The sequence below is a fragment of the Archocentrus centrarchus genome, chromosome 15, assembly GCF_007364275.1.
Source record: "Archocentrus centrarchus isolate MPI-CPG fArcCen1 chromosome 15, fArcCen1, whole genome shotgun sequence".
Classification (NCBI taxonomy): domain Eukaryota; kingdom Metazoa; phylum Chordata; class Actinopteri; order Cichliformes; family Cichlidae; genus Archocentrus; species Archocentrus centrarchus.
Genome location: NC_044360.1, coordinates 2,360,574 through 2,487,038, shown reverse-complemented (window position 1 = coordinate 2,487,038; position 126,465 = coordinate 2,360,574). Strand labels below are relative to the sequence as shown.

At 42.1% G+C, this 126,465-nt stretch overlaps 1 protein-coding gene across 1 annotated transcript; it reads left to right on the top strand.

The window, feature by feature from the left end:
- Window positions 1-29,410: 29,410 nt before the first annotated feature.
- hectd2 (HECT domain containing 2) lies at window positions 29,411-93,557 on the top strand. Its single transcript, XM_030748116.1, has 22 exons — window positions 29,411-29,931; window positions 37,765-37,906; window positions 46,395-46,533; window positions 46,647-46,749; window positions 46,944-47,033; window positions 47,846-47,910; window positions 48,250-48,295; window positions 51,435-51,544; window positions 53,883-54,031; window positions 54,146-54,269; window positions 56,656-56,752; window positions 57,597-57,704; window positions 60,001-60,133; window positions 64,840-64,928; window positions 70,911-70,975; window positions 71,196-71,289; window positions 73,906-73,980; window positions 79,418-79,505; window positions 81,727-81,833; window positions 89,102-89,217; window positions 91,721-91,864; window positions 92,796-93,557. The coding sequence occupies exons 1-22, from the start codon at window positions 29,848-29,850 to the stop codon at window positions 92,914-92,916; spliced, it is 2,289 nt and encodes a 762-aa protein (XP_030603976.1). The 5' UTR covers window positions 29,411-29,847; the 3' UTR covers window positions 92,917-93,557.
- The last annotated feature ends 32,908 nt before the right edge of the window (window positions 93,558-126,465 follow it).

Sequence of the window (126,465 nt, the reverse complement as noted above, 5' to 3'; positions counted from 1 at the left end):
AGTGGTCAGTTTTAGATTTTTTTTTTTTTAATTTTATTTATATAGCACCAATTCACAACAGGCACTTTATATTGTTGGTAAAGACCCTACAATAATACAGAGAAAACCCAACAATCATACGACCCCCTATGAGCAGCACTTGGTGACAGTGGGAAGGAAAAACTCCCTTTAACAGGAAGAAACCTCCAGCAGAACCAGGCTCAGGGAGGGGGGGGGTCATCTGCTGGGACCGGCTGGGGCTGAGGGGAGAAAGGACTAAAGACATGGACTTCTTGGTTATTTGTCAAGTCAAGTCAAGTCAAGTTTATTTATAAAGCACATTTAAAACAACGACGTTGACCAAAGTGCTGTACAAGATCTGTAACCCCAAGGACTATACTAAATAAAAATAAAAATATATAAATAAATAAATAAAATAATAAAATAAAAATAAATAAATAAAAACATTAAGAACAATAAATAACATAAGAAAATTAAAAATTAAAACGTTTAAAACAAGTACCATAAAATACCATAAAACAATCATCTAAAAGGAGGTAGCACTGCAGCCAAATGCCAAGGAAAAGAAATGTGTTTTTAATAGAGATTTAAATGTGTGTATCGTCTGAGCTGTGCGGATATGGAGAGGTAGATCGTTCCATAGCTTTGGTGCTGCTGCTGCAAAAGCTCGATCACCTCTCTGTTTTAGTCTAGTTTTAGGCCTCTGTAAGAGCAGCTGGTTCGATGACCTCAGAGCTCTTACAGGGGTGTGACAGTGAAGCAGCTCAGACAGATACAAAGGTGCCAGTCCGTTTAAGGCTTTAAAAGTAAGCAATAAAATCTTAAAATCGATTCTAAAACGGACAGGGAGCCAGTGAAGGGATGACAGGACTGGGGTAATGTGTTCATGCTTTTTTAAACCGGTTAAAAGACGAGCTGCCGCATTCTGGACTACCTGCAGGCGGCGCACAGATGATTGATCTATGCCAAAGTACAGAGAATTACAGTAGTCCAGGCGGGAAGTAATAAAAGCATGAATAACTTTTTCCAGGTCCTGCTGTGGGAGATAAGGTTTTACCTTGGCAATGACTCTGAGTTGGTAAAAACTGATTTTGGTAACAGCACTTACTTGCTTCTCCATTTTAAAACTGCTATCTAAAATGACACCCAGATTTTTCACAGCATCACGACAGTGAGGAGCCAAATGACTCGGAGTGCCAGAGGAGTAGCTTGAGGGGTCAAATTTACCAAAGCATATGACCTCGGTTTTGCTTTCATTAAGTTTTAGGAAATTGTGTCATGGTCCTGGCCCTCTGCCCAGTGTTTTGGGTTTTGAGGTGCTGTGTTAATTACTCTTGTTGTGTTTCTTAGTTTGTTTCTGTCTGAGATTCTTTTGGGTTTGCGTTTGTATTTTCAGGCCTTAGTTCAGTTCTCAGTTCTTGGGTTCTTGGGTATGATTTATTTATATTAGATTCCTGGTTCTCCAATGTTCCCCAGGTCACTCACCTGTGTCGTCTTACCTGCCTTCCTAGGTGTCAAGCCTGAGTTTGTGTCCCTGTCCCCGCTCTTCCTGTTTTATTTTGATAGTCTCTGTCTCTTGTGCATTGTAGTCTGTTCTGCTTCCTTGGTCTTGTTAGTGTCATTCTATTCACCTGTTATTCCCGGCTGTTTCCCCTCCCCCATCGTTATCTCCTGTGTATTTATTGTGTGTGTTTTCTCTGCCCAGTGTCATAGTTTTCCATCCAGCTGTGTGTGCTTTCTGTCTGAGTTCTTGTTTCTAAGCGAGTTTTGTATTTTGTTTTGCTGGCTCCAGTTCTGTTTTGCTCTGAGCTTTCAGTAAATAAAGCTGTTTAATTTAAGTTACACATTTCCCGAGTCCTGCATCAGGGTCCTCTGCCTGCCTGCCACAGTGTGTTACATGACAGTTTGATATAAGAAAATGGAAATCTATCATAAAGCCAAAATTTTCAAAGCAAAAAGAGGTTTCTGTCGTATCTGTGGCTTCCAAGTGCAATGATTTTGGCCAGGAGTTGTAACAGGGGAGTGTGAGGCCCAAATCACCAGAGAGAGCTGAAACATAACATCTTCTGCATGTTTAGCATGTGGCTAATATAGAACCTGACCCTGTGGCAGGGGCATTCAACTCCAGGCCTCGAGGGCCGGTGTCCTGCAGGTTTTAGATGTGTCTCTGCTTCAACACACCTGAGTCAAATATAGAAGTCATTAGCAGGACTCTGGAGAACTTGACTGCATACTGAGGAGGTCATTCAGCCATTTGATTCAGGTGTGTTGGATCAGGGACACATCTAAATCCTGCAGGACACCGGCCCTCGAGGCCTGGAGTTGAATACCCCTGCCCTATGGTTTGCTACTGACCTGGTGGATGTTATATAGAAATATCAGGGCCCATATTCATAAATAGTGTGAATCATCTCAGAGATCTCCTTTCTTTTCTAGAGTCTTCCTATTTTTTTTTTTATTTTTTAGCGAGGAGTCTGAGTTTAGGAGTGATTCAGGAAATCTCTCCGAGCAGCTCTGAGCAAGAATCACAGTCAGTGTGCAGCTCAAAGGAAACTCAAAGCTACCAACAAGTTTTAATCTTTTCTTATGTGTTACTCAGTGCGTGCATTAATGTATGACTGAAATGTCCGTCATAATAGTGATGATTGGATCTCCTCATGTTTAAATAGATTCATTTACCAAATTGATCAAACTGTATCGTTCTGCTGAGCTCTGAAGCTCTGAGCTTCATCTTTCCACCATTTTCTCCTCTGCCCGAGAAACTCCAAAGCCTCTAAAAGTCTCTGTCTGTATTCCAAGCAGTCATCATGAATATATCATCTTACCAGGATTTAGTTTTAACCTTCGAGGGAGATTCAAAGAATTTCTTAGAATTTTATCCGTAGTATTCAGTACCAGGAAGCTTGTAAATAAAGGTCCACATCTGTGTTTTGTTATAACTTTTTCCCCCAAACCAGCTAGAAATTAGGATCTATATTTTGTTTTCTAGGCAATGTATCACTCTTGTTTTCAAATCCTCTAATTTGAATTGCATGGATTTAACAGATATTTATCATATAATTCTTACATTTTGAATTGTTTCTACTTTGTCTTGATCAGATCCTACGTTTCCCAACATGTCACTCGACTGCTTCTGCAGCGGCTGTGCGAACCCGTGTTTCCTCTGTGGGTTCTTTTATCTGCGTAGGAGGCGAGCGTGATCATGAAAGTAACAACAGAGCAATATTTTTCCAGCTGAGGAGAAGTGAGTTTCTGAGAACAACCTGCATTCTAATTCAGTGAAGCCGCAGAGGGAGGACAAATGAGTTTCACTTCCTTCCTTTGTTAGATTCATTACAGGCTGTCAAAGTGAAAACCGACTGAGGCTGGGTGCAGAACTGTAAGAGCATCCCGCTTAAAGTTTTTCACAGGGCACCGACAAATATGGTGAAAGTGAACCAAGAAAATGAATTAATCAGAGATCTGCAAGTCTGATAGGACAAAGCCTGGTGACTAAGGTGGGAATGAGGTGGGATGATGTAATAGTGATGCATGATTACAAATCAGTAAACAGGATAACCTTCACCAGAATCTAAACTCCAAGGATTTATTTCTGCTTTTGAGTATTGCAATAAAATGTGACGCTGATGAAAGGACTGGAGTGATCACATCTGTTCAACCTTCACTTATGAATAACCAGCCCTGATCTGTTCCAACAGACTCAGACTTCAGCTTGAATTCAGTCTAGCTTCTGCAGACATCCCTGAGTCCTTCAGCTCTGGACCTCTGCCAGCGTGCCGGACACAAAGACGCAGTGACATCAGTGATATTGAAGGTAAACAGCGTCTGGAAGGAGAAGGTGATGAGCCTCGTTGCCTGCAGCTCTGCTGGAATCACTGACAGCAGCAGCCACATCGAAGGTTCAACCTTGGAAAGCAAATCCTTTCCTTTTATTAAGAGTATATTATCCTTCGAGCACTTTCCAGAGTGTGAGTCTACTTTAGTTGCTGTGTAAGACAGAGAGCACTTTTGTCTGTGTGACTGAAATCTTGAGACTGATTCTTTTCTTGGTTAATGTATTTTTTAGCTGTAGTGATTCAAAAAGGATGATGCCACATGTTTAAAGTGACCCAAACCTTTCTCTTTAGGACCACCATCAAGTCAAGCCTGCTGGCAATCTGTGCAGGGAAAAATGTGCATTCTCCGGCCAGTTGGTGAGTGATGGCTGTCACAAAGAAGGAGCTGCCCCAAAAACCTCCTTGTGAATGCTGTGGTTGCTAACAGATTGTTGCAGGTCGCAGAGAAAACAGACTGGAAAAAGTGAGACACAAGCTGAAAACAGAAAACATTCACCGTACAAGTGAAGGTTGTGCCTTGGCGCCTCAAACAATTCATTTTAAAAGGTGCAACTTTTATTTTGAAGGTGAAGGAGCTCTGATTCCAGTTTGAGTCACACTTTCACAGTTTCAGTGCTGCTTGGAGAGTAGTCAGCACTGTTTGCAGAAACGTCTGTGTCTTTCATGCAAACTATGGGGAACGGTAGGTTGGGTGCTGCTGTAGCAACAGAAGCAAACACAGCAGGTTTTCGGTGCAGCTCTTTATACCTCGTGGTGACCACTTTCACGCTAGTGGCTAGCAGCTACCTCCCACAACCACTTGCCAACCAGAATGCACACTTTTCCCCGGTAAGTGACTGACTGATCTCCTCTATGCTTGTATAAATGGAGCTTTAGAAATTAATTTCACAGCAACTGCCAGCAGCCACTCACAACTGGTTGGGGACACATTTTTCCCTAGAGGCCGCAGGTCACCAGGGGTTACTGGCACTACGTACCTGTCAGCCTGCTGTTATCAGTCACAGTTATCCTCAGAGAAGGAGAACTCCTTTGTGCACTGTGCCTTAATATCAGATCACATGTGAATGGGCAGTAATGCTTGTGGTGCATTTGCAGACATGAAAATAAGGAGTTCTTTAAAAGCTGTGTTTTTTTTTTTTTGCCAGCTTAGTAAATATGATAAAAAAAGAAAAAGTTCAGATGATTTATATGTGCTGCTCTCTTCTCTCTGTGGACCTCATCAAGTTCTTATAACTTTTACCTGTTAGAGAATTTTCATTGGCTTCCAGGGCCTGATTCCTGCAGGGTGCAACACACACACACACACACACACACACACACACACACACACACACACACACACACACACACCTTCAGTGAGGAAATAATGAGGAAATTGTGCTTCTTTGGACTCAGTGCATCAGTTTGAAAAATGGATTGGAAATGCCTGGGCTGGCTGATGTTTCTGTAAACAAAACAGAATTTATTTATTTTTTTATTGAGTGGAGGCGAGTTTATAGCTCTCAGCTCATTAAAGATCGATATGAACTGTAGCCAATAAAAACAGTTTGTTTCTCTCCACCTGCTTTAGTGCACATTTAAATTTTGTGTCAGTGCCGTTTGGTTAATAAGAGGCACTGGGCTCCCCCCCCCCTTCATCATATTGAAATTATTATGTGCCGCAACATAATTATGAAATCGAAAATGTTTACTCATACGTTGCACCTGATAGTCATATCAGTTGCAGGAGGTGGTCTGTTCAACACATCACATCTGAGTTTATTTTGTTTTAATTTTCTTGGTGCGTTATGGCTTCAGTGGCACTAAATTGATGTGAGGAGCAGTGCCTCAGCCAAGTGGGGAAAAATTACCATTGGAGTTGATCTAACGCCTTGACCCCTGGCATTGCAGACTGGTTGTAATAAGCAAGTAAGCAATATTTATTTGTATATGAGTCATAAAGTGCTTTTTAAAAACATGACGCAGTGTAGAAAACTGCAATAAGAATGAAAAGAAAAGACAAAGAAATGAAGCCTCCAGTCTAAGATGTTGTAGGTGATAAAGTTAATGCTATATATTTGGATAAAGGCAAAACAACCTTTTTGTAATTATTATTATTATTTTTATACAACATTTAAAGCCAGGTTTAAAAATGTGCATAATTAGGGGCATTGTGACTGAGAGATGACTGACAGATGAAATCCAACCCTGACAGCCATGACTTTTCTGTCAGACTTCACCTTCTCAAAAATGTTTTCTTGGAGTGCTTTTAAGGCATTTTTTCATGGCGGGCTGTGCAGTTAATTCAATTCAGTTCCATTTTATTTATAAAGCACCAAATCACAACAACAATAACCTCAAGGCTTATTAGAGAGAACACCCCAACAATCAGGCGACCCCCTGTGAGCAGCACTTGGTGACAGTGGGAAGGACAAACCCTCTTTTAACAGGAAGAAACCTCCAGCAGAACCAGGCTCAGGGAGGGGGGGCAGGATGCACACACAGGATAATTTCACTGTAACATCTAAGAAGTCTGTGCTGGGGTATAAATTCCAGTGCTTTATTATATGGGGGCCCAGATACTATCTGTATCTGTGATACACCTTACTGACGAAGCTTGCTAGCATTCACTGATTACTTAGCACTCCACACTTTCTTCCAGAAATGGCTGTTGCAGGTTCCAGATATTAAGATGACAACAACCATGGCTTCTTTTCTTTTTAACCACCATGACCCATTAGTGGTTCGAACTTCAAAACCCTGAATGGAAATGTGCCGTGTTTTGATATTAGTCTCTGAACATGTCGTGGATGCAGCATATTACCTCACCCTGATACCATCCCATCATTCAGCATCAATGCCCTGCACAGATCTCAGCGTGTCAAAGTTTGTGCCAAGTCAAGCAGCAGATGGCACGGGACGCCCTGCGGCGAGCGCGGAGCCAACATAGAAGCTGCTCCGAGAAACAGCAGCCGGCAAAGCCCTGCTAAGAGGGTCTGCGTGTGTCAGTGAAGCATCACGAGTGCGTGTTCCACTTTTTATTGTTTCTTTATGCTTAAAAAGTACAATTATATTCTGAGAAGCTTTCACCTGAGTCATAGCCAAGCTTTTTAAAAAGCTGAAACCAGTGGGTCTGCCTTGTTATTATTATTATTATTATTATTATTTTCACTGAGTTGTGCAAAAGGAGTTCTAAAACTTCCCACAGAGTCCAGAACTGATTTGTGCTGTGAAGCTGGTAAACGATGATTTTCATCTGCTCCCTACAACAGAAGCTTTTTGCAGACCACATGACTCTGTGCCTAAAATTTAGTGGTTTCTTCAGGATTCTCAGTAATGAACAGGCGGGGACACGTGCTGCAGACCCTGATGTGGGTGTGTTATAAATATTCACTGACTTTGACTGCTGCAGTGGTCTCTGGGTGCCTAAATATCTATTTATTTTTATTTAAATTAATTTCTGTATTTATATTTATTCATGCACTTGTTTCTAATCGGATTTAGAAGGACGGTCACACAAAGGAGTAATGGCAATACGATATTGGTGGGATGATGTATGCCTTATTTATAAGATGATCATGTAAGATATTTATACAAGTGACAACAAACAAGACCGTGTGTCTGCGTGTGTGTGTGTGTGTGTGTGTGTGTGTGTGTGTGGTGGCGGGGGGGGGGGGGGGGGGGGGGGGTGGGGGTGTCTGTTGTTCTTCAGATTTCTGGGGATCAGTAATCTGAAGTTTTAGGATTAAGATTTACCTGATTTCCTTCCTGTGTTTGTAGTTATCACTCCTGTAGTGAGTGATAACTACATGTAACCAAATCTGCAGATTTGGTTACATGTTACGGTGAAGTTAGTTTAAGGTTAAGCTTAGTTTAAAGTTTAGAGTAAGTCTCCAGGACTGTCTGTGTGCATGGGTTTGCAGGGTATGTGTGATTATATCTGCAAGGCATGTTATCTATGTGGGTGGGTGTGTGTTTAGGTCATGGATGTATGTGTTAAAATATTTAAAGCAGCAGCCCCACCTTCTGCCTTTCGTCGCCTCCTCTCAGTCACATGTGGATTCTTGGTGCTTTGCAAAGGCAAACAGCTGCAGTCACTGCTCCACAGACTGCTGTTCAAGCCACTCAATCCTTCTGTATTTATTTATTACCCAAAAGATTCTTAAACAATGATTCAATGCAGGTTGAAAAGTTTGTTTTTTCTTTGCTGCATCAGTGCAGAGACACAATCACAGTGATCCACAGTACACAACTACAGTTTCAACTAAAAACCTCAGAAATGTTCCCTGATTGTTTCCACCTGCTGTTAATTGTTTCTTTGCTTTCACCTGTGTCCTGTTCCCTCATTAATGTGTGTTTGCCAGTTTGTTGCTAAATAAAGTTCAGCTGTGTTTATTCTCATCAAGCCTTTGTGTCTGCTTTAAGTCCACCCTCCAGTCTCCCCTCACACAGACCTTTTAATGGCTGTTCTGAAAGTTCAGAAAGCATTCATATAAACAGCCTTCAATGAATGAGCTGAGAGGAAGTGGCTCTGACCAAATAATGTCAAATAATGCCTATTTTTGTATAAATATGGAGATGGAGATGAATATATTTTGGTAAATGTCTAACTTCTTAACATCCACCGTCTTACCAGCAACCCATCTCTGGGGTTTAGTAACATTCACCCCTCTTTGGTGGAGCTGTATGAGACTTTAATAGGTAAGATCTCATTTCTGAAAATGTTAGTATTTATCATGAGGCTCAAACACACCCTCAGCAGTCCAGACTGTTGGATGTTAACCAGTTTGTCTCTGGATGGTAGAAAAACGGATGTAGTTACTTTAAAACCGCCCACTGGTTTCGGAAATCCTCGAGTTGAGTGTTTTTACTTGAAACTAGACCAGACGGGCGGGTCTGACTGAACCGCACGATTACCCCAGCATTCCCCAGAGAACCCGCTGAAACCCACAATCACAGGTATCGCCCCCCAGTGGCCAATAAACAGAATACAGCTTTAAGGCTCTCCTGTGCTGGCTTCACTTTCAGGCATCTTTAGACTGGCTGTAGGTTCATCTCAAGGTGACAATCAGTTAGCTTGTCTTCGACCCTGCCCTCAGTTTGGTGCCTTCGTTTAAGTCCTCATCACTGAGGTTCTGACCCTGTGTTTGGAAAACAAGCACAATTAATTTTTTATGCAAATAATTTTAATGTGTGTCTGTTACAATGACTACTTTCTTTATCCCCTGATTGCCAGGACTTTGGAGAAGTTCATACTCATATTCTGATGGTTTAGGATTGGGGTCATCACCTGTGATAACCTCAAGGGTTAAATTTAGACTTTCTGGCAGTAGCGTGATGCTGGTGACTGATAAATTTTTGGCTTCTAGGGAGCTTAAAAAGCAGGAGTATTATGAGTGAAGAGTCATCCCTTCAGCTGTGCTCTGGCACCAAATATGGACCCCTCCTTCAGACCTGAACTGATCAGCTTGTAAAAATCTGCCTCAGTCAGAAGGTGCTCAGGCCAGCTTCAGTGCCCAGATGACCCATGGAAGCAGTTCAGATATGGTCAAGCAATCCTGGAGCATCCTCCACCACAAGTGTGGCAAGCTTTTGGCAACCAGGTGCCAGAATTAGCTGCTTATCTGTAAAACCAATAACCCTTTTTAAACCAGAGGCAATCATTTTATCTGTTCCACCTAATAAAATAATACGTGTCCTTTACTCAACCACATATCTGCTTTTTCACACAGTCACTTCACTGCTTCTTCCTGTATGTGAGGGTTCGTTGGACATATTAAGAGTGATAGCAGTGATGATGATGGCATGCAGCGCTGTCAGCTCAGCACATGGCTCAGCGCTGGTGGCCCATTTCAGGGAATGTCATGCTGGTATACTGAGACGGCTACTTGTAGCTGGTGATCCATTAGGATGCCAAAGTAGTGACCGTGTGTCTGTGCAGGGGCTACGGGTCAGAGGTCACTCAGATTTGCGGGGCGTGAGGGTTGTGGCGGTGGTGTGTATCAGCCCGCCGTGTGTGTGATCTTTGATACCACTGAGTGCATGTGTGGCAGACGGAGTGTGTATGAAGCAAACAGTAAGAGCTTAAACTAGATGTCAAAGATGAAAATGACACTTTAAATTCATTTTACCATCAAACTTCATCATAAAGAATCAAAAAAGCTTCCAAAGACAGTTTTTTTAATGACCTTTCTGTTATGTTTCAGACTCAAACAGAAATATTTATGGCTCATATAAATATACATAATGAGATATTATTAGTAAAACTGTGTCCTCAGATATCAGAGAGAACATGCTCACACTAAGATATCCTCCTGGTCACACACATACATCACAGTCTGTCAGTCATGAAGGTAAACGGTGTCCAGGCATGCTGCTGATGGCTCACTCAGGTAAGACGAGCTCACCGTCTGCTGCGTCACCTCAAACTAATGGCTCATTCATACTGAGGATTTGTGCTTATTTCATCACTGTGTTTTAATCTAACACTATTATGACTGTAATAAAGTTTCCTTTGGGTATGTTGGTGCCCAGTATAGAAATGTATGGGAGAGACTGCCGTGGAGTTTATTGGACAAATGCAATTCACTATGATTAATGACCTTATGACTGAAGTTATTCTCTATGAAACGCGCAGGTAAAATAGCCTGAAGTCAATAACTGGGCCACGGACCCTCTCAATGTGGCCCGCAACATCGTAAAGGGAACCCCCCCCCCCCCTCACCACCACCACCACCCCAAATATCAATATGCTGCAGGAATGTGGAGGCGAATGATTGCAGTAAGTCTATACTTGACTCCACACCAAAGCAGTGGATGTCATCAGTGACCTGTGCAGTAGAGGATATCAGAGATTTGGGAAGAAGGAGGCTAACTGAAATGCATCCTTTACATGGGTTTTTCTTTTAGTTTATGGAATACGTCACTACCGTCATCTAAGAGCACACGCTGTGGAAATAAGCTTCCTCTGGTGTCTCAGCTCCACCTTAAGCCAAATCCACAAATTGTCGTTGATCCTTTTGTATCCAACTGCTGGTCACTGGTGGACATTCAAGGCCCAGACTGCCTATTTACCACCCCTCACATATCAATCAGTGGGATCTTTCTTTATTTTGCATGTCGTTGGTACAAGTGACTTAATTTCTGTGATATTGAGTGATCTCTGCTCACTACATTGTTACTTCTCTCTTCCATGTTAGGATGTCCCTTTAGTGATGGGACAAGAAGCCCTAGAGTCAGTCAGGAGGAACTCCAAGGCAAGAATCTGCTTCCCCAGATCAACCTGAAGTGTCTGAGGTGCTTCAGGTATCTGACTAGTATGTCTTCTAGAAATCTTCTAGAATGAGACGTTTCAGACATGTCCAACCTGGGGAGACCCCAGCACAGACACAGGAGGGATCACACCTCTGCTGGCTCAGGAACACCTTGGTGTCCCCCGAGAAGAGCTGGAGGAGGCTGCTGCCCCATGACCTGAACCTGAAAAGCATGATTAGGCAGATGGATGGATGGATATTATTTCCATTAAACATATTCCCTCAGGACAAACTTTAAACTGTAGTGGTGTTCAGATTGTCCAACTCTTACTTACATTAGCACCAGGTACGTTGTTAATAAGTTGTTTGAGTAGAATTATTACACAGTCTGCACATTGAAGAGGTCGGGCAGATGGATGGCAAATATTTGAATATCCAGTCTCTGAGAGCAGATTCTCAAAACCACAGTTTTGCATGAAGGGGACTGATATTGATTTCCACTTTCTCATTTACAAGGCACAGAAAATCAGACAGTCTGAATCAGGTGAACGGTTTCACACATATCACAGCTTGAATATTTATAAACAGAAAACATATGTGTTATTCTCAAAGTATTGCATCCATCCATCCATCCATCCATCCATCCATTTTCTTATCCAGGGCCAGGTCGCGGGGGCAGCAGCCTAAGCAGAGAAGCCCGGACCTCCCTCTACACAGCTACCTCCACCAGCTCATCTGGGGGGACCCAAAGGCATTCCCAGGCCAGCCCAGAGATATAATCTCTCCAGCGTGTCCTGGGTCTACCCCGGGGCCTCCTCCCGGTAGGACATGCCCAAAACACCTCACCTAAGAGGCGCCAGGAGGAATTCTAGTCAGATGCCCGAACCACCTCAACTGGCTCCTTTCGATGTGTAGGAGGAGTGGCTCTACTTTGAGCTCCTCCTGATGGCTGCACTCCTCACTCTATCTCTAAGAGAGAGGCCAGCCACCCTTTGGAGGAAGCTCATTTCTGCCACTTGTATTCACGATATTATTCTTTGGGTCATTACTCAAAGCTCATGACCATAGGTGAAGGTAGGGATGTAGATCGACCGGTAAATCGACAGCTTTGCTTTTACGTTCAGCTCTCTCTTCATCACGTTAAGTATTGCATCACATTCCAAATCCAAACAAACTTTTTTGGAAAGCAAGTTTCTGCCAGCATTATATCCAATATTTGTGATGCTGTTCTGAATTGTTGAAATAGTCATATTATTGTATGGCAATCAAAAGCAGAAGCACAGCCAAATGTTCCAATTCAGCTTAAGAAGCTTTTGTTTTGTTTTTTTCTGGCTGAGAAAAGAAGGTGAGTGCTGGAAGCCATTACAGCGTAAACACTCAAGGTGCTGCTCGTCGACCCGTCGAGTCATTAAGAACAAGAAAAGGCAAAGGTAAGGCTAAATAGATCAAAAGTAAAAGAACAGGTGCACGCATCCGACACTTAAACACACCCACTGGTCACACACTGCCCCCTGGTGGAGAAGGTTTCAGTTAAAATTGGATGAAGTAAAGTAAGAAGTAAGAAAACGCTTAAATTTGCTAGTAAATCTAATCACATCTGTACCTCAGCATTGCCACCTATAAGCTTGTGTGGTTTCTCCTGCCGGCGTGTTTGAATATATGAGCGATTTGGCTGTTGGCGGTTCGGTTGCAGGGGTTCGTGTCAGCAGTGACCAAAGTGGAAGGTAGATGGTGTTAGCCTGCCTGTGGGGGCATCAGTACAGAAAACCTGTGTTTCATTTCAAACTGATCCACCGGTGCACCGAGCTCAGAAGAAAACACCGCAAACATCACACATCAGGTCTTCTTGTGCGTTTGATTGCTTACACTGTGGACTGTAACTATATGGCTGTGATTCAAATCTATGTATCCCCTGCAATCTCAGTGTCGTTATGTTTACTGTCCCAGGATGTTCTCTCTGTCCTGACTGTCCAAAATGAATAATGCAAAAGTGTCTCTCTATGTTCTGCTGCAGTTTAATGTGAGGGGCTTCGGGATGATTTAAGGCTGAAAGAGCTGCTCTCTCTTTGCAGGTTTGAAGTGTGAATAAAGGCCCTTGTGGCAGATTCAATAAGGAGCTGTCCTTGCAAAATGTAAATGAGTGTGGCCTGTGAACCTGCTGATTTGATAGCAGACCGGCAGCTCAGGAAAAAAATGTCAGCCACTTTACCCATGCAATGATACTTTGTATTTATTATTCTGCATGAGTAGTTTAGTTAATTTTGCTCAAATTATCCTGTTTTTAAGGCCAATTTTCTATGGGTGAGTGCTTTTTTTTTTAATATGGTTCATCATTCAGAAGCGTATTTGCAGCACAAAGAAGCTGACAACGGTATAATAAGCTGGGGGGGGGGATAAACTGAGACACAGATGGAAAACTGAAATTTCCTGTAAACAAAATAAAAACAATGCCTTAAATAATGTGACAAATATTACTGACATGAAGTAAAATTAATCAAAAAGAATAAGATGAAATTCAGAAAGAATCCAGAATAAAAGACAATAAAATGTATGTCATGGAACAGCTGTGTGGCAGGCAGAGAAGGACCCAAATACAGGAAGTCGACTTAAACTTAGCTTTGATTCACAGGGAGAAATACTAAATATACACAAGGCTGGAGCCAGAAATACATTAATCAGGAAACTGGGAAGCAACATTGGAACACAGAGGAGGACACAAACAACACACACATGAGGTAATCAGGGAGAGTGGAGACAGCAGGGGACAACAGGTGACCTAAATCACCTGACAAGACAAGGGAAGCAAAACTGAAAACGAAGCACACGATGCAGGGACTGTCAAAATAAAACAGGAAGTGAGTAAACACAGAAACAGACAGCACGGGGAGGCGGGCACACAGAGGAACACAGGGAAGTAAAACCAGATACAAAACACAAGAGACAAAAAACACAGAGGGACAAAACAGACACGGGAACAGAGGAACACAGAGCTGACATGGAGAACACGGGGAACCAGGGGAACCAGGGGTTAAGAACAAATAAACTGGAACCAAGAACAGAACACAAAACTAAACCAAGTATGTCCAAGGAAAGAAACAAAGAAACCAAACAGGGATTACTGCGAAAGGTACACAACTCAAAAAACCCACAATAAACTGAGAATCAGAGACATGAACAGAAAACAGTGAGTCACAGAGTCAGGATCATAACAATGTGAAGTCAAACCCGACTGTAATACAAGAAAATGTTTCCATTCTGAGTAAAATAGCTAAAAATAATGAACTGAATTTAGAAAACAAGCAAGAAAAAAGAGATGACATCAAAGCTGCTGAGTACATGAACAGAGGCTGAAATAATGCAGAGAGCTGAGATAAAACATGGTTACATCCCTGTGTGTGTGTGTGTGTGTGTGTGTGTGTGTGTGTGTGTGTGTGTGTGTGTGTGTGTGTGTGTGTGTGTGTGTGTGTGTGAGACTGAGCCACAGGTGGTTTTCTGAAATTAGAAAGATGACATCATGCTCTGACAGGCTGCTTGATCACACAGAACAGTGTGTGTGTGTTTGTGTGTGTGCGCACACATGTGTGTGTGTGTGTATGTGTTGATACATATTTTCACGCATAGATGTGTGAGTCAGTGTGAGCGCATGGGTGCAACTGTTTTATGGCAGCAGGTGTGTGACAGCATGTTGTACATATGTGAAATATGTGGTTACTTCACTGTCTGTCAGACTTTGAGTGTGCCCTTGAATGTGTGTGTGTGTGTGTGTGTGTGTGTGTGTGTGTGTGTGTGTGCGTGTGTGTGTGTGTGTGTGTGTGTGTGTGTGTGTGTGTGTGTGTCTCTGTTGGAACTGATGCATTTTTTGGTATGACAGAGCACTGCTTTCTCTTTCTTTTTCTTTTTGGATGCAGGGAGTCGGCATCCATCCATCCCAGATCCAGACTATCCCTGATCCCACTAAGTTCATTTCCCTGGGGAATTTTTCACTGTAATGCTGCCACTTGACATCCTCCTTTGCACCAGAAAGAGGATGGACTGTATAGTACGGATACAGGCCAAGGTTGATCTAATAGAGTTAACTAAGATAACGCTAAAAACTCAAACTTTAACTGAAATATAAAAATAAAAAAACAAAAAAACTTATTGAGCACTTTTGTGAACTTACAAAACAAACAAACATGAAATAAAAACACGAATGAAATGTGTTTAGTTTTAGTTTTTATCAGCTCGGTCTGACGAGGCTTTGCTGTGTTTTTTCTTTGAGATGTGACGAGTTTGTGAGTCATTGTTCTCTTTGTTTTGTAATATTTATTCATTAAGTGTATGACCTGCATTTTAAAGTTTTGAGTCTGGCATCACTGTGTTTCTTTCTCTTCTTTTAAAAAACCAGAAGTGACCATATTTGGACACATTCAGCTGTTATAAAGGGAAATAATAAACAAATCAGGCTGTAAACATGTTTATTTCTGCTGGACAGTTTTAACATTCGAGTCTGTGGAGACTGACTGCAGCCTCAAGTGGACATTAGAGGAACTGCAGTTTTCCCACCCCAGTGTAATATTGTGCTCCATGGTGTGGCATCTCAACACATGCTTGAGGCTAGCATTTAGTATAAATGGCAAATTAAAAAAAAAACATTAAAAATGCTGTCAGTGGGATAGGTGTAGTGTTTTTTTTATTGATTTATTATTGTTGATTTTGTTGTTGTTTGTTACTGATGTTTTTTTTTCTCTCCAATCTGTGAAAAAAAGGTGAGACATCATGTGCAGATGAATTTGAAAGAGTTTATTGATGGTCACATCATACAGTTTGTGATTAAAGCAGAGAGTGAGTGTTTCAAGAGTCTACAGCTGTATCTGTTTGAGCCCTCTACACACACACACACACACACACACACTCACACTCACCGAGCTGTTTGCGTTGACATATGGCTGCTGTGTTATCGGGTTTCTGCAGCAGAGATCTGTCTTTCACATTATCGACTGTTACTGGGTCACTTTACAAGATCTGAGCATACTTAGACACACTCTTCCCCTCGGGTCGCAGCAGCTGTGAATCATGGTGTGAACATTTGCACCAAAACAAACCTGTGACATTCACACTCGGTACCACGGTGTCACTGCTATTTTAAAATCCCTGTGAAAGGGGTGAAGGGTTTACAGCTTCCTCTGACTTTATGAAAGGATGAACCACTACGCCTGAAAGAGACAGACTAGAACACCTTTAAGATTAAGGTAAAGACAAGTCACCACAGCATCCACCATAGCTGCACAGGCAACTCTCAGCTCCTCACCTCTTCTGTTTCAATGAGTCACACCACAACACACAGTGGTGACGGCTCAGTCACACTGCAGGAAAAACAGGAGGCGACTTTGAAAAATCAGTGATTGCACTGAATGTTTTTGCATTCACTGACTGCAGGTAGTTGCTGTGACTACTTTTGATTGTTAGGTAATTGCACAGGTCGTCTCACGGGAGGCAATCTGTCTCCAAACAGTCACAGTCCGACTGCAGTCGCTCTCAGACACGTTGGTGAAGGTCTGCAAAGGATTTCTGCCTGCGTTGCCACATGGTTGTTTTCTGGTTATATTCCAGCAAGGTTGCCGAGTGTCTGTTATTTTGCAGCAACTACGTCACTGTTTGTGGAGGAATTTCAGAGTTTCAAATTGAGGTTCTGGCTGGAATTTTGAATGTTAGCAGATTGATTTATGACTAACTCCACCTTATTGCTGTTTTATTGTCATCTCGATGCAACAAAGTCGCTTTGAAGATGGCAACTCACTGCGAGGGATCGCAAACCTGGTCCCCATCTTTGAAGCAACCATTTGAAAGCAACAAGACAGGGTTGTGATAATTTTGGTCACTGTTTTCCTCAGTGTGACTGAAGCAGTGAGGTCCTGTCGTGAATATTCTTGATGTTTTTAAACCAACTTCGTGAGCGAGCGGTGGGAAAACAGGATGCTGCACATTCTGGGAGCAATGTGTCAGTCACAAGGTGGCCCCACCCTAAGCAATCCTTTCTTCCTGTTTGACTCCGACGGGGACCATCATTCACAAAATGAACTTTCTGTTTGTAAGATTTGAATTTATGTTCTCTATCACCAGTTTCATTAGGAAAGTGTTTACTGAGGTTGAAGATGAAGGGAGTCGAAGGCTGCTTTCCCACAGATTTCTACATATCTGAACTTATTTGATGAATCGCCCCCTGTTGGCTATTACAAAGAATGCAGGTGTAAGTTGTCTGGATTGGCTTCACGTTTAACAACCTGAAGCCTTTTCCACTTTTTTAAATACATTTTACATTTTATAACAGTGAATTCTTTGATTTTTTTTTTGCTTTTCTGGCAAATTTCTGACAAAAGAAAAAAAAAAGAAAAAGAAAAGATTAAAGGGTTGATTTGTTGCTGGTTTTTTTTTTTTTTTTTGATTCAGGAATCTTGGATTCTTGCTGTTTTTCTCTAAAAGTTCCCTCATTTTTTGATCTGTTTTACGGTTATGATGAAAAGCATTTTGACACATCAACTGTGAAAAGCATCAGAATGTCACACATGCTGCGAATACATATGGGTGACCTGCAGTCACACGGTGCAGCGTCACCTGCAGGGCGTGATATCTATAAAGAGTCACACTAGAACTGTACCTGGAACCACAGTGGGAACTGTCATGAAGGTTCACAGGTGCTGACATTTGTTCATGTGAGTTTCACAGTGATGACGTCTGACTTTGCAACAAGAGTAACAAAGGAGTAACAAAGCTCTCTCCCACCCACCACAGAGCTAACCTGATTTTTTTGATATTTTAAAAATAAATTTATGGATTTCCTGATAAACGCTTCAGTCCTATACTTTCAGTTATGTTCTCTGCTACTCCTCTATAAATATATCTGTATCAGTATCAGTCACAAACTGCAGTAAACAAAACTGTTTTGGAACAAGTTTGAGATGTTCCCACTGAAAGTTTATTTCTAATCTCTACAACTGTAACAGGTTTGACTCTATCCGTTACATTTTTAGGTCAATCTTGCCTTTAACTGTTAAGTTTAAATAGTTCTTACACAGTATTATGAGCCACTATTACAAGCTTAAAGTTTTTTCCATTTCAAATAAATTAAGTTTTAATGGTTTAAATGTATTTATTTTAAATTCCTGCTTTTAAAATTGTTTAAAACTTAAAAATAAACAAAAAAACGAAAGTTATTAACAGAAGGTGAAGAAACAACCACAGTATCTTTTTGTATGTATGCAATTTTGTGTAATACCAATTTGTGCCACATGATGGTGCAGTGAGTCAGTTTTAACCTTTATTGAACCAGGCAGGTCATTAAGGATACATTGTGGTTTACAGTGGTAGCCTGGCAGGAGGACAGTCTCTCACAGAAACAGCAGTAGTTTCATTTAATTATCAAAAGTTAAGCAGCAGCACACAAGCAAGAAGCTTTCAACACATCCATTGGCAAAATGCTGCCCCCTGGTGGATGAAAGTTTTGGTTTAATTCTGCAGAATTACAAAAAGTACCTTTTGGAAAAGTAAAACATTTCAGGGTTATTTAATCCCCCAGGTGTATTGCTAATACCCTGTTCTATGTAAATATTATATTTAGTTTTATTTTTCTTTACTCTGCCAGGATGCTCAGTGGTTTTCAGATGGTGGACGTGAATCTGCCTGAGCGTGCATCTGCAACACAGCAGACCGATGAGGACATCAGCACAGATACAATTAGTCTTGATAGTTTATTCATTTGTTACAGTGAACCCAATTACTGTACTGGTCCACAAACATGAGTTTAAAGCACAGTCTAACAGATGATCTAGCAGGTGCAACACACACACACACACACACACACTGCTGTCCAACATTAGAGCAGTGTGATGTGTGATTAATTAGATCACATTTCTACAGCAGCAGCAGCACAGGGCTGTAAATAGGTGGTAATGTGAGGCAGTAAAAGTCTGAGGGACAGACTGAGACACTGACAACAAAATACACACACACACACACACACACACACACACACACACACACTGATATATTTGTGAGGACCTTCAGTGAGACTGCAAAGTGTCTGACAAAAATATTCACAATTTCCAAAACATATTCAGTCCCAATGTTTAACTGAATACAAGAGTACACACACACACACACACACACACCCTGGGTCAGCACATATACACACAAGATAAATGAATCCAAGTAATTTCAGGTGAAAAGCTTGTGTTGCCAGGTTGGGAGTAAAGGCAGCAGGTGAGGAGAAAACAGGAGGCAGGCAGACCTGAGCTGAAAAAAAAAGAAACTGTGTATTTGGAGCATCCAAAAGAAATCCAATTAAAAGGGACAAACTCAGTCGGCTTATCTGATTTCTCTTTGGAAGATTTTACAAAATGAGACCTTCTCACTTTGGAGCTGTCATGTTAAAGCAGTGTCACTCAGATAAATCCATTTTCTGCCCTACGAGCAGCAGTCTAAGCAGACGTGTTCACAGTCTTTGGCCTTCTCATCAGCTCACCTCATAATCTGACCGGCGTGCCCTGGGTCTGCCTAAGAGGTGTCCAGGAGGCGTCAGATGTCTAAGCCATCTGAAATGACTGAGCTTCTCACCCCATCTCTCTGACACCTTTCAGAGCTACCTTCATAAGTAAGGGCAGGAGCATAGAAAAAAAGATAAAGATTTCAGTTTGATTCTCAGGGCAGAGGGTGTGGAGTTTGGTGGTGTCAGCTTACACTGGGGCAGTCAAGTATGAAGTGGCTGGAATGAAACGTCTTCATGTCCAAGGCCATGGCTCTCAGCTGGAAAAAGGTGGAGTATCCACTCCAGGTTGGGAGTTGGTGCCCCAAGTGGAGGATTTCAAGTACTTCAAGTAAGGGAGCAGGAGACTGCAGTGTCTGCAGCCCCAGGCTGCTCTGGTAAAGAGAGAGCAGAGAGTGAAATTCCTGCCCTCACCTATGACCCCAAGCTGTGGACGGGATCATGGATATGAGAGCCAGGAAGGAGATTCCTCCACAGGGTGGGTGGGCTGTCCCTAAGAGGTGAAGAGCTCGGTCATTCTTTCCTCTCACCTGGCAGCCCCTCCCTGACCCTGGTTCTGCTGAAGATCTCTTCCTCTAAAAGGGGAGTTTTTCCTCCCAACAGTAGCCAATGGGATCATCTGATCCTTGGGGTTCTCTCTATAATATTATGGGATCTTTATGATAAATTTACAATAAAAATGACCTCAAGACAACTGTTGGTGTAAAGGGGAACAGAATAAATCAAACAGAATCAGAATTTGTCCACATGACTCAACTCCAATCAAATATTTGGAGAAAAGCAGAACAGACTCAACTGTGTGCAGCTCATTTTTTTTTTTGTTGTTGTTTTCATTTATTTCAATGAGGAAACATCAGGACGTCTGCAGCACTGACCGATTCAAATAACTTTCATTTCCTGGCTCTGAAAGTCACACATCAAAATCTGCTGATAATCGATTGTGAAATTCTGGGCTGAAATATATTTGATCAACAGCCAATTCTGCTGTTGATAATTTTTTTGATACTTTTATTTAGTTTTTGTTGTTAATTATAAGCTCCTAATCTTCAAAGTGAAACAGTCGTCTCGTTAAACAGTTTGCAAAACTGCAGACGCCATCCTGCAGCATCTGCATCTATGTTGATATCAGCAAACAGGTGAAAGCACCAAACAACAAAGGGCATGAAGGCTTTAATAACTGTAACGCTACGTAATAAAAAAATTATTCTCATAAGTCACATCGAACAAACTGAAAAGAGGTTTAAGAGCAACTGAATGAAACTGCTGTGAGAACTGAAATGAATGCAGATCATGTGTTGATGGGTAAATAGCGCCCTCTTGTGTTTAGAGGAAGTACAACAAGATTAAGACAAATTCAAGCTGCATCATTATCATCTCAGTTTGATTGTCACGTTTTTTTCAAGCAAGGAAACTAAGATCAGTTTGTTTGTTTGTCTTACAGCATTTAAACTGCGATGCTTCAGCTTTTTTGTTTTTCTTCAAACTGAGCAGCAGTTTTAGGCAATGACAGTAAAATGAAGAAGCTTTCAAAACCGATGATGGGAATGCTCGTGGGCATCCAGGTTTATCCCAGCTGTCATGGTACAAGAAGCTGGATAAACCCGTCTGTCATAAGGCTATCACAGAGAGACGGATTCACACTCAGACTTACGCTCTGTGGGGGCTCGGGCGGTCCTCGGGTGCCGGGGCCCTGGGGCCCTGCTGCCGGCCTGTGCGGGGGACTGGCCGCTGGGGGGGGCTGGGTTCTCGTTGCCTCGGGTTCTCTGGTGCCCTTGCTCCTTGACTGGGGGGGCTCCGTCCGAGACCTCCCACCCCTGTCTGCTGGGGTGGGTGTGCGGTTGTCTTTGGAATGAGTGGCCGCGGGTCTTTGTAGGTCCTGGTGGGCTGCTGGTGGCCTGGGCTTCCTGGGGCTCTCTTTGCCTGCCTCTAGCTTCTGATGGGCAGGGCTGTGGCGTTCTGCCCTCATTGGTAAGTACATTTCATGACACAAACACAAATACTCACGTAATCATAATACAAAAGGGTTGGTCTGTGTGATCAAGCAATTTTTGTTTTCCCCACACAATTTTTAATTTTGCAAGTATTGTCAGTATCTTTTATGTTTAACAAGTGACTAATTATTTGGTTTATTCATCCTATTTTTTTCTCTCTATTCTCTTCTTTCCCTTCTCTCTTACTCTCTCTCTTTCTCTCTCCCTTTTTCTTTTCTTCTTTTCTTTTTCCTAAGCCTGTCAGCTCTGGCAAAATTCATCACAGTATGCTAAAAATAATTCAAATAAAATAAAGGGTCACACACTTACAAGAGAAGCCTATAGAGAACCTATAGAGCTCACCTTGAAATAGCAAATATGTTTGGCACAACAACGCTTTCAGGTCACAGTTCTGTTTGCAAGATCTGCCAGACATGAAAAAAAAAAAGACTTAGGCTCAGTGCAGGTCTTCGCTCTGCGGGCGGAAGCTGGAGAACCCAAGCAAAAGGCCCCCGCCTGGATTTGAACCCAAGACTTTCTTCTTGTGAGGCAACAGTGCTTACCACTACACCACTGTGCCACTCACATGCCATTAAATACACCAAAAACTCAGTTTTGATTTGCTTCTGTAACCATTTATCTACGTATTAATTCCCCATTTATTTACTTTGCCTTGGCAGAAATATTTTCAGCAGTCAGTTCTGTTGTGAGATGATTTCAACCAACCAGCAGCCATAAATTTAAACTTTTGCCACATAAAGGTACTTTCTGTAAACGAGCCTCTTCAAATTTTAACAAAAACATTCATCGGCTGGGAGCAGTCGCTGTTTTGATATGTTTTCATATAGAATAAGATAGAATAGAATAGAAAGCTTTTATTGCCATCAAACATGATGAAAATGTAGAGCTTGGTCCGTATAGCCGGTAATAAGTCGGATTTGTTTCCTGTGGGTGTTGGACTCCGTCAGGGCTGCCCTTTGTCACCGATTCTGTTCATAATTTTTATGGACAGAATTTCTAGGCGTAGCCAGGTGGCGGAAGGCTTCTTCCTTGGTGGCCTCAGAGTCTCATCTCTGCTTTTTGCAGATGATGCGGTTCTGTTGGCTTCATCAGGGGGGGGCCTCCAGCTCGCAGTGGAACGGTTCGCAGCCGAGTGTGAAGCGGCTGGCATGAGAATCAGCACCTCTAAGTCTGAGGCCATGGTCCTCAGCCGGAAAAGGGTGGAGTGCCATCTCCGGCTCAGGAACGAGTTCTTGCCTCAAGTGGAGGAGTTTAAGTATCTCGGGGTCTTGTTCACGAGTGATGGGCGAAGGGAACGGGAGATCGACAGGCGGATCGGGGCTGCTTCTGCAGTGATGCGGACGCTGCACCGGTCCGTCGTGGTGAAGAGGGAGCTTAGCGTAAAAGCGAAGCTCTCGATTTACCGGTCGATCTACGTTCCTACCCTCACCTATGGTCACGAGCTTTGGGTAGTGACCGAAAGAATAAGATCGCGAATACAAGCGGCAGAAATGAGTTTCCTTCGAAGGGTGGCTGGCCTCTCCCTTAGAGATAAGGTGAGGAGTGCGGCCATCCGGGAGGGACTCAGAGTAGAGCCGCTGCTCCTCCACATCGAAAGGAGCCAGTTGAGGTGGCTCGGGCATCTGATTAGGTTGCCTCCTGGCCGCCTCCTGGGTGAGGTGTTCCGGGCATGTCCCACCGGGAAGAGGCCCCGTGGTAGACCCAGGACACGCTGGAGAGATTATGTATCTCGGCTGGCCTGGGAACGCCTTGGGGTCCCTCCGGATGAGCTGGAGGAGGTGGCTGGGGAGAGGGAAGCTTGGGCTTCTCTGCTTAGGCTTCTGCCCCCGCGACCCGGCCCCGGATAAGCGGAAGAAAATGGATGGATGGATGGATGGATGATGAAAATGTAGATATGTGTGCTGCGCTTCTGTTAGCATTTCATATTTCTGTGCAGCCCTGCCTCCACCTCCTCGACAGGCTTTGTGTTTTGCAGGCCCCCAGTGTAGGTAAGGACGTGTGCTTAATGACTGACCCGGCTGACCCCCAGAAACCTCTCATGGTCCTCCAGCCAGCTGATATTTCTTCATTGTAATATGTTCTGTAGATGTTTTGGACACTAAGTCATATCTGTAGATTTTTTCAGTTCCCTTCAGTTGATTTTGGAAGGTTTTAAACTAGTTTGAAAACACAGGAGGTTGTAAAAATTACTTTTCAAAGATAATATCCTCATTTGGAAGCAGAAATGCACAATGAAATGTAAAAAAAATGTGGTAAATGTTAGCACAAAGCAGATGTATTACATAAATGATTATAAACATGAATTAAACACATGAATTCATTCACAAATAATGAAAAATAAACTGAAGCATTTTTCAAAGCTAAAAAAATAAATAAATAAATAAAAAATGTAAATCACATTTTGAAAATTTTCATGTTTGTTAATGTATTTGCTCTCTGTTGGTTTTTCCTGCCTGTCTCACTGTCTGTTGTTGAGTAGATTTTGGCAGTTTTGATCCTCCATAATTTTTTTGCAGGATTCACTTTTATTTATAAAGACTGTTGTACAACAATCCAAACATCTAAACTTTTGAATTATTTTGTTTTCCTTTCTTCTTTTTAAAATGTTCTTTTTTCCCCAGAAACTCGCTCGTGTACCAAAGGATGGATCCAGGAACAGCATCATGTGCAGGAAATGTCTGCACCATTCCCGCTCCTCTTCCTCCTCCTCCTCCTGTCTGAATCTCATCTGAACTCCAGTAACCTCTCTCCCTCTCCTCTCTGTGTTTTTGAGGAAAGGCGTGTGCGAGTGTGTGTGCGCTGCCAAAAGGTCTGAAACAGACGATTCTGCTCCCTTCGCTCTCCCAGATGTTGCTTCTGCTCTCTCTCTCTCCCAGTTTGAGGCGTTGCTATGAATCAAACCAAATATTCCTCCAGACAACAGATGCCTCTCCGCCCTCTCAGCTCCTCTGTGTTCTCACATCAGCACAAACTCGCAGCCATCGGTGAGGATGAACAGGCCTGCCGTGCTTTCACACACACACACACACACAGACACACACACACACTGCTTTTATTCAAATACGGCACATGTCGGAAAACTTTGTTTTCTTGGGTTTCCCTGCAGATACACAAGTGTTCAGTTGTGGTTCAGTGGTAGTAAAAGGATTGAAATGAAATCACTGTTCCCGACACAACAAGCAGCAGCAGCTCAGCTCCGTCATGCACCAAATAATCTGTCACTTTTACAGCAAATCTCAGTACTACTCAAACAATATTTCATCAGTGTTTTAACCACACTCAGGCCTTAGATGTGTGTTTGTTGAATCAGGGTGCTTCATAGTCTGCTCCATTACCTCGATGCTCGACAGCATCACCACCAGGCGGCAGAGGAGCCTCCCATACGGCAGCACTATCTGCCCGGTACAGCATGCAATGTGTGGCCCCAATGTGCTAATAAAACGCACACACTGCAAGTTTATTTCCAGCATGAAGAAACATTTGCACGCTGACAAACACATGCTGATTTTGCCAACCATAATTAGTAAGCATAATTGTATTATGTGGTCCAGTTTGTTTGTTTTCTGTGTAACATATCTCACCTCCATCTAAAGATGATATATCATCTTCTGCATAAAAACTCAACTGTACTAAACTGTACAGCTCTGCTGTGACTTTAGACAGAAACCTAAATACAAGTGACATTTGGAGGGTTAGAGGATGCTCTACCTTGTTGCTCGCTATGGTTCAGAGTAGCAACATGAAAAACTGAAGAGGCTGAGAATGAGCTCTGAAGAGCTTTGGTGGGCCTGTATCTGTTCAAATGAAGAGACAAACAGCTGAAGGCCATTAAAAAGACGAGAACGTCCAACGCAGGAGACGCAAATCTTTAAACTGAGTGTGGCAGCTGAGATAAAATCTTTAGTAGGTTTTAGTAAAGTCTTTGTCTTACCTTTAAGGAACACAAATACAATCTAACTTAAAATGAACGTTTTGCCTAAATGAAGCGCTGACGTGTCCTGAAGCTTTACCTTTACTGTGGTTCTGATCGGGGTCTGAAATCTTTGGTTTTAGCTTCAGGGTGTAAATGTTTCTATTTTTTTCTTTGGTGATTTTCTCCACAAGCTTTGAAAAGCTGCGTGGCTCAGCAGCTTTGATCTTCACGCAGGACAAAAATACTGCACGCTTTTCTCTTTGCCGTCCTGTCCAGTCTGCTCAGAGACATTTTTATCTGTTGGGTTGTTTTTGTAGCTGTTCTTTTAAAGACCACAGTGTTTTCAGGGATTCACTGTTTCATGATTTTTAGAGTTGCGGCCGGTTCTGGTTACCTGTGATTACCATATCAGGGACGTTCATTCTCTGTGACATCAAACAGGCAGTCTGCAGTCTGAGTTTTATATAACTACATAACTACTTCAAACTTTGGCTATGTTTTTATATGAGGGTCCATCAATGAAATATTGTACACATGACATAAGATAAGGAGAAGCCAGGCAGGCCCAGTTTAATAACCTTTGTGAGACCAAACACACATGTTGGTGCTGAATGAAGTAAGCAGACCTTCAGCTGACTTTTCATTCATTCACCTTTTTATTTAATCACCTCCTCCCTCGTGTTCGTTCTCCAGCTCCGTGTTGGATCACTGAATTGTTTAAGGAGAGACCCGCAGCCCATAAATCCGTGAGTCAGCCACAACCCAACTGCTCTTATGTAACACTCCCATAATGCAACGGTGCCTGGTCCTTCGTTCTGCTGCCTTCAATGCCGGCACAGCCCCGCTGTAACAAAACGGAGAACAAATCTGATCTGTCATCGGATATAAACACAACATGTCTGTTTACTACAGCGTTTTGCAGCTGATCTCTCCAGCATGGAGACGCCCATGAAAGCTGCCAGCAGCTTTTGTGTTTCTCCATCAGGTGCAGAGAGGCTCGAGCGAATGAACGTCTGAGGCCCAGAAGCCATAAAAAACTCGGCGCTGACGCAGAAGACATCTGCTGTTACAGCCACGCTCCGAGCAGAGTCTGAGCTCTGAAAACAAACAGAGCCGACGGCGGGACTCGACCAATTTTAGAAAAGCTGAAAAATGCTTTTGCTTTCTCTACGAAAACAAACTTCTCTGAAGCTTCTCGCCGTCTCTGATGGACTTTTCTGCTTGTCGTAAAAGTCCATTTTTGCCTTACAGCTGCCAATGATCTGTGAAGCTCAGCAGAAAGTTGTCTAGTTCACCATCATGTGTTCCTGAAGTCTGAATGATGTGGTCACAATATTAGGAACCACTTACAGTGAAATTCAGGACGATTCAAACTTCTATTAAGTTTAGATCAGTTACAGGGATGATGGTCAAAGTAGCAGAGTGTAGCAGCATGTTCTAGCAGGTTGTTGAGCAGCTTGAAAATGTATGAAACTTGGAACACATCGTTAGTCAGTCACATATAAAGAAACTTCTGAAGCGTTTCAGTTTCTGTCCAGCAGCTCGTCTCAAATGTTGATAAAACAGGAAGTTGTTACAACTCAAAACGTGGTGAAATCTACATGCCAGTGTTGGGTCACAGTAACAGCACTGCATAGTGGCAATAGGACGTACTTCTTCCACCAGGTTACTCATGTCTGCTAAAGGTCCAGGCCTGGACACTTCAACACGCTAACGTTGCATCCAAAGACAGAAGAAAAGATTGATTCACTGGTTTGTGAAGTGCCGGCTTCGTTTGTGCAACAACCAGCAGGAGTCCTGACCTGAAGGCATCAGCGTGCCCTCAGAAAACGCCTCCACTGCAGCACTTATTGATTTCCAGCTGACATTTCATCAAATAAAGATGTTAACTCGCTAAAAAAGGACGATAAAGAAAACCGGATTGGACTGAGCTACATCCACTGAAACCTAGTGTACACTTAAACCTATATTAGCCTATAAATACAAGACAAAAATACACACTGTGGCACCAGGCTTGTCCCCTAAATTGCAACCGGCAGTGTGAGGAACAAGCAAATGCAGCACATTGTCACCACTAACCATATATTTCAGCTGTGCTTCGTTTGATACGAGCCTCAGTTGTCTGACTTTATAGCGGCCTTGGAATAAAAGTGAACGTGAAAAAGCAGAGCTGGCATTATGAGAATATCTGATCTAAAAATGAATTCAAGGCTTTTCCAGGACCTGCAGAAACACTGGAGCTGTTTTTAGGAAACCAGACAGAGAGCTCTGATGATCTCAAGCTTACCGAGAAAACCACACACACACACACACACACACACACACACACACACACACACACACACACACACACACACACACACAGATCTGTGAGGAGCTGTGCAGTTTCTGTATGTTCAGTGAGAGTTGGCCTGCAGCCCGGATCCAGTTTCTCTAATTATGGACAGAAGTTAAATTGTGGCGGTGACGCAGAGCCTGCAGCTCCACACAGTCAACAGAAGGAACTCACAGCTCCTCACTTCCTTCCTCTTCCTTTCAAAAGAAAAGTCCTGATGTGGAAGTAATTTATCTGAATGATCATCAGAGACACAGCAGTGATTATTACTCACAGCACAGTCATTATATTCTGACCATTTGTTTGGTATCCATGAATAAATCCTTTACATTCACTGAAAGAGAATTTCCACATCTCACAACAAATCCATCACATTAAATGAGAAAAACTGCAGTAAAGACAGATAAAATAAATATAACTTATATATGACATCTCTGGCCTTTGTATTTTATTTAAATGGTTATGCAGTTCACAACAACAGTAACTTTATGGTACATTGAAAAGTAACATAACTTGTCTTTTGTCCTGCCCCCCCCCTCTCAGCAGATGACCCCCCCTCCCTGAGCCTGGTTCTGCTGCAGGTTTCTTCCTGTTAAAAGGGAGTTTTTCCTTCCCACTGTCACCAAGTGCTGATCATAGGAGGTCGCTTTGACTGTTGGGTTTTCTCTGTATTACTGTAGGGTCTTTACCTACAATATAGAGCACCTTGAGGCGACTGTCTGTTGTGACTTGGAGCTGTATAAATAACATTAAATTGAACATCACAGGGAGAACTCTGGCGATATGATGATCGCTATGAGGAGAACTTGGCAACTATGGGAGAAAGAACTCTCTGTTAACAGGAAGAGACCTTCAACAGAGCCAGGCCCAGGAAGGGGTTACAACTGGTTGGAGAGTGAGGAATGAGAAGAGAGAAAAGAGGAGCATAGAGAGAGCAGACAAAAGACATTTTACACATTACTGAGCAAATGCCTTTAAAACTGCCTAAACTGAAAGATGAAAAAGAAACTAAAGACAAAAAGAAACATTTTGTTTCTTGGTCACAGATGTCTGCTTCCATCAGGTGAAAAGACAAACAGCTGGTGGAAGAAGGGAAAATAACTGACTTTAAAATCTCTTTAAACCATATAAAATAAAATAACAGTTCTGATCTTATCATTTATGTTATATAAAGAAAATATTTGTCAGTTTATGGTTTCTTAACTTTAAGCAAGTTTAAATTTCTAGTTTTATTTATTATTTGTATTTATGTATTTTTTTTTATTCTTACGTTTTTATCAGATGTTTAAGTTTTAATTTTTCGCAAGAATTTTGTTTTTGTTTGCTTGAATTCAGAAGTTCACTCAGATTGTTTCAGTTTCTTTCTTTCTTACAACATGAATCTAAAGCTCCGTTTGCCCGTTATTTCTCTCTCTGTGTGTGTGTGTGTGTGTGTGTGTGTGTGTGTGTGTGTGTGTGTGTGTGTGTGTGTGTGTGTGTGTGTGTGTGTGAGAGAGAGAGAGAGAGAGAGAGAAAGAGAGGGGCTCTGCTCTCCAGGCGCCTCCTCCTCCTTCTCCAAACATGGCGCCGGCCCGCAGCTGTGCTTCCTCCCCGTCAGACGGCGCAGAGAGGGAGAGAAAGAGAAGAAGAAGCGGGTAGAAACTTGCCCCAAACTTTAGGAAAAAACTTTTTTTTTAAATTAAAAGTGTTTCGAGCTCTTTAGAGTATTCAGCTGAGACTTTACGCGCCGGTTTTGGAGACGTTTACGCGTCAGGCTGTGCGCGTAACGGAGAGCCCACCTGTCCGACGAAGGTAGATTTCACTCCGTTTCTTCTAGGATGTGACTCTTCCTGATTCCTGTGAAATAACGGAGCGGACCGAGCAGGCAGACGGGTGACTCGGGGTCAGAGCTGGCTCTGGTTAAAAACATGTGCAGCCCTGTGACCAACAGGAGCACAGAGGCTGTAGAGGAGTGAGTCTTTCCAGGGGAAGGGGGGAAAAAAACGCAAGACAACTTTTCCGCTCGTCCACACTGAGAGGATGGATGGAGAACATTCTGCGCTGTCAGGAGTAGAGAGGGAGAGAGAGAGGCTTCCACCAATTTACAACAGTTCCCCTCCTGCTGTAAGAAAACCGCCTTTTCTCCTCATTTCTTCTGCAACAGAATGATTTCCCCCTCGTTCCTTTCTGCTTGTTGCACAGAAAACATGTTTCACATGCTACTAATTGTTCTGATATAATGCGGAATATTTTCAGAAAGGTATTATTTTTAAAAGTAAAAAATGGTAGAGATCAATATCCCATTTCAAAAAGACAACAATATGATTTCTGGATAAGGATTAAAGATTTTCATGCATATGTTTTTAAAGAGAAATAAATGACAATTAATAATTAATAGTTCAAACAAACTAAATCTTTGTGTTCCAGTAAGTTTGGTAAGAGCTGTTGGTGCTGTGTGATCATTTATCGTACAAACTGATTTTCAGAACACAAACCACACATAATGAGAGAGCTGGAGATTAACTACAGCACTGCATCACTCTCTCAGCATGCATCTCTTTTAAATGCAGATTCACATTCCACTTGATCATCATTTTATAATAAGAGAGCTGAAATCTGCTCTGTATCAAATTTAGAAATTTGACTTGGATTTGAAATTGTGTAACATCGCCTAACCTGACCTAACAGATAGAAAGGTGACATGCAACTGAAAACAAAAAAAAACTGCACTTTTGTTGCTTTTTGGAAAAAGTGATGCCCCTGTCTTACATAATGACTCCTGCCTCCAACTCTCCAGCAGTGATGTAATCGTTTAAACACAGAGCAGCGAGCTGGGCGCTCGCATCGGCTCCCCAGTTGGGCTTTTCACCGGCGTTTGGATTTTGGTTTGGTTCTCTGTGTCACTTCGGAGCAGACTGGCGGGCTCGCTGGCTGCTCGGTTGATGTCATCTCCATTGTGTCAGGGAGCAGGAATGTGCAGATCAGAAGGTTCGGGGCTAATAAACAGTCTGTCACTGCTGAGACCCGCTCGGTCTGGAAATGCCATAAAGCGGCTGCATGCGTTTTCTCTCTCTGGGGCTTCAGATTCTTCTTCAGAAGCTCTCTGGGCGCTCGGGCTCAGTGTGATCTAAAAAGATTCAGGCTCAGAGTTTGGATAAAAGTCTTCTGGAGACAGTGGCTGTCATTGTATCACCAACCAGTAAAAATAAACCAATTGAAGACAGCTGGTGCTCACTGAGGAGGGAAGCTTTTTTTTTTCTTTAACAGGTCGTGTTTCTGAGAGTTGCCCGAGGATGTGAAAGCATGTTATTATCGGGAAGATTTTCTCCAGACCTCCAAGAGTTTGATGAGCTGATAGTGTGGTTACTTAAGATGAAGTCCAGTAAAAATGGACTCTTGGTGGCAAACGTTTTCTGGTTTGAGCCTTTGATTGTTGGGTTGTGCTGCTTTTTGGTGCATCTCTAAATAGAACGTCCCATAGAACCAAATCTGAAATAAAGCCTGTTTAAAGGTTTGAAACGCCTCAGTTCATTTGGTATCGCTCCACCATGAACTTTCAGAATAGCATCACTGCAGATAAACTGCATTTATTTTTATGACAGCGACACAGTGGTGTAGAAAATGTTCAAAGTGTAGATCTTGGGCAGCCACACAGACGTATTTTGACATTTTTGTCATCCATATGATGCCGTCCACAATTATTTTGCTGGTGGAAAAGCCCCTAACCAGCTAGCCCCCAGCATTGCCATCAGCAGGTGATCAGCCTATTAACCCTTTAATCATCGAAGCACAAATTAAATGGCACGAGCTGAGTGGGATTTAATGCAAAGCTTCGACTAGGACGTGACTTTCTGAGAGTCAGATTAGATGGCCTTTGATAGACTTTGTTCTCCTTGTCTAATTGGCACGTGTTTATCTAATCCATCCATAATAATCCATAACCAGTTGATTCAGTTTAAAATGAACTATACGCTCTGAGAGAAGCGGGTGAGATTTGGATGGATGGAGCTCTGTTTCTCTGCAGGAGAGAAAATAACTTCAGATGTGCTTTAAAAGTTTGTTCAGACAGAAACGTCGTTTGTGCAGATTCGCCTGGTTCACATTCCTGTTTATTTGCAGCAAACAGCCCTCGTGCTAACCGAGTCTTAGCCGACAGCTCGCTAGAAATGGAAAGACCAACGGTATTTGTGTGAGTGTGTGTCTGTGTTTGTGTTCACCTCAGCTTCAGACTAAACTCAACAGAACTTTGTCTTTCCCTCGTTTCCCCTGATTTCCCTGTCCTGGGTGACATCAGCGCTTTCCTTTGACTTTGAATGTGATCCAGGTGGCTCTCAAATGTGCTTTAGGTTCTCTTTGAACATGCAGTACACACATGATTTATGTGAAGTGGAGCTTATAAAACATCTTTTCTCTTCTTCTTGGTGTCTTTCTAAAGCATAGCAGTACGCTGGGCTGATTATCAGAGCATGTGAAGCTGGTCTAACATAATAAATGCAACAGAAACACGGGAACAATGGAGGAGTGATTGTAGCCATCTTTCTGGGAGGTTGGTGGTGACCTTCTCTCTGAACAAACAGTGACCTGCAGTGTTTTCACATCACCTTTTCAGCTTTCTTCACATATCCAACAAGGTGACACTAAATAACGAGGCTCCCGTTCTGCTGGTATCGGGCTGCTCTTTCAGTGGTTTATGGGTTTTTTTTCAGCCCCAAAGATTGTCGCTTGGTTTAAATAACTACAGGGACTAATATTTGCTTTATTTTGCCATCACTCGTCTCCAATCTCATCCCACACTTGTGGCGATGATGATGATGATGATGATGATGCACCAAATGTGCTCAGAGCTAACTGACTGATTCTGTGATCCATCTTGCTGCCATCGTGCTGCTAACTGGAGCCAATTTCAGCCTAAATCAACCCAAACCAGCGGACTTAAAACATATCTGGGAGCCAGAGTCAGCCTCACATCTGGTCCTCTGGTTCCAGAACTCAGCCAGATCTGGCAACACTTAGGCATACTTACTCAAACTTGATGAGGAATAATATCCGTGGATCTGGCAAGCCTTTTTTAACAGATTGCTGAGTTTTCGTGTTCAGGAAGTGCTGTACATCAGCTGCAGGTCAGGCTGATGGATGATATCATCAAAAGCTCAGAGGATGAGATCATTAACTGAAACCTTTGATATGTTAAAGCATAAAACAACAATATTGAGAAACATTTGGCAAAGAATCACTTGAAAGATGACAAAACAAGCTGTGGTGTTCTTCTTATTAAAAGATATATATTTCTATAAGTAGCTGTAGAAACACAGTTTCTCATTTATATCTGATTAGAGATAAACAGCTGACGAGGAGGAGAGGCTGAGCAGTGTGTGAGACGGTCAGATGCTCAGCTCTTCATGGTGCGGTTTCTCTCTGGATGACAGCATTTCCTCTCAGACTAAATGACTGAGCAGAGCTGGACACGACTGAAATCACAGGACTGCTGCTAAGGCTGTTTAATTGTTGTCAGATGTGAAGCGGGACCTAGTTATCAAGAAAAACTTAAGCAGGAATTATTTGTTGACAACCTCATTTCCTTGATCGAGCTGTTTATGCTGCACGAGAGAGATCACCTGTCAGTCAGCTGCTGTGGGCGGGTCTGTGGCGATGATGAAAGAGCGAGTGATGTGGCTTCACTGAGAGTGGACTGTAATTACGCACACATCGCTTCTAAAGGAGGATGCAGGAAACATCAACAGGCTAAAAGTTTACAGCCACTCTGTGAGGTTTTTAGCACTGTGGCAACATGTTGATATTTAGCATCTTAGTTTAGCCTTTTAGTACACTAATTAGCACCATACATAAATTACAACAAAAACTGATGTTAATTTCATAAACATTTATAAACAACAATGTTCTGAATGGAGCACAACTGATAAAGCAGCCAGTACAATGTTGGTATTTGCTAGTTTTATCACATTAGCGAGTAATTCAGCTGATATGTGATAATAAATTGAAGTAGAAAATTCAGAAAATATCTTTGCAGTTTCATTCTGGCTGATGAAATCGGACATGTGTTGTTGGACGACAACTTCAAATTCAGCCACAATCCCAACAAGTGAGATTTGAGACATTGCCGTCTGGCTGTACTACGACCGACATCGTCTGGCTGCTGATGTGGGCTCTCAGTGCCCGCCCACATCAGCCGATGGCTCAGCTGATACCTTCCTACATATCTGATCGCAAATCTCGTATAGGCTGTGTTACTTAAGCTGTTTTAGCCTGCCCACAGTTCCTGCTCATCTGCAAGCTTCTTTGCTACCCACCTCCACCCCAAAGCCCAAAATAACAATCTTCTTTTGATTCTAGTGGTCCTAAATATTTATGATGATGCTCTTGGAGGTTTAACTTGCTAAAACAAAAGCCCTCATGGACTGGTTTTTATATAGTATAGCACTTTAAATAGTGCTTTTTTACTCTATCTGAGCACTCAAAGTGCAGCATACATGGCAACCCCAGCCAAGCAACCAAGATTTTCTTCAGGTCACAACAACAGTGATGAGCAGTCATGCTTGCAGCAATGTTGCCTCCAACATGTTTCTGTGGAGTGCTCTTTGGGCTGGTTTCCAACTTTAGGTGGCGCACCCGTATTTACAGGCATGTATTGCTCATTATAGGGAAAATACATTTAGAGAAACCTTGACAAAAGATGATCAGTATCTATTTTTTATTGTATTTATTTAAAAGTACAACTGGCAACAGTCCTCTAAAGATACAGATGACAGCATCCCTATAATATTATAGAACCCCAACAAATTGGAGATGATGGAGAGGAAGAACTTCCTTTTAAGAGGAAGCAATCTCCAGAAGAACCAGGCTCAGTGAGTGCTTGATCCTGAGGGAACATTTATGTCTATTGTGAGTTTTATGGCTGTGGGGACATTTTAATTGAAACTACAAATGTTTGGCTCATGGAGGCTCAAAAGGAAAAGTCAAAGGGTTGCTGAAGACTGTAGGACTGAACTTTATTTTATTTTAATAGCCATTAAATACTGTGCACAGTATTTCTCAACCTGTGGCCAATTATGGAGCAATTCCTTTATTGACGCCCACTGAGTGAAATTTAAATTTTAGTTGAAGTAATGAGAATCTTTTTCAAACTCTAGGTCACGATGGATCACTGCACTGTAAACTGGAACATCTAAGTCATTTTAATGTCTTTTATTTAATGAGTATTCATGCATTAGCTCTGGGTTTGTATTTGATCTGATTCGAATGAAGAGCCTGTTGCATCTCATTAACGCTGTGGAGCTTCTGTCCAAAGAGACGAGATAAAAGAGCACGTGTCTGTTTGTGTGTGTTTGTAGTACTAGGCCTCTACTGTGTGTGACTCACTGGTTGTGTATAAGGCTGAGGTGAGTAACAACATTAAAAGCACTGCCAGGTAAGTCCCCTTGTTACGATGTTGTGCTGGGCAGTGTGGGACACGTGGATAACACGTACCAACCACCGACACATTTCTTTAAATAAAAGAAGACGTAACCACAGGAGTGTCACCCTCTACATTTTAAAATCCTCAGAGTTTTCTTTCTGCGCTCTTTCTGCAGACGTTTCCAGCTCAGCTAACACTAGTGAGCTTAGGTTAGCAAGCCGCACACATAAACTGTCAGGGCTTAAATTTCAGTACCAGTTTGCAGGTATTTCACGTAATTCTACAACTTCAGCATTTCTAATGCAGGAAATTCACACGCAAAGTGATAACGTTCTAATAAAGTTTATCGCGTCCACCGGTGTGGGAGGACCCGCCAGGCCGACTTCCGAACAGGACAACAACTGGCGGGCTCGTCCTCCCTCTCTCTGAGAGACTGCCAGGTCCCTCTGATGTTCCAGAAACTCTTGCTGGGATACACAGACAGACTTCCAAGATGGGAACGTGCAGACATGGAACACCAGCTAAAAATCAACATTAAACTAACGGGAAACCTGCTCGGAGAAAAGAAACAAACGTGTTGAAAGAATGCAAACGTCAGTCTAAGTCGATGTTAAATTCAGACAAAGATGGCATCGATAAAGTGAAGCTACACATTTCAGGCTGACTGGCTCAGGATATACTCATGGCTTGAACTTAATTAATGCTAAGTAACAGACAAATAAAAAAACTTGAATTTCACTCACCAAAACTGAAAACTTCTTATGCTGATTGATATTATCTGTCAGGTAAATCTGCTGAAAATACACAAGAGGTACATTATATGAGAGGTCTGGTTCAGTGAAAGGCCTAGAAGACAGCTACTGGTTACAGCTCCACCTGCAACACTCCAAACTTTAAGCCTTAACAGCGTCCAAATGGACTAGTTATTAAAAAAAAAAATTAAACCGGCACCCAGTTGTGATGAAGTGGGAAACTCCATATAGACCAGAATGTCAGAATATCGAGACTGACGTTTAGAGGCAGCCTAAGGTAGAGCACACCCATCCATGAAGCCCTCGACCGCAGTCCACAAGACCCAAAGATGATTTAGCAGCAACAGGGGGATGTACACAATCAGAGACAGGTGGTTTTAATAATGTGGCTGATAGGTGTCCACATCACATTTTTTATTTTTGAAAATGCAACCTGTCACTAACTGTGTTTATGTCCTTTTTAGTGCTCAAGAGAAGAGAAGACAATGATATGGAAACTGTAGAGAAGCAAGTGTGTGTGTGTGTGTGTGTGTGTGTGTGTGTGTGTGTGTGTGTGTGTGTGTGTGTGGGCCTACACCAGGGCTAAGATTTGGTTCACAGTGTCCCTCAGGGTCTCATTTCTTTTGAAACTGATTCATTTTGAACGGAAGATTAACTGTCTTCCCGTTCCAGCCCCTGAACATGACACTACTGGTGTGTGTGTGTGTGTGTGTGTGTGTGTGTGTGTGTGTGTGTGTGTGTGTGTGTGTGTGTGTGCGCGCGCCTGTCACAAGCGGCTGCTGTGCATCTGTCGAACTCTCCACCTCCTCTTCCTTCCACCTCTCATGCCTCATGCACTATCTGTTCTCTCCATCTATTCTTTAATTTCCATTTCTCTGCTGACTTCCTGTTTTCTTTCTCATATCCTCCTTCATTTTCCCCCACTCCCCCCATCTTATCTGCATTACTTCACTTTCCCCCTCTTATCCTTCCTTTTCTGCTCCTCTCCTCTATTTTCATTGTACTTTCTTGTCCCTCCTCTCATCTTTGTGCCACATTCCTCTTCTCCTCCCCCTTTCCTTGCCTCACCTTACTCCACTCTCTGTCGTCTTCTTTTTGCCCAGTGATTTTCTTCTCTCTGCTCCTCCTCATGTCTTCTTCTAATTGCAGTCGTGGTTCGCGGAGACCCAAAAAACTCATGAAATACCAAAGGATTAGAAGGGGATTAATCAGTGATGAATCACAGAGAAGATTTAGTGAATATTAAGTTCATTCATTCAGTTTTGGTCATGTTGTCATTGTCTGTTCATGCAGCTCAAAGCCGGATTTCATTTTGGAAGTTCAGATTCGAGAAAAAAGTCTCAGCAAACAAGAAAGGAGAGAATTGGTGGATTCTGTGTTATGGACCAATGAAATGTAGGCTTCAAATGTTCATTATCGGGTCGTGGTCCTAAGCTGGAGTTTCTAGAAGATAGAGAGAGAAGCTGGAGGTTGTGCCTGGTTTCAGAGGTTTTAGTTTGTATGTGACTGGATCTCAGAAAATAAAGCTGGTTTTCCATAAATGTTTGTGTGTGTGTAGCTGCAGTCACTAAAACTGGCATCTTCACACTGACTCCCCATCATTCCTTCATTCAGGTTTTTCTCACGTGAGACTGATGGTGCTGATTAAGGAGTCCCAGAAATCTAACGGTGCATCTGAGACATCAGGACGTTTCGGTGATCCTAAACAGATCTAGTCTGTCACATGTGCAGAGCACAGCAGAGGTTCTTCTTTAATAGGCTTCGTGATCATTTTTTTTTTTTCTGTGTCAGGGTTTGGGACGAGGAGCCAAGCAGCCTTTTCCATCTCTGGGCACCTTCATCTCCACGCTCAGCCAGAGGAGGGACGTAGCTGGGCGTGGATTGCCTGGCGGCATCACGGCCACCCTGACCAGCACGCATGGGCTCAGACATGGTGAGTGGATCCAGTGTCCTCTGGCCAATTTCTTGCTATTTCAGTAAACAGAGTGGCTTCAACCTTTTTTTTTTCTTTCTCATCAGAAAAGGAACTTTAATCAAACCCCCAAAATGCTGTGTTTCTCCTACATTCAGCTTTAGGGCTGCTAGTGTGTCAGTCCCTGTGGAGCGGGAACAGATCACTGCTTTGGTTATGAGGAAATGACACTGGACTCATAAAACATGATGACTAAAGACCCATAAATTAAAAAAACAAAAACAAAAACCTCTCTCCGCCTGTTTAAAGAAAGCATGGGACTGGAGATCTCTCTAATAACTTGTGTGAGTTTTGGGCACAGAGATTTGTGTGGCTTTGAGAGCTGCACACTGAAATGCTAAAAGTAATTAAATAGATGACGTGTAAATTGTGCAGTTTGGAGTCATTTGTTACATTTTTGATTAATGTTGCAGATTTGGTAAGAAAAGGCGCATATTGTGCATCTGTGTTACTCCTGTAGCGTTGAACTATTGGCCACAGAACTGGACTGTATTTGTGGCTGTAATGAGGCCGAGTGCACGTGAAGCACCTACACTTTCTTATATGAATTATTAAATAACACCACATATACTTTGTGACAATAAATAATCAGCAGCCTCTTCAGTAAGTTCTTCAGCCTGTAGAGGAACTCTTCTGCTACAAGTGGAATAAAGCTTTTAAAACCTGATTTAGGGGCAAAGGTGCCAATCATCTCATAAAGCATTTTTTTTTTTGTTGAAAAATTGGCATTGAAATGAAAGCTATGGCTTTCTCCTTGTGTATTTAGATAGGATTATGTTTTGAGACTTGCTTCCAGAAGAACTTTAATTCTTTGCAATCAACATACACATTGCATGCAGTATACTTATATTTAAATTTAATATGTAAATTCATAGGACCTTTGATGTACATATATAGATGGAAACACTTTGCCTTTAGCAGGTTTAATTTGATTTAATTCATGCCCACTTTTCACTTGTATTTGTGCATCAAGCTTCGCTGCAGCTTCCTGGCATCTGAATCGGCACTCCTTCATTCCGAAGCAGGAACGCAGCTCAGCGTTTCGTAGTACTGTTCACTGCCTCTTTGTTCTCTTGGAAGCGCTGGTCTCCGTCTCGTCTCCGATGTAATGATGTGCTACTTCCTCTGTTTACAGCACGCTTGATGCATGCACTCACACTCTGTTTATGTTGCCTGCAAATGATGACATCGCAACTCCAGAATGAAAAGGCTTTGAAAGGGAAGAAGAAGGGAAAAAGCTGTGTCTGTGGATTTTAATATCGCGCAGTGTGAGAAAATCAGACGCTTACACTAATAAAGAGACAGTTTTAGACATTTTTAGGGGTGACTCAGATCTCAGCTGACTCACAGCTGAAGCTCAAGCCACTCAAGTGCTGGAATAAAGTAATATTTGAAAGTTTTTTGTTCTCCCTGCACAGGAAACGTTTTGGACAAATGGCACAGAAAATTTGTTTAGATAAGCTTCATTGAATTTAATTTAGTTTCTCTTATAAAATTGGGATCACAGTTATCAGATTGTGAGGTTCTTAGCAGTGCTGTAATCATTTATTCGTCATGAGTGTTTTGACTGTAAAGGGGATGCTGCTTCCTGTTAAAGGCGAGGTTATTTCTGAGTGCCGCGTGAGAACAGAGACCCAGTGGAGCACCCACCAGCCCGCTTTGTCACCACGGCTACTGATGCCAGAATAATTATACAAACCTCCACCCCAAATGAAAACCATATGAAAGTGAAAACCATCAACACACACATAAGATACAGTTGCATTCCTCAGGCCTGTTACAGTCGTCTGGCCTGCTGGATAATCACCACAATTTGCTACTTCATCTGTAAAGTATTATGGGTGTTTTGTAGAAATTCATCAGTTTCATTTCAGGAAAACTGACACCTTTTTTTTTTTTGTTTGTTTGTTTGTTTGGGGGTTTTTTTGTAAAGAAATGTCAAAATGAAAGTGATGTTTTTCATGGGGAAAATATCCAAATGTTTGTCAGTCCCAGAAGGAATATTATTGCACTGCAAAAAAAAAATGCCTAAAATAATTGGATGCAGTGCAAAAGTCTTGAGCAACCCCTCATTTCTTTATATTTCGCTTCCAAGGAGCTAGAATTTCTTGTAATTTTTAACGTGGTCTTGAGCAACAGTTCTCCAGCTTTCTGAAGGGCTTTCACATTCTTCTTTGGACATTGGCTGCTTTTTCATTCATTTTCAGTCCAGTCCTTGTACCTGAGCATTTCAGAGGAACGTCTTGTTTCTTGAAACACTTTACACTGACCTATGAATCATTCAAGCATACAAAGGCACCTAATGCAAAATATGAACCAATGTTGTGTCTGCATATGACAGAAACTTTGCATAGAACCTGTTTTAAATTGTATCTGTAGGCACTTTCTTACTAGCAAAAATACATATATATTTATTTTGCTAAATCTCTGGAAAATGCAAAAGATAACACAGTTTGACAAACAGAGCTTTAGCTGAAAACTCAGCATGGTGTGCAGAGTATGCTTTAAAAAATGAGGAAATTGGATGAGTGGAGGACAAAAGAAGAAGTAATGGTAGGCCTAAAAACATTATCTACAACACATGCACAGTATGCATAGTCACTGGAATGACTTACCCATTGGTTTTGGACTGCATTTGAAGCCTCAACATTACAGTGACCATGCTCCCTACTCTGGTAATCAGATGGATGAGTTAATTAAAGACAAAAGAGAGCTGTTAAAAAGGGGAAAATATCCGAGAGACAAACTAGTTTGTAGGCTGTGAACATATTTCTGTTGTAAAGTTGGACATTTAGCATCTATGGGGTCTGACTGACTTTTGGAGGGAACCTCAAGTGGATATTACTGGAACTGTAGTTTTTGGCATTTGACTTTATTTTTCAGCCCAAAGGTTGTCACTTGGTTAATCACTAAGATAAGCAGAATAAATAAAATACATAAGCATAATAGAGTTGGATCAAGTGGCAGGGGAGGATGTTGGACAGACCGGGTGCACCTAAATGTATAGTGAGTGTGTCCCTGGGAACACCTGGCAGAAGCCCCAGTCAGCAAGATCTTCAAGTCCCACCTCCAGTTTGACAGCATTCTGAAGAGGTTGGTGCCTGTCATGGTGGTAACCCATGAACCAAATGGTGGACACCGTGGGTGAAAAGGGAGCATCAAGCTGAACAAAGAGTCCTATCAGGCTTGGTTAGCCTGTGGAACTTCAGAGGCAGCTGATGGGTAGTGGCAGGCCAAGCAGAACACAACTTGATTGGTAGCTGAAGCAAAAACTCGGGTGTGGGAGGAGTTTGGTGAGGCCATGGCGAAAGACTTTTGGACTGCCCCACCCGCACATAGCAATAGTGCTACTTACTTACACAGGGATGTATTTGGGCACTGGAAGGAATACTTCGAGGACCTCCTTAATCCCACTGACACACCCTCTGTAGAGGAAGCAGAGTCTGGGGATGAGGGGGATGACTCACTGGGGGTGAAGTCACTGAGGTAGTTAAACAAGTTCTTGCTGGCAGGACCCCTGGGGTGGATGAGATTGTAGAGCTGTCTTGGTTGACACGCCTCTGTAATGTCACATGGTGACCTGGAGTGGTGCCACTGGGGTGGTGGTTCCCATCTTGAAGAAGGGGGACTGGAGTGTGTTCTCCAAATACTGGGGGATCACACTCTTCAGCCTTCCTGGGAGGGTCTATGTCAGGGTGCTGGAAAAGAGAGTTCGTCCGTTAGTCGAACCTCAGATTCAAGAGCAACACTGAGGTTTTCATCCTGGTCTCGGAATGCTGGGCCAGCTCTTTATCCTTTCAAGGATACTTGAGTGTGCGTGGGAGTTTGTCCGTTCAGTCAACAGGTGTTTTGTGGAGTTGGAGAAGGTATTTGAGTGCTTCCTTTGGAGCATCCTGTTGGGGGTGCTGCAGGAGTATGGGGTGTTTGACTCATTGTTATGTTATGTTCAGTCCTTGTACGACTGCAGCGAGAGCTTGGTGTGCATTCCCGGCAATTAGTTGGTCTCATGTCCGGTGGGTGTTGAAGTCAAACAGGGCTACCCTTTGTCATTGATTCTGTTCATAATTTTTATGGACAGAATTTCTAGGCATAGACAAGTGTTGGAAGGCTTCCGCCTTGGTGGCCCTTCATCTCTGTTTTTTTGCAGATGATGCAGTCTTGTTGGCTTCATCAGGTGGTGGCCTCCAGCTTGCACTAAAGTGGTTTGCAGCAGAGTGTGAAGCAGTGGGTATGAGAACTAGCACCTTCGAGTCCTGAGGCCATGGTCCTCAGCCAGAAAAGGGTGGAATCCCGGTCAGCAACAAGTTACTGCTGCAAATGGAGTAGTATTTTGTAGTATTGAAGTATTTCGGGGTCTTGTGCACGAGTGAGGGTAGAGGGTAGTGGGAGACTGACAGACAGGTTGGGGCTGCTGCTGCAGTGATGCGGTGAAGAGAGAGCTGAGGGTAAAAGCGAAGCTGTTGATTTACCAGTCTGTCTACATCCCTACCCTCACCTATGGCCATGAGCTTTGGGTAGTGACCATAGGTGGTCTTTGGATGGCTTCCTTAGAGATAAGGTAAAGAGTGCAGTCATTTAAGAGGGGCTCAGAGTAGAGCTGCTACTCCTCCACATCGAAAGGAGCCAATCAGTGTGGTTCAGGCTTCTGACTAGGATGCCTTCTGGGTGTTCTACTGGGAGGAGGCCCCCGGGCAGACCCAGGACATGCTGGAGATCTATATCACTCAGCTGGCCTGGAAATGCCTCAGTGTTACCCTGGATAAGCTGGAAGCAGTGGCTGGGAAGAGGGAGATCTGGGTTTTCTCTGCTTAGGCTGCTGCCCTCACGACCTGGCCCTGAAGAAGATGGATGGATGGCATAAGTATAATGAACAGCCACATGCTCATTGATAGAGCATGTAACATGCAGTGTTATTGTGTGACATTGCTGTGATATTACTGAATAAGAACCTATCACCATGCAGCTTACTCCACAAACCACGCTACATGTAAGGCACATGGTGAGCAGAACATATTCATTCATAAACCTCTGCAGCAACAAAAGCAGGATTTAATGAACAGCACTTGAAAACACTTAAGGAAAATGTCTCTCACCCATCATCAAGTGACATCAAAGTAAACTCTGGTGTAAGAAAGAGGAAGAGATGAGCGTGACTCTTATGATTAAAAGGTGTCATGACAACCAATGCTTCTTGTTGTCAGGACTGCATTGAGCGATCCACAAGCTGACAAAGTAGTGATAATTAGGATGCTGTGAAGGAGGAGAGTGAAGGGCAGGGGAGCACAGGTGGAATCTTTTCCTTATTGCAGCTCTCGTCCCTTCATGGCTGTGAATTTCTGTCTGCTGTCGTTAATGAAACAACTAATTCATCAAGATCTCTGAAGAAGGTAAAATTTGATGCCACTTCTGAAAACTTTCTTTAAAATTGCTAAATATTTCTACTGGCCTTGGCAGACTAAGCACCATTCAAATGTATTTGTAGTTGAAACACTCCATGGACCCTTGCCTGCTTGATATTCATGAACCTCAGAGGATGATTCATTGATTTTAGACCCTTTGCCTCTTCTTCCACAATCACCATCAATACAAAATTGACGTTTGACTAGCAGTTTGACCAAAGAGCAATTCAGAAAACCCCTCTGAAGAAAAACAAACATGGGACAAGTTGTCCTGTTTAGGGGAGGGTTGCTAGGGCCCCGCTATGGAGCCAGGGCCTAGATTGGGTTCATGTGGTCATATGGAAGCAGCTCAGATTAGAGCCTCTGCTCCTCCACATTGAAAGGAGCCATTTGAAATGATTTGGACATCTGACTATGATGCTTCCTGGGCATCTTCTAGATGAGATGTTTTGGACATATACTACTGGGAGGAAAGCCCAGGGCAGATCCAGAATACACTGAAAGATTACGTCTCTCAGTTGGGTTGGAAATTAGGAATACCTCAGTGTCTCCCCTCCTGTCCCCAGAAGAGCTGGAGGAGGTGACCAGGGTGAGGGAGATCTGGCCATCTCTACTGGCCCCAGATGATGGATGGATGGATGGATGGATGGATGGATGGATGGATGGATGGATGGATGGATGGATGGATGGATGGATGAATTGATGGATGGACGGATGGATGGACAGATGGAAGATTTGTTTTTTGTTTTTTTTTTTACATGTTTTGGAGATTGTCTTGATGCATGCTCTGTAATCCAGGTAAGGAAATCCCAGAAAGCTGATTTTGTTCATATGGATGCAAAGTTTTCAGCGTGAGAAATGCTTCATCATCCATCCTATCAATGTCTTCATTCTCAGCTGCAGTTTTCTCCAACATTATAAACCGTACAGTTGTATAATGACTGAAACTAGCACCACTGCCTAAGCTGTGAGCTCAGTTTCATGATTGTTAATATTCAAATTGTCAAAACGATTGATCAGTGGCCATGAGTGCTACTCACAGAGAGTTGGGGATGGCTGCAATCACAGCATTGTAAGATGGTGAATGATGTACTCTTATTCCCCCTCAGCATCATCATCTTGTATTAGACAGGGGTAGGTGCACAGTTTTGATAAACTAGACAGACGACCATGAGAAAATGATGTCACTGCTTAGCGATGAAGATAGTCATGAGCCCCTGAAATGAGAGCCAGGAACTGGTTACAGGAAAATGCTCATAGAAGCAGTTGAGCAGCTGGTCAAGGGGTCCATTAATGTGAAAAGCGACCAACAATCACTGAACTGAGGAGGGGGCATAAGGGTGCATCTTTCACCCTCTTACAGTGCTGTGATTGCAGCCATTATTAATCCAATTTAATCCACCTTCACATTAAAATTTCTATTTGATTTCTACTTCTACACATTTTTTTCATCTTTTGGAAGAATGATCCTTTAATTTTAGGCATCTTTCCTCACCCCAGGACAAAGCTCGCACATTTAGCTGCTCTGTTGGCAGATGAAAGGAACATGTCTGTGAATAGCACCTGCTCACGGTGTCATTTATCCATCTGCCCATCTCTGTGCTTGTGTCCCTTTTATCTTCTGCTTCTACAATCTGTCCACTCCTGCAGAATGAGCACCCACAATGCACCTGGGCAGGCCTGTGTCTGCCTATTGTTAGTATGGAGATTGAGGCTAATTATAAAGAGTATGGATGGATGGCCATCAGTGTGGGAGGATAGATGAATGCGTGTGTGTGTTATGTGGTGCAGCCTGGGTTCTGTGATTGCACACTGATTGGGGTTAATAGCCGTTGTTGATTCATTTCTCTGTGCATTGTGGACCTCGTTTACTCCCTGCATATATTCCCCACACTTACATATTCCAAGAAGCAGTCAAAACAGGTCCAATATCTGTTTCGCAGTTGTTGGGTTTTATAGATATATATTTTGTTTTTGTTTTTTTTCTTTTTTTTCCCCTCCATTTATCAATTTAAATGCTTTTGAGCTTTAGCTCTACAGCTGGGAGTAATTGGCAGCATGATGTTATTATTACATCCATCCATTCACAGCTCCATCCATCAATTTTCTTCCACTTTTCCAATTCAAGGTTGGCTGGAGCCTATCCCAGCTTGCATAGGAGGAGAGGCAGGGTACACCCTGGAGAGGTCACCAGTCTATTGCAGGTCTAATGTGTTTATTCAAGTCCAAGTTTATTTGGCTGATGACTTATTGATGATCTCTGTAAACAGATATGAACAAGCCCAGGCAAAACTTTTGGATGAGACTTGAAAACTTGGAGGAGGAGGAGGAGGAGGAGGGTTGCATGACAGCCTTAAAGGGCGAATGACGGACTACAATGAATTTAAAAAAGGGGACTGGAGACTGATTGGCTTAGAGAATATGTGCAGGGATGTTATTGGACAAGAATAGTGGTGTAAAATTTTCTATTTGGCTAATTTAATAACCTGCAAACAAAACAAGAAGTCTTGAACCAAAGATCTGCTAAGTCACTAAACCAGCTGTTAAATTTGAATGAAGATTCAGAGATGAAGGCCTTATCTGAACTCTTACCTTAGATTTGTAAATATATGTGTGTATTCTTTCTAAGAGAGCTGATGGTGCTCAGAAAGAATCTTTAAATCTGTGATTCAGTGCTCATACTAAAAATCTACTTTAAACCACCCAGCATTAGTTTATTATGAACATCTAATGAACAGACTTGATGTTTTATGATGTCATTAGATTTTTGTGAGAGCTGCTGTAGCTGAGAAAGCGTTCATTGCGTAGCTCAGTAGGGTAAAAAGCTACTTTGAGAGGATGTGGCTTCATATAAAGCACCACATTGACATCCAGATTCCTTTAAAGCTTTTTTAAACTAAAGATCTGTACAGAAAAGTTACTTTTTCTGTACAGATGATCAGAGTTTCTGGGGAAACCGTTAAGAGCCATCTATAATTGCTCAGGTTTTTTTTTTTAATCGTTGAGGGCTGAGCAGGTCTTCACTCCTCCTTTCCTTTCGTCTCCTGCAGGGAGAGAGCTGCCTCCGATATGCAGCGATGTTCGCCAGAAGCAGCGGCTCTCCATCGACACTCTTCCTCCAGAGGTCAAAGCTCCATTCCCCTCTGACCCCATCATCCCCCTGCGCACCAAGACGACCAAGGAGTTTCAGTAAGTCTCAGTTCACTGGCGATTTAAACACATTTTAAACATAACTCAAAACATCCTTAAATCAAAGTTTGGGGTAAGTTTCTGTGAAGCATTCGGTGTGTTTTGGCTGATAGGGAGGACGTGGAGCGTGCTGTCCAATCAGGTGACTGGAGGGAGGTCCGGGAGTTTTACCTGACCACCTTTGACTCCTTCATAGAAATCAACGCTGCCTTCAAGGTATCACACACACACACACACATACACAGACACACACACACAGAATCTGGTTCTCAGTGAATGGCCTGTTATAAGAAAACAGTTTTAAATGCTGGTAAAATTTCACAGCACTGTTTTACGATGGGAAAGCAGTTTTCACTGGCTCTCTCCGTCTGTTTCTTTCCTTTCATTTTCCCACCTCACTCCTTTCACAGCGAGAGGCGAATGGCTTGTTTAACACTACAGAGGACTCAGGAGTCAACACCAAGTTTGTCAACGCTGTTTACGACGCGCTGCTCAACACGGTGAGACGGCTCCTACAGGCACCCTTATGTAAGCTCGGAAATGCGGAGAAGATGCTCGGAAATCCTTCTGTTTGGAAGCATGATAGCTCTCCTGGGTGCAGCTGCTCTTTGATTAAAAAAAATGCAGTGCTTTAATTTGAATATCCACTACCAACTATTTTCAAAATGTAGGATATGTTGTATTTGATGGGGACTGATCAATGAAACCTTGTGCGTGAAGAGAAGGATTTTAAATTAAATTCTGGATTTAACAGGGAGCCAATGAAGAGAAGCCAATATGGCAGAAATATGATCCCTCGTTATCCCTGTTAGTACTCTCACTGCAGCAGTTGGAATCAACTGAAGGTTTTTGAGGGCTCTTTTAAAACCCGACAATAGGGAATTATAATAGTCCAGCCTAGAAGTAACAGGTGCATGGATTAGTTTATCAGCATCACTCTTAGACAGGATATTTCTAATTTTATCAAGATTGCATAGATTAAACAAAAGGTAGTCCTGGAGATTTGTTCAATGTGTGCATTAAAATACACATCCTGGTTAGAGTGACTCCAGGGATTCCCACAGTAGTGCTGGAGGCCAAAGTCATACTAATCACACCTGGTGAGACTGTGATTCTGGAAGTTTTGGGGCCAAATACAATAACTTCAGTGTTTTCTGAATTTAGAAGTAGAAAATGAAGTGACCTCAGTTAAAGGTTAGATAAATATGCCGTCTGGAGTTCTCATTTCTCTTTGTAGGTCACTGACATTCATGAATATTGATTCAACCTGGCGTTTATGGACACTGAGCTCGTTTTTGGTTGTGTTTTTTAGCCTCAGGACATTCAGAAGTCAGTGCTGAAAGGGATCATCAACAGCCTGCTGAGGGAGTGGAAAGGGTGAGGCAGCCTCTGTGACACGTGTCTGTGTGAACACTATATTATTATAGTCCCCTCATGAAGTTTTATGAAATGAAATTATTACATTTCATTGATATTTTCACACAATAAAAACTGAAGTGGGATCTCTTGTTCGTCAACAGTAAATCATAGTAAAATGCACGTGATTGTTGCAGCTCAGCTTAAAATAATACTTTAGTAAGAAAAAAAAATGAATCCGTCTTTGTCAAGCATAGATCTTTGATCCATTTGATCTGAACTGTTGGTACAGTTATTGGTTTTGTGGGTTTTTTGGCAGCGTCTCATCACATTCTGTTTTTTTGTGTGTTCTGTTTTCAGGCCTCGGACAAAAGATGATCTGCGAGCTTATTTCATTCTTGTTCAGGTAAGATTTAAACCCCCTCAGACTGATACATGGAATGTGTGACTTATGGAGAGTAGCAGGAAGGCCCGCTGTAGTGAGCAAAGCAGTAAGCAGTAGTAAAACTGGTTAGGTCAGTTACAGCATGGAAGGACGAGCTGGAGTGGAGGTGGGTGCCAAAGTGGCTTGCAGATTAATGCCTTGTGCCCCATTTGAGGTTTGCAAGCTGGATGTGTAGAAAGGTATCAAATGAGCCCTCAGCTTATGCAGGATGGTGGTAAGGTGGGCTGATCTGGCAGGATTGCCACTGACTCTTAGTTCATGGCCAGCCTGAGCTAATGTAATGCTCAGAGGAAGAAAGGGGTTCTTTCCAGTTCTGCCTATTGAACTATTAATTTCCATATTTGTAACATTCTTTAGTATCAGTTTAGCCAAATATTAGATAATTTGGCATACGTTGGATGGTGCTAATTTGTTTGTAATAAAATACAAAGCAGAAGACCATGACTCAAGTTGTTGCTCAATGCTGACAAACTCCATGGAAATTTGATACCTCCCGTTTTATTCCAAACTTCAGAAACTACGGGAAAAGAAGTTCCAAAACTTAGATGATGAGCCTCCAATCAAAAAAGACAAGAATGATTGTAGGAGTTAAATTGTCTGATTGGGAGTGGGAACAGTGACAGAATTCCTGATGTATAGCCACGACAGAGGAACTATCCTGTATCCTAGCTCCTCTTTGTTTGCCAAAGAGAGTTTTTTTTTAATCTTATCTTACAGCATTTCCAGCAAAATTACTCTTTTATGCTTGCAGCTTAAGCACAAGCAGAGCTGTCTCTTCTAAATTTTGTTACTTTGTTGGAGAATTTGGAAGAACATATACATTAGTCAAATCCCAGGTGCATGATAGCTGTCTAAAGACGCCCCTAACAGTACATGTTACATGTGTAGAGCACTGAACAAAGACAGAAACAATCTAACACATCTCTGTTAATGTGGGTTGTCAATACATGCTGTCAACAATCAAGACCATTACTTAGAACTTTTAGTTGCTGTATACTGCAAGTGTACTATCCCTATTTCACCTTTATTCTGCTGTCTATGTAAAGCCTCAGTCACACAGGCCTAGAGACCGGTCTTTGAAGGTGGACGGTGTTACAATCGCAGAGGTTTTCAGTGCAGCGCTGTATGGCACTTTGTAACCAATTTTACCCTGTGACATCAAGCATGCAGGCACTCATGGTTACCATGGGGCCACTGATCTTTGAGCCTGCTTCACTGAGGCTTCAGCACATTCATTCAATTTGGTGATTTTTTGCAAATTTTTATTATTTAATAAAGAAGTTTTCATCAGAATATTGTTTTGTTTTTTTTCCTTTTGCTGTCCTTACTCCTCTGTCTCGGACTTCCACTCCACTCTTCTGTCTTTTACTGTTTGTGGGTATCTTTCTTTGACCCTGTTTTTCATCTCGCTCTCTCTCCCTCCCTCCAGTCTGATTTCCATATATGGTTTTGGGGGATCAGAATCAGATAAAGACAGCAGTCTACAGTAGTTCCACCGTGGTTCCACCCTCCATCAGTACACACAAACAGCTGAGCCAAATTTCTGATTTTTGCCCCATTTGACTTTGTGGACTTGCCTTGTCTTTCAACTCTCATGAGAACATGACCACGCACACACAGACACACAGATTGGGACGGGGTGAGGTCATTTTGTAGTTGAGGACTGCTGGTTTCCTGCCCGATGATGACAGCTCTCCTTCCTTTATGGGCTCCACTTGCTACAAATTTGTCTCTTTTTCCCCTTCATCCGTGTATTAAAACATTTCTTAGACTGAATACAGCTCTTTGGGATTATCTCAATCATTTTGTCATTTGTTATTACTTTTATTGCATCCAAACTTGTGGGTCATGCTTGAGGAAAAAGTAAAGGAATAACAACCATTTAAAACATACTTCAGTGAGCCTTCAGCCTGGCAGGCAATTGAATGAATGAGAGATTTCTAAGGAATTGCTGTAAACCAGCCGTCTCTGGGTCTTATAAATTTGAACCGTATGTTGAGCATGAAGCTTTTTCAATGGAAAACTCAAATATTGTGTTGCACTTAAACCATAATTCTGGTTATTTTATATTTGTTTTTGTTTTCATAGTTCTGCCCATTATTTCTTTATACTATAATGTACCCTCCAAGTTAATTAATGAGAGTGGAGAAAATCAGGCCATAATGAAGTCCACGGGGGCAGCTAACTATTGTTTTCATTCTCTCATCTAAACAAATCTGTCCAGAGGGTTGTTGAAGGGTTGTTTGGATGTTTGTGGGAGACCCAACAGATTTTCTAAAACAGATGTTCCCCATAATCCCCAAATGAAGGGTTTTATCTTGGTGAGTAAAATGTTATAAATGGTGGTAGAAATCATTGACAAAACTATCAAAATAAGAGTCCCCCAACACCCCTGCCCCTCCCCTCAAAAAAAGGTATTTTCTTAATTGTGCAAACGTGAAACCCAGGAGGATTCGCTGGGATATTTATGGTCAAGTTTTGTCTTAAAATTCTCCCCCAAACAGAAATAAGGGGATGAATAAGAAAGAAAACAAGGGGAAAAATCAGTTTATCACAAGCATGTGGTTAAAACCCACTTGGTTATGATTAGAACATGAATGAAAAATAAACTCCATCAGTGTGATGTATTTCCACTTCATGAGTAGTTAATGTTAGTGGCAGTACTGATCACAGCATTTCTGTACAACATAAAGCTTACTGAAGGATGTAGTTAACTAAAATGCAGCAATATAAAACACTTATTGAAATGGACAATATGTTGATATGTCACACACACACTGTTTACTACAAGACAAAACATGCTCTTAATAAAAAAATGCTCAAACAGATGTTAAGTTAAACTGTGTACTTTGCCGTGGTTGTCGTGTAATCATCTGAGTGTTTCCTGCATTCATGCACAAAGTTGCTGCTCTTCTCTTTTTTGTCTATTTGACCCATCAGGGCCTTTGTTGGTAGCATGATATGATACTGTTGTCATCTGGACTGTGATTTTGGTCTCTGTTTCAGAACTGTTGCAGTGACTAAAAACGTGTGTGTGTGTGTGTGTGTGTGTGTGTGTGTGTGTGTGTGTGTGTGTGTGTGTGTGTGTGTGTGTGTGTAGAACCCACAGTATTCAAGCACCAGCACCTATGTGATCTATGCTCACCTGCTCAGGCAGATCGCAGCTTTGTCTGAGGCCGACCACCACTTCCTGGTTCACTGGTTTAAGAAGTAAGTCCAAAACGGTGTGTGTTGGTGTGTGTGTGTGTGTTAACCACTTTGATGCTGGTTTGCAGCCAAGGCACAAATGAGCCTCGCAGCAGTTTAAAAATCTCAGGTATTAAAATGTGGATTAGGTCCCTTTAAACTACAGGATATTCTCTTTGTCTTTACATTTTGCATTGTTTCATTTTGCATTGTTTTGGCTTTTACTGACTTTCTTCATCCTTGCTGAGTCTAAGGTGAGAGGATGTTGTATGTTAAAGCGACTTTACAGCCTCCTCTGAAAATGTGGAATCTGAAGCTTTAAATAACCTAATTAATGTGTGGACAGATTGACTCTTGTCATCTCGTTTCTGCAGCAGGGTTAGCAGGTGATAAATTGTGAGATGCGAATGTTAATTAGACAAGTACTCTGTTCAGTCTCTGTTTCTTAATGCAGATCATGTACACAGTTTTGAGGTTTTATGAATCTCTCCTGTCATTTGGTGCAAACCCTAAAATTTGACAAAATGCAGAAGTTTCATTCTTTTTGCATCCAACTTGGTTTTTGTCTGCAGCTTTGCTTTTCCTCCTCTAATCCAGACCACACAGTGTTATCTGTGTGCCAGTTCTTTCCATTCTGGAATAAAAAATTCTGAGCATGCATTTGCAATTAATTCCCTGTCAAATACAATAGGTTTGCTTTACTTAAACGTTTAGGCTAAACTGCTTAACATCCACCAGGCCACCACAATCTGGGCAGGGTTAAGGTTGGCTTTTGTTTTGGACACAAAAGCAGGCAAAACTTCAGAAACTACAAGCTGTTACATTACAAAGAAAGTGTTAACCCAGACCCTACCACTAACCATACATGGGTTGCTAGTGACTTGTTGGATGTTAAATGGTTAAAAAAGCTCATTTCTTCAGAAAATGTAAGTTAAGTTTAGAGTTGAATTACAACATTTTTTGCTAGATTCTAAAGTTTGTGAATTCTACTGAATTTTAAATTGCATGTAGGTAATATACCATAATTTATCTGACTTAAAATAAATCAGTTCAGAAAATGGAATGAAGGGAAAGCATTTTCTGCTCTATAAAAAATGGAGATAAATACTGGTTTAATTATATTTGTTGTCTACTATTGTTACTATATTAATATTATCTACTTTTACTTGAAGCCAGGGTTCCTTCTAAACCTTAAAAAGTCTTAAAAGGTATTAAAAAAGGTATTCATTTAAAAAAAAAAAAAAAAAAAAGCAGGTCAATCGAGGTGCAGCAGTTCAATTGGGGCTTCTCCAGTCTGCATGTCAAAGCATCCTTAGGTAACGTGCTGCTTCCCAAACTGCCCCAGATGTGCCCAGAGGCATGCTTTAATATGATAAAACATCAGTTTTATCATGTCATCATTTGTCACTATATGTTGTTTTGCTAAGAACTCATGCATGGTCTTCTAACTAGCAATGACATAGTGAAGCATAAATTTAACTAAGATTTCACAGCACAACTCAAACTGGTGTCAGGCAGCGTGACTGATGCTCGTTTTATTTAAAACTCTGTAAGAGTGGAATAATTGTGGTCGAATCCTATGCAGTGAGTTTTGCACTCTGTAATTTGCATCCCTTTCTACCAAGATGGTCTGTATCAGCAAGTTTGGATTCTTCTACTAAATCTAGATCAGCTTTTTGTGGATACCAACAGGGACCCATTTGTTTTAATGTTTGAGAACCTGTTTGTAACCTAACAACCAGGGGTCAGAAATTTTCATACCAAGTGGCTTAATTTTAAGACTTAAAAAGCCTGTAATCTAATCCTTGTGGTGTAGAAACCCTGGAAGTGAAAAGAAAGACTGAGAGCTTGTTTGTGAGTTATAGTATGACAGTATATGTTTACAAGGTCAGGACAGTAATCAACAGTAAGACATTAATATTTCATAAATCCCACAAATGCAAAACTTCTCCCAAAACAGAATAAAACATGTTTGTTACTCTAGAGATTTCTTCAAATTATTTCATTACATTATTCCTCACTTTCCCAAATGTAAACCTTGTCCAGCCAAAAGATTTTAAACCTCACACACAGCCTACAAGCACAAATGTAAACCAGCTCCTGTGTGTCTCTCTCTCTAAGCCTGAATGAGGAGCATTTGAATTCATGCTGTTTGTGGTAATGATTTACTAGCAAGCTGCTTCAAATTAGAAGTTCTGTTTAGTTCTGCTCAGATCCAAAAACCAAACTTCTCCAACACTGCTATTATTTTTCCTCCTTTGAAGTGTAAGCATCTATTTTTGTGCACATGTATATTTCAGGGTGCAGTTTGACTCTGCCAAGCCACCAGTATTAACTCTCCGTGCGTCTGTGTGTATGTCAGGCTGTCTACAAGACGTTTCAGGCAACTGGCAGAGCGCCTCCTGCAGTTCATCTCCACCCGCCTGTTTCCTGCAGAACCAGATGAACTTCCTCCTCTATCCAAGTGCTCCTGGTGGATTCCCTCTGCAACCAAAGTGCTCAGCCTCTTCAGTGAGTCTCACAGATCCTCAAACTAATAACATCTCAATAATCTGCTATATATGTCTGTATACCACAGATTATTTCTCTCACATTTGACCGTCTTCTTCATTTTCGTCTCCTCAGATGCAGCCAACAGTGTCTCCTCCCCTCCAATCATGCCCTTCACTGATTTTTACAACATTACTCTTGAACATATAGATTTTATGGAAGATTACAGGACCTGGCAGAACTACGGCAACTCAAATAGGTGAGATAGTTTTTTTCTGTGTTCATTAAACTCACTGGATTTTTCCATCTGGTTGGATTCTGCTAAAAACACTTTCCAGATATGTTTTTTATGGTTGTAAACCCAAAACAAAGATCTTGCCATTGTGTTTATGTTTCCTTTCACCCAATAGGTGACAAATTAACTGTCAACAAACTGAATTAGACATAATTTGCATCTTTCAGAAATCTAAGCAGCAACGGGGACGGGGTTACATTTTGCCTACAGGAATAAAATATTTCATTCAAATCACAATTGAAATCACAACTGCACGATTTAGGAATAATTAACTGTGAGATGAATATAAGATTTCCTGGTTTAAAAATTCATAGAAACCATGATGTAGAAATTGATATAAGGATATAATAGTGGGCTTTTCCAGGTGCACATCCTGGACAAGCCCCCAAACATGTTATGCTTGCTCCCTAAAGACAAACTATTGAAACAAATACCAAAAATAGGACTGCTTGTGTCTTGTAAATAACAAGAATCAGTCAGAGAGCACAAATCTCTGCCAAAGCAGCTCACTCCCTGGGCAGTATTTACTTTTAAGTGAGATCACAGACCAATGTAACATCGTATTTGCATGCAAACTGTAATGTGACATTTAGAATCCCCATATACCAGTGTAATTTCCTAAATGTTGCCAATACAATCAAAGGCAGTAGAATTTTAAGCATAGTTTTAAAGATAAAAAAATTTGATAAAGATTTTACCTTATATGACCTTGAAGAAAGTCAGAGGTCCCTATATACCTATATGCTGTCAATACAAACATTGGCAATAAGAAACATAGTTTTAAAAAGCTCTATAAAGAATTATCACTTTGACTTTGAGATCAATTTGTTGACCTTGAAGGAGAGGTCAGAGGTCAAATGTGATAAAATATTTTATACAATGCTTTCTGTATATTGACAATACACACCCTGCTTGTAAGAATCACAGTTTCTAAGTTTTAAGGCTTTTTGTTGATTTTCAACCAATAAATCATTAAGTTGACCTTGAAGACCGTATTGGATGCAAGGCAAATGTGAATGGATTGTTAACATGACCCTACTCTACACCCCTACAAACTTTTATAAGAATTCATTAAAAACTTTTTGACATATCATGTTTATAGACAGAATGACACCCACACATGCATACACTACCAAAAACACAACCTCTTTGGTGGAGGTAATGAAATGAAACTGCAAACACAACAGAGAACCAAGGTTTGGTCAAGACCAGAGCCAACCAGTCTGCCCATGTCTGAAGCTAGTCAGCAATAAGTTAAAAAGGCATAACTGAAGAATTAATTTGATACTAGAACAATATTAATATTTTTCTTTTTTTTTTTTTCTTAAACTGTGATTTGTAGGAATAATGTCTCGTCAGTGCACATGTATACACTTTATGGTTGATTACAGTAGCTGGTTATGCAACACTTTAAGGCTAGACTGATATCAGAGACAAATTTTCCAGAAAGACATTTTCTTGGAAATGCTTTTAACAAAAAACTGTAACGCTAAAATGAATGCATGCAACTTCATTTGAAAGGTAATATATTCTAGTTGTGGTGGAAACCCAGTCTTGTCTTGTCACCAGTGATCTGATGGATGTTAAGAAATTGTTCTATAAGAGACTAAACACTTGTAATCTGGCTTCATACTGATTCTGTTGGTTGACCAATAATCCAAAACCCAAATGATATAGTGTTTGGTTCAGTTCTTTTTGATTATGGAAATTTTCATCAGTTTAGTTTTCTGTCAACTAAGCAATTAACAGACTTCAGCAATAAATAAAAAGCTATACCACAGTGATTTGGTACTAAATGATGGAACAGTCAGTGGGGAGTGAGTTTTTTAAAAGAAAATCTTTGGCTGCAAATTTAGACCACAAATGCTCCTCGATGTGACAGCACATTACCCTGAGTAAGTGCTGCCCATGACCAAAAGTCATGTAACCTCCCTTTGAAGATTCCTGGAAGTCAGATAGAGCGTCTCCTCATAAGCAGAATGAAGTAACGCTTCCACAGCCGGAGTTTATCCAGAGCCGTGGAAAGACTCACAGAAGCCATGAAGTTCGTTTCACGCTGTGTCACGGCTCGTTAACATTTCACAAAGAAAATGGATCTGGAGTTTACAGTCGAAATGATCGCCTCTTACAGCCTCTGGCCAGTGTGGTGGGGGATTTCGCTCATGTAGCTTGTAGGGTGTAGAGTTCGGAGCCCGCTCATTAGGGTTAAGCATAGAATTTTAACACTTGAAAGCTGGTCAGGAATGCAGTTAAAGAAAGCCATATTTTTTAAACTGCTGGTAGCAAAAACATAGTAAAAAATATTGTTTGATGATTTTTAACTATTCTCATTGTTTTTTTCCTTTTTCAGATTTTCTTTCTGTCAGTTTCCCTTCATCCTGTCGACGGTGGTAAAGAAAGCCATCATCCAGAAAGACTCAGAGCAACAGATGATCAGTCAGGCCAGGGTGAGTCACACATTAACAAAGTGTGAGCTCAGCCTTAATTCTTACAAAGAAGCAGAAATCAGATAGAAGTCCAGGGAAATAAACAGATCAAGCATGACATTATGACCACCTGCCTAATATTGTGTTGGTCCCCCTTTTGCTGCAAAAACAGCCCTGACCCATGGACTCCACTAGACCCCTGAAGGTGTACTCTGGTATCTGCACCAAGATGTTAGCAACAGATCCTTTAGGTCCTGTAAGTTGTGAGGTGGAGCCTCCATGGATCAGACTTGTTTGTCCAGCACATGCTCGACTGGACTGAGATCTGGGGAATTTGGAGGGCAAGTCAACACCTCAAACTGTTGCCGTGCTCCTCAAATCATTCCTGAACAATCATCCTGCTGATGAGGTCACAGCCATCAGGGAATACTGTTTCTGTGAAAGGGTGTGCATGGTCTGCAACAATGCTGAGGTAGGTGGTATGTGTCAAAGTAACAGCCATGTGTATGGCAGGACCAAAGATTTTCTAGCAGAACATTGCCTAAAGCCTCACACTGCTTCCACCGGCTTGCCTTCTTCCCATAGTGCATCCTGGTGCCAGATGTTCCTCAGGTAATCAATGCATGCACACCTGGCCATCCATGTGATATAAAAGATCTGTTGGATTGGACCACATGGGCCAGGCTTTGCTCCCCATATGCATCAGTGAGCCTTGGTTCCTAATATATCCCACACACTTACAGGTGCCATGATGATCAGTGGTAGTCACTTCACCTGTCAGTGGTCATAATGTTATGCTTGATCGGTGTATGTGAGCACGGCGTATTGTCTGCTGACCTAAACAGCCTGTGTTTGTGCTTCACAGCAAAGTCTGGTCAGTAAGGTTTCTCGCAGGCAGAGAGTGGACATGAACCTTCTGTTTCTCAACATTAAAGTACGACGAGCACAGCTTCTGAGCGACTCACTGGATGAGGTTAGTACACAATCACAACCTTGTATTTGTTGGCACAGACCAAGTATTTCTCTCAGTCAATCTGCAGCTGCATATATCTATACACCTGCTCTCTGTGGGAATTTCTCTGTAATCAGAAAATTAAACTTTTGATTGATTAAAAACTTTTACAAGTTGTTCCTGTTAAGTGCATTTTTATGGGAAGATGGCAAGTGTGTGTTTTAACTGAAATATGCAACATAAAGAACCAAAAGCATGACCTCATCTGTACATGCAGTGAAGACTGGCGTCACCGGGGGCGTCTAGTAATTATTAATAAATGCGAATGTTGTCTTATGTGATTTTTAACCCATGAAAAACTGCTACATAAGATATCTTTCTATTTATACTCAATTTTGTATTCAAGTTGAAGGATGATCAGATCGATAACATGTGTGGAAATTCCATGGAATTGATTACATGTGATTTCTTTCTAAAATAAAATCTGGGAACCTGCTGGTTAGTCTGCTGACAAACTGGCAGCTATCTGTGCCAAGACTTCCTGTCGTGTCTGTTGGTCATAGTTTATGAATGCTAATGAATTCGAAAAAGCTAATAAAAACCTCAGTCCTCCTCAGACAAAAGCCGGTGGTTTTGAATTTTTGAAGTCCACATTGACTTCTTCAGAAATGTACAAGCCCATATTGATTCAGTCTCATTTCTTTAAAAAAAATTCATTTGTTTAGTATGAGCTTTATACATGGCCTGAGATCTGTTTACATGCTTTACAGATTGTGAAGAATGTTATGGGTGTTTAAGGACATGCAAGAGTGTGATAACAACCAAAGATATTTCTTAAAATGTTGTTTTAAGTGAGGGGAAAAAAAGGGAAACTTGTGATGTGGGAACACTGGGAACATCGGCCAGTAAATATGCAGACCCTGCCATGAGGATCAGCAAGTATGCATTTAATGTTCTGCATTCATGTGTCGCCCTCACCCTCCATCAAACCAAAATCTAACCATAAATCTGAGATAAACACTAAAATCCTAAATTATGTTAAATGTTAGTTTCTTCCTGCAGTGAGGCTCAAACCAAATGTCTTTCATTTTGGTCTTTAATTGTTGGTCTGTCCCGTGAAGATATTCAGTCTTCAGACACTGAGGAAAACATGATCACAGCATTTTCATACTTTCATTTGAAAAATTATTCAGCAGTGTTTACTGCAAATTATAGCAGAGGATGTAATCTTTTTTTCCCCCAAGATCCCAGTTTTTGTTTTTGTTCTTTTTACCCAGGAAAATATTTCTTCATCCATTTATTTTCTATATCAGTCTAAGCAGACCAAACCTCCCGCTCCTTGACCTCTGCCTCCAGCTTGTCTGGCCTTCTCAAGCCAGCAGAGAGGCAAAATCTCTCCAGCACATCCAGAGACTGCTCTGGGATGTTCTCCCTGTAGGACATGCCTGAAACACCTCACTTATGAGGCATCCCAGTCAGATGTTAGAAGCACCTCAGCTGGCTCCTGTTGATGTGGAGGAGCAGCAGCTCCACTCTCACCCCCTCCTGAATGAATCTGTAAGGCTGAGCCCAAACAGCCTTTGGAGGAAGTTCATTTCTGTATTTACAATTTTTATAATTTCTTTCAGCCACTGTCTGTGGCTCATGACCATAAATGAGGGTAGGAGTGTGGCTCAACCAGTAAATTAACAGCTTTCAAGTTGCTTTAAGCTCTCTTTACTAGAACAACCTTGTACAGCATCCACATCCCTGCAGACACCACAACAGTTGGTCTGTCAGTTTCCTGCTTCGTTCTTCACCCACTCATGAAGAAGATCTCGACACACTTGGACTCTTCCCCAACAGGGAGTGGACACTGCACCCTAGAGTCGGTGTCCAAAAAAAGTCTGCTTTGGCAAACTTACTGCAAGCAATGCAAATCTCACACTGCTGTTGTACAGGAACCAAATAACCCATAACAGCGGGCCTGATATCCCATGCATCTCCATCAGGGCACCCTGAGGGCACTCATACACCACGTCCACAAAGCACATGCAGAATTGTTGGGAAAACTCTCAACCAGGAGGGTAGATTCTTCTCCACAAAAGCCCAGCACAGACCTTTGCAAGAAGGTGGAGGAAAGTATTTCCTTGAATTTCAAGCAGAGTATTGCAGAGGCCTGTCACCCAAGATAACCCCACAACAGAGCCTTGAGGAACATGCTGCAAAGCTCACCCATCCGAGGGGTGCAGAGGTTTCTGCAACAAGTATTTCTGCAATGCAAAGAAACACAGTTTGTGTTTTAATTGAACTTGTTCACCTCTTTTGTCTCCTATAGCTGACGAGGAAGCGATGTGATCTAAAGAAGAAGCTGCGGGTGACTTTTGTTGGGGAGGCAGGGCTGGACATGGGCGGCCTGACGAAAGAGTGGTTCCTGCTGCTGGTTCGACAAATCTTTCACACAGACTACGGTGAGACAGACTTTCATCTCCCAGAAGAGAGTTCATGTTATGCCAGTTACTGTGTGACAGTATCAGTATGTGTGCAGTGTGGCACAGAAACTGCACTTATTGTGTGGGTCATATTGGAGGGCATTCACACTGAAATGTGAGCTGCTGAGCTGTGAGCGTCCACAAACCAGCCTTCATCATAAAAGTGGGAAAGCTTTTCTTTGAATTGGTCCTGAGGGAGCAGCTGGGAATAGCAGATAAGGTTGAGAATCTGGAAGGTAAATCCTGTTTGATACAAATTCAGTGGAAAGTGAGGCTGTATTTTATTATTGAAGTCGCGCGGAAAGAAAATCGTATTTTTACTGGATAAAATGGAAAGTACATTTTTATTAGATGGAGGCCTCCGTGGACGTGCTTTGTGAGTTTTCGGGTCAGTGAAACTGCAGCAGGAATAAGTGTCAGATGGCTGAGAAAAGTGGCTGGTGTTGGTTTTGGCAACTACATAATTAACTGTCATTTCAGACTGGAGGAGTTTTTATTATGAGTGTCATCTTCTCCCGTTTCTCCTTTTTCTCTCCTGGCTGCCTGACTGTAATTATCTCTGTTTGTTATTGCTGTCACTTTGCCTATCTCTTTCTCTTTGTCTATTGTTCTCTCAATATTTTAAATCCTTTATCCCAATTTAACAACTACAAATGCCTCAGTCACTGCTCCTCTTTGCAGTTGTGTTAGGCTCTACATTCTTCATAAGGTCATAAATCCACTTAGAAACCATATTAAAGTTGCTCTTGATTGTAGCGATAGTCAAGTTTTTTTTGTCTTTGTCATCATGAAGTTTGCATGATGTAACAGCTATAGAATAAATAACACCATTATTATTTAGACCGGTTCATTGTAAGCATTGCTTTGACTGCGTGTGTCCTTTGTCTGCTTCTGTATGCAGTCCTGTCTGCCTCTGATACAAAATCTCTCAACCTTTATTGCAGAGCACGAAGGGGGGGGGGGCAATGTTTCCCAGGTAGCAGCAATAGTGGACAATGGAACAGCTGTAGAAACTGTGGAAACTTTACTTTTCTTTCTGCTAAGACAGCGAGTGTCACAGATAAGGCAAAAGGGAGGCAATAAAAACTGAAAGTACAGTCAGACACGAGGGATAGACCTCAGGTAGGATGGAGAGAGATCCTGGACATGAGAGGGTCTAAAAGTGATGCTTTTCTTTTGCTAATTTTTAATAATAAGTGTTGTATTTACCTTATAATTCAATACTGATTCCTGACACAGAAAGATGAGAACTTTTAAAGCCTGTAACACCTAGTAAAGCTTGTTGAAATAGTTCCATTTGTTAAATTGCAGCAGCTTTATCCAGGGAGTCAGGACTGGGCCAGGTCTCTATAAAGCTGTAGCCATATTTGGCTGACTGTGTGGGTTGAACACACCACCTACAGAATTTGGGTCCGGGTCTACTGCCCGGCTGGTTGGAGGATACAGAGAGGAGACTGGTCCGAAGGTCTGCCGTGTTAATCCAGTCCCTGCACTTCCTTTTCTAAGTAGATAGATCCATCCATCCATGCATCCACCCACCCACTCACCCACCCGCTGGCTGCCTTTGCTTTCAGGGTCTAGGTGGTGTTTGACAGTTACTAATGGTTGAAGGAACCTGTAGTTCCTTGGAAAGTTTTCACACATTAACTAAAGATTATGCAGACGTTTGGAAATGCAGTAAAGACTCACTTCCATGCCCGCTGGAAATGTTGATAAATAAATCTTAAGAAAAGGGCTCTCAAATATTTCCATTTGGAGAAAGCTCAGCGGTTTCCTAAAAAAAGCTGCAGAGTCGAGTTTTGATCCAACATAAAACAGAGCTGAGGAAACAGCATATTTAGGGGACTATTTTCAGAGGTGGATTACTACACATTTGATGATATACTGAGAGCAGCGGGGCAGCGTGTGTGTGTGTGTGTGTGTGTGTGTGTGTGTGTGTGTGTGTGTGTGTGTGTGTGTGTGTGTGTGTGTGTGTGTGTGTGTGTGTGTGTGTGTGTGTGTGATTCACTCAGGATAAACAGAAGTGTCTTCATGGTAATTAAGGCACATGCCACACAGTGTAGCACAGCCAGGTGTTTTTAATAGTTTCTGCACAACAGCAGAGTGCAGATGACTGGCATACATCAGCCTTTGAGTATAAACACAGAGCTTATTAGCAGGATGCTTTCATTGTTGGTTTTGGTCTTTGTGTGAGGCAGTAAAAAATCCTTCATGGTATTTCTCGATTTAACAGCGCGATCACAGACAGACTGTTTTATGACCAGTGTCGTCTCCATTCACCGCTTTCAAACTGAGCTGTGCTGAGTTGGTGGTTGACAGAAATTATTTAGATCTCAGTCCAAACTGACTTTATGTGAATTGCGAGTAAAACATTTCTCAAAGCTGTTCATTCTCCATTTTTCAATTCAGCAAGTGTGTTTCCAGCTCCAACATTTCCCCAAACCACAGAATGATCCGCACATCACGTCCAGGCAAAAAACCTTTTGACAATATTGATGTCGCGTTTTCATGTCTTTTCAGCCTTTCTAGTTCAGTATGTTGGAATTTGCGTAAAATAGAGTTGAGTGGAAACCAAGCGAGCGTCTGTGAATCTGCGTTTCCTTCTCTCTGCGTCCCTCTCTGCTCTGGTCAAGTTGTTCTTTCCATCATCGTTCCATCTTTCCGCGGTCGTCTGTGTTTTTCGGTGCCAGGAGGATGTCGGCCCAAAGCAACACACTCAATGAAAGCTGTGTTCCCCTCATTAGCAGCACAGGGAAATCCCCACCTCTGCACATTACACGCATGCGCACACACTCCCAGCTGCACATAGACAGGTGTACACACACACACACACACACACAGGCTCTTTTATTCATGAAGCGGTTTCAGTTTCTTGTGTTCAGAGATGTGAGTGGTCCAGATGTGAGTCTCCACTCTAAACAGACTGCTGCTGTTTCTCTGTCACAGCTGGATGAGCTTCAGCTTTGCAGTACTCTCAAGTTTTAACAGCTTATGTGTAATACTTTTTTATTTAATCGCTCTGGCTCCAAAGATTTAATATTCCTTGCATGTCAACAAGGTGTTGACGATGCCAGAGGCGCTCTAACCAGAAAAGAGGTGATGTCATTAACATCCCCCAGATCACCAATGAAACACTTTGGAGTAGGGTGAGGGGTTATGTTGCTTTTCAGCCACATGTTGAACAAGCATACACTATATGGACAAAGGTACGAGGCCACCTACACGTTACACTGCTCGACCATGGAAACACATAACCACGAAGCTCCCGGTGCACAGCTTTTGTGCTGACGTTAATGCCAGTGGAGGTTTGGAGCTCTGCGTCAGCAGACCATTGGCGACCTACGACAGCATGTCCCTCAGCACTCTGCGGCCCCGCTCTCTAACTCTACGGGGTCTGACACTTAGTGACTGAGTTCTTGTGGTTCCTGCACACTTCCACTTTGCAATAATACCACTTGCAGCCGATTGTGGAATATCTAGGAGGGAAGAAATTTCACAAACCGACCTGTTGCCTTGTTGGTGACATCCTGTTACAGCGCCATGCTTGAATTCAGTGAGCTCTTTAGAACGACCCACTCTTTCACAAATGTTTGTAAAGGCAGACTGCATGGCTAGATGCTTTATTTTATACACTTGTGGCAATGGGACTGAAAACACCTACAGTCGAAGATTAAGAGGTGTGGCCTAATATTTTTGTCCATGAGTTCACTGATATAGCTAAAAAAGTCTCTGGTGGCCTGGTCCCAGGGATGAGATGCTCCCCGAGTTCCTCAAGGCTTGTCATGGAACTGTCCTGGTTGACTCTGCAACATTGCATGGAAGTTGTGGACAGTGTCCTTGCCTTGGCGACCTGTGGAGGTGTTTGCCCTTTTTAAGAAGGGGGAGTCACGCTCCTCAGCCTTCCTGGAACAGTCTAAGCCAGGGTACAGGAGAGGCCTGGACCCAGATAAGCAGCAGAAAATGAATGGATGGACAGGATATAAGGAAAAAGTCCATATAAAGGGGTAAATACAAACCAAACCCTAACTCTAAACAGCTGTTGGAGATGCAGCAGCTGTTTATTTAATCCTGATATAGCTCAGTGGCCAGTAATGATATGCTTCTCATCCCCAACTCATCACATGATGCCGCTTGGCCAGGACCCATCGGCTTCACATTATAATGAACTAGGTGCTCCTTCAGCATCATGTTTCAGCAGGCAGGACAGTCCAATCGAGTAAAACAGAAGATCCCCTCCAAACCCCTGCTGACAGTTTTAGATTTGATCTTTGGTAGAGTTCAGAGTGACGCAGTGCTGTATGTTTCTGATTCTAAAATAAATACCAACTAGCTTACTGCTACTTTCTAACTCAGCCTAAATCCTCTTTGTCATTCAGGCTTGGACTCCTGGAGACTTGATTTTAACTCCTGCAGTATATCGATACTTCATTTGGACATATTTTAACTCTTGGTGGTGCCTTAGTGTTTTGCTTTTGGGAACTGGAAAGGTCCAATTACATCAGAGTGAACACGTGTTTTAATTGTTGTCTTTAGTTTTGCTTCTTCTGTCTTCTTCCTTTTTTTTCCCTCCATTTTGTATCTCTTTTATTTGTGATCCAGCCTCCTCTAATTTCTTCAGGCTGTATTGAATTAAATGAAAGCGATGTGTTAAATCTGAAAGTAATACTTTTATTTTATTTTTTTAGGGATGTTTACCTACATGAAGGACTCGCGCTGCCATTGGTTCAGCAGTTGGAAGTGTGACAACTATTCTGAGTTCCAATTGGTTGGGACTGTATCCTTTCTTGAAAACACCATCAGGGTATGTGTAAGCTGTAAATGTGGTGCACGTGAAGTGTGCGTTGGTATTTGTGGTCATCTTTAAGTTAAAAAGCAGGAGAAGAGCATGCTCAAATTTGGTCTCTGTTTTGTGGATCAACGTGTATCACCTCCCACATCAGCGTTTTAATGCTCCTTCATTATATTCATCACTGCAGAGCCGTTTCACAGCATCTGGCTGTTGCTGTTTTTCTGCTTTAGACAAAACTGCTGAGTGTTTTGTGGAGGGTTGGACTTTAAATGCGGGTAATGTGCAGACGGGCACAAATAACCACACACAGGAGCTCCTCTCCCGTCCTCCCCTCTAAGCCTTCTGACGTACTAAACACTCCTCTATTTGAAACCGCAGAGGAGAAGACATACTGTAATGTGCATTTAAGCTGCACATGTAACAAATACTTTTTCAGCACAGCGTGTAAAATTTAATCGATACGGTCAGAATCGTTTTTCCAAAATAAGACGGCCTCAGTTTTTTCTCAACCCAGTGCTGCATAACAAATGCAAATAAAATTATGGCTCAGAGTATTACAAAGACCTTTGTGTGTTGGAAGTTTTTAAATAATAAATGCTTCACTGTTTTTGGTGTGCATTCGCCATAGACTGCAAACCAAAACTTGGCACAGCCTTCGGTTTTGAAGAGTGAGCCGATGCAGAAGTGACTTCAACCTGCAGCCTTTTTAATGGGCAGCAAAGGAAGTCTGTATAAACATCTGCTCCTGTGATGCATGACCGCAGTTTGTAGGGTTGAGTCATAATTGACAAGCATGATTTAATTAATGTGAGTAAACGAGTCAATTATGGCCGGAGTAAAATAATGGCCAGCAGAGGGCGACTCCTTTGGCTTCCAGTAGTAAAGAAGTCTATTGGAAAATGGCCCTATGCTCACTTAATCTGTGACCTCAGTAAACACTGCCCTCATGGGTCCCCTTTAGAGTAAATGGGGGCAGAATGCTGAGGGCCAGACAGCACCTGTGACAGTGACTATGCCCGTCTGTTATATACAGTCTGTGTCATTTAGGAAATATAAGCTCAAAGGGTTCTCAAAGTGTGGCTCACAGGCTAATGGCGGCCCTCGGTAGCATTATGTGTGGCCTGGAAGTGGAACAAGGAAAAAATGCACCACGAGCTTTTCAATCATTCGCAGTTAATGTCATGCATAGTTTAAATTAGCGACTCAAGAAATTTAACAGCAAGTGGTTAAACCAGCACAAAAATTACAATTATGAAGATAAACCATAACTCAGGGCGAGGACAGCACAATAATCCTCTGAGCAGACACATTACAAACACTGACAAACTGTTTTATGTGGGCATTTTCCCTCCATGGCCATTAATCATACGCCGGCTCCTTAAATTCAGGCCTCAAAATCCTGCATGGAAATTCAACATGTCAGGTTGTGAATTGTGTGCACTCACCCTTAAACTGAAGAGACAATTACATTTTCTAAAAATAATGCACGGACCACGACTGGACTTCATCCGGGAACTTTGTCTTCTAGAAATTCTGTTCATGCACTACCAAATAATTTAATCACTCGCTGTGTTTTCAGACACATAATTGAAGTCTGGGTTTTTAGCTCACAAGCATCATATTTTCCATTCACTGTGAGTAAGTGCACAGAAGTCACAGGAAGGTGGAGGGGGTGGGTGGTGGGGGCAGAGTCCAGGGACTACAAGTCCCACATGTGGTTAAGTTTTAACAACAGAAGCAGCTGGCTAAGGTCAGGGGAAGGATTGTGGTGTGGGTTAAATGTTAATACAGTAAATACAACATGTCATGCTTAACCCCCCCCCCCCCCCCCCCCCCCCCCCCCCCCCCGTGTTAAACCATAAGCACTTTTTTCTAATCCTCACCAAGTGCTGTGAGTGCTCAAACTCAACTACAACAAAAGCACCTTTTCCCTCTTCTTTCAGATGGTTTGAGCTCACTTCACCACGTGTAGCTTCAACGTTGCCACATGCAGAAACAGGAAACTGTAGTCAGGTGGTCAGAAGTCTAAAATGCTCGTACTCCACTCCGAGGGTCGAGATAAGCTTCAATTTTTCACTCGATTTAAAATGTTTTCAGTTTATGAGGACATTCCTTCATTTGACTTGGCCCCACCTAAAAATAAAGGAGGTGGTGGTGGTGGGGGGGGGGCAAGTATTTTTGCATTGTTTTGCTCATTTTTTTTATGCGTTCATGCAGAGCACAGCTTTGCTGTCACCCGTGTTATTATTGTCGTTCATCTCCAATTCAAATAAACGTTTGTGTAAAATTTTAATATGTGATTTTTAAAGGTTTCAGTTTCCATGGTTGCAGAGTAGCTCCGCTGTTGTTTCTGCTGATTATTAAATATACTTCCTCTGTGTGTGTGTGTGTGTGTGTGTGTGTGTGTGTGTGTGTGTGTGTGTGTGTGTGTGTGTGTGTGTAGTATGTGGACAGAAAGTGATTCAGCACTTTGGGCTCAGTTAGTAGCCAGCTGGGAACTGTCAAACAGTTATATAACCTAATAGGTGCCTGTTCCTCGCCAGGTTTGTGTGTGTGTGTGTGTGTGTGTGTGTGTGTGTGTGTGTGTGTGTGTGTGTGTGTGTGTGTGTGTGTGTGTGTTACGTATTTGGAACATAGGTCTGTTTGTGCAGTCACACAGTGGGGATTCAGCGTTCAACATTAAGTTCCCATAAACGTAAATCTTTTGGAGGAGGCGGGTTTAGGTTACAGCAGCGGTTCTGGTTAGAGCAGGTTTTCAGTAAATGAGTGTGAGTCCCCTGAAATGAGGGAAACATGAACGTGTAGGTGTGTAGTTGTAGAAGCAGTGAGCGTGTAAACAGAGAAAGAAGAGCCGATGGGAGGGAGCTGGGAGTCTCTGAACATGTGGATTTACTCCTGGGTGATCTCTGCTTCTTCCACATGTGCCTCTGTGCTGAGAGCTCATTTATCCATCGCCTTGTTCCTCTGTAGTCGTCATGGCAGCGCTGTATCACTGTGGATACGGGGCAGCGTAGAGGGGAGGGAGAAAATGTGTAACAGAGACAAAGAGCGAGCAGAGGGCGATAAATGAAAAGGAAAGTGGAGCACCGGGGGGATGTGAAATGGGATGAGAGAATATAAACAGATGTAAACAAAATGGACTAAACACTGATGAGAGAGACGGAGGAAGCTGAAACCTGGTTAACCTGCCACACTGCAGCTGCCATGTTTCCAAAGCTCTCTGTGTGAAACTGTTGAGCCGCACACTGAGGACTGCAGCTGTACACACTTATTTCATTTAAATATCTGAACTGGAGATTATTTTTTTTGTGCGCTGGCAGCACAAAGACTAATGAATCTGTTTCACTTCAGATCCTTAATGCAGTAGTACTCGGATCATTATTTCACTTATGCTGTTCAGTCTCTGATTCTTGTGGACGTGTGATGTGGTTTCCAGTGTTTGTGTGGCAAAAAACTGTAAAGTAACGACTCTCAGCCACTCTGCATATTTGTGGTTGTTTATGTGTTAATAAAAGCAGTGTTCCTGTAACTGTGTGGAGGACAGCGATGTCACAGAAACTGAGATCTCCTCAATCATATTGTACTAAACTCATAATAAAGAGGATTGCTTTGACTCATGAATCACTGAATCATTCACGACCATGAACGTGTATCAAAAAAAAAAGAGCAGAGAGTTCAATCTTTAACCCTATCCTATCCTTTTTTACTTTATCATTTTAATTATCAAGACAGAAATGGTTTCTATATCAATCTAGTTTTTTGTCAAAGTCACGGGGAGCCTGTGGAGCCGCAGGTCTGAGTCCCGATCAGAGGCCAGACTGAACTGCACAGTTTGTGTGAATGAGTTAAAAAAGCATTTTCAGAATTGTTTCTAACCCCGGGTTTGGCATGGAAGACGTCCATTGTTCAGCCCTAATATTGCTGCCATCATCACACCCCGTAAACTTTTTTAAGAGGTCATTTGCAGACTGAAGCTCTTTGCTGCGTTGTGTAAGGAGACCAGCACGCAAAGGAGGGAGGCTGCAGAAACTCGACCCTGCGCGTCCCTCTGCAGATCGTGCTGATTTAATTGAAGATCTGCTTGACACGCCTCAAAGTTTTGTGTTAGTCGTCACGTACTCTGACCTGTGTTTTGTAATCAAGTTAGCAGAGCGCGGCACTGAAGCTGCCGAGTGCTCCAAGCACAATTCGTGCAGATTTTAGTCCTTTACTGGTGGTTGTGTGCCTCGTCCTGCTGCAGCAGAACCAGAGAAGGAGGGAGAGGGCAAACGGAGCGGGCATGAGTGAGGAGAGGTGGATAAAGAGATGAACGAAAGAGAGACAGTTTTATTCATGGCTGCCCCATAAAGTGTAGATTTATGAACCAGGCCTCCGAAACACTTTAAGGTGCCAAGTGTGTGTGTGTGTGTGTGTGTGTGCGGCTTCTTAATGGCCTTAATGGCTGAGCTAATGGTCCAGTTTATGTTTGTTTTCATGTCGGTGTGTGTGTGTTTGTGTGTGTGTGTGTGCGCAGAAAGGGATTTATTTATTTGCATGTGTGTCACCTACCTGTAATTAGTCTTTAGTTCACAGATGTGCGCACACTCAACCTACACGCACAATTACATCACATATGGTCGCCACATGTGGCAGCTGTAAGCACTTTGTGTGTGTGTGTGTGTGTGTGTGTGTGTGTGTTGGGCCGCCGCCCTTTAGATAGAAAATGGAAAAAAAATTGTACGTGCATGTGATGTCCACGACATGAACTCGCCATCGCCCTCCACACACACACACACACACACACACACACACACACCTTTTAACATAGTTTAGTTTACACTGCAGGAAATAGAAATCTATTGATACCTGTGTTATTACACTGTAATATTAGACACAGTGTGATCACACATCACTGCTGTGCGCTGTGTAAAAGGATGTGATGAGGTTTAAACTCTGACGCCCCGTCTGAGCTGCAGAGACAGCTCACTGCATGCTTCTTTCAGTCAGAGGTAGTTCCTGCATGAAAATGCTCAAATAATAAATCAAATAATAATAATAATAAATAACAGTGCTGGCCCTAAAGGGCAGTTCCTCCATCGTAGAGCTTGCTCTGGTTTGGGAATATAAATCTGAACCTTCTGCTTGTTTCCCTGCAGGTTCAGAACCCAAAAAGCTGCTTCCTGTTATAGAGAAAGCTGGTGTAATGTAATATTTACAGTAATATGCTGATACTGTAGCTCACAGGTAAACAGTGTCACTTGTTTGGTTTTCCCTGGCGTGCATTTATCTTCTGCTAAACTTTAGAGAGCTTTCCATGAGATAGGAGGTCAGTTTGATTTAGCTCAACATTGTGAACTTTAGATTTTGTCATCTTTAACCCAAATTGGTGACTCTAACTTACCCACAGGTGTGAATGCTCGTCTGTCTCTCTGTGTGAGCCCTGTGACAGCCTGGTGACCTGTACAGGGTGCACCCCGCCTCTCTGTGGCAGCTGGAATCTAATTTAATTTATTTTACAATTGCTTATTATTGCATATTAATTTGGGTTTATTACTAATTGTGTCTTACTATCAGTTATCTGTGAAGCACTTTGACCTACAATAACCTGCATGAGCAGTTACACAGGTAAAGATTTATTAGTTTACTCTTAAAATCAAAATGATTTAAAAATAATAATGAAATTAAAAGACAAAACAACATAACCCGAAATATATAATGTTCAAGAAGTTATAAATTATAAAGTAAAGCAATCTTAGACAAATAAATATATTAAAAGATTTAAAGACAAAACAGTTGAATAGAATAAAATTAGAACCTGAATTAATGAAGTAAGTTAATAAAACTAATGCCTGTAAGCACGTGGGACATATTCATGCAGCAAGAAGATCAATAAAAACAGACGTGTGACATGAGCACAGCAGCTGTGGTGATTTTATTTTGAAGAGAAACAAACGAACGTGTTTCCTCCTTAACCTGATGTCTCATCAGCTGATGGGCTTAGCTGTGTACAACAGCATCGCGCTGGACATCCACTTCCCTCTCTACTGTTACCGGTGGGTGTGTCTCCAGTTGTTTTACCTCGCCGGTGTTTCTTCTCCTGCAGTGGCTCACCTCTCAGAGCTCCAGACCTCTGCCTCTGTAGGAGCAGCAGCTAATAACAGAGAGGCTGTAGAAACCTCTGCTCATGCTTCAGACCTCTCGGTCCATCTTTAGGGGAACATTTGAGAAGAAATGTGAAGTAACCTGTAATGAATTTAATTCATGTCCTTACAGGAAGCTCCTCACGCCACCTACTGTACCATGTGACCAAAATGCCCTCGTTGGCATGGCAAGTGCCACCCTGGACGACCTGCAGCAGATCATGCCGGTAGGTATTTCAGCCTCTGCATACAGAGCTGTACCAAAGGTGTGTTAAAGGTAAACACACACACACAAACCAAAGCCAGAAGCTGTAGGAGTGAAGTCATCTTTCCAGACTAGAATACTAAATGATTGAATGCATTGCCGGCTGGGTGTACTGCTCTAACACTTTCTAGCGAAATCCTGGCAACTTGTAGAAAAAAATTTACGTTTTTCAGACAAAAAACGACCTTTAAGAGCTGCAAAGTTAAACTGTTAAGTCAGTTTTTTCGCACTTTCATTTCTCGTGCCTGCCACTAGAGGACGCCAGAGATTAACTTATGAACAGTCTCGGTTCTTTTTCACCCTCTTCATTCCCGTAATCCTCCTCTGTGAGGAGCCTAAATTTAACTTGTTGCTGTGAGATTGAGGTCAAGTGATTCAAGTGCCCTGCATTCCTCTGAGCGCGCGGACACACATTCCCTCATGTAATGTTCACGTTTTAAAATGATGGACAAACTACACAATTGTCTTTTATGTAGTGTGAGCCTTTTGTTGTTGTTGTTATACTTTCAAGACTTCTTATCTCTGTGATAAATGTGATTTGGTAAAATTCACATGTAACATTTTGTTGATGTAACAAACATCTGGAGACTTCAGTTTCAGTTGTTGAGTGTTTCCAGATGTGATTCAGCCACTTTCACTCCTCCCTGTTTCTCTCACACCTATTTAGTAAATTACTCTTTGGCTTTCATGCACTTTTATCCAGTTTCTGTCACTCTTACTCGTGTGTGCCACACTTAAACATTCTGTACTCACGTGCAGTACCTCCTCGCTCTCAGACAGTGAGACACAAACAGCTTTTGGACCTCATAATAAAACATAAACATGCTTTTGAACATCAACTAAACTGAAACTACAGCAGAGTGAAAAGAAACAAACTGCGTGTGAACTAAAAGAGTTTCTCTGTTTCTACATGTCTGGGCTTTGTTACAAAAAGATTTGTGCAATTATAGTAATTACATTTTAGGACAGACAACAAAACTGTAGCTGCTTTCCAGCTCAATGCTGTTCAGCTGTGGCTTCACCGGTGTGCTGCGGGGGGGCTGCTTCCTGGTTTCTTTGTAAACATCTCAGTGGGCCACCGTGTGACGAGTAAATCATACACACATACAGTACGCACAAAACATTACAGCCTGCAAGTTGAAGCAGCTTCTGCACAAATCTGCCTCTGTTCGAAGTGGCTGATTTAGGTTGCAATAGCTGACATGTTAGTTGCTGGAGTTGCTGGAGTTGTACTTGGTTGTTCTTATTTTGCAGAAGTATCCATGCAAAGTTGCAGATGTTCCTCTGTTTGAAGTGACTGATTTAGGTACAATAGTTGCCTTTAGATGCAGGAGTTGCTCCAATTGTCCTTGTTGGATTAGTTGCAGATGTTTGACTTTTCTGCACTATTTGTTTTATAGCAGGTGTTTCCGGAGTTAGTGGTTGGTTTAGTTGCAGAAGTCACTGTAGGTCTTTGTGGTTGGGATACTCACAGGTGACACCACAATGGCTGCAGGTGCTGCTGCAGTTTTTGTTGGTTGGGTTAGTTGCAGAAGTTGCCATTCTGAGTTGCAAGTATTTCTATATTTGCGTAGGTTGAGTTGATTTAGTTGCAGTACTTACCATGTTTAATGCAGCTCTCTGTGGTTGGGCTACTTGTAGTTGTTGCTACAATGGTTACAGGTGATCCTGCAGTTTCAAGAGGTGCCATGTTAGTTACAAGAGTTGCTTTAGTTGTTGGTTTAGTTGCAGTTTAGCTGCAATTTGAAGTGACAATCAAGATTTTTGGCATCTGTTCATTCGTTCATTCATTCATGTGTAAAAACACACTCACAGAAAGATCGTGAAACATCTCCTGACGGTCACACTGAGTTATCTGATACACGAGCTGCTTCCAAAGCCTGCCTCTCCATGAAGGTCAAACCTCTGCTTCACATTACACACACACACACACACACACACACACACACACACACACACACACACACACACACACACACACACACACACACACACACGGTGCTATAACTGCCCCTGTAGTTGTGTAACAGCAGGAAATCAAATAAAGTTTGAGGCCTACAGCTGATGCAGGAACCGTAACTCTGGAGACTCTCCAGGAACAAACTTTATCCAAACTCCTTACAGCAAATATGTCAGAGTGATTCACTGCGTTTGCCTCAGAGGGGCTGAAAACTGTAAAAGTCAGAAGGATAATGATGCAAATCACAAATAAATGTACTGATTAGCTGCTTCCATGTCATCTCAGGTCATCACGTTACTGATTACAGATATTCACATCACATTTGCTGTGCTCGGCTTGATGCATTGCTTCTGGGGTATTTCAATATTTTGAAGTGGTGACATAACCAGGCTAAAGTCATCAGAGCTCTGACCTGAGGCGATCTGTCTGAGACGTTTGTCATCTTCATGTTCTGTCAGAAGAGCGTGAGTTAGAGAAGCTGTTTCACGCTTAACTTGCAGTCACAGTTTTCCCTCCAATCCATCATCGTCAAACAAAAGCTTTGACGTGCGGAAATGAAAAATGGTGCATCTCAGTCACATATGTTTCCTGACTCTGACCTCTTGTGTCCGTGCGCAGGAGCTGGCTCACGGTTTGGGAGAGCTGCTGAGCTACGAGGGGAACGTGGAGGAGGACTTCTACCTCACCTTCCAGGTAAAACTCTTCGCTCAAAGCAAGATTATGTAGTCAACAGCGACCTCTGTGACCACAAGTGGTAACTACAGGGGTCTGCCGGGATCCTCGGACACAACCTTTCAGGAGATAATTTGGTAATCACAAAATGTGGCCATACAAACAGTAAACAGGCAAAGAACAACAATATGCAGTGTAACTGGTTGAATGAACAGATGCTTTTTCGTTCCATCGAGGCTAAACCTCTATTGAAATGAGTCCACTTGGCCTATAATTAAAAGCTAGAGTTCTACCACAGTGTAAGCCTTTGCCCCTGAATAGTTGTGGTTAAGCAGAGAGTAGCCAGCATGGCTGACCTCTAGCTTAGTTTCCTCTTCCTGCAGAAAGAAGTTGTTTTTTACCTGTTTCCTGCTGCAGCATGCTGTATACAGTTTGCTTTCAGCATTCATGATAGTTCACTCCAAGTTACATAAAATTCAGCTTTGACAGCAGTGAGAGTGGTACTGAAAATGATCAGCTATTAAAGTTATTACTGTTGTGTTAAAGCGCGGGCAGGCAGCTCATTTCACCTCAGAGAGTCGTAATGTTAAATGGCTCTCACAAAAGGTGTGAAAAGGCAGAAATGCCACAAAATCTGACAAAGACTTTCCTTTGTTGTCCTCCTGGAGTCAGCTCGGCTGTGAGCCTTAGTAAAAGTGTAGATGATTACCTGACTGCAGGTTTTTCATTGATTCTGGTTGTTAAAGAGAACTCGATGGAAAATATCCAAGCAGCTATTGTTAGAAGTGTGATATGCACACACTCACACACCACAGATATCAAGACTGAAGTGTGTGAAGGTGCCGACAGACAGCCGCGACCGCTGCGCTAATTTTAGACCACACAGTGACCTGGATCGCTTCCACTGATGACATCAGGCAAAACTACAGATGAACGTTTATGTAATCAGTAATACTTTAGGGAGGAAAATGTAACCAGAGGTCTAAAAACTGAGCTCTTTTTTGGCAGAGATCAAAATGTGACTTTCAGTGTTTATTCAGATTAATGATCTTTTTCCCAAACAGCAGCCTCTGAAAACTCCAACACGGAGGTGCTGCCAGAGGCTCGCCCTGCAGTGGGTCATTCCCCATAAACTCCCAGGTTCAAATCCCCGACCTCAGATTAAATCAGCCTGTTTCCATACGAATAAAAACAAACTTTTGGTTTCTATAGCTAATTTCCATCTTTATAAAAACTATAAGGTGTTGGATAACTTGTGTTTGATAAATAACCTGTTTAAATTGCATTAAGGCTCACAGTTCTGAGGGATGTTTTGACCCACACAGCGAGCTGTAGTTGTGGCTGAATTTGGAGGCTTTATGCTACAGGTTACCTCAATGACTTCACTCATCTTTAATTTTCAGGGACTACAGCTTATTTTATGAAATGAAAAAAAAAAGCATTCTCAGAACAATAGTTTAAATATTTTTCTTTGTGGGTAATTTCAGATTTCATTAACTAAACAGGTAGTGGATAAAAACCTTCAGATTATGGTTATTAAGCTCTGCAAATTGTAGATTTTAAGCTGTTTTTGATGTTTGATTGGCAGAGTTTGATCTGTACAATCATTTCACCCTCTGTGGCATGAATGTAATTTATTTTTTGTAAGGGAAAAAAATTTATTTTGGGGGTCCCCTTGATATATCAGTCATCAGATCCCATCAGTAGTTTGTTAGCTGAAGGCAGCAGAGTGCTGTAAGGGCACCAACATGTCGCTGTTTCCTGTGTTTACTCCTGTAATAGATTTATGAGAATGATTTTCATACAGGCATTTAAACCCAGCATTAAATAACTGCATGTGTTTGCGCACACGCCTGCATGTACAGTACTGTGTGTTTCTGTGTGTCTGACGCTGACAGCTGTTCTGTGTGGAGCTTCATGAAGCAGCTGCTGCTGGACGGGAAACACATTTCTGGCATTCGACTTCTGGAGTATAACAGTGGTTCTCTCCATGCTCCTGACACACACACACACACACACACACACACACACACACACACACACACACACACACACACACACACACACACACACACACACACACAGCCTAACTCTTAGCTGACCTACTCTGGTTCCTCAAACCTGACTCTGTGTCCACTCTTCCTCACTGATTCACCAAGTTGACCTCATCATCAGAATGAGTGACTCCAACTGTACTGTCACTTTCTTTCCTCCCAAAAGTTTCCATTTCCTCTAAGTTAGTTACAACTTCATGTTAGTGCCTACGTATAATTACTCAGTGTTCTCAAAATATGAGCATGGAGGTTCCCCTGGTGACCCCGGTTCCTGATCCGAGAGATCGGCTGCAGCTGTCTCATAACAGGATGATGGTTTGGAGGAAGTGTGTTGGAGGAAGGAGCCGTGAGCTGAGAACTGAAGCTTCACCACTGTAACAGCGCTCTAACAGCACGATGAGGACCAAAAATGCTGTTTTAGTAAATAAATGAATTTAAAATGTGTGCTTCTTTACATCCTATTATTGATATGATTTGAACATCAGTTTAAACATGTATATAAATTATATTAATCTTATCAGTTGCTGGCACTGCGTCCCATGCCGCTTTGTTTCCTGAAAGGACAGGTCCAACCCAAGGTCAACGTTCAAACCCTCTTCTAATTTTTAATGATGTTCTTGTGAACCTTCAGCTTAAATAAATACATTTTATTTAGCTTACTAGGAATAATCCATTTCCTGTAAAGAAACACTCATACTGAATTCTTAGCACCAACATTCGTCATGCTGGTTCCATATCTGTACAGCTCATCAGCTGGTGACTAACAGCATGCTCACCAACTACTTTGCTTACAACAAAACCAGCTTTTTATTTTCCTGGAAGAGTTTCTGACTGAATTATCAAATACATGAAAGCTGCGCTGCGAGTCTAAAAGGCTGCAGAAAATATTTAAAACAAGTTCTTCCTGCTAAATCTGACATCATATAGCATCAGTCTGGTTGGATCAGGCTGCTTTGTCCTACAGCCAGTTATAATGGAATAACTGATGTGGCGGTCCGGGTTATTGGATCACACGTGGGAGGAGAGAGTCTGTAAACAGCAGAGTGGAGGTGTATCAGCTCCCTGTGAGCTGCAGATGAACTCACTGACTTACAGTTTGTAGATGTCTATAATTTCTTTAGCTCTGACTCGCTGTCCTATTTTTATGTGTTTCAGCTTCAGTGTTTTCCTTTCACTGTATTTATACCCCTCTGTAAGTTGTGCTTGACAACCTGACATAAATCCTCCACAGTCTCCATAACTGTAAACCTAAAACTAAAGTGTATTTTTATGCTTCATCCTGTGTAAAGTGCTAATATTGAGGGTTTTTCCAGGCTCCAGATGAACCTCTGGGGGGTGACGAGGCATATAAGCACAATAATCCCACTCACTCTGAAGGCAGTGAGTCTGTGTTGCCTTGTTGGAAGCCTGTGTGTGTCTGTCTTATTTTTGGCTGTTCGTTATGTGTAAATAACTTCTTACAAATTCTGGTGATTTTTGTTTGGCTTTTCCTAAAACCTCTCTGGGGCTAAAAAATCAAATGAACTCATGACAGATATACCTGTCGAACACCACAAAACGCTGATTATTTCATTTCAAAGGCAGATGTTAAAGTTGATGCTTTGGAACCAGAGAAAAATGGGCAGTCTGTGTCTGAACAGCTGCGACGAGTGTTACGTTGCATGTGTCAGAGCACGACGGGTGTCGTAGGTCTTCCTGGTGCACAGTGAGCTCTGAGGATGAAAAAGGCCAAAAACTCCCACATTAATGTGACAACTGTACAGCAGAAATAAGCTTGTTTACAGCCTGATACATCATATTCAGTCTTTATAACAACTGTAGATGAGACGAGGTTTTATACAATGTAACCATTTGAAATTCAGAAGGGTGTGAAGTCTTTCACTGACAGGTGTGCTGACAGATGCACCTGTAACTAATTACCAACAGCTAATTTATTTTGCCACAACTTTACTTCTGCAAATGACTGAAATTCTGCTATTTTATTAGTCAGTTATTAAAGTCAGCCATGCTTGGATGGAGCTTGGTAATCAAGCACTAGCAGGATAACAGCACTTCATCCTCTTCACGGCTGTGCCCCCCCCCGTGCAGTTTTTGTTCATTTATAACTGTTTATTTAAAGGTTGTGTGATGTCTGCTGACTGTCTAACAAACTGCCTTCAGGGATAATGAAAATATGATCTTTTTTTATAGCCTCTCCGGTTAGTATCTACCAAAAGTATTCTAAGAAAGGAGAACCAGTGAACCAGAGATAGGATCATTGTTCCCGGGGCTCATTAGTGTACCTAAGAGCTGCTGCAGCCACAACAGTGGACATGTGAGTGATGAATGACGGGTGCCTCACGTTTTCTTGTACATCGTGTGGACAGGCGGGTGCTGAGAAACCTTGGGTCCTGGCATCCGTGGGTACAGTATGTCATTTTGGCATGTGCCCGAACATTGTTGTCGATCACGTTCACCACTTTGTGGCAGCTGTATAGGGAATACAGCTGCCTCCTTAAGCTGGATAATGTGCCCTGGTACGTGGCACACATTGTTCAGGAATGATCTGGGAACATGACAAAAGGTCAAGGTGTTAAAGCGGCATCCGGACTCCTCAGAGCTCCATCCGATTGAGCATCGGTTTTACTTCACCTTTAACGCTGTGTGTAAAAGTACAGCCTGGTGTCAAAATGTAGGTAAAAAGTAGATCTTTAATATCCTGACATGTGTTTTACCACCCACCGATCCCACATGGTGCTATCACCCTGAAAGGTTACTCAGAATGGACATTTTTGATGTTTCCTCCAGTGAATTATCAGAAACAGATAAAACGTCCTCGTTTCTGCTCCTCTGCGTCATTTCCTCCTGAAATGACTGTACGATAAATCCCAATATTGAAAAAATGATGCTGAACAAAATGAGAATTAGTCTTTAGATTGTGACAGAAGTTAAACGGATTTAGTTTCAGGTTTTAATGGAGCTTAAATGTGTTTTTCAGGCCTGAAAACTTCATGTAGAGATCTGCTTTTCTTAGACTGACTGATTTTCGTGTGGAGCGAGCAGCCAGTTGTTTATGCGCTGAAGCTGTTTGTTGCTCGCTGACTTCCTGGATTCCTGTAATACGGGAAAGTCATTGTTAATCTTTTAAGTGTAAGTGACCACTTCCTGTTAGAAATAAAGTAAAAGAACCAGACAGGGGAGTGTGCTGTGACTGTGTGGATGTTTGCTTGTGGGAGCTGATATGGCTGCAGATATGAAGACAAGCAGAAACACAATCATGATCTGCAAACTATATAATCAGATGTCTATTTTTTTTTTTAATTTATTTAATAATTTTTTGATGTTGCAGTGCTTGGGCTTTTTGTGATGGCTCACATCAATTCGTGCATCGTCCCATGTGTGATGTTGTATTTTGTGTGGCGCAGGTGTTCCAGGAGGAGATGGGCGTGGTCAAATCCTACAACCTGAAGCCTGGAGGAGACAAAATCCCCGTCACCAAGCAGAACAGGAAGGGTGAGTCCGCACTGGCAGTCACAGCTGGCAGTAAATCACCTCCAAGTCATCTGCTGTCAAAGTCAACAAATGTTCTCACTGGCACACATGGAGCGTTTTATACCTGCATGAACCCACGTGAACCCGCGTGAACCCGCATCCTGCAGGGCCACACTGTAGTCGAATATTAACACCTTCAATTTCAGATCAGCTGCACTGCAGAGCTGTACATAGCTACTCATCTTCTGAAGCTTAAAATACAAAGTGTGATCCAAGCAAATTTAAATCAGGGATGCTGCTTGATTTGTTTGGACTTCCTTTTACGATCGAGCCCTTCAACTCTCGATCACACCCCCCCCCCCCGCTTTTTATTTTTTAATCACTTTCTAGTCTAAAAGAAAGCGATTAAAGATTGTGTGTTTGCACAAAAGCTGTTTTTAATGAGTTGTTTGCAGACACACAAGGGCACCATCGTGCACTGACACGCGCCTCAGCTGATTTCCTTTGCACCGAATGCTCTCCCTCTCCCTGTGGTCTGTCTTTAAGTCTTTGCTTGTGCCTCCTTACCTCCCTGATCTTTTAACCCTGTTAAACTCCCACTGGAGCAGTCAGGTCTGAAAACACACTTTTATTCTTTAGGGTTTAAACTAAACTGAGCTCATAATGTTTTTTAAATTCTGTCTTGTTGTTTTAAGTGATTCTTTTCTTTCAGCCGTGCAGCATTTTGGACGACAGCTGCTGCTTTTAAATGTGCTATATAGATCAATATGACTCGACTCAGATGCTTTGTGATAAAAGTCATAATAACAAACTTCATTTAAAACTGAGTTTATCACGTGAACTGACAATAAACCAAAATTCAGGAGGGAAATTCACCAGAAAGCCAAATACTGAGACCCAATAAAACCAATCAATCTAGTGCTTGATTACCAAGCTCCATCCAAGTATGACTGACTTCAATAACTGACTAATAAAATAGTAGAATTTCAGTCAGCTACAGGCGCATCTGTCACAGTGTACCCTCTGAACTTTGGAGTTAATGATGAGCAGGCTCCTGGCTGGACCTTTGACCTCAATCTGCGAACATTGCTACCAATCATGTACACTTGACCTCAGTGCGTCAAAACGGGACATTCAGGGAGTGATCTAAATATACTGCTGAAAGCAGTCCAGATGTGCAGAAGGAGCTGACCCGAAGGGGCCAAATATAGATGACATTTGGTTTTTGCCATTTATGGGACTTCATGAGCAGACCATTTATATGCTACAAACTAAAGTCCGTGAAAGGTCCGTGAGATCTTCAGGGCCTGTCAAATAAATTTCTCTGCCGCTGCAGCTGCTGTATATGACTCAAAGTATATAACCATCATCTTTTTTTTATAGAACACTGCTCAAAACCTTTGTTACAAAGTGCTTTACAAGACACAAAACACTTGGAAGAATCGAGGCATGAGGAGATGGAGGCCTTTAAGATATGAAATGGATCTTATTTTTGACCGATACTGTATATTTCTGAGATAATAAAAAATATTGCTGGTCAAGCTTCATAAGGTTTTGCTCTAAATTCCTATCAAACTAAAGTTGCAAGTTTAGCTAAGAACCTTCATAAACCGTTAATTGGTCCGGGATGTAGTTGTTGATCAGGTTTATCCATTAACCCATGATGTTCATGGTGCCATTATTAGTGTTGGCAGCAGCAGCCAGTAGATGCTGAGACAATCATTGGATGAATATGTATCATAAGAAGCTGGATGATCAGCTCTGATCTGCATTTTACTGAATGGCTGGAAAGATATTTAAGTCTAAAAATGAAGCGGTGTGCTGATGGATTCATGTAACACTCAAAGATGAACTGAGCTCTGTGTCAGCGGGAAAGCGTCAGGAAGTCCGTCATGTATGTTGATCATTTTCAGCTCAGTGATGTAAAGAGAGCTGCTGTTCTGCAGGCTTTAAAAGCCTCCGGTGTGTAATCCTCAGAAGCACCTTTATTGCTCCTTCTGTGCTGTTTAACTTCATCGAAACCTGGCTCATCTCAAAAGCCTCTTTGTTCCTCCTGAGGGGACGCAGGCCAGCTGAGAGCATCGACTCTGTTTCCCTTATTAAGTTCATTTTCCATCCAGCAGCCCTTGTTGGGGTCGAGGCCCAGCATCCCTCTCGCTGTGTTTGCTGAATGGGGGGGGGGGGGGGCAAGCCTGGAGGGTAAATGTCAGTAATGGAAATAACAGTTTTCTCTTTTCCACAGAGTATGTCCAGCTCTATGTCGACTTCCTGCTGAATAAATCCATTTATAAACAGTTTGCTGCCTTCTACCATGGCTTCCACAGTGTGTGCGCATCCGATGCTCTCATGGTGAGTCTAAAGTTGTGTATGTGTGGGTGTGTGTGTGTATGTGTGTGTGTGTGTGTTCATTACTTTCTTTCGAAACATTGCAACTGTTTTGTGTTACAAAATGTGTTGTTTGAAGAATTTACCAGTGGGTATTTCCATTTCTTCTTATCACTGACCTTTTCTTAAGCAGTCCTTACTGTAGACAATGAATATTACACAAAGACCTCCATCTTCACACCAGGATGTGGGACCTTTAAAAATGGATGGAATTGGCCAATCTGCACACTCCAGTGAAGGGCTTCTCAAAAAACTTTTTGCCAGTCATGTAGGGTTTATCGCTTCCTGTGCAGCAGCTGTGAATAGAAGACAACCCTCGTGTGTTGAATTTTCTGTTGTGTTAGTCGGAAGTTTTAGATTATGGAGCCAAGCGCTCACGGCCTTTCTTCCAATAAGAGATAAAGCTGCCCCGTTTGACCCCAGTTTATCAGCTCAGTCTGAATCTGGGTCAGAAAAAGGACGGGTCAGTCAAACTATAACACGTCTCAGCCTTGCTCATGATAACTAACACCTTTTCCTGCCTCTGCTTTCTTCAGTTTGAGAGAAAAACACATGTTCATGTGTTTTCCAAGGTTTCTACAATGGTTTCATTTATAATTAGTGAAAGATATCTAAAATTTAAAGAATTGCATAGTTTATAGAAATAAATTACTGTAAGACTGGACTTAAACTTATGACCTGCAGACACAATGATTGAGCAGTTTGTTATATTTCTCAGTACACTTGGAGTTCACTTGCATAGTTAGTGTCCTTGTTTGGTTGGTTTGCATTACAACAAAGTGGAGAGCACAGGGAGGAAGTTTACATCACTGCGAAAACTCACCTCCGCTTATTGTTTTCATTTCTGTACCTAAGGACCAGCAGCTGAATGACTGAGCAGGTCATTTTTTTTTATGTTACTGGGGCTGTGCCAGTTTGCAAGGATGTTTTTCTACGAAGAGGTGTTTTCAACCAATGTAAACAGGCTGCTGCAGAGACGTCCAAAAAGCCAACAACACGTAGCTCAGCTGTGCTTAAGTTGAAAGCTGATTGGTTGAAAAGTGGGCCAGAAGCGGGAAGGGAGCAACACACTTCTCCTGTTCCAGAGTTCACTCCGAATGGAGCCTGAGGAAATGTCAAAAATGAGAAAACACGGGATAAAAAGCACAGACAGTGGCTGGAGTGGACACACATCATTGTTTTTAACACTCAGCTTCACTTCAGCTCTTTGTGTGTTATAACTGGTGGACCAGCAACAACACAACCAAGAGTAGCCCACACTTCCACATGCTTTGGGCAATGCTTTTATCTGCCAGTAGATGCTCTCTGCAGGCAGATGGGTGATCCGTAACTCTACGATCTGCCGACAGAAGCATGTTCATGAGGCTGAACCCAGACAGCCTTTTGGAGAAAGCTCATTTCCACCACTTCAATCCCCAGTCTTGTTCTTTTGAATACACACAGCTCATGGTCACAGGTGGGGGTAGGAACATTGTTCAACACCACACAAATCCATCTGTCGGTGTCCCCTCACTCATGAATGAGACCCTCAGATATTCCTTCACTCGAGGCGGCGACTCATTCCCAACCCGGAGTGAGCATGTGGCCCTTTCCCAGCCAAGTCTTGTAGTGACATCAACAAACCAAGCTGCAATTTCTTTGAGCTTTAAGACCGAAATTGTTATTATGCAGAGTGCAGATCAGCATCTGTACAGCTCAATGCAAAATTGTCACATTAAGAAATAAAGTAGAAAATAAAAAATGCAGTTTGTTCTGCATCTGTTATGATCCCAGCTCTGTGTGTGAGGGCAGTGACGGCTTTGATTTGACTTAGCTGTTATCAGCACGACTGTCTCGACAAGGTAAAAATAAAAGCCTTCTGTATCTTTCTAAGCTGACTTCCTAAAAAAGGAAGTAATGATGTATCGATGTGTTTGACCTACTTCTGCATTCTGAGTTACACCTTTCTGTTTTAACTGACGCAATTCTCACTCTTCCATTTACAGTCACTCTTTGAGTCACGTCCACATCGTCTGACATCTCAGGATGTGATGAAACAGGCCTACAGTTTTTTTTATGGGGTGTGTGTGTGTGTGTGTGTGTGTGTGTGTGTGTGTGTGTGTGTGTGTGTGTGTGTGTGTGTGTGTGTGTGTGTGTGTGTGTGTGTGTGTGTGTGTGTGTGTGTGTGCTGAGAATTAGAGTTTTTGGCAGCTAAGTCATCAGCGTCAGACGTTTCGAGATCAGTTTGTTTTCTTTCGTTCTGTGTTTGTGGGTCAGTGTTTCAGACGGAGGCTGCAGACTGTGTGTTCATATTTATAGGGGGGAAAAAAAAGCTGAAACTTGCAGTAGATTCCTGTGAAGTTGACTGTTTGACGCATTAGCGGTTATCAGCTTCCTGTTTCTCCTCCTCATTTGCTGTTTGAGCTTCACTCACACCGTTCAAGCAGCGGAAATGATTCTTTGTTTAACTGCTGTTACGTTTACTGGAAATTTAGCAGAGAGACTGATGTTGCAGCTACTTAGCCTCCACAGTCACATCAGCTCTGTGGGTTAAAACATTTCCAAGGTTAGAGTTCAAAATTCTGCAGATAAATGGCAATATGTATGATTCTGTGTAATTTAGCCCCTTTTAATTGGATTTAGGTCAGCTTTTTTTCATTAAAGGAAATTAATGTGCTTACAGTGCATTTTACAGTTTTCAGTGTGAGTAGCCAAAATTTATGGGAAATGATTCACTTTAATCCAGTGTTGCTGTAGTTTTGGACAGTACCAGTCAAATAATCTGTAACTTTGTTTTGTTACTTTAGTTTGTTGGTATTTTGTTTTCTTTTTGTAGGGAATTTATTACAATAAGATTAGAAATACTTTATTTATCCCAAAAGTTTGGAAATTAGAAAACATAATAAAGTGACGCGCTCAGTCAGAATCACAATAAGGAGCTTAAATGAACGTGTTCAGCTGCATGCTCGGTAAGTGGTGCAGAGACCTGCGGATCCATTAATTATCAGCCATTATCAGGCATTCCACACAGTCTCAGTTGTTTAGCTGTCCTCTGTGTCACCAGCAGCGTGTTGGTTCAAACTGCAACAGCAGTGATAAATTCCCTCAGTGAGTAATACCGATGCATTCCAATAATGCAATTCAGTATTCAGGCCACAGAGACGTCCTTTGCTCTAACATGTCTGGGATTACGCCACTTTGTAGCCACAACGACTGCAGTCCCGTCAGTTTTCTTCTTACTGCTCAGATTAATGTCCTGAAACCAGGAACAGTCACACTGTAGTCTGGGAAGTATAAGTGTATCTACATGTCACTGCAGCAATCCATCAAACTCCACTCACTGTGCGCTCTCTGGTCTTAATCACCTCACTCAATTGATTCATTTTATTACCCCCACGCCTCATGTCCCCCCCCGATGATCACCAGAACAGCTGTAGCACTGAAACCCCGTCAATAAGTACATCTATCAATTATTGTCAGTGATTGATATTGTGACATCTTTAAGCCTCTAAAGTCTGAGTTAGCTACACAAGTATGTTTATCAATATGACCATGCATTTGTTTATAACTATTGTGTAAATATTAGTATTTCAGTCACTGCTGCAGGCGTGTTCTCAGCTCAGGTCAATTCAGTTTTATTTATGGTGCAGTCACCTCAACATTTTAATGAAATCAGAGCAGCACGCACCAGGACACATTCATATGATTTGAAGACTGCGTCAGTTGATTCATTGAATAAGAATTTAATTGATGCAGTTTTATAAAATTCCAAAGGTCTCATCCAGCTGTGGCTGGTCCTATGAAACCATTATTTACTTTACTTTATTCATTTTTAAAGCACTTTAAAAACAGCAACTGCAACAAAGTGCTGTACACTAAAAAGAGCAAGAACAACAATAATAAAACAGGAAATACAAAATTAATAAGATCTCAATGTATACTAAAAGCCAGTGAATAAAAATGTGTCTTTAAAAAAGTTTTAAAAGTTGACAATGACGGGGCACTCCTGATGTGTAAAGGGAGATTGTTCCATAAAACAGGGGCAGAAATGCTAAAAGCTCTATCGCCTCTGAGCTTTAACTTAGATCTTGGGACCTCAAGTAGCAGCTGATCAGCTGATCTGAGGCAGCGAGTTGGGAGATAAGGAGTTATTAGCTCAGACAGGTACGATGGAGCTAGACCATGAAGACATTTGAACACAAATAAAAAAATTTTAAAACAGACTCTGTAGTGAACTGGTAGCCAGTGTAGAGAAGCCAAAACAGGAGAAATACGCTCCCTCCTTCCAACACCAGACAGGAGCCGAGCAGCAGCATTTTGAATCAGCTGAAGTCGTCTGAGGGAGGACTGACTGATACCAAAATAAAGGGATTACAGTAGTCAAGCCTAGTAGTGATCATAGCATGGATCACCGACTCCAAGTGCTACTTAGAAAGGAGGGGCTTAACCTTAGTTAATTGTCTTAAATGATGAAAGCAAGAGCAGACTACTGCCCCAACCTGGCGATCAAATTTCAGTTCACAGTCAAGTTTGAAGCCCAGGTTAGACACAGTCTGCTTTAAGTAAGGGGCTAAGGGTCCCAGGTCAATTTTAGATGAATCCTGCAGGCTACTCGGGCAGAACACTATCACTTCTGTTTTATTTTCATTAAAGCTTAAAAAATTAAGGGCCATCCATGCTTTAATGTCCTCCAAACATAGCAATAATGATTTCATCGAGGAGGCACCTCTCTTTAAGGACATATACATTTGAATGTCGTCTGCATAGCAATGGAAGGAAATTCCATGCTTCCGCAGAATTGAGCCCAAAGGCAGCAAGTAGAGAGAAAAAAGCAGTGGGCCAAGAATTGAGCCCTGGGGAACCCCACAAGATAATGGGGCAGGTAAGGACTCTGCGTCAGCTAGATACTGTGGTCTATTGTGTCAAAAGCGGCAGATAAGTCTAAAAGCACAAGGACGACGTAGTTCCCAGAGTCATTAGCCCTAAGAACATCGTTTAGAACCCTTACCAAGGCCGATTCGGTACTATGCTGAGCTTTAAAACCAGATTGAAATGTCTCTAAAATGTTGTGTTGGTCTAAAAAAGGCTTGATTTGAGAAAGGACAACTTTTTCTAGTATTTTGGATATAAAAGGCTATAAAAGGATATTATAGACCAAACTATTGCCCATGCTGGTAAGTTCACAACATCCATCCATCCATCCATTCTCTTCCGCTTATCCAGGCCTGGGTCATGGGGGCAGCAGCCTAAGCAGAGAAGCCCAGGCTTCCCTCTCCCCAGCCACCTCCACCAGCTCATCCAGAGGGACCCCAAGGCATTCCCAGGCCAGCCAAGAGAAATAATCTCTCCAGCGTGTCCTGGGTCTACCCCGGGGCCTTCTCCCAGTGGGATATGCCCGGAACACCTCACCCAAGAGGAGCCCAGGAGGCATCCTAATCAGACGCCCGAGCCACCTCAACTGGCTCCTTTCGATGTGGAGGAGCAGCGGCTCTACTCTGAGCCCCTCCCGAATGGCTGCATTCCTCACCCTATCTCTAAGGGAGAGGCCAGCCACCCTTTGGAGGAAACTCATTTCTGCCATTTGTATTCGTGATCTTAATCTTTTGGTCACTACCCAAAGCTCGTGACCATAGGTGGGGGTAGGAACGTAGATCGACCGGTAAATCGAGAGCTTCGCTTTTACACTAAGCTCCCTCTTCACCACAACAGACCGGTGCAGCGTCCGCATCCCTACAGATGGAGCCCCAATTCGTCTGTCGATCTCCAGCTCCCTTCTCCCATCACTCATGAACAAGACCCCGAGATACTTGAACTCCTCCACCTGGGGCAAGAACTCGTTCCTGAGCCTGAGAGGGCACTCCACCCTTTTCAGGCTGAGGACCATGGCCTCAGACTTAGAGGTGCTGATTCTCATACCAGTTGCTTCACACTCAGCTGCGAACTGTTCCACTGTGAGCTGGAGGCCACCACCTGATAAAGCCAACAGGACCGCATCATCTGCAAAGTGCAGAGATGAGACTCTGAGGCCACCAAGGTGGAAGCCTTCAGCCACCTGGCTACGCCTAGAAATTCTGTCCATAAAAATTATGAACAGAATCGGTGACAAAGGGCAGCCTTGACGAAGTCCAACACCCACAGGAAATGAGTCCTGACCAAGCTCTCACTGCTGTTGTACAGAGACTGTATGGCCTGCAACGAGTCAGACACCCCATACTCCCGCAGGACCTCCCACAGGATACTCTGAGGGACATGGTCGAATGCCTTCTCCAAGTCCACAAAGCACATGTAGACTGGATGGGCAAACTCCCATGCACACTCAAATATCCTCAAGAGGATAAAAAGCTGGTCCAGCGTTCCACCACCAGGATGAAAACCACATTGTTCCTCTTGGATCTGAGGTTCTACTAACGGGCAGACCCTCCTTTCCAGCACCCTGGCATAGACCTTACTGGGGAGGCTGAGGAGTGTGATCCCCTGAAAGCTGGAGCACACCCTCCAGTCTCCCTTCTTAAAGTTGGGGACCACCACCCCGGTCTGCCAATCCAGTGGCACTGCCCCAGATCTCCACGCGATGTTGCAGAGGCGTGTCAACCAAGACAGCCCTACAACATCTAGAGCCTTCAGGAACTCAGGGCGAATCTCGTCCACCCACACTCAAAGCCTAAAGCAGAATACTGTTTTAAGATGATGTGTAGCCAAAAGCAGCCACACCCGGGACTTCTGTGACTTGGTGTTAGTTTAGAGTCAAATTCAAAGAAAATGTTCATAATAATAATAATAATAAGTTTACAGTAGCACTGTCTGTTAGTTAGGGCTGACTTTGCTGATAACTGGACTTTATGCAGGTAGTGCCCCCCCCCCCCCCCCCCCCCCACCACCAAGAAGAATGGATTATTCCTCAAAGGCTGAAAGTTCCTCCTTTGTGATCAATGAGAATTTGATTGGACCATTTGATTGTCTATAAGGATGGGTGCAGCCACCCTGATGTCACCCGTTTGTTTATGGAGTTTGTTTTTGAGCATATCATTTTGACCTTCACCATCTGGTAATATTTGGATGTGAGAGTGTTATCAGCTAATTGTTTAGCAAGGAGCTCCCTTAGCATGCTGCTTGCACATACACAGATACCTGCAGCATACAAACTGGTGTCACATTGAGCATTAAAGTGCAAACGTGTGAAAACACAGCAACTGAGGTTTATGAGGTTTTTACGTCCTATATCATTTATGAGCATTACTCTCTCCTGCTTGCAGCTGCTGCGGCCTGAGGAGGTGGAGATGTTGGTGTGCGGGAGTCCAGAGCTCGACATGAGCGCCCTGCAGAAAGCTGCTCAGTATGAAGGATACAGCAAGGCCGACACCACCATACGGTATGACGCTGACACTTCCTGTTTACTAAAACTGACTGCGATGCAGGAAGTCTGCACATACTTCAGACTCTCTGCGTGGACAGTGAACCCCGTTTAGTTTTAGGCTGAACCCACCCGGAGTTTTCCTGCACAGATTTGGATCATATGTAATCTACCTGTTTATGATTAGATGTTATATCACTGTCCCGCTTCCATTTAGATATTTTTTAAATGACCAATAAGCGATGATGTCAGTCTACTCTTTAAAATTTCACAGTTTGACTTTTATTGTTGCTTCAGACCATAAAGTAGAATTATGACTGTTTTTTCTTTCAGTTCTGATTGTTTATTGAAATGAGGTGAAAGGAAATGCTTCAGGTGCAAATGTTTGCATGAGATTCATGTTCATGCAGGGTGTAACTCTCACTGGTTCTTTCTCTTACACACACACACACACACACACACACACACACACACACACACACACACACACACACACACACAGTCTTTTTGTTTTTGGCAGTCAGAAGAAAATGTCAACACTTGTGAGCCACAGAGATTATAACTTAGTATGTTGCTGACAGCTGGCAACAACCAGCTGCAGGCCTGTTACACAATTTCAGTTCTGTCTGTCTGCCCCATCCATCCATCCAATCATCCATCCTCTTCTGGATGGATCAGTTTTTCTGTTAATATTTGTGTCTCGAGCACACAAACAAAGAATTCAACAATCCTACCAATGCTGACACACAACTGCATTGATCTACAAAAGGTAGCAACTCACAATGAGAGAAAAGCCGAAGGTTGCAGCCTAGTAACTGTGGATGGGAGCAGTGCTGGATGTATAATAATTATTGTAAACATTTATGCTGGAGGAAAAGAGTACCGGAGAGCTCTCAAAGGACTTGAACACAGGCCGAAGGCAGTGATGAAGAAGGTGCTTCAATTCATGTTTTCTACCACGACTCACTCCTGATCCACTGATTATTGTGAAAAGCTGCATTAGTGATAACTGTCAATAAAATAAAATGTATTGTGTGCTGCTGTGGATCAATGAGGACTTTATTCAGGATTTTATGCACGTTGTTGCTAGAATTACACTTTCTGCTGCTTTTGGTTTGTATGTCCTGGATCACTGTGAGTGCAGGGTGGAGGACTTCTCCGCTATGGCTCACTGAACTTTTTTGGGAGATTCTTGATTGAGTTGCTCCTCTGAGAAGGAAACACACTGAAGTACATTATGAACCTTGGCTGAGTGAGAATATTCACTCTCTGACGCATCTGCAGACAAGCTGAGAGAAAATGTTAAATGGAAAAAGTCAGAGTCTCTTAGGAAATTCTTTGGGACATTGTTATTTATCGGAGTGCTGCAAAGAAGGTGCAGTCTGCTCCTGTTATAAACGAGTTGCTGCCACTCTGTTTGTCCGATCTTATTCATATTTACAGTCCTGTCAGAGCAGTGAGGTCTGCTAATCAGATCATCCTCAATATTCCAAGATTTTGACTTAAAATTAGAGGTGACCGAGTTTTTCCAGCTGCTGCCCCGAGTCTCTGCAATGTCTCACAGTTTCATATTAAAGCTGAACAAACTGTTCTGTCTGTAAATACGACAGCTCCAAAAGACTTGAATGAATCTGATCAAACATTGGCCGGGGTGTAGAGGTCAGAGGTCACATTAACAATCCATTAAAAACAGGCTCACATCCACCACCGAGGTCTTCAAGGTCAACTTAAATATTTATTGGTCGAAAACTGACAACATGCCTTATAATTTAAAAACTATGATTCTTGTGAGTGTGATGTGTAATGTCAATAGAACATACCAAATAAAGAGTTTAAATTTGTCACATTTGACCTCTGACCTCACTTTTATGTTAAGAGAATGAGCTGTTAGTTAGAAATATGCTGCAGTACAAGATGATATAATAGCTCAGGTTATTCATGTCCAGTTATTTACAAATCAGTACCTGTGACCCATGACCTGCTCCTGCATCATGTTTGTGTAATCAGAGTAAACAGCTGCCCTGATCTGATTTCACTGCCCTACAAACTTCTTGAAGTCTGTTTAAAAAAAAACCCCAAAGAAAACAAAATGAATATATATACAAAGTCGAATATTATTCCCTTATTAGGAGACGCTGCCCACAGAGGGAGCTGCCTTGATGGAGGTTTGAGTGCTTCTTGTTTCTGAGTTTTACTTTTGGTGCCTGTGAAGCACTTTGTTCAGCTCTGGTTGTTTTAAATGTGCTACACAGATAAATGTGATACAGTGAGGGTATTATTATTCCAGGATCACACTTTCAAGATCAAAGTGGTACATTTTTTTTTTTTGTTATTGATCATGAGATTCATTTTTTCTTTATGTTGTCAGGTTTTTCTCTCTTTAGTTCCGGCTTAAATAACAAAGAGCATCCAAGTATTTCTGCTTTTTTTTTCTCTTTAAACTTCAAAGAATACACTTCCCCTCTCCCCATCTATATCCTTTATTTATTGGCTTTATTAAATGATCTCTGTGCTGTTGCAGGTGTTTCTGGGACGTGGTGTTGGCCTTCCCTCTGGAGCTGCAGAAGAAGCTCCTCCACTTTGCCACAGGAAGCGACCGCGTTCCCGTCGGAGGAATGGCCGACCTCAACTTCAAAATCTCCAAGATTGATGTTCCGACTGACTGGTAGGTTTTAAAAAAAGGACTCCGGCTGCACACTGTCAGCTTTTAAATGTGCAGCAGACAGCAGAGAGCTTCTTAGAGCTACTGGCCTGCAGCTGTGTGAGGTCTTCACACTTGCCTGCAAATGTCTGCAGAAACAAACACAGTTTGTTTTTAACATAATCAGTCTAAAAGGATACTCTGAGTCTCTTGCACAGCCAAAATACTCTCTCCTTATTTTCCTGATGAGAGTTTCTGAAGTGTTTGAGTTGCCGGACTGAAGTCGTCTCTGCGGAGGTTTCTGGAAGTGACCTGTTACATAAGACTCATTGTTGAACTTTAACAAACTGAATGTGGGTCAGGAACGAGCTGCTGCTCTCTCACTGATCGCAGTCTAAACTGTTTCCTTAATTATTTCCTTTTATTCATTATTCTTATTGAAGCGCTGTGCTGCTATATTAGTAAAGCAGAGCTGTATGGGAAAATGTATTAGGATGTCATACACTGTATAATATTAATCTGTTCTGTAGGTATTTAATTATCAGTTTTGGGATTTAGGTTTTGGCTTCTGCCTGATATCTGTCTTACTCTCAGAGGCGACTCACACTTTGCAGCTGCTAATTAGAGTCTGTCATATGGATTTAGCACCTTTAATTCCCTTTTATCAAGTTTTGTGTCCAATAAAAGCACCAAGAGGAGCTCTGGCTCCCACTGCACTGTCTGTGCAGCAGCTGCAGCCACACTGAGGCTTCACAGCAAAGTGGGAGCCATTCTAAATGCCATTCTTTTTTAAAATGTGCAACTACAACCTGTCCACCTGACATCCCTCTCACTCACACCAGTGATTGCTGGGCTTCCCTTCATCTCATTGTTGCAACCTTTAGCTCCCTTTTCACAGGAAGAGCCTCCAGCCTCAGTGTAACTCTCTTTTCTGTGTCTGTTTTTTTCTCTGCAGGCTGCCGATCTCTCACACCTGTTTCAATCAGATCTGTTTGCCTCCGTATCGAACCAGGAAGGAGCTCAAACAGAAACTCACCATTGCAATCTCCAATGCTGAGGGCTTTGGCCTTGAGTGACTCATCTGCACAAACACGCACACACACACACACACATGAACTCTTAGCAATGCTTTCTGCCACAGTTCTCATAACGCGCCTCAGACTGGAGTCGAGTGAGTCAACATGTCAAGCAACATTTGTCATGAAGATGGATTCATTGATGGTTTAAGTCTACAGCAAATATGATGGGAGCTAAGCCTGCAAACCAGCAGCAGAGAAACTCCAGAAATCCTTTGGTTTTAGACGGGCTCTGATCATTCTGTGATTAAACAACCCCGATCAAAAAGACTCTGAAGCACTTTAGATTTTTACATTCTTATCCAACACAGGATACAATGAGGGAGGCGTTTATTCAATCCCAAATTCATCCTGCAACAATCCCAAACATCCAGCCTAAGGAACAAACTTCAGCCAGAGATCCGGGTGATGAGGTCCGATGTCAACACCACAGAGTCAGTCTGGGGTCATATGAAGGGATGAGATAATAATGTCTGTATTTATAGAGAACCTTTTAAACCAGGATTTATAAAGTGACAGACAGACAAAAAAAAAAAAGCTGAATACTAAATTCAACCAGAAAGCTGAATATTAGTGCAAAAAATCTCCAAACATAATAAAAAAAAAAAAGATGATAAAAGGCCAATAAAGTAAGAGGGTAATATAAGCAGAATGGCATTAAAAACAAGTCTATAGCTCAATCAATGTGGTTCTAAAGCTGGGGGCTGTGAGCTGGCTCATATGAGACCAACATTTCTGTTATGTAGCTCATGCTTTAAAGGTAATTCACCTCTAAACAGCTGCAGCATTCTGGACTGGAGAAAATAAGAGCAATGAGCTCGAACCTTGAAACAGAAATTCCTCCACAGATAGTGGTGTAGTTGCTGCAGGACACAGGCAGAATGACGCAGGCACTTAGCAATCTTGCTTTTTTGTAGTAACGGAACCAGACAACCAGTTGAGTCGAGCCCCCTCTTCCAATGAGACTCGTCACAGACGATTTATGTTCATTGGCACAGACTGACTCTGACTGACAACAATACTGTATGTTGGTAAACTGCTTGTATTTATAAATTAGATCGCAGTTATTTGCAAACTTTCAACAATCTGTGCGAGAGTTCTTTCAGTCAGGCCGCAATTGTTTGGCGACAGGTTGCCTCCAGTAGTGACCTGTGCAATTGTCTTACCATCAACAGCAGTCACCCAGAGGTTGAGAATGTTGACTCAGCCTCTGGTTGACTGGTTGGTCACAGACACTACTTGCAATCATTTGATAAAGGGGCAAAAAAATCTATGTAATTGCCAGACAACCACCAATTTTTGTGACTAAGCCATAAGGAGCCTAGGCCACTTTCAAAGTGATTGATGTGATTTGTGTGATTGGATAATATAATTTCTAATTTTAAGGGTTTTAAGAAAATTCTGTGCCATCACAGACGGCCTAAAACTGCAGCTAAGGTTTGAGGGCATAAACATGTCTGTGCAGGGCAGCAGAACGAGGACTGGGACCTGTGTTCATTTGGCCAAGGGGAAGCATGTAGAGAATAAAGCAGGACCTTAAATCTAACCTTGGGGTACACCACAGGTAATGTGAGCTGTAAAGCAATAAATAAAATCATTTGGCACTATTTTAAAACTTTTATTAGTCCTATAGATATCATATAAAAAGAAATCTAAGAGTCTAAAAAAAAACCTCAGCATATGAATTCCAAGTCATGGTTTCATATGCAGAAATTCAGGTATTTCTAGTTCCATACATTTCCATCCATCCATCCATCCATCCATTCGCTTCCGCTTATCCTGTTCAGGGTCGCGGGGGTGCTGGAGCCTATCCCAGCTGTCATAGGGCGAGAGGCAGGGTACACCCTGAACAGGTCGCCAGCCTGTCACAGGGCCAACACAGAAAGACGAACAACCTTTCACACTCACATTCACACCTATGGGCAATTTAGAGTTTCCAATTAACCTAACCCCAGTAAGTGCATGTCTTTGGAATGTGGGAGGAAACCGGAGTACCCGGAGGAAACCCACGCAAGCATGGGGAGAACATGCAAACTCCACACAGAGAGAGGGAGAGGCCTGGGCCAAGGTGGAATCGAACCCAGGCCTTCCAGATGGTATTCTATCTGTGAGGCAGCAGTGCTAACCACTGCGCCACCGTGCTGCCCGTTCCATACATTTATATAACTAAAAAGCAAATGTCTCTTAAATGTTGCCGGTTTGCTCAGTGAAATATTATAATCAGTGACCTGCTGTTTGCCCATGTTTGAACATTTACTTTGGTGAGGCTCCGGCCCCCACTAAACTGAAGTGAGCAGTAATCTTACGCTCCTGAGTATTCGTTACGGTAAAAGTAGATAATAGAAAGATTGAGATGTGTGAGATTTGTCACTTTTTTTAAGCTGTTTTGATGAAGGCATATGAAATGTGTTGGATGCGGTTTTGCTTAGTTTGCAGCACACTGTCAGGACTTAAAGCTTTGCTGGGTGAAGAACGCTACCTGAGATTTGTTTTTGTTTTTTTGACATTGCTGCCTGTTTTATGGAACAAAGGCTGCAGCAGAAATGTTGTGATATGATGACACAGTTTAAGCCGAGCTGTTGATTAATATTTCATTTTATTTTGGTTTTACTTTTTCGTTTCTATGACTGATGGCTGCCATCAGGCTAAGAGCTAGCCTGTAGCGATGCGCTGATGGATATCATCAAAATATCATAGTTGTGCCTGAGTACTTAAAATATTAGAAATCATTTTATAACCTGGAAGCAACTTGAGTTAAGCACCCCTGTCTGGCATGCACTGCTCATTAATTGGCTTATTAGACTAAACTTGGAAATCCAGCCCTCTGCTCACTGCTGCCACGGGTGGTCAGAAATGATATTGCAGGATCATTCGTAAATTTATTAATTAAAAATTAAAACAATATTGATGAATTTGCGAAATGAGACTTTGTTTTAGGGTTAAAGTTGGAGTCGGGTTTAGGCTAGGATTAGGTTTAGTAATTGGCATTCAGTCGGTTAAACTGAGGACGAAGAGGCCTGGGAAAGCAATGAAAGTGTGAGCCCCTCCGCCCACACAGAACGGAGCAGGCAGCAGTCACTGTGAGGGACAGCTTTGGTAACAGAGAGACACTTTTAGTCAGAGTATGAGAACCGCTCATCCAAGCTCAGCGCTGCACTCACTCAGGTCCTGAGAAATACACCAACCAAGTAACTGGATGAACTGTTGAGATTAACAGGCAGATGGATGAACAGAGTTCTCAAAATATTAGTAAGAAGATCTGGATCTGCACCAAAACTGAGATTCTCTCTTTTTTTTTGCCTGTGCTCCACTTCCCCATCAAGATTATTGAAATTCAACTTATTTTGTGTCATAATCTTGCTGACAAACATAAATTCACTGAAAAAAAACCTCCACCTGAGCTCTTTCCACCTCCGTGAAGCGAGTTTCTGCTTTGTGTTAATTCTTTAGATTTAAAGCTATATTCTGTCTTGCAGAGACTACTTTCAGGATTTGGTTAACAAGGGGCTTTTTGAGCAGAAATGGAAGATTATTTGAGGAAAGCTTTTGCTCATTGTGTTCACATGCTCTTAAATAAGCAGGTAATTCAAATGAACCTGCTTAGTTTAACTGTATCAGTGCTTGAAAGGGGCATGTTTAGAGCTCTGGAGGCTTTTGCGTCAGCTTTGAAGACTTTTTGATCCTCCTAGAAAGACAATAATGTGATTTTTCCCTCATTAGAAGGCATAAACATAATCAAATAGAGCCATCGTGATTTCTATCAGGAGTGCGGTGCTGCTCCTTTTTTTCTCCTAAGTAGCATTTAGTTGGGCTACAGTATAATAATGACTCTTCAGTTTTGCCTTGTAGCTTTTCGCTTTAGCACAAGTATCATCAGTCAAGGAAGTAAAGTTCCTTTGCAATGTCTTAAAACTCAGTCACTGCAGATTTGAGAATCTGGGAATTGGGGAATCGGACTGCCAACAGATTTAAATCAATCAGGTATAAAAACCTGTTGTCAGCCCGATTCCTGCCTCTTCGGGCTTTATGTAACTTTTTTGGCTTCGAAGAGGCACTCATGCCTCTCGCTACAGCTGGGCGGGGCTAATTCCAAACCCCCAGTGCTCTCTTATGCAGTGTTACCATGGCAAAATGTCTGAAATCCTAAAGAGACACCGAAGTAACCAAGCAACAGTCGAGCAGCCCGTATGGCTGCACCATCCAAACATCAACCTAATCTGGGTCACTCTTTCACACTCCATCTCCATGTGAGAAAGCCCCTCACACAACAATGGGTCCTTTCTGTCATTTAACGACTAGTCCAGCGGCCAGAAGAGGCGGCTCTTCTCCAAGCATCTGCTGGAGAAAGCCTTCGTGGTACATTCACAGCATGTCAGCGGTTTTGGGAAATACAAAAAAGACACATTTCCAAGGCTGGGAGATAGGAGCTGGGAGGAACTTGGACTTCTGGGGTAATGCAGTGTCACAAAAGTGTCTGTGTGAAGTGTTGATTTGACCCGGGTCTGCTGCGTGTGAACGGGACCAAACTGTGTCAGGTTATACAGTGGGGACAGGCGTGCAGAGACCTTGTTGAAAATCTGTTTGAAAATAGTTCAAACTGATCCAAAGAATTCACTGAGGTGTAATTATTTTCAAGTGTTTAAAATAAGTGCAGACGCCACTTAAAAAGTAAAGTCGTGTATGACTCATGTTTGTTCTAATGAACAGTTTTTGGGGGGATATGTCAAATGTGTTTTGTGCTTTGTTTTGTGCTGAGTTTATGTTGCATGACTCACATTTGAAACCTATTATGCTTTTCTGCTGCTCAAATCTTATGTAACGTACTGTGTTTACTGCAGTGGCTCCACAAGTATTTACAGTAAAAGCTGATGAGGGGTCGTTCCTACCCAGAGAAAACGGGCCTGCTTCTTTTTTTTTCCATCCACAGTTCTTTGAATTCATGCATTTATTTGTGTTCACACCGGGAGCTGCACAGGACCACATCAGTCTGCTGCTGCTTCTCACTGAGCAGCTGGATTCCTTTAGATTAGATTCTGTGGATGCACCGGAGGAGCTGCAGGTCTGTGAGTCAGTGCACAAACATGTGGGCTCCTTTAAGGCAGTTTAACACAAATATTTAAAACACATATTCAGCACAGTCTTACTTTCTGTCAAGTATCTGTTAAGTCAGTCTTACATTCAGTTCTTTTCTCAGATAAGCACTCCATTCATGTTAGGAACTGTTAGCTCACCTTGAGACAAGGCCGGCAGGGAAATACATTATTTTGAAATTGTGGGTGAAAAGGACAAAGGTCAGTGTCACAGTGCTGTGCAAACTGGGGCTGGATGATAATCAGTGTGTGTCAGCTGCGAATAGCTCTACTTCAAATTTGAACAAGGACGCCAGCAAACTTCACACATCAGCAGTGGTGGTGAAGAACTGCCACAGCTAGCTCTGAGTCTGGCCCAAGCTTCAGTCTGAAGAACATGGGCAGTCTTGTTGCTGCAGCCAGGACCACTCCTAAAGTTTCTGCTCTCTCTGATTGGTTTGTTTGGTCTTTCATCTTAATGATGGCCTCCTTCACTCACAGCAGCATCTCATCGTCTTTGGAGCTCACAGTGAAAATGTTACCAAATACAAGTATAACACTTAGGTTATTTGCAACAGAGTAACAACAAGAGAACAAACCTCAGCTGGCCATGAAACTGCTTGTCAGTCAATTGCCCAATTACTTTTGAGCATCTGAAAGTCTATAATGTATGCATGTGTATAAAAATGACTACTTCCTAAACATTTCATGCAGTACTTTTGTTAAACCCCTTGAATTAAAGCTGAAAGAATGCACTTCACTCACATCTTGTTTGATTTAAATCCCTCTGTGGTGGTTTGAAGAGTTAGAACATTGTCCAAGCACTTAGGCACCTACTGTAACTGTAAGTTAAAACGTTCGAGTTTGCAGAGATATGAAGGGTGATCATCAGAACAGAACGCCTTTATTGCCATCACATGTAGACAGAACGTACAGTGAGGGCCACTCCTGTTCAGTGCCGTGCTGGAGAAAGTCACGCTTTCTAAAATATAAAATAGAACTTCTAAAAATATACAGAAAATAAAATAGAAAATGTAAAAAATATGTACATTGTAAAAAATAACATAGGTATACACATATAATAACGAAGATAGGTGAGTATTGCACTTTGGTGAATGAATATTGGATATTGCACATTATAGGGGTGATAGATATTGTTCAGTATGAATGATATAAATATTGCACAGTTAAAGTGGGCGTGTGTGAGATCAGGGTGGTGATTGCTTTGGCAACAAAGCAGCAAAGAAGTGAACAAGCTGCTGTTTAGACACTATTTTATCTTCACCACCACACCCCAAATACACAAATACACCTCCACTCATCATCTGTTTCTTCTCTCCAGTCACCGGCTCGCACTCAGCGCTGCCTTTTCCTCATGCTTTATTTTGCTGCGCCTCTGCGGTGGTGAGGCGGCCCACGTTGATGCCGGGAACAAGAGATCTTATCGTTTGCTGAACAAACAGAAGTATGTAGGCCATGGCCAGCCTGGCTTTGTTACTAAATAACCAAACAACAGTCCATCATTATATTTTGTAATAGGACTGCAGACTGGCTGAGTCTGCAAATTTCTCCCTATTCAAGTTCAAAAATAATCACACAATCGTTGCCAAGTGTCTGCACAATGACCTTAAGTTAGTCCCTTTTTTAATTGTTGGTGGTGCTTTCTGTGTGGATCCACACAGCGACCTTGAGGATCTCATTCATTCAAATATAGTTCATCCTTTTATTGATCTGTTATTGTCATATGTACATATGACTCCAAGACACCAGTGTAGGAGTGGCGCTGTTGGCGCAGTCATTGGTGGATTGTTATTGACACAAACCCTTTTTTCACAGGCAGTCTCACTTTTCTGTTTTGGAATTTTCCGACTATCCCCGCTGGCTTGTCCCAGTTAAACTCCTCTCAACTCTAACGAAGGGGTCAAGGTGCCGGTGGGGGAGCGCTGCAGCTGCCAGGTTAACTGGTAGCTCACTCACAATATGCATACATGCAAACATACATGCATGTGGACAAAACTGTTTCTTCTGTTAAAGAAAGAAAAGCCCTCAGCGGTCACTGAAATAACCTGAAACTGACAAAAGTAATGAAAAATAAAAATGTGCTGAATATTAACTCATGAAAATCAGACATTGCCTTTGAATTATGGCTCAACAGAATTATTTTAAAAGCAAACTAATGAAACTAAGGTGTGTCCTGTAGTCAGCATCACAGGTGTCGTCTAACCTGTGCTCAGTCAGTCTGCCTGTTTGAAGGGGGAAAGTGGTCACTGCTGTTTGGTATGATGGTGTGGACCACACTGAACATGGACCACAGAAAGCTGAGGAGAGAGCTCTCAGGAGGTAAGAAAGACAGTCATTGACAATCCTGTTAAAGGTGAAGGCTCCCAGCAGCAGGATGTTCCTGTGACTACAGCTGCACATTACTCAGAAGTTTAAGGTCTGCGGGACTGTAGCCACCCTCCCTGGATGTGGCTGCAAGAGGAAAATTGATGACAAACTGAAGAGACAGATAATTCGAATGGTAACAAAAAAGCCCAGAACAGCTTCCAAAGAGATTAGAGGTGAACTCCAAGGTCAAAGTACATCAGAGTCAGACCGCACCATCTGCTGCTGTTTGAGCCAAAGTGGACTTAATGGAAGACGGCCGAGGAGCACACCACCGCTGAAAGCAAATCCTAAAAAAGTGAGGCTGGAATAATTTGCCAAAATGCATATTGATGAGCTGCGAAGCTTCTGCCAGAACGTCCTTTGGACAGATGAGACAAGACTGGAGCTTTTTGGCAAATCATCAGCTCCGTGTTCACAGAGCCAATGAGTGACGCGAACACCGTACCTGCTGTGAAACATGGAGGAGGCTCGGTTATGTTCTCGAGCTGCTTTGCTGCCTCTGGCAGAGGGTGTGTCGAATCTGAGAAGGTACAATGAAATCTCGACTATCCATGTGCAGCCCAGTGTGAGAAAGCTTTGTCTCAGTCACAGTATTTTAAATAATAATTCAATCTGATTTTCATGAGTTAATTTTCATTAATTTTTAATTTATTGTTCCTTTTGTCAGTGTGAAGTTATTCCAGGGACCCTTCAGGGTTTTTCTTTCTCTAACAGATGAGTACCAACCTCTGCAGCACTAGAAGCTTCTCACTAGCTCTCTGCTTTCCTTCCTCAAGGATTTTGTTCACTGTAGCATTAATAGAGCAGCATGGAATAGCATTTGATCATTAAAAACATAGTGAACAAGCTTGTCAAAATTCACAGCTAATATCTGCAGAATATTAAATGATACCTGTGTTAGCTCAGACATTAACTGGGTCAGATTATAAATACTTGCTGTGAATTGGTTAATGATCAGGCCAGATACCTCTGGGTCAGTTTGCTTTCCTCCTACTGGGCCTTGATGCGACCCCTCAGTTCATCTTCTGCCTGAAACAAACCGTTTTAGCTCCTCCTCCTTTAAGAAAGCTTTAATCTGAATGGCTGCCCCACATAAACAAAAGATCCGAACAGCGGGTGGGTGTGGCTTCTATGTCTGAGAAGACCATATTAGGGATATCCCCTCTCAGTGACATCACACAGAGTTAAGAGGAGAAAAAAACTGTGTGAAACAGAGTAGTTGGAGCAGCATGGGGTTGCTTTTACATATACTGATCGCATTATTTAAATACCTTTATATACTTTTATATAAAGAAAATTATCCTTTCTCTTTAGAACCTGTTGTGGGAAGACTACACGGATGCATATCTGTATACATGAGTCACAGCAGGTGCCAGTTTTAGCTCTGAAGCTGAGATGGGCGCATTTGAATGTTTAGAGTAAATCCTCAGTTATCTTCCATCATTTATGAAGCCAGCTGGGTTATAAAGTTTCATAAATATGGCGGATCAGCGTGACATCATGAAAGTTCAGTTTAACTTGGCTATGAAGGGAACGGCTTTGATCTGTGGCAGCTTTTCACCCAGAAAAGCTCGACACTTCGTTCAGCGCAGAGTGAATATGAGAAAAAAGGAAAACAACATTTCCATCATCCAAACGGGGGAAAGGTACAATCATGCACCTTCCTGAGACTAAAAGACTCTGACCTGTTTATTATCTCCTGTTGGCCAGTGACCTTTTTTATTCCTCACCAAAGTGAACTTTATGGATTAAAGTTGAAAGCTGCACAAATGCAAGAAATGCTAAATTATATAGAGAGGTTCAACTGCCATAATCAAAATATACAGAGAAATAGAAAGTATAATTTAAAAAACAGAAATGCAGGAATTAATAGAAAGGTAAGTAAATACATCTAAAAGTTAAAAAGAAGTATTTATGTAAAATGTTGTGAATGAATTGATAAAATACCTTTTTATTCTCCATATTCTGGCCTCTGTCCACCAGAAGAACCTGGGGTATGAGGATCGACTCTATTCCTGATCAAACCTTTTGGTTTTTTTTATGCACATTCTGATGTTTTCACAGTTAAACGAATTTTCTTCTTTTCGTGAGGTCGTTCTCAGAGGAATGTAATGATGCAGACTTGGAGGCCAGAGGAGCCTCTGACTTTTCTATTTTTGGAAGAAAAAAAGAAACACCTCGCATTGACAGGATTCCTGCTCCTTCTTTAGACTGAAGATAACAGAGGTGGGTTTGCCTCATCGGGATGGGCGTGTGGACGTGCAGAGAGTAAACGTGCCCTGTCTGAGGACCCTCAGGACTAAGCAGACATGCTTAAACTCATGTTCATATAATATTTAGTTGACTTCAATAAATGTTTCTGACAGTAAGTCATCACAGATGTAGCTTCCATGCGGGGCAGTCAGACCGTGCAGGAAGAGCACTGAAACAAATCTAGTGAGCGATTGCTCGGCTGAGTCCAGTGTTATTAAAATTTGAACTTTTAATAGTCCAACAGAACATCTGAGGAAAGAGGTTCACTTCTTGAACAGTCTGGATTTAACAAACTGTGGTTCCACAGTTTTCTGCTCCTGCTCCATCAGATGTTATGTTGAAGCTCTAACACAGAAATGTTTTATTAAATCTCCACAGTGATGAAAAAGGTTTGAGTTGCAACAGAAATTTTTGTTGTACATTTTCTGGTTTGTTCACTTTTGAAATCCTGTGTTGGAAATTGCTGAACTGTGTTGTTTTTTTTTAACAAATGTGATCAGTTATGACTAATTGGTATGATTTAATTATCATTACTATTATTATTATTGCCTTGGAAGCTTATCCAGATACTGAATGTTAACACAGTTAACTGGTAACAGTTGGAGGCTCCTTAACGAGCTGCAGCTGAGCTGGTTCATTAACTGCTTGTGTTTTTGAATGAGTGTTTTCTGGGAGCTGATTGGCTGCAGCCTCCACCCACAGGCTTTAAATGCCAGCCTGGCCCAGCTGCAGGCTTTTTTTTTTTTTTTTCTTCTTTATTTGCATTCATCATATGAGATGTTTGATATCTGAGAATTGTCTGACTTACAAAACAAATTAAGAGCTGAAACTGACAGAAGTATCGGTGAATGCTGTCAGGGCTTCCTCTGGGCAGGTGCAGGTCTGAACGACAGCGGCCATCACGACAAGTTAACACAATAAAATCTGCTCCTGATCCAAGTGACTCATGTTTATGTGCAAAGAGCGGGTTTAAAACCCGGTCAGAGAGATTCTAAACAAATGAAACATAAGGTGCTTCATGCAACAAAAATGCCCCTCCCTAAGTTATATTTTGTTAGCAAAAATAGAATCCATACGCATACACACAGTAAACTTATTGTTGGTTTTAAAACGGTACAAAGTCAAGAGCAGAGGTGGTGGAAAGTCACAGAAATGAGGACAGTGAATCCAAATAAATCAATCCACTGCAGCGCACACAGACCAGATGACCTCCAGCCTATCGAGCTCCATGAGTTCAGTATAACCGCTCAACAATGAGAGCTTTCAAAAACACTGCTGATAAAAGTTTAAGGAACGCTGCTGGAATGAGCAGAGGATGAACACCCAGCAGCCTGATTTTTATGTTCATGTTATAAAACTGATGTTTCGGTTTGTCTGGTTACAATTTTAGATGAATTATTTTGTGCTCCAGCGTTTTTCAAGCAACATGACTCTTCTCACGTCCCCCCCCACCGTGCACATCCAAAATAATCCCCAAAGTGCAACTTTCAAAATAAAGTTCATGGATTGTGAACATTGGCGGAGCTGACGTAATTATGTAACCTGTTTTCATCATGTTTTATTTGTGCCTCCAAAGTGAAGCACTTGACTTTTTTTTCATTTAAATAATATATCTAAAATTTTTCTGTACAGAACATCCAATATTCAGATGCTATAAAGACTGTGTGTACTGCATAGCTTTAAACAAGAAGTCTGTGGTGCTATTAGGCAATACTGGCATAGTGAAAGCTGCTCAGCCTGGATAAGCATTAATATTGATTTGTTTTCCCTGATTAGAGTTTCAACACATTGGCAGACATTTCAAACTGCAAACACAAAACTTTATGCAATTGTAGGTCGACCAGAATAAGATTTCCAGACGTGATGCAATAAAACAGTTTGTAAATGTTTGCTTTAAGCCTCTCTGCCCGACCCTGAAATATAAAAGTTCAAAATAAACCTGACTTTTCTAAAGTCTCCGGCCTAGGAGTGACCTAGACATGACATGAGGTGCCACTCCCCGACTCCAACAGCTCCCAAGAAAAGGTCAGCATCACAGAGCAGCTGAGGATGCTAAGCAGCATTTTGTTTGCCTCGGCGGTGAACACAACAACAAATGTTCCCTAAACGAAACAAAAGGCACTTCTCTAACCTACGGTTAGAACAACATGACAAGAATGACTTCTCTCTCCTCCTGCTGCAGTGCTCAGTATATACGGTGGGGTAATATTTACAAAACAGAAAATCTCATGGTTTGCAATAATGAGACTTGGAACACAAACGAGCTCAAACTGCTCACTAAGGATTTCAGATCATCAGCTGCTGTCAAATCACCTCCTTGGGTTTAAACTCTGACTTAAGCAATTTGGACTTTTGCTTGAGTACTGAGGACTTCACTAACTCTTTTATATCTACTTGCACTGCTGTACTGGACTGTATTGCCCCTTTTACAACCAAACGCACCAAACCTTCCTCCCAGCCCTGGCTGGATGAGACAACCCGCGCTCTCAGACGCGAGTGCAGACGCGCTGAGAGAAGGTGGAAAAAGGATAAGCTCCATGTCTCCTTAGAGATCCTGCATCCTGTTTGTTGAAATATCAGAAAGCAGTAAAATATGCAAAGTCTGCTTACTTCTCTAACATTGTTTCAAGTAACAGTCACAGGCCTCATTTTCTTTTTAGTGTTTTTAATTCACTCGCTGATCCTCGCTGTAATGTAAACCAAGCGAAGGTCTGTCCTGCACTGTGCGAAAACTTTAAGAAGTTTTTTGTGGAAAAAATTTCTGCCCTCAGACCTTCATCACCTCAGGCTGAAACAGACACATCTGCGCCTCCTCCCAGCAGAGCTGTCTTTGAGCAGTTTGAGCCTGTCACACTCTCCACACTAAAGGAGGTGATTTAAAATATGAGACCTGTAACCTCTCCCACAGACTGTGTTCCGTCTCGCCTTTTTAGAGAGGCTTTTGATTCAGTGGGACCAACTATCCTCGCTCTGATTAAAAGTGCGCTTGCATCTGGTTGTGTTCCAGCTGCCTTTAAACATGCAGTTGTACAGCCTCTAATCAAGAAGAAGAACCTTGACCCTGATGTCCTTTCAAACTACAGACCTATATCTAAATTACCATTTTTATCCAAGGTTCTTGAAAAAGTTGTTTTTAAGCAACTTCAAGCATTTTTAAGTGGACATGGAATGTGGGAAAAGTTTCAATCAGGTTTTACAATGCGTCACAGCACAGAGACGGCTCTTTTAAGAGTTTTTAACGATCTGCTTTTAACTGTGGACTCTGGTAGTCCTGCAGTTTTAGTACTTCTAGATCTGTCAGCTGCCTTTGACACTGTGGACCACGAGATCCTTCTGTCCCGCCTAGAACATCAACTCGGCATTAAAGACACGGTTCTGATTTAGTTCAGATCTTATCTTACTGACAGAAGTTTTTCTGTCCATCTAGGAGACTGATTTTCTACAGCAGCAAAGCTTTCTTGTGGAGTGCCTCAGGGGTCCATTCTGGGCCCAAGTCTTTTTTCATTGTATATGTTGCCTCTAGGGTCAATTTTTAGGAAACACAATATTTCTTTTCACTGTTTTGCTGATGACATCCAGGTGTATATGCCCATCAAACTGAACAGCAGAGATCCATGGGAACCCCTGCTGAACTGTCTCAGTGACATTAAGTCCTGGATGAGAAACAACTTCCTAAATCTTAATGAAAGCAAAACCGAGGTCATATGCTTTGGTAAATTTGACCCCTCAAGTGACTCCTCTGGCACTCCGAGTCATTTGGCTCCTCACTGTCGTGATGCTGTGAAAAATCTGAGTGTCATTTTAGATAGCAGTTTTAAAATGGAGAAGCAAATAAGTGCTGTTACTAAAATCAGTTTTTACCAACTCAGAGTCATTGCTAAGGTAAAACCTTATCTCCCGCAGCAGGACCTGAAAAAGTTATTCATGCTTTTATCACTTCCCGCCTGGACTACTGTAATTCCCTGTACTTTGGCATAGATCAATCATCTGTGCGCCACCTGCAGGTAATCCAGAATGCGGCAGCTCGTCTTTTAACTGGTATAAAAAAGCATGAACACATTACCCCGGTCCTGTCATCCCTTCACTGGCTCCCTGTCTGTTTAAGAATCAATTTTAAGATTTTATTGCTCACTTTTAAAGCCTTAAACGGACTGGCACCTTTGTATCTGTCTGAGCTGCTTCACAGTCACACCCCTGTAAGAGCTTTGAGGTCATCTAACCAGCTGCTCTTACAGAGGCCTAAAACTAGACTAAAACAGAGAGGTGATCGCGCTTTTGCAGCAGCAACACCAAAGCTATGGAATAATCTACCTCTCCATATACGCACATCTCAGACGATACACACATTTAAATCTTTATTAAAAACACATTTTTTTTCCTTGGCATTTGACTGCAGTGCTACCTCCTTTTAGACAATTGCTTTATGGTATTTCATGGTGGTTTTTTTTCAATGTTTTTAGTTGTTTTATGTTATTTATTGTCTTTTAATGTCTTTATTTTATTTATTTTTATTTATTTATGTATTATTATATATATATTTTATTTTATTTATTTTTTATTTTTTTATTTTTTTTATTTAGTATAGTCCTTGGGGTTATAGGTCTTGTACAGCACTTTGGTCAACGTCGTTGTTTTAAATGTGCTTTATAAATAAACTTGACTTGACTTGGAGGAGAGGGGCGAGGTGGCTGTCCATCCAATCATCCAATCCAACCTTTGGCACTTAATCAGCAGTCTGTCTCAGCCAACACACACACACACACACAAGTGTGTTTTGCTATCTTTGTGGGGAATTTCCATTGACTTCCATTCATTTCTACAGCCTAAACCTTACCTTTACCCTTTTCCTAACCCTAACCATCACATACCTAACCCTAACCCTAACCTAAACTCAATTCATACCTTAGCCCTAACTCTGACCCCTGACCCAAATACAGGGTTTCCCCTTGTGGGGACAAGGTTCCAGTCCCCACAAGGAGCAATTGGTCCCCACAACGTAGTATATGTCAGGAAAATTGTCCCCACAAGGTATTATAAACATACGCACACACACACACACACACACACACACACCTTGGAAGGAGGATGGAAAAAAAGCCCACACCTACATACACTGTGGTGGGAGGGGCCAATCATGGTACCTGATCCTGGATCAAAACACTTTGAATTTATTTTATGGTCTGAGCTCTCAGGCCTTCCTGTTACTGTTCTGTGGAACACACCGCATACCTGATCTCTGGCCAAGTAAAATAAACCAATTCACCATTTTCAGTCAGTGTGACTCAGGTGTTGAGCCGGGCAGGCCAGGTAGATGGGCAGGATTTGAGTTTCCTGTCCGTCGTGATGATTCACGTCAACATTTACTGTCAGACAGTATCTGAGTGGAGTCACAGGCGTCAACAACATAAATGTGGGTCAGAGAGTGTTTGTGTGAGTTAAAGCGGAGACTGACTTTCAAATTTGATGTGAATCATTTGTTTTAATTATTCAGGTTACATGTTTAGGATATAGTGTGTGTGTGTGTGTGTGTGTGTGTGTGTGTGTGCAGATGTATTTTACATATTGAAATGACATTCCCAACTCCTTTACATAATAAGCCCAAAGGAAGCTAAATTATGCTGTAGTCTTCTGTTCCAAATGGAGCAGAGAGTGACAGATGTGAGTGGTACTGCACCATCAACATGCAGCAATTTCAATTTTATTATTCAGCACCAGCTCAACAACTTTGGCCTCAAAACACTTTTCTCCATTTGGTTGCACTGTCCTTGTGACATATGCAGTGGCAATGAATCTAATCTAAGCTAACTAGTTAGCTAACTAGCACTGGTATTAGTGGAGCTGAGGGGCGTGGCATCCTCCTGACTAAAACAATAATTTGTCGTTCCCTTTATTCCCACCATGTATCCATGAAGACGTGAACACATTTGTGCACTCAGTGAGTGAAAGTGTGGAACTGCTCAAAGTCAAAGTTCAGCGGCATTCCAGTCGATGCCGTTGTGATCACATTCCCAGGATGATGGGAATGGGAGGAGCAAAGTGGTGTCATCCTACAGATATGCACACTCCCAACGGTATCTGGCTTCACTGTGACTCGGTGTGTCACGTACATGTTGTGGTCTCTCCTTCAGATTACTTAATCAAAGTATGAAATGAGAAATCTGCAACCCCTGCAGCAACACTTACACAAGTTCTTCACTGCTCACTTCAGGAGTTGGTGAACAGGTGACCATAACTGTTTTTTTAATAAAAAATCTTCAGATTTTACAGTTTCCCATCCTCGTTGTCTCAAACTGAAGGGATATGATCACACTGAGAGCTGGAAAAATGCAGAAAGCTACACACAGAGTAGGTGGCTTCTACTCATAATGAAGCATTCTTCTTACCAGAGGGCAAATGTACCAGTAACACACACAACTGATCCTCCTGCAGGCAGCTGTCCTCAGCTAACCCTGGGAGCAGCTCTCACTAGCCTTGGATTCTTAAATGTGTGTGTATAATAATTATAATGTTAAATCACACAGGCTGGCTTGTTGGTCCCTGCAGAGAATAAAACTAACATTTTTTTAGTGCACACGGTGCATTATGAATGGCACTGTTTGTGTGATGGAAATCAAAAAGGTGCAGTCATTCCTCATTTTGGGGGAAGAAGTTTAAAATAAAACCTAATAAGAACCTGTATTAAACCCATAAAAAAGTACCTGTTTACTTGTTCATGTTTCTGCTTTAGCTTCCCTTTAAATTATGCTAAGGGCAGTTTTGTGCATCAGTTTTGTTTTACCGCACTTCTCTCTTCCTGACAATAAAGTTTGCCTTTGAAACTACGCCGAGAGCCTTACAAGCTGCTGTTGTTTCTGCTTCAGATGTGAATAAACGGCCTGTGTTGTACAGCGGCGGCTCTGCCCAGTCGTGGTTTGGAGACTTTCTGACTCGACAGATTTACAGACTTTAACAATGTGGTTCAGTGGAGGAAAAACAAGCCCTGGCACAGAGTGAGAGCTGTTACACAAGCAGCCGTTTGGCTTCGTCACTTCTTCCTCATCACACTGAAGGGAGAGCAATGCAGGGATCTGCGCCAGTGCTGCTCTTTTCCATCTCTACATTGTTTAGGTTGGAGGGTGGGTCAGTCAATTAAATGGTTTCTAATAGACTTTGAAAGAAGTAGCTTCTGCAAAAAAGAGAGAAGTGATCATGGAGATGCAAATAAAGCCCTTGGTTCAGGGGTAGTGCCACTTCCAGAGATCAGCATTTAAAGCCTGTCAGGGCTTGTGTGGTGCAGTTACAGTTACTGCAGCCATCATTTCGACTATGATGGAAAAAGTGTATAATTCCCAACAAAGGATGGCCTGATTATGCATTTTTTCAGTAGGTTTTATTAAAAGGGAAAACTGTGTATGAAATGACATTAGCTAAAACAATAATTGAAAAAAAAAAATGCTGTTCTTGCCCAGCAGTGAGAATCGCCCTCCATGAGCCTCACGTAGGACCTGCACAGGTGGTTGGTCCACACAGAGAACCACACCTCCACCCAACTAACCAGGCACACGTCTCTGTTGGAGGGAATCCATGCCCACAGGCACAGAAACAACTGCTGAAACTGTTGAAACTCAGAGCAAACATGCAAACCCCACACAGAAGACCTCAAATGACCAGGAGTTTTGAACCCACAACTTTCTTACCACACACCACTGTCAAGTTTTACTAAGGTTTTACTAAAGCTGAAACCAAGGATGGATGGCTCGATCTCTTACGCTGTATATGAAGCAGCGCTGTGTGTTGCATACTTTTGTGTCCCTTCAGCTTTGGTGACTTGGTTCTTGTAGTGACTGTGCTCCACCCTCGACCGTGTGAAACATATTCTGTAAAACATTTTTGTTTTTGAATGCACTGAAAATATATTCAGTGGTATATTGAACTCCAAAATATCAGGTGGTGTGACAGTCAATTTAAACTAAAAAAATAAAAAATAATGTGTAGACTGGTCCACTTTGTCTCTGAGTGTCAGTCACCATATTCCTTTCACTCCTAATACTCAATGATTTATTGATATGACGCAGGGAGTGGCTTTAAAAAGCTGCATTATAACCTGAGACAGCCTGTCAGGTAGCATCAAAGCTATAGCTAGCTCCAAATTCATGCTATAATTGGCGGCAGCGCTCGGGCATGTGCTGCCGCTCTTCTTTAAGACCTGCCGAGCCTCCTGTTTCTTCTTCATCACTGTAACAAACGCCGCCCCAGAAAGAAGAAAAGAATCATCATGTTTCTGGTGCCATAATTTCATTCCAAATTTAAAGGACCCATCAAACCTGCTACGTCTGTCCACAAACTGACATCGGTGTCTTAGTATGTGTGATGTAACAGGACAGCTATCTCACTCAGTCCCCCCCATGTAAATAACATCTATGCCAAATATCCAGCAGTGAGCACTTCAGACTCTGAGGGCAGAGGTGGAATGAACAGAGGTAGGCTCAGGTCTCCAGGAGTTTCTTTCATGCTCTAAGACAAATTTGCACCATTTAATTATTTTTGTAATATCAAAATTGTAATATTTCAGACTGAGTCTCGTCAGGTTTCTAGTTATGATCTGTGAAGATTAAGAACAGTGCAGTATCTGCACCCCTCGGACCTTTCGTCGGTTTTTATGTACGCAGTTAAATAAAGTCTCAAAGGCTTTTCCATCCACTGACCATAAATAAATGGACTGATTGGCTGCAGAGACCAAACTTCTCCTGGTAGTAGGCTGCATATCACTGCTGTAAATTTTAATATGAGCGTTTATGGGGACTGACTATCTTCTGGAGCCAGCTTTTAGTGGCCACTCGAGGTACTGCAGTTTTTGGGACTTCCACATCTGCAGATTTCAGCCTCAGAGTTTGGCACAGGTGTGTGACACTGCTGAGACTAGAGACGGAAAAACTCTATATTAAAGCTAGAGAGCAGGACTTTTACATATAGAGCATCTGCTAACCTTCAAGCCTTTGCAAACAGTTCTCAACAATGTGAATTAAGCATATCAGCATGACCAAGAACTCCCTGATTGTGCTGTTCTGAACTAATTCAGATTTCTTTCTGCAGTGATGGGACCTTGCATCATACACCAATGAGATGTGACGTATGAACAAATTAAATAAATAAAAGTAATAAAAGTAGTCATCACACTGTGCATCATTTAACATGACCCCATTTAAACAGAAGTTTGAAACTTTGCCCTTACTTTTCTGACGGTCACTTTCTGAGGAAATCATTACAGTAATGTCAGGTGAGGACATTTTGAATATTCACATTTTAGGCCTGTTTAGAAATTTGTGGCATTGCTTGAGACATGAAGGAAATGACAGACTGGGAGAAGTGAAAGATTTCAAATCTCTGCTTCTGTTTTTTCTGCTTCTGGAACAGAAATCAACAAACTGATTTTTAAGCAATCTGTGAGTGAGGGATGATCTTCTTCTGCAGTGTAGAAGGTCAGCTTCACCTGACCTTCTACACTGCAGAGCAGGAGGGCTACGCCACGGCATTTTAACGTTGCATCATTTCTCCTTCTCGTCTCACTTCAGAGAAAGAAAATATTGCATGGCTTCTGTTTCCTCAAGTGTAACTGTTTCTGGTTAAATGTTTCTTTTATGCAACATGATTTTAAAAAAGAAGAAAAAAAATTAAGCCCCATAATTTTTCTGATTATTAAAAATTGTAATATTGCCTCAGTCTGTAAATCAGGCTGCAGCTCTAAGGTCAATGTGCCCCATGACTAAAAGAAATGAGCATATGGGCTTTAATGATGTCAGAGAGAAGTTATGAGTGCCCTGGCCTGCTGACCTCAAGCTTTAACTAGACAATGGTGTGTGTGTGTGTGTGTGTGTGTGTGTGTGTGTGTGTGTGTGTGTGTGTGTGTGGGAAGGAGGGGGGGGGGGGGGGGGGGGGGTCAGCTAAAATAACCTGCCACACACAGAACACGCCTCTCTTTACTAATTAAAGCTCGTCAGGACACGAGGGGAAATTGGGATTTTATTCTTTTTTAATTAAAGAATAAAAATGTTTTACCTACTTCGAAGAGCCCCGTTTGACCTGTCTCTTAGTACACACACACACACACACACACACACACACACACACACACACGTTTTTGGCTCTAATGCCAACACCTGCCAGCAGGTCTGTGAGTGACACAAAGGTATCTGGGGGAATGTTGCAGTTACTGATGACACAATAAAACTAGTTTGTGTCAAAAGAAGATTTACTGGCGCTGTGTTGACATCAGCTGCTTGTGAACTTTTATACAGCATCACGGTCGCTGAATACAAGATAGAATTAACAGTGATTTCAAGGCAAAAATGCTCCAAACTGCAGTGTAAGAAGGTAAATGTAGGTAGCTAACCTTTCTGCTGACTGTCAGCTGTGAGACACATGCATGTACGGTTAACTGACCACAGGGAAAAAATAAAAGTATTTGTGCAACAGGCAAAAGGTGTTGTGCACTGAAGGTCACGGTCTCAAGGTCTGCTTCATCCTGCAAGCCCTTCCTTGGCTTATTTCCGCACTTTGTTTGCATTTGGCATTGTACCAGTGCAAAGACCATGCAATCATAAAATACGCGCACACACAAGCACACATGCACACACACACAAGCACACACTCTCACACAGGTCTATCTCCTCTTTGGATACTATGCAACACCTGCAGTCACCGCCCTCTCCTTGCCACCATTGCAACATTCAAACTTGTGCAATTTCTGTTTTATTATTGCAAAGCAGGCAAACATGACATGAACTACAAACCCTGGCACCAACACAGCATTACCACCAACACCAGAGGAGCAAAGTTCTGAGTCTTTATCTCATATTAAATCATGTTTGCTCATTTTATGAGGTTTGATTCGGCTGTTTTTTTGGATAAACTTGGTGTTTGGTGTCACCCACTGAAGCCATGACCTGAACATTCACCACAGGATCGGGATCAGGATGCCTCCTGAGTCACTCTTAGCTGAGGGGCATGTCCTACTAGGGAGAGACCCTGATGCAGACCAAAAACAGGAGGCATTACATATCTCAGCTGGCTAAAAATTAATTTTAATGTGTGGTTTTAGTAAAAACAGAGCACTCAGTCAAAAACTCACTGATTACATTTTAAAACTGAACTCACACCAGCCACAAAAATGCAAGCAGGATCTGTGTGACAGGAAATAACTATCAAATGGTTATTTCTAAAGATGTTCTCCTGTTCTTCTTGGTCTTCACTTCATATTATGCCGTCTGAATGCATTCAGAGATCAATGAGGGCAGAAATGAAAAAGTCCACTGTGAAGCCAGCTGACTCCGCCTCAGGCTTGAGTGGGTTTACCTGAGACAGTCAAACATGTTGGACTCACTACACTGATTTTTTCTGATGCTCGGGGCTTTCACATGTAGGAGGGCAAAATAACGTTCATATCACTGGAACGACTGGAATGAGGTTGCTGTGATGAAGTTATTTACTCACAGGATGGCTCAGTACTCGACTCAACATCATAGGTGTGTGTGTGTGTGTGTGTGTGTGTGTGTGTGTGTGTGTGTGTGTGTGTGTGTGTGTGTGTGTGTGTGTGTTTAAACTGAAGGGTTTTTGTCTAAGGAGATGATTGGAGAAGCCGGGGCCTTTCCGTGTGGAGTTTGCATGTTCTCCTGTGTGTCATGATCCTGGGTGGATTGCCCGGAGTTTTGTGTTGGGTTTTTTAATTTGATTTTTGTTTAAATGTATTTTGTTTGTTTGTTTTTTTCAGCCTCTTACCCTGTGTCAAGTGTGTGTGTGTGTCTGTATTTAGTTTCTTCCTGTTTTATTTTGGCATGTCTGATCCTTGTGCTTTAGGTTTAGGTTTCCTGTGTTTCCCTCCCAGCTGGTTCCTATTAGCCCATTACCTCTTGTGTATATATTGTCTGTGCTTTCATCAGTTCTTTGTTGTGAGGAAAATTTTAGTTTTCTTTTAATGAAAGACCAGGAGAGGGACGATCTGAATGCAATGCAGTGTTTATTAAAGACTTGCAAGCTGGAGCAGTTACAGGGAAACAACTTCATGGTTGCTGAGGAGAAGAGCTCAGTGAGGCGGTCTCACGGTCGATCTTTTATACGCATCAAATGTCTACATGACGTTACACAAGAGCTTAAACAGACAACAGGAAACTCTACTTAGGTGCTGTCCTGCTTGGACTCAGAGATAATGGTTGTTGTTCACTTTTTTGTTGTTATTAAAACTACTCATTTTATGCAAGCATTGCATTCCTTAACAAAATGATGTCCTCATTAGGTACTGGTTGCTCTCCTCACTCTGCTGAGGCCTCTGTGTACTTCTCTGTTCTTGCAGCCCCAGTTTATTTTGTGTTCAGTATTTCTTATTTTCATCAATAAACCACCTTTTAAGTTCAGTCCTGCTTTAGAGAGCCGGACATACTGGGTCCAACCTGAGCTGCCACACAGCTCACCATGGCTCCAGGTACTCCAGTACACAGCTCACCATGGCTTCAGGTACTCCAGTTTCCTCCCACAGTCCAAAGACATGCAGTTACTGGGGTCAGGTTAATTGGTTATTCTAAATTGCCCATAGGTGTGAATGTGAAGTGTGAGTGGTTGTCTGTCTCTGTGTTAGCCCAGTGATGGGCTGGTGACCTGTGCAGGGTGTACCCTGCCTCTCGCCCTATGACAGCTGGGAAAGGCTCCAGGATAAGCAGAAGAGGATGGATGGATGGATGGATGGATGGACGGACTATTGAAGGTCTTTTCATACTTATTCTGACCTTCTATTAAAACATCTCACTAAAAAAGGGTTCAATTTGACAGTTTTATTCATAAAGCTCCAAATCATTAGCACTCTCAGGGCATTACGCTTATTTATTTTTTTGGTGTGTATTTTTGGCCACAGCAGCTTTCATTGATAGTAGAGGGAGACAGGAAACAGGGGGAAGCTACAGGTTAAGGCACGCGGGCAAGCTGGCAACAGGCCGGGACTCAAACCTGCGTGGCATATATATGTGGTCACCTGCTTCACCACTGAGCCACCCGGGTGCCCAACTTTCACAGCATTTTAAATAGTGAATTCAAGGCTTTCCAGTATTGCAGAGAGTAAATGGATGATTCTGCCTCTGCTCATCCCCTTGGCTGGGCATGGTTTCACCAGCAGGTGAGTAAACATGATCAGCATTCAGCGCCTCTGCGTTGTGTAACCACAGACAGACTGAATCTCTTGCACAGCAGGCTGAGTCTTGCCCCACCAAACAGGCTGTAATCACTGATTGCAGTCTGATGCTGTAGCTCCTGTCATGTGACCTCTGTAATTTCAGATTTTGAAAAGAAGGTACTTCCTGAAAGTGAGTGTGTGTTTGCAAATCTTAACAACACTTCAATAACACTGAAAACCTTTCAAGAAAGTGATCTACGATCATGATATCTAAGCTCCTAAAGCAGGAATAATGTATTTATTCACCATCATGTCGTGACTGTGTTTGAATTACGTATCATTATTGTGACCTGGAATTAACTGAACAGACACCTTAATCTATAATGTATTCCATATAGTGAGAAGGTCTAATACTGTGGATGAAGTCCTTCAGTGAGGTAGTTTTCCTGAGAGCAGCTCAAAGCAAAGTCTCTTCAGTGCATTCAAACAGGCTGAGATAAAGGCTCACGTTTCTCTTTACTGTTAAATGCAGGTGTAACGTCCTCCATGAGGTCGTCCACTGCAGGCATGAAACTTTGTAACATGGAGCTGAGTGTGACTGTTTTCTTGTACTTGATTGACTTTAATAGATTTTTGTTTTGTTGCCAATTCATGAATTTATAATCTGTCTTTTTATTTCTTTATTGTAAACTTATGGTGTCCATGTTTTCACCCACACTGACCTTCATACAGTGATGTAGGATTTACTTACCAGGAAAAATTAGTAGGAGTCATATTTGTTATGGAGCGCTCACGTTCCACATCAGAGTGGATGAAACATGGTACTTCCAGGCTGAGCAGCATCATCAGACCTGGGCTGACTTTTGCTGCAGGTTAGCTGAAGCAGCAGTCTTTCAGCTGAGTCACGGCCCCTTTAAAGCCACACTGTCAGCGATCCAAGCCAAACTGGTCCTGGCAGTTGAGTGTGTAATGTTGTCCTTGATTAGAGCTCATTAATCATTGGTTTCAGTGTGGTAAGAGAATCATTACTGACAGGGTTTGGTCCAGTTTGGCACTCTACACCTGACTGCACACTCTGTGAGAATCCTGTCTGCAGACAACAATGGCATTTTTGTCATCACTGCCAATCAGCATGTTTCAGTTATCATGGAGAAGCCTGATGTGCTAGTCTGGTTGTGTATCTTGGCTTGGTGTTTATCTCTCCATGCAGTTACCGTCATGAGTTCCAGCTCTTGTGGTTTTGCCTCTTTGATTTCATCTGAGCAGGTTGAAACATGGCTGAATGAAATGCACGCACAAAACCGGCATGATTAATTTTTCCAAAAACCATCTGGTATTATCTGAAGTCAGTACACACCTAAGTGTCTCTGCAAGTTCACAACTGGGTAACATCATTTTAACCCTCACAAACTGCTCACCTGTATCTTCACTGTTTTTGTATCTATGCCACACTTTGAGCTGTTTAGCCTTTCTGACACTAAAGAGAATCCATCCATTTACACTTTGATATTTTACCAAAGACAAGGAAACACAGCTGCTATAATGATGTAATAATGATGTGGTTTATTTATTTATTAACCTTTATTTATACAGGTAGTCCCATTGAGATTCAGTCATTTGCAATAGTGACCTTAGTTGAGCTGATTGAAAATGCCAAATAGCATTTTTGCACCAACAAGGTGAATCTCAAACAGCTGTTAGCTCTTGGCATATCTCAGCATGGTGTGCAGTGAGTTCTTAAAAGAATTGAAGAAATGGAACCACGTAGAGGACAAACAAAAAAACGATCTACAGCAGATGAACAGCATCTGAAGGTCTCGTCCTTCATAAACAGGAACAAATCCAGCAAAGACCTGAGGCAGGACCTGAGAGATGCATCTGGACCTTCAGCTGATCCATCTACTGCTCACTGAAGCCTCATCAGAAATGGTCTCAGTGGAAGGGCGGCTGTCAGGAAGCCATTCTAAAGGAAGGGAAACTGGGAGAAGAGGCTGAGGTCTGCCACATTACACAGAACTGGACTGAGCATCAGCGGGAGCAGGTCTGATGGGAAATGAATCCAAATTTGAAGTTTTTGGTCCAAATCATCATCAGTATGTGCAGAGGTCCAATAGTGAGCATCTGCAGTCATCTGTAAAACAGTGTGGAGGCTCTGTCATGGTTTGGAGCTTCTCAGCCAGTGGTGTTGGAGAACTTGTCTAAATTGATGGAATTATGAAGGCAGTAAAAAAGCAGCAGATTTTGAGCCACCAGGCAAAACCATCTGGAAAGATCTGATTGGCAGCAGCTTCCTGTTTCAGCATGACAATGATCCCAAACACACACTGCCAATGCAGTAAAAACAAAGCTGGATATAAAAACACACAGTGGAACATCATCAGTCATGGATCGGCCTCCCCCGAGCCCAGACCTCAGCATTACTGAAGCAGTGTGGGATCATCCTGAACAGAAGGCAGAAACATCCAAAGAAGAGTCCTTCAGGAAGCCTGGAGAACTGTTCCTGAGGACTGCTGAAAGACACTACAGAAGAGAGTTCAGGCTGTGCTGAAGAATGAAGGCGGTCACAGCATATCCTGACTTTCAGTCTTTCCGAATTGTACAGACTGTGTTTGTATTTCTGTTTATGTTTGTATGTTTCAGTAGTTTGCTGCATCTTTTCACCCATTATCCTGCAAAATGTAAAGAAATGAACAGCAGACTTTTGCACAGTGCCTTACTTATTTATATATATTTTTAGTCTTAATTCATGTGGTCAACAATTGACCATTTTACAATACATTTACTGACTCGTGTACCTTCTTTGACCATGACTGAATGAATGTTTCATGCAGGCAGACCTCCGCGCCCCCCCCTCATCTGAGCTCTTCTCATTCTCAGAGTGTTAAATGCTGCCTGTTTTTAGAGCCCCTGGTATCTCAGACATATGCACAGCGAGTGCTTGGCATTAACCCCAGGATGTATAATCACAGCAGAACCTTCTGTCTCACCCCTTCCTTAAATAGTTTCCAGCATTTTTCCACCTTTTCCAGTTGTCTTTCACTCGTCTAACACTCTTTGTCACCAGCTCGTCCCTTCTCACCTTCTTTATTTTCACAGCGCCGTGTAGTTTTTGACCTTTATCACAAATACCCCCCCCCTCACGTGCTCAGAGTTTCCATATGACATCCACCTGTTTGAGTTCTCTGAAAGTGTGTCAGATTTATCACCTGCTGACAGTAACAGCAGGCTGTGTGCACATCAGTGTTTTATATGTGCCACGCTCACCTTTTACATGAAAAGCATCAATGAAAGCACGAGTCATGTTAATGGATCATATTTATGACTTCATTTTGCAGACTGAGTCGTCTCATGGCGGTGTCGAACTAAATGTTCCCTAAAGAGCTGAACAGTTACAGCAACAGCCAAAGAGAACCCCTCAGATTATAAAACCTATTTTTACTGAGTGAAACTGATGGAAATGGGTTTGTTTTCAGTTCTCCTGTCGCTGAGTTTCCTTCAGCTTCCTGTTACACGGCGTCCCGGACTCGTGTGTCAGCACGGTGTTGTGTGACTTTCAGCACCGTTTAATCAAGTCGGCTTCAGTCAGTGGAAACCTCGAGCCACCACAATGAGCTGAATGTCCTCTGCCATATGCTCACTATTCAAACGCAGTTACAGTTATATTAAGCAACATTCATGCTGAGCTGGTTACAGTACGATTGGAAATTTTCAATGCTGATAACAACAAGGATAAAGTGCTTGAAATAAACTTTACCTCAGTCATGGCTGACATTCTTGAGTGAAGCCAATCAAATCACAGACCTAAATCTTCTGTAGATGTTAGAGAGCAGGGTCAGAGGTGAAGGCACCGTGATGCTAATGAACCGTTAGCATCATTAGAGCGTTAACTGTTCAGTGATACAGTCCGTGTGGACGAGAGAGCCTCAGCAGCCTCATTAGTTCACATCATTGACTACAAAGTCAAATGGACCTCTGAATCATCCGCCTCTTTTCACTTTGCCTCATTTGGCACTTTACCTTTGACCTCTTTTTTTGTTTATGCTTATGCTGTGTGAGGAGATGAGCTGCAGATCTTCAGAGATGTTTACTGTGTACAACTCGTGCACAGGTTTGCTTGCACGCACCCATGAGAATACAGAGTCTACTGATTTGTTTACATGTGTTGGGATTAACTGTTTGTTATAAGAGGATGTGTTTCTGCTTTTTGTCATGTTAGCAGCTCGGCCACGGTCACAAAAAGTGACTTCAAAATAATCCCCATTTATGTGGATGCCGTCCCTCAGTTCAGTTCATCTCCTGTCTGTACCAAGCTTTTTAGCCCCTCACCCTTTTAGGCCAGCATCTTTTTAAGCATCTTTCTTCTAATTGGCTGACCTCATCAACAGAAGGTTAAAACAGCAGATGGGAGGAGTTTATGAACTCTCTGGCTCAAAAAAACAACAATATGGCAGCATCCAAAATGCTGACATTCAATGTGCAAATTCCAAAAACAATGGGTGGTGGTGCAGGGGCTACATCCATCATTTATATACAGTCTTTGGTTTTTGTTGGGGTCTTTCTGATACACTCATAACGTCTGTCTTTCCACACCTGAAGGGAGGAGATATCCAATTCACAACAGCCACCTCAAGTGCTTTATATTGTAAGGTAAAGACCCTACAATAATACAGAGAAAACCCAACAATCAAATGTATGTATGTATGTATGCATTACTGATGTATTATGGAAAAAGCGTCACTAAGTGGATGCTCACATTGTTACTTTGGAGCTGAGCGTTTTGAGGCTGCCGCTCTCATCGTCTCCTCTCTGTGAGGTCAGAGAGGCTCTCTGTGCCGTCCAAACTCACGTGGACTCTTTTCAGACTCTCTGGCTGCAGACACAACAAGACCCCATTAAAATCTCCCCTCACTCAGGAGTGACGATGCTGCTCACATGCACTTCCTGCGCACGCACTGGTGCCAGTGCATCCTTTTGTTATATCTGTGAGTGCATGCGATCTTGTTTTTTTTTAGGGGGCGGGGGTTGTCAGTCCTGTCCTGTCTTTATTCTCGTTTTGTTTCCAGAGCAAGCTGCAAAATATGATCCCCCTGAGTCTGTTTAATGCAACAAAGGTCTGTATGCTTTTATGCTCATACTTTTGTAAATCTCTGAACCTTTTCAGGGGAACACAATCGTTGTTCCTTCTACAGACTATTTTAGGGTTAGTAACACAAAGAACCTGTAAACCCCTGCTACACATGCTGCCCTACAGCCTAGAATTAAACAAGGTCGAGCTGAGGTCACAGCTCTGAAAAGCTCTTTATTGCTGCGTCACAATCTCACTCTTACTGTCAGCTCCCCGCCTCTCCTTACATTTCCTTTCCAAGACCTCTGCTCTGTCTGCTCCTATCACTCTCCACTCTCTTATTACCCCCCACCACCCACCCACACCCACACCCCACTCCCCCACCTTGAGCCGCTCACACTCTCACAGCGTGCACCCGGCATGGTCGGGCATCGCCTTACAGCTGCACGCTTCTGCAGGAGGAGCTTTTTTTTTTTTTCTTTTGGTTTTCCTCTGGCCGTCACTCTCCAGCAATAGCTGCTCTTCCTGAGCCCAGTTTAGGAGACGAGCCATTTTCACCGTAATGCACTGACTGCGTTGACATGTGAGCATGTGCAGAATGTTCAGATGCAGCACAAACCGCTGGTGTCATTTACGTTTTATTAGATCCAGAGTCTGTTCGCTGAGTGTCCATGTCTATATTTAAATAGCAGCTTGGTGTAGGTGTAATGCAGAAGAAACAAGAAAAAGTTGGTGATGATGAATCAAATTATCAGTTTCTCACAGTCCAGAGTCGCATGTAACACATCCACAACTGTATTAATAAACTGTATTAATTTACTATTTCTGCTCTTACACATAGACTGTTTATAAAACATAGATGTAGCCTTGGTGATGCCATTCATTCATTCATTCATTCATTCATGTTGAAGCATCTTTGGCTTGTAGCCATGATGGTTTCTGGAACCAGAAGTGACCATATTTGGACAAGCATACATATTAGCTTCCTCTGAGTATTTCAGCTTCCTCTTTCAGTGAGAAACAGGCTCTAATGGCAGTGAAGGAGATGAAGAGCATATAAGAAAGTTCACAGAAAAAAAATTGTAATGATTGTGCAGCTTGTAATCTAAAATACTGTGAGTGGCCAGTAAGACAAGAAAGGCACTGTGGGCTATAAAATATCCATTTCAATGTACAGCAGCTAATTAAGTAACACACCATTGAAATACTAGAATTTCAATAGTGAAATAATATTTTCTGAGTGCTCCAGGAGACAGCATGACTGCAGTTTAGTGAGCCGAGGCCTAGCTCACAGTGACATGTGCCAGCATCCAGCTGTCAATCAAAGACCCCAGCCCACAGCCCCGACTTCAAGTTCGTTTCTGCTGTGACACTTTAAGGGAGTGACTCACCTTCAGAGCTGTTAGAGGAACTGCTCTTTTATATGTTTAATATATGATATTACTAACGTATTTAACTTGGCACCTTAAGGCCAGGATTGCCTTATTTTGTTAGTCCACATGGAGGACATGGTGTCATGGTCCTGGGCCGGTGGCCCAGTGTTTTGTGCTCTTTTGGTGCTATTTCAGTTATTTTCTCGGATTATGTTTAGTTCTCTTTTGTATTTCTGTTTGATTTCTAGTCCCTTGTTCCCCATGTCAAGTCCACATGTACCTTGTTTAGTCACTTCCTGTGTTATTTTGACAGTCTTGTGTTCCCCGTGCTTTGTGTTTAGTTTTGCTTCCTCTGTTATTAGTTTTATTTGCTTCACCTGCTGTGCCCTGAGTACCTGATGCGTATTTAAGCCCCAGTTTTCTTCTGTTCTTAGTCGTGTCATCGTCTTTACCTCCGTCGTGTGTGTGCGCGCACATGCCGGCTTTTGTGGGTTAGTTCTGGCTTCTGCCCCGCCCAGTTTTGTTATTATCTTCATTTTAATAAAATCACTAAGCTCATCATCTCCGAGTCCAGCATTTTGGGGTCTCCCTGCTTCAGCCACACACTAGCCATGACACATGGGGGTGTCTTTGTTGTATAAACTTGAGTTTAATGTATCGAGTTTGCGCTCTAATAACAAAATTTGTACTCTGGTGTAAAGTTTTTTACTTGGTTAGTGTGAGTGAGAATGGGGTGCAGTGTTTATATGGAGCAACAAATGGATAAATAATATGACCACAGGAAGACACAAAAGGGGCTGATCGGCACACTAAACCATTATGAATGTGTCAAAACTGGAAACAATGTTACCGTAAAGAAGTTCTTTTTTTAGTGTTTCTCTTTCTTTCATCATCATCTGATTAATGATTCGGTCAGCCAGCCAAATCTGATACAGAGTGAGACTCAAAGAGAGCTTATTGGAAATGTAATCAAAGATTTACCATCAGGGGAGTTTGATCAGTTTATTTTGGTCAATTAGAGGGACTATAAAACTATCTGTACATCAGTTCATTTCTAGCAAAGTGTTTTTTTTTCTGCAATTTAGAATTAACAGAAATGAATGTATGGCTAAAAATGGATTTCTGCCTAATAGGGAAAAAAAATATTCCAGACTGATCTGAACTCCAGATTTGGTATAACTGACCTCCATGCTGACAGTTTTTATTGCACTCTTTTTATCCCTTTTCCTCTCTGGGTGTGTCAGCCTATTAGAGGAACTTCAGTTATTTATGATTCACAGAAACCATTTCTATCTGCAGGATGAATGGCCTCAGTTTCCATATCTTCACCCACTTTGTATCAGAGCTTTGCTATTTTCTGGTGCTTTTCTTTCTTCTTTTTAATCAGTGATCTGTTCAGAACCTCTTCAGCTCTCATCACCCTCACAGACCCAAGACTACAGCTGATGGCTGTGAGACGCAGCGAAGGAAATTCAAGAAAGAAGAAATTCAGTTGTCGCAGCTTCAAAGTTTTGGTGTTTGAGAAAGCAAGGTCCGCATGACTGAGTCGGGTGTTTGCATCGGGATGCCTGTTCACCCCTGACAAACACGACACCTCAAACAGGCGACAAAGACTGAAACTGAGCTCTTCCCCTAAATATTGATTTCATTTTTCCTAATTGTCTCAGTTTTCTTCAAGTCATTTTTACTTCTCTGTGCCATAAAGTTTGACTGCTGTCCAACAATGATTAAAACACATTACCCAGTTCAACAGAAACACTGCTCTCACACACACACACACACACACACACACACACACACACACACACACACACGCACACACACAATATGTGCACACATTTTCCAAAGCAAGTCAAGCCTGGAACATTTTATTATTATTAATAACAGTCATATGTTGGTAATTGTGTGTGCTATAAATATCCGCAGCCCTGGTCAACAGCGCTCATGCTCTCCATTATTTTGCTTTGCTATTTTTTTCTTGGCTTTTTTTTTTTTTTTTGCTTTGTTTGTGATTTGCAAACTGGAACATTTTCCATCACGTCTCCAAATGTCTCAGGTTCACATTCTGTAATGATGTCTCTCCTCTGCTGTTAGTTATCAAATCTTATAATGTGTTGTGTTTTATGGAGTAAATGACTAAAGGAAAGGGAGTGCGGACATAGACTGTAAATAAAAGATGGATAGTGGACTCCACCTTTTAGGTCTGAGCGGGACCTATTTGGCCTTTGCTGTCCCCATTCTGATTCTTAGCTTAGCACACCAGCCTTTAATATATCAGCTCATGTGGGTGCTACACACAGACATATCAGCTAATTAATGCTTAGTAATCTACTTCTTGTGTGGTCCATATTGTTCCATTAAAAATGCTCCAAAAGGCACCGACATAAATGAGAGGTCCAATCAAAGGATCCATTCCCCTCTTTTCAAGCCTTCATAAAACAATAATGCATGAGTTACTTGAAGTCACACTCATACATTTAGTTTACAGGATGAAATTATTTAGAGACCAAAACAGTCTGTAAACATGGGAGTCTATGGTGGACACGGATGAGCTGCAGATTGGGGCACTTTCACCTTGGATTATTTTTATTTTTGGTTGAAGCTTGAGTAAAATTAATGTCATACATGCAGTACGTCAAAAATAATACGTGTGCATTCTGCCTTTGTGCAGAATGTGTGCTTTCTCCTGTTTCAGGAGGTTATCGCAAAGTTTACTGGATATGTATTAACTGGTTTATGGAAATATGATGCATGGTTCCTCTGCGTGGTGAAGGTGTTGCAGAGCTTTGTTTACGTTTGCCACACTCAAACACACCTGTAATCAGAGGCATCTGATCTGCTTTTTGAGTTGACCTTTTGAAACTCGTGCAGAATCATCACACGGATGAACGCACACGCTGACGCAAGAACCGTGCACATGACACAAACACACAGCAACAATTCTGTGTGCAGTCAAACACACTTCTGCTCCTGATTAGAGAGTTTATCGTCAAACAGGCTGTGGAGGAATCCTCACGTTTAAGTCAATGCAGAGGTGAGAAGTGATAGATTGATTTAAACAGATGATCCACTGTTTACTGTTTACACTGTCCCATCACCTGAGAGGAAGCTCATCGTCCTGACGTGGCCCTCTGACCCGGCACTGTCAGCCTGCAGAGATGTTACCCAGCACGTGTCGGAGGTCAGCACTGAGCTGTGCTGAGGCAAAGAGGAAGTGAGCTCAGAACTGTACCTGCGATTCATTTTGTTCATGTGATGAATTTCAGGCAATCAAAAATGGCACTGAAGCACCAAAAATAGCAGAAAAGTTTGTGCTCCAGTTTTGAGGAGTTAAACTCATCACTGTTTTTATTTATTATTAATCTCTGGCTGGGGTCGGCATACACTCCACATACACGCCACAAGTTTTGCGCTACCATGTTGTCTTTGCAGGTGTTGTGCGTTAGCATAAGTCCAGTAAATAATAATAATAATAATGTTCAAATCTCCATTTCTCTGCAGCTTTAAGCCTCAGTTTTTCTGCTCTCTCCACACAAATGAAAATCAGGAAAAGGTCACATTTGACTTTTCTCTCCCCTGACTGCCATTGTGCTGATAATTGAAGACACAACTAATAAAATAATCGTTTAATGAGCAGCTCGAGAGTTCTGGGAGATAAAGACGTCTTTTAAGGACCCACAAAGTCCAGATTAGGTTGGCTGGGAAACTGCGGTTTGACATTTGTTGTGCTGAAACATAGCCAGGGAGCAGAAAGTGGGGACAAAGTGAAAAACAAAGTACTCTGGGCACTAAAAACGACTTTGCTAGGTTTACAGAATAGAATGCCTTTATTGTCATTATACAGGATGTACAATGAGACTGGAGGGTCACTCCTTTTCAGTGCCATGCAATAGAAAGTCAAACTCTCAAAAATAAAAATAAAAATATAATAATCTAATATGATCTAAAAATATACAGAAAATAAATATAAGAGAATGTATAAAATGTATACGTTGTAAAAAAAAAAAAAATAAGTATACACATAATAATAGTGAATATTGCACTAGTGAATGAATACTGGATATTACACAATATAGGAGTGATAGTTATTGTTCAGTATGAATAATATAATATTGCACAGTTACAGTGGGTGAGCGTGAGAGTTCAGGGTGGTGATTGCTCTGGCAAAGAATCTTAAGTCTGTTTGTGTTAAAACACACCCCTTCACATTAAACCTGCTGTGTGACAAATGACAGTTACACATCCTCATGACTAACACAGCCAGGT

Coding starts and splice junctions, on each gene's coding strand:
- hectd2 (XM_030748116.1), top strand. CDS start 29,848: ATGGATGGAGAACATTCTGCGCTGTCAGGAGTAGAGAGGGAGAGAGAG. Junction 71,290..73,905: donor ACCTGCAGCAGATCATGCCG/GTAGGTATTTCA, acceptor GTCCGTGCGCAG/GAGCTGGCTCACGGTTTGGG. Junction 81,834..89,101: donor GCGCATCCGATGCTCTCATG/GTGAGTCTAAAG, acceptor TCCTGCTTGCAG/CTGCTGCGGCCTGAGGAGGT.